General features: G+C 41.3%; 2 protein-coding genes across 6 annotated transcripts; one reads left to right on the plus strand and one right to left on the minus strand.

Annotated features, from left to right (window-relative positions):
• Positions 1–6,541: 6,541 nt before the first annotated feature.
• On the plus strand, positions 6,542–49,002 carry Appl2 (adaptor protein, phosphotyrosine interacting with PH domain and leucine zipper 2). Of its 2 annotated transcripts, none has more exons than XM_048356763.1 (21): positions 6,542–6,722; positions 14,011–14,109; positions 21,740–21,799; positions 22,365–22,436; positions 24,938–25,025; positions 27,573–27,614; positions 27,746–27,804; positions 29,064–29,210; positions 32,397–32,479; positions 34,780–34,938; positions 36,230–36,418; positions 37,912–37,954; positions 38,037–38,093; positions 38,176–38,264; positions 41,275–41,430; positions 41,564–41,616; positions 43,223–43,397; positions 45,274–45,310; positions 45,484–45,624; positions 46,511–46,558; positions 48,120–49,002. In XM_048356763.1, the coding sequence occupies exons 1-21, from the start codon at positions 6,669–6,671 to the stop codon at positions 48,144–48,146; spliced, it is 1,878 nt and encodes a 625-aa protein (XP_048212720.1). In that variant the 5' UTR covers positions 6,542–6,668; the 3' UTR covers positions 48,147–49,002. The 2 variants fall into 2 exon arrangements, with proteins under 2 accessions (XP_048212720.1, XP_048212714.1); XM_048356757.1 differs by having other exon boundaries at positions 6,543–6,722; positions 47,909–49,002.
• Positions 49,003–52,642: 3,640 nt separating this feature from the next.
• On the minus strand, positions 52,643–105,326 carry Washc4 (WASH complex subunit 4). 4 transcript variants are annotated; one of them, XM_048356721.1, is made up of 33 exons: positions 105,182–105,326; positions 99,653–99,792; positions 98,655–98,708; positions 98,276–98,341; positions 97,469–97,514; positions 96,938–97,005; positions 95,831–95,913; positions 92,950–92,992; positions 92,539–92,642; positions 91,877–91,997; positions 89,845–89,968; positions 89,610–89,737; positions 88,090–88,250; positions 85,481–85,607; positions 82,167–82,292; positions 78,828–78,935; positions 77,973–78,119; positions 77,764–77,843; positions 74,518–74,623; positions 73,754–73,870; positions 71,013–71,181; positions 70,660–70,814; positions 68,201–68,275; positions 67,809–67,913; positions 64,642–64,776; positions 63,318–63,426; positions 60,443–60,509; positions 59,908–59,994; positions 58,607–58,754; positions 57,202–57,298; positions 55,916–56,112; positions 55,315–55,414; positions 52,643–53,164 (listed from the first exon to the last, which is right to left on the minus strand). In XM_048356721.1, exons 1-33 carry the CDS (start codon positions 105,240–105,242, stop codon positions 53,097–53,099), a joined length of 3,522 nt encoding a protein of 1,173 aa, XP_048212678.1. In that variant the 5' UTR covers positions 105,243–105,326; the 3' UTR covers positions 52,643–53,096. The 4 variants fall into 4 exon arrangements, 3 of the variants coding, with proteins under 3 accessions (XP_048212678.1, XP_048212701.1, XP_048212693.1); XR_007212505.1 differs by lacking the exon at positions 52,643–53,164 and having other exon boundaries at positions 55,813–56,112; XM_048356744.1 differs by lacking the exons at positions 96,938–97,005; positions 97,469–97,514; positions 98,276–98,341; ... (1 more) ...; positions 99,653–99,792; positions 105,182–105,326 and having other exon boundaries at positions 92,539–92,654; positions 95,831–95,907.
• Positions 105,327–109,432: the final 4,106 nt, after the last annotated feature.

The following is a 109,432-nucleotide window of genomic DNA, read 5'->3' on the forward strand; positions in this document are numbered from 1 at the left end:
AATATGCATGACTTGATTGGGTGACCTGCAGAGACCCAGGTACAGGAGGGAAGTGAAATGACATTTACTGAGAAGCAGTCAGAGGCAAAGACCCTGTCTGGTCTTGCTTGCATGTGTTCCTGGATGCCGACACTGGCCATGGCTGTACTATAACATGAAAGCCACGTCTCATTCTGTAGTGGGCAGTAGGGAATGATTTGGGAAAGATTCCGTGAATGAGTGCCTACTGTGAGTTAGGCCTTGCTTCAGAAAACTGGCAGGGGGAGGGAGGGAGAGTACTGGAGTTTGAACTCAGGTCTTCACATTTGCTAGAAATGCTTTCTACAACTTAAGCCACACTTCTAGTCCCTTTTGCTCTGGTTAAATTTTGGATCAGATCTTGCTTCTTTCCCGAGCTGCCTTGAAGTGTGATCTTCCTGTTTGTGTCTTACAGTAGCTGGGAGGAGAGGTATGTACCACCATGCCCATTTGTTTCCAGTGAGACATGAGGGTCCTATGAACATTTCTTCTGCTCTGCCCTGGAATCTCCATCCTCCCAATCTCAGCCTCCTATAACTGTGACGACAGGCACAAACTACTCTGCCCTGCCATGAATTCAGATGGGAATCTCTTGATCTTTTTGCCTGGGCTGACTTCGAATCACAGACCTCCCAATCTCTACCACCCAAATAGCTAGGATTACAGGTGTGAGCCACTGACACTTGGCCTATTGTCAAATATTTCATTGAGTAAGCTACTATCATTTACTGGGCAGTCTACAAGATCCAAAGAATTTAAACAACCAAAAGGATAGTTATCCCTGCCTTTGGGAAGTTTATGATGGGAGGGGGGGGATTAAACAGGTAATGGCAACACAATATCTAATAGGCATAGACTATATCCCAGTGCAGGAAACATGGGAAGGAAACACCTCAGTCTTTGGGGAACAATTAAGATCCTTACCAAAGGAGGCAACCTTTGAAAAACAGAGATCATGAATGAGCAGAGAAGTGGGTGAAGGAAAACAGTAGCTGTTCAGCCTTGTCCGAGCAAAATCCTCTGTGGGCAAAGAAGGTGAAAGGATGAATGGAGAGAAGGAAGAAGCTGGTGTGCAGGCACAAGCCTGTGATCCCAGCTACTTGGGAGGCAAAGATAGGACGACCCCTGTTCGAGGCCAGCCCAGACAAAAGTGAAACACCCTGTGTAAGAAACAAACTAATTTTTTTTTTTGCCAGTCCTGGGCCTTGGACTCAGGGCCTGAGCACTGTCCCTGGCTTCCTTCTGCTCAAGGCTAGCACTCTGCCACTTGAGCCACAGCGCCACTTCTGGCCGTTTTCTATGTATGGTGCTGGGGAATCAAACCCAGGGCTTCATGTATAGGGGGCAAGGACTCTTGCCACTGGGCCATATCCCCAGCCCCTAAAAAAAATTTTTTAAAGGGCTGTGTGGAGGTTCAAGTGGCTGAGTGCCTACCTAGCATTCAAATGCCAGTAGCCCCAAAATAGAAAGACGAGAAGGGAAAGGGAGGAAAGGAAAGGGAGGAAGTTTGAGACCTAATCATGAATGGCTCTCTGTCTCACATGAGTCAATTTCAACTGACTATATAGAACATATGGAAAGAATAGCTTCGCGGGTATGTTATCAGAACAAGTGCACAAGTCTTTCACACTTAGAGGTCCCAGACAAGGGCCTTCTTTAAAGCTCTGATGAGGAAGGTCTTGAAACTCTGGAGAATCTTTCCTTGGGAAACCTTGAACTTGTGTTTCACAAGGAAAACTCACTGAAAAGACAGACTGTGGGTGGCCCTAAGCAGAGGAGGTGCGTACAATAGGCAGGCACACATTTTCTAGCCTCTTCCTTTGCATATTGAATTCAGGATGTCTCAGCACCCAGTTCCTGTGGATCTGCTACGGCTGGAGGCTGAACAAGCATCGGATAAGTATATTATGAAAGGTCTCCCATTCCGACTTGATAGAATATGTGCATATCAAGAAGCACAATAAGCCAGGCATGGTGAAGATGCCTATATGCCCAGCTACTTGGAATGGAAAGAGGCAGGTAGGTTGGGACTTCCAAGCCAATCCATGAAAAATGGGCAAGACCTTATCTCAAAAAAATAAAGTAAAACAAAATAAAAGATCATTTGTACCACTATTTAAAGATAATTAAAAATAAATTTAAAATAAAATGACATAATAAAATGTCTGGGTGAGGCAGGGGACCAAGGGAGGGGTGGTGTAGGGCATAGCTCAAGTGATAGAGTGCTTGCCTAGCATGAGCCAAGCCTTGGCTTAAATATTCAGTACCACACACAAAAAAGCGAGATCAAACAGGTTTTGTGTTTCTAGAATTCTATTCCAGAAATACAATTCTTTTTTTTTTTTTTTTTTTTTTTTGGCCAGTCCTGGGCCTTGGACTCAGGGCCTGAGCACTGTCCCTGGCTTCTTCCCGCTCAAGGCTAGCACTCTGCCACTTGAGCCACAGCGCCGCTTCTGGCCGTTTTTCTGTATATGTGGTGCTGGGGAATCGAACCTAGGGCCTCGTGTATCCGAGGCAGGCACTCTTGCCACTAGGCTATATCCCCAGCCCCCAGAAATACAATTCTAATCCATTGAAATAGAATGATTACCAGATGAAAATGCCCAAACCACCATGATTCCATAGCTAAGCCAAGTGTATTTCCTTTAAAATTGGCATTGTGTGCTCTAAAGATGAACAGTGAAGGCAGTGCTGACAGTTTGCACTTTGAATTCCTTCACTTAGAACAGATGAACAGTAAGTCAAAACACCATGACAAGCTGAGAAAAGCAAAAGTACAGAAAAGTGCTTTTGTTCAGTGTTATCTAATGGCTCTTTCCCTTGCTTTCTGAATACTTTTGTACCAGACACCCCCTCCCCCAAATTATGTCGCTAGCTTGGATGGGGAGCTCTTTAAACATCTTGAACCAAGAAACACAACTGGAGTATCATTTCAGGAAGACAATAAAAGAAACAACAACACTGTCGCTGAAGTATAAAAGTCAGAGTGGATGAAGGTTGGTCAAGACCAAAGGACCAGGCTTCCGGGGCTGAACAAACTTGGTCACTGAACAAAGTGTGTTTGTTTGTTTATTGTTTTATAACCTCCTTGGGACTTTTGCTGGGACCTAAACTTGACTTTCCATCTGAACTCACAAAACAAGACCAAGTTCAGGAGGGAAGCTTGTAAAGGTAGCTGTGCCATGAGCCAGAGGGCAGGGCAAGAGGGCTAGGTGACTCATTACCATTGATGGAAACCAATAAGAGGGAGGGGTAGAGCCTGACTCCCAGGTTTCTGGCTTGAGCCCCTGGGCAATACTGCTTGCCACTGAGATGTGGAATGGGAAGAGAGGGTTTGGTGTAAGGAGGGAGGAGGGATGGGTGGATTAAGAATGAGGCACAAGGCAGCCATATCACACTGTTTCTGTCTGTGCAGCTAAGCTAGCATCTTCACCACCACTCCCTTCATCTAGTCACAGCCCTACCACCTCTGACCTAGCGGGGAGGGGCTCTGACCTAGGCTTGAGTGTCCATTATGGCACCTGGTAATGGGGACACAGGGCAGCAATTGGTGGACAACTGTGGCCAAGACAGGATAATCCAAGTCTCTGCCTACAACTTTCAGTTTTCTTCTCTTGCCTGGAAATGACCCTAAAGTCACCAGCAGACCTGACTGTAGACACTGAGACTCAGGTTGAAGAGTATGAAGCCAGAAGGGAGACAAGGGTTTGGATGAGAGGCGGAGTGTATATCTAAGAGGCTTTCTTCCAGGCAGTTCCCAGCTTCCCTTGTACCCCCTCTGGGTTTCACAAGGTCAGAAATCAAGATCCCATCTTCCCAAAAGTTTGTTTTCCTTAATTTGAGTCCTTAATTTCCTTAGTTTGAGTCCCAGTTTTATCATTTACAACTTAATTCAAGGTAATAGTATACAATAGGCCACATCACACCCATCTCACAGAGAGAGGAACTGAGGCTCAGCGAGGGTTACATACTTTGTCCTCACAGATAGCAGGTTCCAAGTCAGGTCTAATGAAAAAGTCAACTGTACTTTCACCTAATGCGTCCATTCACCCTCATACTCTATTCTATAAATTCAGGGCTTTCAGACTGAGGGATTCTCATGCTACAATTCTGATTCTCCCTTGATGACCAGAAATCATAAAGGCCTCATTGTGATTTCTCTGGAGAGTTTTCCAAGTCACAATGTTGCCACTTTAAAGGTCTCTGGTTGTGTATCCAATGCCTAATGTATGAAACTGTAACCTCTCTGTACATCAGTTTGATAATAAAAATTTGAAAAAAAAAAAAAAGGTCTCTGGTTGCAGAGGGCCCAGTTGCTAAATTTGCAGAAGTCCAAAGTCATGACCTGATGACTGAAACATTATTTTCCTGAACCCTGTTTGGTTTTATGAGTTCCAATGGAAAGTCAACTTTAAGCCCAGCAAAAGTCCCAAGGAGGCTATAAAAAAAACACACACACACAAAATAAAACAAAACTGCTTTCCTTGTAACTGTATGTGGTTCAGTGACCAAGTTCTGGCTTATGGGATGGGATTCAGGTGTGTGTGTGTGTGTGTGTGTGTGTGTGTGTGTGTGTGTGTGTGTGTGTGTGGTTTCTAGTGGAAATGTGTCCCTTTCTGTTGACTTCTCCAATCTGCCAATTGGAATGTTGACTTAATGTTGAGAGGGCCAACAGACGTCTTGTGCCCTAAATGACTTGGGGTGGGAAAGACAAATCAGCTTTTAAAAATTCATCCACATTCATCTACTTCTCATCATTTCTATTGTTACTCCGGACTTTGACCCAGAATTCCATCTTGGTTGAATGATTCATGGCTTTTTTGTTCCTGGCCACTCCGCTGCTCATACTTACAATGGCTTTCTGCTATACCTAGTCCTTCTGATAATCTGGTGCCTGGCATCTCTTCAACCTCATTTCCTCCCATTCTTCCCTCCTTTATGCTGCTCCAGGCATATTGGTCTTTCCTTAAACTATAGAGACCTGCCCCAAGGCCTTTATTCTTACTTGTTCCTTTGAGTTTTATTGTTCATTTACTTTATTCAGTTCTCAACTCAAATGTTGGCCACTTCAAAAAGTCCTTCCTGCTCAGCTCACTTCCCATAATCCTCCATTCCTTTGCTCACTGTTATTATCTGATTATCAAATTGTTTTTCTTCATTATCATCTCCCCTATTCAAATATATACTCCCTTAGGACAAGGACTCCTGTTTGTTTCATCCTCTGCTACTAGAGAAGAGGCCAGCACATAAAACATAGTAAGTACTAAAAAGTGAGTGAATAACTGGAAAAGCCATAGTACTGTGGCATAAAGTGAAATGAGAGTTATGAAAGCACTTTTAGAACTCCAGAGGACTAATCTTGTGCCAATTATAATAACATACATTACATTATAATGCACATTTATCCAGCATCTGCTTAGGGGCTAGGTAATGTATATATTACCATAATTGTGGAAATGAATAAGTTCCTGCTCATCCTAGTTGGAAAAGTGAGTAAGAAATATAAGTGGTGTTCTGAAATCATCTAGCTAAATGCTACTGAAACATACCCAGGGACAGGAAGATTTATTTTACCAGGAGAGGACATTAGCAAATGGAGGCCCCCCACCCCCACCCCACACACACCCCAGGAAGAATTTGTAAAGTATCATATTCTTCTTGCTGATTTTGGTAATATGTCCTACTGGAAAAATCTTATTGATTACTAAAGAAGAAATGTCCAAGTTTTCATTTAATAATAATAATAATAATAAAAATATGTCCAAGTCCCCCTTCCCTTGCTTCTCTCTGTAGCTTTCATTGCATGAAGCAAATCACTTCATTCTCCAGGGTTCAATGTCTCATCTTTAAATCACAACGCCAAGCTAGATTATCTTTTCTAATTATGAAAATTGTATTATGAAATTCTCTAAAATGCCCAAACATAAGAAACCAGGAAGATAAAACCTAATTATATGGCCCAAATCAAATAACTGTGGTTTCCAAATGGCTGTGTCTGAATGTCACTGGTGATTCATAGTTACCTGGTTGTTGTTGTGTGTTTCTTTTTTTCCTTCTAGACTTAGGTGACCCCTCCTCCCCGCAATTCTTAGAGCTGTTTGGGGTCATTGAGATTAAGTACAACAGTGACAAGAGTAGGGCTGTCCTTGTGTTGTTGGTTTTTAAAAAAAAAAAACGAGCCAGATTCACAGCAGCAAAATCTGTGCACTCCCCTTTCCTTTGACCCACAGGTTTTCTGATAACCACCAATGGGTAAAACTTTATCCTCCCATCTTCTCAGGCTTTATAAGCATGGAATGATGCATGCAGGCGTTGTTGGGCAAAAACGACCTCAAAGCAGGCGGAACCCTTTGCAACGGGGGTCTGCTGCTGGTGGGGGGAGGGAGGGGGAGCCGGGAAGGGTCCAGGCGTGGGGGCGGGACCGGAAGCTCTGCCGCCACACTTCCGGAGTCCGGCCGGGCATCCGCCACACTTCCTGTTGATCGGGTTCTGCCGGGGGCCGGGCTGAGGGGAGGGACTGCGGGCGGGCGGGCGCGCGGGGCGGCGGTGGCACTGAGTCTCCAGAGCAGCCCGAGAGGCCTGAGCATCCCCGGCTGTGACGCCTCCGGCCCCGCGCCCCGCCGTCGCCCTCCGCCCCGCCGCCTCGCGCCATGCCCGCCGTGGACAAGCTCCTGCTGGAGGAGGCCTTGCAGGACAGCCCCCAGGTATTCCCCGGGGGCGCGGGCTCCCCAAGTTTCCCCCACCCCCCCTCCCCGTCCCGTGTCCTGTCACGGGCCCCGGCCAAAATCCCCGTGTCACCACCTCCGCCCAGCTCGGCTGCTGCGAGCTGTCGCCAGCCCTTGCCACCCCTTGCCAGCTGGGTCTTTTTTAATTAAAAAAAAAAAAAAAGTTGTGCCATCACCCAGTCCTCTGTAAAGTCGGGGTGTCGTGGTCCCTGCCATCACAGGGAAGTTAGGAGAACGGACGGAGAAGAAGGTTTTAGCCAACCAAGTCTGGCTTTTATTTCTGTTACTACTTCTACCGCTGCTCATGTGAGAAGTGCGACCCGGTGGATTTAGAGTCCAGAATAGAAGCTGAGAATCTGGGGTCCACCTTCCCTCTCTGCCCCCCTCTTCCCCTCCCCCACCCCGCCCTTCCGGCGGTCTCAGGACTCCCCTTGCCGTCCTTTTTCCGTTTGTGAAGAGAAAATTCCAATGCATTTATGATTTATGGCCTGTCGTGTGTGTGTGTGTGTGTGTGTGTGTGTCTGTGTGTGTGTGTTCATTAACACCCTGAAGATGTCAATCAAGTCCTTTGAGCCTGGGGGTGAGGACTGGTGTGTAAATAGAGCGGAAGAGTGCAGAGTGGCTAACTTCGTTCAGCAGTTCATCATCTCCCCCAGGGAACTTGTGTTCTCTTTTCTCCAACACTCACTCCCTCCCCTCTTGTTTCTGCATCCCAGGTTTGTTTAAATTGATACCTTTATTCCCTAGGTTCTCAACTCTTGATAAATTAGGGTATGACTAAACTGATCTCTTCTCACAGTTTCCCCTCTCTTTTGAGGTCCCTTTCCTTTCGGCGTAATTTGAATTGTACATCCCAAAGCAATCTTTCCATGGACTTATTGCGATCCATTCTGCTTCTCTTCCTTTCTAATAAGTCAAAAGGTTTGTGTAGACCTTATCTTTTGCTCTTGTGTGTGATCCTCTTTATGTAGTCAAGGAAGAAAGTAAGTGAGCTACGATTTTTATTTCATTTTGTTGTTAATTGGCCTCCATCAGGCTAACTTTTCAAAGGCCTCTTTATACAGCTCTGACTTGTGTTTTAATTAGGCCAAAGTCAGTGGTAGAAGGCTTGTTACCATCCTCACACACCTGTTGTATGGGATCCAAACGTAATGTAAAATTTGTTACAATCATGGTGACCAAGTGTTTCCATCCACTTGGGAGCTGGAGGTACAGAGACAAAAGGATATACATTCCTTTCTTACAACTAGTGATGTTTAAGCCAGTTGAGGGAAGTACTAGCTCTCCATGTTGTCCTTGTGGATAGAACATGTTCTGAAGTTTTTAGGTTTCACAGAAATGAATAGACACTAGTCAGAATGGCATAAAGAATGTGCTCAGTAAAGAGGGAGGAGTAAGGACACGTAGATTGCAGTTCTGGCTCTAACACTGTCATGTGATTTGGGCAAGCCACTTAATCCCCATCCTGTGGCTGGCTCAGTTTTCTCATCTGCAGAACCTCTAGAGAGAACAAGAAGACATGGAGCAGATCTTCAAGGTACTGTGGAGACTTAAAATTCTGTCACATGTATGTGGTTTGTCACTTTGAGCTTCTGTGAGGAAGAAGATATATAGAGGCATCTTCATTCCTTTGAATGTAGTGTATTTGTCACTGCGGTTGAGGCTTGACGACTCTCTCCTCCAGGGGTTCTCTGGTTGTGCTAGCTTTAAGAAGATCTTTAATATCCACAGAGGATATTTAGCACTTTTTTGTATGTGGTTTGTGCCTGATGCTATTCTACTCCATTCATATCCATTATGTGAAAGAATCAGAACAGTTGCAAATGCTTGGATTGTGGCACTGTATAGTCTTTCGAAGTAGGTCCTCTGTAAAATGACCAGGTTGCAGAGAAGTTAGATAACCTGTCCAGGACTGTACACTAAAATGACAGGCAAGACGGAAACTCAAGAAGCATTCGTATAAGAGGGGTATTGCTTAAGTCAGCCCAGTAACCTAGCACCTGGCCTTTCTGTCATTAGTAAATGAAAATGTTTTACCAGAAGGAAAAGATCCAAAGAAACCAACCTGTTTGTTTTCTCTAGATGTGTTTTTTGTGTGTGTGTGTGAAAGAGCTATAAGAATTGCTTAAGTAAACTGTTAATCACTTGACCACAATTAAATGAACACAAAAGCTTTTGTATTTGAACTTGAGTGACCTAAAAAGAGCTGGATAGAAATTGACCTTGGACATATCTATTCATTTTCTCTCTCTCTCTCTGTGTCAAGTGCTCTGTGTGTATTGTATAACCAGCTTGTGTGCATGCACATGTATTCTTTCTGCTTTCCTCTGACACAGGAGAGGCAGAGTGTTTTGGGAGTGAAGAGATTTGCCCTGTTTCTGTTTGTGAGTCTTTGCACCTGATCAGACCCTGCTTGCTGCTGGGAATGTGACCACAAATAAGATAATCTGGCTTGCCCACACTGGCTCACAGTCTGTCCCAGGACAGATAAGTAAGGCAACTGTTCAGTACAGTGTGAGGACTGTGGGACAGATAGGGACACAAACACAGCTTTGAACCTATCAGTGCATCTTCGTCAGGGGCTTGTTCACTTATCCTGTAATTAGTATACTTTTGAGATAAAGGGAAGACAAGCACTGTTGCTTGCTCTTCAAGGTGGTTTGTTTTTTTCCTTTGTTCTTTTCACAGATAACATAAGTGAAATAGAAATGAAAGACTTGGTTTTGAGATTATGTTTTTGGGGACTCACCTGGGAAAATCTTGTTGTATTCTGAGGAGCAAGAAAATCCACCAAGCACTGTTAGAGGTGACAAATGAGTTTTATTAGTCAGTTTGCAGCTGTCTTGCCCGGGGCTCCCCCAGAGGTAGAAGCAGTTGCAGCCTCCAGTTGGCAAGTTTCTTTCCTTTCTCTTGTCCACAGGCCTCTGTAGGCCTCTTGATCTCCACAGGCCTCTGATCTTCATGGGCCTCTTCCCTCTCTAAGGGACCCCACTTGCCACGTGGCTCTCCGTGGGCCTCCATGGGCCTCCACTCTGGCTTCGACAGGCACCAGGTTTCCAACTTTCCCACAGGCCTCAGGCTCCAGACTCCTCAGCAGGCCTCAGGCTCTTCTCTGCTCTGCTCTGCTCCTCTGTCCGCTCTCCTCAGGCCTCTGGCTTTCAGCAAGCCTGGGCTCTGAAGGCCTGTCCTCCCTTCTGGCCCAGAGCTAGGCCACTCCAGCCTCCATTCTCTGCAGGTGCAGACTCAGGCCTCCCTGCACCGCTCATCTGGACTTGGGCCTCCTCAGTCCGCAGGCCTGGGGCTCGGGCCTCCTCTGTTTACTAGCCCGGGTCAAGCCTTTCCCCACCACAGGCCTGGGCTCGGCCTCCTCTGTTCACAGGCCCCAGGGCTCAGGCCTCCTCCATCCACAGGCCCGGGATTCGGGCTTCCTCTGTCCGCAGGCCCAGGCTCTCCTCAGACCTAAGGGGAACCTGGACCCTCCTCAGCTATACGAGGCACCTCCTGGAGCGCCTTGTTTTCTCTGTGCCTCTTCTTTCTTTCCCTGGAAATCCCGCCCTCTTATATCCCCTGGCTGCCGCAGTCCAGGGATGGTGATTCCGCTGCCCTCACCATGGGGTGGGAATCCCCTTTTACATTCCATTGTTTGCCTTCTCTGAGCCTTGTGTTTGGACTTGTGTAAAAATGAGAGTAAGACCAGCTACTGAACTGAGTTTTTCTGACAAACAAACAGTATATGTAGCGTCTCCAACTCTACGTGCTGTACCAACTCCATAAATGATTGCTATGATCATTGCAGATGACACCAATGTCTTTCTGGTCTTTTATGGAATTTCTAGTATTGGTGTGGTCTCAGATTATCCCTATTGGGGGAGGGGATGTCTGGAATTTTCCTGACAGTTTGAAATAGCATCATAATCCCATGTCCAAAGTATTTGTGATGTGGTTACCTCAGAGTTGTCATAGGTGAGAGGATGACAATGGATGACCATAGAAAATCCAGCTTCACTCAGCCCATCCTGAGCACGCACCACAGAGTATGCCTGCCATCAAGACCTATCATGCCAAGGACCAGGCAGCCCTCTAGGGGACTTGGGTTTATATCCCAGCCCCGCTGTGTCCCAGCAGAGGGGGAGGACACGAATCTTAACTTGGATGAGCCTCAGTTTTATCACCTGTCAAATGAGGTTAATCAATCCAAGATATCTACTTATAAAGATGCTGAACTAGGTGAAATGACAAATGCGTAGTACCTAGCACAGTGTCTGGCCCGGGGTGGGGGGGGTACACATTATCAGGTGGTTTATCTCTTTCTACCAACTCTGTAGAGTTACTTACACAGACCTTCTCTTTTCACTTTACCTGTCACTTTCCATTCTGTTTTATTCCTGAGAGTATTAAAAGCAGTAAGTAGGCTTCAGCTGGATGGGCATCAGTATTTTTTTAAACATTGTCACATACTCTAGTTGTATCACTTGTCACACTCCAAAGCGTATTAGTTGTCATAAAGAAAGGTGTCAGAATGATATGAAACAGTGAGATCCTATAGCATTGGGCATGGAGACTACAGGAAGGTTCTCGGCTGGTATGGCACACGTAAACACTCAGTGCCCCGCCTAGGATACAGAGTCAAAGTTCTTTATCTACCAGCCACTCCACCCATCACTATGCAAAGAACTCGACATACACTCATTATTCATGAACTCTGTAGATTAGTGTCAGAGGCAGATGTGGCTGCAGAACTGTCCTGATCCCAGGAGACTCTGCCCTGCATGGTGTAGAGTCACTTCTCATCATTGTTGATGCTGGGTTCCCAGCTCTGCATTTCAACAGAGGCTGGCGGAGGCCAGTGACACCAGCAGCCTCCACTCAACACCTATTGAAGGACAGGCCACCCAGTGTGTGTTCAGAGAATACCTTCAACAGTAAAATTAAACCCTTCTATTTTTCCCCATTAAAAATATACTTTAAAGCAAAGTTTTTTTACGTACTGGTTATTGTCCATTAGGGGATTATGAAATCCAGGACATTCAACCACGTTTTTTCTTTGTAAGTAGAATATAATAGAAAATAAACATCTAGTATGTAAGTATCCTTTTGACAAATAGTGGTTGGTAGGACCTTTGCTCAGGTCCTGGTGTAAAACATATTGACTGTGGATTTTAATTTTTTTTAAGTTTGGAGACCTAACACAGGATGAGCTCTGTGAGGTTGTGCTCTTAGAGCTGATTTATAAGATTATTTTACAGTTTTCCCATTCATCACCTTGGGATTCTGGTGGTTAAGAGTGAGTACTGAAGAGAACCCATAGGTTTGGAGTGTGTATTTTTAGCCTGGAAGACCCAGCCAAGCAGGAGAAGCACACACTGCCGTGAAGAGCCTCTCAGAGGGTGCGGAGCAAAGCCAGAGGGAGAGCGAGGTGGGGGTTCATGATCCCGGTGCCATAAACTCCTGCCTCAGATTATGGGGCGAGGGGTGCTTTGGGCCTAGGAATGCGGGTGCAGCTGCAGCTCAGAACCTGGGGGGACAAGAAGCGACATGACAGAGACTCTGGTCCCTGGCTGGGTCAGCATTATGGTGGCTCAAGCCTTAACAGGGCACAGCAACCAAGGAAGCCCTGGGATTGGCAGGACACCACGACAGTGCCAGCCTCTTTCTAACCTTTGCTTAGCTGAGATAGATTAGAAAACAGTGGAGCTGAAATTCATTTGCAGAGACATCATGGGCCTTCATGAAATGTTCTTTGAAAAGCCCTCTGGTGTGACCTCAGTAAAGACATCTCTAACTTCCCCTCTATTCTTTGTCTGATGGGTTATTATCTAAAGTTGAAATGCTCCTTACTGCAGATGCTGAATTTAAAATCCTTCCTGTACCAAACACGTTCACGAAAGTCTCATGAGTAGATGCATCTGCCATGATGACTACCTTTGTTCATACACTGTCCAGGATACAAAGGTCTTCAGTGCCTACTATGTCTGGTACTGTTCACACCAAGGGGAGGAAATGCCTTCCAGCAAACGCCCCTGCGCAGCCGCCAGAAGTGAGCTGCCATTTGGTTTGCTCTTTGAGTTTTGTGCCTGAAACTTTCAACAATGGGACTGGGTAGAGTGAAGTTCCTAGCCGTGAGTTTGAAAGTTCATTGAATAAAATAAAACAACCCCCCCCCCAAAAAAGGCCCCAACCATAGAAATTGATGATGGTATGTTAAGAGGAAAAAAACCCGACACTCTGCCATCAGCCACGATTGCAGAAAATCCGGCATGAGTGGCCACACCCAGTGCACACAGGTGCTTGGCTTCAGTTCTGTCTGTGGGCTTAAAAGGAGCGGAGCGGCTGTCCTTTCAAACATGGTTTTATTGGATTGACTTTACTGGTGCATAGGTAGAGGCTGAAGTCAGGTCAGATGATAAGTCCTCAGACATGCCTGGCAAGAGATCTATCATCTCCCCAGCCCCAGTGTTTAACTTAAAAATTTGGCTTTTCAAAGCCAGGTGCTGGGGGCTCACCCCTGTAATCCTAGCTACTTAGGAGGCCGACATCTGAGGATTGTAGTTCAAAGCCAGCTGGGTCAGAAAAGTCCATAAGACTCTTATCTCCAATAAACTACTCAGAAAAAGCCAGAAGTGGCTCCGTGGCTTATGTGGTAGAGCGCTAGCCTTAAAGCTCAGGGATAGTGTTCAGCCTCTTCGAGTTCAAGCCCCAGGACTGGCAAAAAAAAAAAAAAAAGTAATAAAATTTGACTTTTCAGCCAGGTGACCGACCAGTGGCTCACATTGGTTATCCTAGCTACTCTAGGCTGAGATCTGAGGATCACAGTTCAAAGCCAGTCTAAGCAGGAAAGCCCATAAAACTCCTCTGTAATTAAGCATCAAAAAGGCTGGAAGTAGAGCTGTGGCTCAAGTGGTAGAATGCCAGCCTTGAACAAAAAGAATCCCAGGAACAGTGCCCAGGCCCCTAAGTTCAAGCCTCAGGAAATACCTCCTCCCTTCCCGTTACCCCTCAAAAAAATCTGTGGCTTTTCTTCTCTGGCTCTGAGCCATCATGCACAGCTCCTAAGTCCCCTCACCAGAATGGAGAGTGTTGGAAAAAGAGTTTGTCAGTTACAACTCCAGGAACTGCTGTACACTGGTATCATCCATGAAAGAGTGAAACTGACAAACCACCAGGCCCCTTTTCTTCCTGTTCAGCTTGTGCAGTATGTATGTTTTCTGTTGTCTGTGACTGCAGCACCTAGAGCTAGGCCTGACCCTGTCCTCCTATTCCCCTGCAGGCTCGCTCCTTGCTCAGTGTGTTCGAGGAGGATGCTGGCACTCTCACGGACTACACCAACCAGCTGCTGCAGGCCATGCAGCGTGTCTACGGAGCACAGGTATGCTGCTCATCTCTGCTCTCGCAGTCAGGGGAATCAGAGTCAAAAGAACCACACTTATACATTTGAACTAACATCAGAATTGTTTTCCTCACTTGCTCGCCTCCAAAACTAAAGACAGACTGTCTTCGTTGCTTGAGAAAGAGAGCTGCTTTCCTGTAACAAGAACCTGTAGAGGGACCACATAATGGCTTGTATTTATTCATCTTTCATCCAGCTCCAGAGGGAAACATCAGCAGCCCCTCTTCCCGCTGTGAACCGGTGGCGTTAGTATCTGGAGACGTGCTCTTTTGTCGTGGATGTTAGAGTGGGAGCATATAGACGTTCTTTCAAGGCCTTCTTGTGAAAGGACTTGAGTCACAGTTCTGGAGATGGGATGACTTCTTTGTTTTGAGGAACAAATATCTCTAGCTTGCAAACCAGAGAAAATGAATTGCTGAGTTGCAAACGCAAACTTTTTAAAATCAAGAAGTGCTATGTCTGTCACTTTCAAAGGGCAGATTTGAGTTACTTGAAAAATTACGTTATACATAAAATATGATGACAATGTATAATTTTCACTGTTGACTCCTTGCCAGCTTAAGACTATTTGTATACATGTTTCTTTTTCTCATTGACTTCTGAAGCTTTAGTAGTATGTAGCTCGTTGGAGTTAGATATGGCATTATTATATAGTTTTCTGTATTGATTGGTCACTGTCTTGTCAGTCAGCCCTTAGCAGAAGCCTCAGTCCTTGCTATTAGGGAACTTAGAGTTGGTTAGGAGACCGAGATGATTACCAGTGAGTGCTGGACGTGCTGGGTGAGGACAAGCATCTTTACCCAGGGGAGTTGTGCAGCTCTGCTAGGCAGTTTTCTATCACTGTGGCAAAATACCCAGCAACTTATAAAGAGAAATGGCATATATTGGCTCATTGATTCAGTTTTCAGTCCATGGTTGCTTAGCCCTGTTGTTTTGGGCCTACGGTACGTTATGGTGGTGGGGAGTGTGTGGTCCAAGAAAGCAATCACTTCCTGGTGGCTCTGGAGTAGAGACAGGTGGGGGGAGGGGGAAAAGGAAAAGAGGAGAGGAGAGAGAGAACAGAGTCCTCAAATCCTTGTCAAGGGCACACTCTCAATGGCTTTACTTCCTTCTGCTAGGCCCAGCCTTGCAAAAGTTGTACCACCTCCAAGTAGGCTGAGGACCAAGGCTTTTAGCATCAAACATTTCAGATCTAGAACACAATAGCTGAACACCGGAAAGGAGAGCGATTATGATAGTTCAGGTTATTGAACTCTGAATAGCTTCCAGACAGATTCAGGGGGGTTACAAAGATGATTGTATTAAATTCCCCAGCAAGTCTGTGAGCTGGGTCCCCCATTTTATAGTTCAGGAGACTAAGGTTTTGATGATGAGTTACTTGCCCAAATCCACCAATTAGTGCATGGCTGAATAAGTGAGGCTGAAGCCATAGCTCAGACTTTTCACTTCTACTCCTGGGCTTAGGGACTTGAACTAAAAAAAAAGGGTGGCAGAAATGTAAAGAAGAGGATGAAGGTCAGAGGAATTGAGGTGGTAGAGTGGTGATAGATTGGATATGAAGGGATCAGGTGGTTGAAGGATAAATCTGCAGCAATGGAGAAAGGATGGTTAAGGGGAAGAGGTGCACTGAGGTAGGAGAAATCATTCCTCATGTTCTGTGTCATAGGAGGAAAACTAGGGATGATAGCAGCTGTGTTCCCCTAAACAAAGAAATGGCAAATGTCTGAAACAATAAACCTGCCATATACCCTGATCTGATAGCATACATATGCACTGGAATGACTTGATGGTCCCCCTAAAGGTGTACCATTACTATGTGGCAATTACAAATGAAACCATGAGCTGGGCTCCGGTGGCTCACGCCTGTAATCCTAGCTACTCAGGAAGCTAAGCTCTGAGAACTGTGGTTTGCAGCCAGTCAAGGCAGGAAGGCCAATGAAACTCTTATCTCCAATTAACCACTCAAAAACTGGAAGTGGCACTGTGTCTCAAAGTGAGCACTAGCCTTCAACAAAAGAGCTCATCAGGGACAGCACCTAGGCCCTAAGCTCAAGCTCCATGACTGCCAAAAAAGAAAACATGTTTTCAAAAGAAAGAGTGATGGCCATGCCTTTCACTTGAACAACTAGATGGATAGATGAATGAACACAGGAAGAGGAGGATGGTATACATGTGCACATGAAGTATGCATGTGGGTATGTGGAGTATGTGTGTGTTTGGTGAAGGTAACCTATATCATTCTTTTTTCCTCCCCACCCCCTTTCTCTACTTCCTTCTTCCTCTACCTCTCCCCCTCCTCTCATGCTCTCTCTTTCTCTCTTCTGCATCTCTCTCTTCTTGGCAATACTGAGGATTGGACTTGGGGCCTTGCACCGACTAGGCCACTTGAGCCATTCCTCTTGTCCTTTTGCCTGTAAGTTTTTAAAGTAAGGTTTTATGCTTTTGTCCAGACCAGACTCAGACCATAGTCCTCTGTCTCCCAGTAGGTGGGATTACAGGAGTGAACTACCGGACTCAGCCATATTCTTTCTTAATACTAATTTTGAGGTGTCCATGAGACACCAGAAATGAACCCAAGAATGTAGGGCTGAGTTGTAGATAAATGTGGCAGTGTTCTAACTACTTTTAATAAGAATCTTGTGCTAATTTCTGATTTTTCTTGTGGATTTATTTTGGTAAGACATTCAGAATTTAGAACATGAGTGCTTTGTCAGTTTTAAATTTGGAGCTCTGATTATTTATGTAGTATGTTTTTGTTTTCCCTGAATATTACAAATTTGAGAAAAATCAACATTTTTCTTACTATAATTATATGTGAATTTACTTGCTAATCAGTACTTTAAAAATTCTGATTCTGTGTTTAAAGGAGTTTTGTTTTTGTTTCCTGTGCTGCTCCCGTGTCCTGGGCGCTTAGCTCTTTTGCTCAAGGCTAGTTCTCTACCACTTGAGCTTCCGGCTTTTTGGTGACTCACTGGTGATAATAGTCTCATAGGCTTTCCTGACCTAGCTGCCTTGAACCGCAATCCTCAGGTCTTAGACTCCAGAATAGGTAGGGTTACTAGTCTATGCCACCAACAGCCAGCTTAAAGGAGTATTTTTATTTATTTATTTATGTGTTTGTTTGTTTATTTATTTATTGTGCCAGTCCTGGGGCTTGGACTCAGGGCCTGAGCACTGTTCCTGGCTTCTTTTTGCTCAAGGCTAGCACTCTGCCACTTGAGCCACAGTGCCGCTTCTGGCCGCTTTCTGTATATGTGGTGCTGAGGAATTGAACCCAGGGCTTCATGTATACAAGAAAAGCACTCTACCACTAGGTCATATCCCCAGCCCCTTAAAGGAATATTTTTAAAGCGTAAAAGCTGAAGACTTAAAAGTGTCTGCTACTCCCAAGAGCCTGGCTTTTCCGTATCTGTCAGAGCCATTATTTAGAGAGTTGACACCCTCTTTCTTTCTTTCTTTCCTTCCTTTTTTTTTTTTTTTTGAGCCAGTAAACTGTGTTTTGCCAAAGTTAAGTAGGCCTTGCATTCTAAGAGGCTGGAACCCAGCTTTTAATTCACAGCACATGATTGTCACGTGGGTTCTTCTCTGGGCAGAAACCATGCCCTGGTTTCCTGCAGCAGAGGCTGTGGAAACGCGTAGTCAGTGCTGTATACCATCCATGACCAGCGGTGTCTGGATTGGCAGCGCAGGGCCAGGGCCAGCGCTAAGTTTAATAGGTTGGTTTGCAAGCTTAGCTACTATGTTCTGTTTCTTTTTAATTTTTTTAAAAAAAAACCTTCTCAATCCTCTTTGATCAATTTGTTTTCATATATATGTATATATGATAATAATACTTCTTGATGTTTTTATTCAAAAGAATTTCTCTCAAGTTATATTTTCTTTTTTTTTTTTTTTTGGCCAGTCCTGGGCCTTGGACTCAGGGCCTGAGCACTGTCCCTGGCTTCTTTTTGCTCAAGGCTAGCACTCTGCCACTTGAGCCACAGCGCCGCTTCTGGCCGTTTTCTGTATATGTGGTGCTGGGGAATTGAACCTAGGGCCTCGTGTATCCGAGGCAGGCACTCTTGCCACTAGGCTATATCCCCAGCCCTCAAGTTATATTTTCTTGGTTTTATGTCCTTAAATACTTCATACTTAGACATACAGAATTAGGTTATATAGGGTTTCATGATTTTATTTAAGACACCTACTTAAGCCAGATGTGATATTGCATACTTGTAATCCCAGCACTCTGGGGTGGCCCGGGGGGGGGGGGGGAGGGTGGGGGGAGGGGCTGGCTGATGCAGGAAGATCAGAGTTTGAGGCCAGTCTGGGTAACACAATGAAATGAGACTATCTCAAAACCAAACCAAATCAAACAACTAAAACCAGGTACTTAGTAAGCCATCATTTTTCATTACTATGTTTTTAACCAGGTTTCTGCTGCTGCTGAATGTTGAGTGAAGACATTTTAATCCAACTGTGTGGTGATTCTGTGATGTGGTATATTGTGGAAGTCCTTCCACTCTTAGTGTAAGAAAGAGGAAACGAGAGGAAAACTGGAGAGCGTGCCCTTCCTGGCTTCTGAGGCTGACCTCCAGTCTGATAAAGCGTCTCTGCCAGCATTCTTTCCCCTCCCTCTTTCTTCCTCCCTGGCCAGAATACCCTTCCTAGTGTGCCCAGTGCCCTGTGTGCCTTGGGGTTGGAAGCACTTGGTGTCACACGGGGCTTCCCAGTCCCTCTGTGGACTCTGAACTCCAGGAAGCAGATCGTCCTCTCCCCAGTGCCCAGCTCATGCCTGGCCCCTTCCGTACTGATGGACAGGGGCAGACTGAGGACCAAGTGTGGGGTTTCCACCTACAACCTGCCAGGGACTTCAGACCTGGAGACTATTTTCTTGGCTCTGCCTCCTCCCATCCTGAATCAGGTGTTCTGTCGGGGGAACAGGTGTGGCACCTCTTGGGGCTCTGTTTGGGACCAAACTCAGCACCTTGCACTTCTAGGCAGACACTCCACCACTTGAGCCACAGGCTCTTCTTTTACAACACACTCAGCTTCCCACCATCTCCTTACAAGCCCCCTTACCCGTCATCTTCTCCTCACCACAACCGCGCAGGACTTTTCTGCCACACAGGTCTGCTCTGCTCATCCTTTTACCTGCTCCTTACTGCCTCAGTGCCTCCAGGACAGAGTTCAAGTCCTTGACAGCCCCCTCAGCCTGCCAGCACCGAGATTAAGCTTCCATCCATTCTTGCCACACTGTACACCCCCTCTCTGATCTGAGGGCCTCTGAGAGCAGCCTTTGAGCCCAGTGCTGTGGTGTATAACATGATGAAGGGGACTTTCATGACCTCGGCTTTAGGCCACATTTCTCGCCACACACTTGATACAGCAAATGGCTACACTGTCACTTTGAATCCCAGGTGACTTTCTCCGACCTACTTCCAGCCTATCCATTCAGACCAGCTGTGGTCAGTGCTGCCTGCCCAGAGGCCCACGGAGGTGGTTTCAGGTCGCTGTAGCAAGCAGTCAGTCAGCCCTTGGGCCATGCTAACATAAACATCCCCTTGCCAGCAGCTCACGTTTCCATCAGTAACAGCTGCTGTCTTCTGTCTTGGAAACAGCCATAGGAGGCTCTATTTAACTTAGGAGATGCTGTCAGCAAGCTCTGCCTCAGCTTGCCTTGTGGTTTTGTTGGTGGTGGTGGTTGTGGTGTTGGTGTGTGTGTTGCTGGGGATGGAGGTCAGGGCCTTGCACATGCTACCCTGAACTCCCAACTCTGAGCTTATGTTTTTCAAGGGTTCATAGGAAGCAGTTGAGTGCAGGTAGCAGCCCAAGAGCTGTCCAGGGTGTTATGGAACCGGAAGTGTGGCTCAATGGTAGAAGACCTGCTTAGCATGTCCCGGTTCCACACCAAAAAACTTTTAGGTCCACTTAGAGACTATGTGTTAGGCTACCTCTTCTGCGGAGCCACTGCTAGGGAAGTGAGAGATGTGATTGATAGGCCCACCCTCTTCCCCTCTGCTAAGTAACTAATACTTTGAACTTCAGATCCAAATGGCACAGTGTTGGCAACCTAAGCTGGGACCCTGACTGACTATTCACTCTGCCTAGCAGTTACTGCTCGGCTTATGGGAGTTCTAGTGAGGTATGTGTTTGTCCCTCATAACCTCAGACCCCCCCCCCTTTGTAAAATGATGATAAGAGCAATACCTACCTCAGGGTGCCCTGTAAGGAGCAGGGGGAATGTGTGGAAAACACTTCTCAGCTGTGTTAGGTCCTCAGGAACGACTTCAGCTCCGTGGAGCAGTTTGCAGTTTGGCTGCCTGGCTGCAAGAAAGTCCCCAAAGTGGATATTAGCTCTGATATTCCTATAATTGTCATTCCTCCTCCCCCCTTCCCTAGACAATGAAACAGACCCCTGTAGAGCCCAGGCCTTAGCTTTAAAGGAATGACAACCCCTGAGAAGACAGAATGGCGGTCACGGCTGCAAGGCTAGCCAGGATCTCCCACCATGCCTGGCGAGACCTGTGCTCGGCAGTCTCAGGATGAAGCCTGTATCTGAAGAGCAGGTGCCCTGAGCCTGAGACGCAGGAATCCTTCTCTAGGTCACAGTGCCTGTGCCGGGAGGAAATTTCCATGCCGGTGGGGATGAGAGGATCCACACCAGATAAGGAACGCAGCCAGCCCTGGAGTGACACAGCACACACAGGCCGCCAGAACCCCCGGCTTCCGAGGAGCTGTGCTCTCTTCCAGTTCCTGGGGCTTGGGTTTGGCTGGGCTTCTGTCACTTCTGGCAGGACTGGCCTAGTGCTCCAGGACAGTCACATTTGCTAGGTCCTAGTGCCATGCCATTCCCACACACTTGCAGAAAGGGCCGCAACCAGCCTGTGTCCTGCTCTGCTCTGCTGCGCTTTGCCTGCATGGGAATCTCCACTCGCTCCAGTGTCCCCCACCCCTGGCCACAGTCCCCCATGGGCTCCATGCTGCTCCCACTTGTTGGTCCCTCCTCCACAAGCTCCTTCCCTCCCATGGCCAGCTCCTTTCCACAGGGTCTGCTTACACATCTCCCCCTTAGTCACTCACTAGCTCCTCCTGGATTCTCCTGGGCTCCCCGCACCCAGGGATTTCCCTTTGCCATTCTCAGCATAGATACAACACGTTTTCATGTCTGCTTTCCCAGGGAATCCACGAGGACAGGACAGTTGGTCACACTCTTGCTCACTGAATTTGTTAGCTGTTTGAATGACCAGGAGGAACAGCAACCTTAAGCTTTATGTGTTTACTTGTTTTGAGAGGAGCTTTGTTTTTTAAAGAGCAAGTGTCTAACCTTTTGATTTGTCTTGTTCTTGTTTTGTTTTCATTCTCTCTCTCTCTCTCTCTCTCTCTCTCTCTCTCTCTCTCTCTTTAGACACAGACTCACTATGTAACCTGGGCTGGTCTCAAACTCACGATCCTCTTGCCTCAGCCCCTTGAGTGCTAGGATTACATTGGTCTTCTTTTCTAAATAACACCCACACAAAATGTTTTATCACTTCACAGGTACAGACACATTACTGTGAGAGAGCCCTTTCCAATGACTATTATGCAACAGAAAAATCTTACTTGCTTTTTCTCCCCCTTCTCTCTGCAGAATGAAATGTGCCTGGCCACCCAACAACTTTCCAAACAGCTGCTAGCATACGAAAAGCAGGTAACTGGCGGCTGGAAGGCATGCAGTGTTATTCCTGGGACTCTGAAAGGGTTATTTTATTCCTCAATGGCTGCTTTTAAAGAATTCTCCAAAGGCACTTGCCAAGATTTTCCTCCATCCTTCCCACTTCCTTCCCTTCTTCTCTGCCTCCTTCTGTCCTCCCTGCTCTAGCTCTCCCTTCTGTCTTTTCCTTTCTTTTCTTCCTCCAATAAGTTCTAACTGGCAGTGGTCCAAAGTCCTTGAGAGTGAGGTGCTGTAAGGAGCCTGCTAAGTAATCCACTGTCCTTGAGAGTTCCACCTCCAGGTAGGAGCAGTGAATCAACACTAGCCATTCCAGGAAATGAGCCCTCAAATAAAGATATCATTGTATGCAAACAGAAGGGCCTGGTGGAGGGAGGACTGCCAAAGGGGCAAGTACATACAGCCCAGGCTGGACAGGCAGATGTCTGGTTTTCTTCAGGTAGACACAGGCTGGGATGTGGTGACGATAATTGTGTAGTCCATACACTAGTGCTGAATTCTCAATTTCAGTTAACACCTGGCTCCTTTATTTCTTTGGTCTTAGAATTTTGCTCTCGGCAAAGGCGATGAAGAAGTTATTTCTACACTCCACTATTTTTCCAAGGTGGTAGATGAGGTAAGATTGTAACATGGGACATTTTTATTGATTCTTTTTGCATTTTCTTTCATGCTTATGTTGGTTGTGACTCCACTTTAAAAAAATATCTGCTTAAATATCTGAGAAGACAGCTCAACTAGATGATATCCCAAGTCATCCATAACAGATGCTGTACAGCATTATGTTTGTTTGTGGTTGAGAAGGAAAGGTTTTGATAGGCACAAACAATACGTCGAAGGGATGTCTCTACATTCGGTGGCTGAGGCAGTTATGTTAGTTTCTCAAGGCAACTGCTAGACATCATCTCAGCTAGGTAGCTCCAAACAAAAGAAATTTATTCTTTCATTATGCTGGAGGCCAGATGACTACATCAGGGAGTCTGCAGAACCACAGTCCTCACATGGGCTTATGAGGGTCCTTCCTTCTTGCCTTTGGTGGTTCCCCGTGTTCATTGACATGACGAAGTCACGTAACTGTTCTTATATATACATGGAATGTTTGTGAAAAACTATTATTTTATAGGACATAATGCGACTCTTAATTGTAAAAATCATAATCATAGCTCAGTTACGTATACGGGTACTGGGCAGAACCCAGATGTGATTTTATAGCAGCATGAGGGCCTCTGTGAGGCACTTCACGGGAGAGCCTTGTGATGGAGCGGCCTGTCAGAGACTCAGCTAGCCAGAGCGCTGCAGGTCTGAGGAGAGGAGGGCTGTTGTTTCCACCTGAGCCTAAACCAGGTTCAAAAAGCTTCAAGACAAGTAACCTGACTCTTAAAGCATAATAAAAAGTAGAGATTTGCATGGTGGGCTCTTTTCTTGTCAAGTCACACGGAGGTTCCCAGTCATGGTAATTAGCGCAAAAGTGGGGTTTCTGCATCGCTTCCTCAGAGTGCCCCTGAGACTGGAGGTCATTTTCCTTATACCCTCCAGGCCCAGTGCAGTGGGTCAGGCTTTATCCTCATGGTAGCCATTGAAGGAGATGATGCTACCTCTATCTTCTATATGAGGATCCTAAGGGCTGAAACCGGGTGATCTGCTCCTTCTGCTCTCCTTAGCAAAGGTATTGTGGTCAGCAGCAAGTTAGCCCATACACCTCAAAGGCTCATGAAACAAAAACCCTTAGATCCATAGGAAGGAGCTAGGAAGGAAAGACTTGACAAGGAAGTCTGCCGTTCCTGAGTGCATGAGCATGGAAAGCAGGAGGAAAGCATGGAGCCAGTGTGTACTGAGTGTATTTGTCGCTGTTCTATCAATTAACCATCCGTGAAAAAGGTTAATTCTCTCAATGAAACCATTCCAGGAAACACGTAACCTCTTCTGTCCTGATGCTCCTTACTGGTATGGCTGGTTTCATGTATTCCCAGCAGAAGACAGCTCCATGACTTGGAGAATGCTTTCAGCTTGTATGAAGGCTGCTCCCTGTGTGAGCAAAGGGATGGTCTTGGGCAGGAGTTCAAGCTTCTCACAACTGCCCCTGAGGCCCCAGCCCCAGAAGACAGGCCTGTGGGAGACAAGTGTGTGACCACTGTCACTGCTGAAGGCACCAAGAGAGTACAGAGACTTCCCCCTTAGTCCCCTGGCAGGAATTCCCCAACCATCCTCCAGAGTGTCTGCAGGGCTGTGGTCCAGGGGCAGCCCCTCCCCTCACCATGTGTGTGCACCCTACTGGCTCCTGTGCTCCTGAGCATGTGTGCTTTGAGCAGTGTTGTGAGTGTAAAGGACAGATTCCACCTCCCAGGTTGTGGGGTGCACAGCTATGCTGTTTCTTTGTTATCTGGATTTGAAGGTTACTTGCCTGTCTGAGAAATGGGGACGAGAACACCTAGCTCACAGGTGAATGTAAATATGAGAAGCTGGTACTCAAAAAGTGCCCAAATGGTAGCAGCAGAGGCGATCCTCTCTCTCTCGTAGGCCACTTACACAGGCAGGATTTAATAAGGCCTTGAGGTTGGAAGAGACACTAAGAGTTGTTAGAACTCTGTGCTGAGAAGGGTCACATTTGGGTACATCCTCCTGTTGTTAGAAAGTCTGAAGAGCGGAGGCCCCAGCTACGACTGTTTGGCTTCCATAGGATACCTCCCTTCTGCAGATGAATCCCCAAGCCCACAGCTGGGTGAGGCCAGTCCAGCTCCCATAGCCAGTTTTTCTGGTGTGACCTCAGCCCTCTGAGTATGTTGAATGCTGCCAGCAAGCCTCATTCATTGCCAGCAAATAGAACATCCAGCTGTGCAGGTGGGCGTGGCACAGACCCAGAGCACCACAAATAAAGAATAACCATGGCCAGAGAGGCCTTCAGCAAGCCCCACCAATGCCCAGGTCTGTCCTAACCCCGCACTTCATTTTCACTGCTTCCAGGCTTATCTCATTTACTGCTTTAGGAGGATATGGAATTGCTAAGGAAAGGTAGCTGAGCTGTTTGGCCATACAGAAGTAGTCTGGTGACCTCTTGATGAAAGGAAACTGCATCAGTCAGTAATAGCATGATTTTCTTCAATCGAGTTCTTTTTCTTCCAGCTTAATGTTCTCCACACCGAGCTGGCTAAGCAGTTGGCAGACACCATGGTTCTACCTGTTATACAGTTTCGAGAAAAGGATCTCACAGGTAAAGAAACTGTGTAGTTACCTTCACAATATTTTTAATTGACTTAATAATTCCTAGTGGATTAATTTCTTTACACATGTAGTTGCTGAGAACTGCCTTTTTTTTTTTAAGCAGTTCAGTTCAGCAAACATGTTGGCTCACCTGCAGGAGGCGAGATGGGAACAGATAGATCACTGTGGTGTGGTGTCATGAGCCACAGGCAGATGGGGAGAACACACAAAAGGCATGATTTCCTCAGGACTAGGGGCCCAGGGAAGGCTTCCCAGGGAGGGCTGGAGATGGTCTTGAGTGGCGAGTGGCTCTCTACCAAGCAGACAGTGACTCTAAAGACATTTGTAAAGGCACAGTAGTCCTGGGGACCATACATACTTTGGAATGTCGTATGGAGACCCAAAGAGGAAAGGACTCATTGGACCCCTACTTCCTCATTCTACATTTTGGGGTACAGCTGTGAATGTGGTATGTTCCTAGGGCTCACTCAGTGAGTGTGAGGGTCTGATGGCCCAGAGAGGCTGAATGGCCTTTTGGAGTCATTTTGGTTCTAATGCTAGATGAAATTCTAGGGCAATTGTGTATCTGTTCAAAAGCAAAGTAGCTAACAACATGAGCGAAAAAGGAATTAATAATCTTGAAAAACACTTAGTTGATGTCACCAAAGTTTCAGCATCAACAGCTTTTTACTCTTACTGAGATTTCCTATTTCGCAGAAAGTATTTGTCAACTATAAAGAAATATACTTGAGAAACACTCATAAAAAATAAATTGGGGGCATTGCTTAAGTGGTAGAACACTTGCCTAGCAAGTACATGGCCTGAGTTCAGACTCCAGTAACCACAAAAACTTGCAATGGACCAAAGTCTAATAAACCTGGCTACTAAAGGAGCTGTTGGGTATATACTTTGAAAGTTCACTTAGGTAGTAAAGATGCAGTTCATGTAAGGGCAAATGGTGAAGATGAGTTGTTGTTTTTTCCCCTCCCTTTGAGGTTCCCTTGGACGTTGTCACCTGGTTCTGGGGAGCCATGAGAGAACTGGTATAAGCTCCACCCAAGGCCCATCTGATAAGCAAATAATACTAAGTAGTGTGTGAGCGGGCATGTGCGAAGGGAATCTTTCACTGGACAGCAGTTTTAGTGTTTTATTGTTGCTTATCACTAACGGCATGTGAAGCCCAAACTTGGTAACTGTGGCCACGGGCTGACTTTGCAGTCCTAACTGAAAGCCTCATTGGGTGTGTTTTACAACATATTTTCTCTAAGTGAAATTGTTAGGGATCTTGGGGCATCATGCAAAGTACATTCCAAGTCTGTTAGAAAGGTGTAGCCATTCTCTAAGTCCTGTGTTGTCGTATTTACGTCTTCCTGGTATATTCACGGGCAGCAGACCCAGGATTGAGAGCATCCAGCAGTGTTAGTGACAGTGGCCTTCATTGATCCAGCAGGACCCAACATAACAGATTAGCATTTGCCTAGGATGATTCTTTCTAAATAGAGAATAAATTACTCATCAGTACTCAGAACAGAAGCTTACTAGTGGCTGTGAAAAGAAAGCTAATCAGACTGTCCTTTGCTGATGACATAAGACATAAACGTGTGTGTGTGTGTGTGTGTGTGTGTGTGTGTGTCCTAGTTCACACTGAGTCAACACCAGTGGCAGGTTAGAACATGGTGTCCTGCAGCTTCTGTGGTAGTACCTGTCTTACCATTTCTGCCCTTAGCCTGTAATAGGAATAAAGAGAGCATGAGAGTTAGTAACAAAGCTGTTTAAAACTGGTAAGTTTTAAAAACGCTAAAACTGCTCCACCAGAAAATAAAAGGTGGAGAGAAAGAAACAAAGTACAGGTGGGGAAGGTAGACACTAGTCCTGTATCAGGACAGGGGAATTTAACAGCTGGAGACACATTGGAAGCAAACTGAAAAACAGCATAGAAAATTTGGCATGCTTGGCTGTGTTTGAATGATAGGAAGTGTCACTTTCTTTTCTGTATCTCTGTATTTTTCAGTGGACTTTTTGCAGTTATGAGCTGGGATTCGTGTCTGTCACCCTGTGAGATCAGGGTTATTGGTAGTTGGCTTGTTGTGATCAGTTTGTATCAGTTTCTCATTAACCCAAGCCCCCTGTAATCCTCTCTTTGTCCAGTGGTGACACCTAAATCAGTTGTTAAAATGGCAGCCATAGGAGACTGAGGTTCTGGGTGTAGTCCTGACTGTATTCTGAGGAAGGATATATCAAGACATGAGCTGAAAAACTAGAACTTAAACTTACACTTCAGGCCTTCATGAGGAGTACCCGATGACCACTATCTCCATATCTTCAGAGTACTGTCTCCTTCCCAGAGCCCCGGGCCTGCTCTGGAGAGGAAGTGCTGCCTGGACAGATGGGCCCCGAGTGTGGTGTACAGCAAGATCAGGACCTGCCCACGGCCCTTGAAAGCAGAGGCCCGCGGGAGTGTCCGCAGAGTGTGGACCTCTCTTCTCAGGAGAGCAGAGCTCTTCCTGTCAGGTTTTATTTTCCTCTGCTCTAAGATGCTTTCTTTTCTCCTATTCAGAAGTCAGCACTTTAAAGGATCTTTTTGGACTCGCCAGCAATGGTAGGCATTTTCTCCATTCTTGGCTTGTGGGTCTGGTGATGTGTGTGACTTTAATGTGGGGAGAAGATGGTGAGTGACTGTCCCTGCCTTTCTTTCGGTCTTCCTGGATTGTCAGATGTGTTTCTTTTCAGAGCACGACCTCGCAATGGCCAAGTACAGCAGGCTTCCTAAAAAGAAAGAGAATGAAAGGGTAATATGCATTATGCGTTATTTTCCTATCATCTCCTTACACTCCTCATGTGTGTTCCTCTTGGATTTCGGGGTACTGTGGGCATCCTGATGGACTTCTATCTTCTTCCTGTATGTGGTCCTTATAAATCTATCCTGAGTTTCCTCAGTAGGCATCCAGCTTTTTCATCTGGCTTCTTCAACACCAACTTGCAACCACTGTAACATTGTTTCTTTTTTTTTTTTTTTTTGCCAGTCCTGGGCCTTGGACTCAGGGCCTGAGTACTGTCCCTGGCTTCTTTTTTTGCTCAAGGCTAGCACTCTGCCACTTGAGCCACAGCACCACTTCTGGCCGTTTTCTGTATATGTGGTGCTGGGGAATTGAACCCAGGGCTTCATGTATGGGAGGCAAGGACTCTAGCCACTAGGCCACATTCCCAGCCCCCATTCTGTTTCTTTTAAAAAAACATATGTTTGTTATACTAAGGAGTTGCAATTCAACACGTCACTTTATGAATACGATTTATGAATACATCTTGGTCATCACTCCCCAGCTTGGTGCTCTGTCACGTGTCCCTCGGGTCACACGCATGCCTTGTCCACGTGTTGATAGAGTCCTCAGTCCCCGCCCTTTATGGGTTTTGCTCCTGTGGAGACTGCTGAACACCTTTATGCACATACCTTTGTTTCTGTTAGGTGATTTCCTTGGAGTACACTCACATAGGATCCCATGTGTCTGGCTTTTCATGCCTGCCGCTGTATTGTTTTCTTCGAGCGCTGTTGCAGTATGCACTGCCTTAGGCGGGCCTGGCCACACAGCCTCGCAGCACCGAGTAGTTTTTGTTTTTGTGGGGTTTATTTGTGCTGGTCCTAGGACTCAACCTTGGCCTGGGCTCTATTCCTGACCTTTTTTTCTCAAGCCTAGTGTTCTACTACTTGACCCATAGCTTTACTCTTGGCTTTGTTTTTGGTTTTGTTTTGTATGCTTAATTGGAGATAAGAGTCTCACAGACTTTTCTTCACAGGCTGGCTTCGAACAGCAATCCTCAGCTCTCAGACTCCTGAGTAGCTAGGGTTATAGGTGTGAGTTCAACAATGTTGGTATTTTTAATTGAGACTTTTTTTTTTTAGGTTTAGGTCCAGTCTTATCTCTGTGTTGTTGTATATGTCACAAAAATGGACTTAATGAACAATCACATGTGTTCTCAAGTTGTATCCTCTTGCAGAATTGCCATGCCAAGTAGACAACTTGAAGTTTTCCCTTCTTCACCTTTAAACCAGGTCAAGACTGAAGTTGGGAAAGAGGTGGCAGCTGCCCGGCGGAAACAACACCTGTCGTCCCTTCAGTACTACTGTGCCCTCAATGCGCTGCAGTACCGAAAGCGGATGGCTATGATGGAGCCCATGATGGGCTTTGCCCAGGGACAGGTAGGGAAGCCCCTTCCCCCGAGGCAGAAAACCTGAGGAACGGAGGCTCAGCTAGAAAGAAGCAGATGTGCTTTCGGAGAGCTTCCAGCTGGGCTGGCCCATGTGTAGCTGGACCTGTGGGGTCATATGTTCAGGAAATGATGGCCCAGGCCCAAGCCTTCCTTGGGGAGGAGTCTGCCTGGCCCTCTGTCTGGCTCTTTCTCTATGTCATCCTGATCCAGATGAAAGTCTGGTCTGCTTTAGCAGTCCCAGCTCCCCGCTCAGGTTGGAAGTGCTGGCTCAGAACCAGGCCTGTGCTTTTCCTTTGTTCCTTTCTGCACTGCCATGCTCACACACTGGGTGATTCTCAGATGATTCATCCCTAACCTTGCTGCTAGTGTTTTACCCTGGCCTGGGGATTTATTTCGCCACATCCCTCCTACTTAGTGGTCTACTGAATATTTGTTTTAAGATTGATCCACTTTAGGGATGAGGATAGGACTGCTTTCCACTTGCCTCACTTCAACTACTGTGCCAGCCCTAAAATCTCCCTTGAGCATGTGAGAAACACACTTGACAGCCTAGGAACAGAAGGGATGTGAGGAAGCAAACTATTGAAAAGAATGAAGCCATCACTTTTAAGCAGCCTTCCATAAGAACATCTTTTGCTTTTATAACACAACTTATAACATATTTGAAAAGAGCTACAATGTGAGTCTCAGGGAGAAAGGAAGCACGGGATGTCTAAGCATCTGAGTTCAGCTGTCTTGTCCTCTTACTGTGGTTGTTACCCTGATGAGTGCGGAGTTCACATATGTCCGTGTATTTAAAGTAATATTTAAGTAGAGAAGTAGGGTCTTTCTATGTCACCTGAGTAAAGCTGGCTTAATCCACAACCAGCACCATGAGGCTTTTGTCCCCAAATCCATAAGAGCATTCAGTCTCTGCCCTGGCATTGTGATGGGCTCTTTCTTGTCCTCCTTTCTCTTGGATGGCCATTCCCTGTGTTTGGTGGGGGGGGGGCGGTGTAAGCACTGGCCTAGAACCAAGTTACAGGCCTAGAACCAAGGAGAGTCTAGAAAGACAAGCCTTCCAGTCTGCTGGGACAGGGCTGTGGTGCTTGGGTGGAAGAAAGTCTTCACAGGGCCCAAAGGATGTGGATGCCAACTGGTTCCACCGCCATGGTCAAGGGCTGCTCTCCTCCTTCCAGCCTGGGCTTTGTGAGTGAGCACTGGAGCCATCAGAGAGGTGGGTGCGGGTGCCACCATGGAAACACAGCCCCCAGCCAGGAGGATGGAGCAGGATTGGTGTCCTGGCCTGAGGATAGCACGTTTCACCTGAAAAGTACCCGGATTTCAAGACACAGACAAATTAGTCCCTTCCCTTACTGATTTTTAAAACTCTCATGAAAACTAGTTGTTTCTGTGAGTTCGCCCTATGGGTGATTTGGGAGTGTCTGCTGTCCTGCTCCAGCCCTTGGAAGTCAGTGTTCACTGAAATCAGTGTTCCCTGCTCCCCCGCCTTTGTTAGCTGATGGCGGTGTAGCAAGGGCAATTCTGCTGTTTCTTATGCCCATTTGGTGAAGACTGAGTCAGGCTTCTCAGCACCACCTGCCTTTGTGGAGGTGTGGCTTCTGTGGTCCTTGGTAAACAGGTTTGCAGTTAAGTCACGATTCAGTCCTCAAGCCCGCACAGAGAGGTTTTGCAGTCTGTATACAGGCTTTTGAGCACATAAATGACCTCTTGCCTAGGCCTGACAGGGGAAGTGCTAGGTCATGTGGCTGTAGAGGTCAATATCTTCCCTTCCCTTCACCAGATGTTTTCAGGGATAATGGGGCCTCTATCCCAAAGAGATTACTGAGTGATCACACAGCTGTGCCATGGGCTCAGAGTGACCACCCAAAGCAGGAGAAGGTCATGCAGGAGAAGGACAGGAGACACTCTCAGAAGATCACGCCTCTAGAAACATAGAATGTTTATATGTAGGTTTAATGATGTTAACTGGTGAGTGTCATATTGGTGTTTGACACTGCAGGGATTGACAGTGGCATTCACAGTGTTGATGTCTGTGTGATTCAAAGATCATGAAGCCAGGACAACCCCTGCGTGTTAGTTACCCTGAGTGAAGATAATCATGGTCAGGTGATTTGACCCAGTGATAACTGAGGACATCAGTGGGGTGCATGCTTTCCCAGGCTGTCTGCAGGCAGAGGGCAGGATGCAATGATAGCTATTGGCCTGCTCAGGGTGTACTGAGCCCCTCTGTGACCACCACCCAGGGCAAGCAAGCTCCTGGACCAGATGAGAGAATGTCCTTGCTGAATACTTCTCTTTCTTCTTGACCTTGGCTCATGACTTACCTGCCCATCATCATACATGTCAAATGCAGTGTTTTATTCCTAGTGTCCAGATTTTTGAAAGCCAGTGGCCACGTTAAGAATGGCAGTTTGTGCTTTTCAGGGTGGGTGGTTGAGCAAGTCAGCAATGCCCAGATGAGATCTTCTCCCTCCTTCTCTCCCGAACTCTGTCCTGCAGACCTTCTGGAAGTGAGTTTACAGGAAGGAAGCATTCCTTCCGTCAGTACTGAAAGTCGGCCACTGCCGTTTCATTTCCATACAGCACTGTCTTCAGGTCTCCTGGAGGCCCTCTCCTCTGGGCAGAGAAAGAGTCCAGAGAGAATGTTGGGGAGAGGGGGCTTTTCCTGTGTTGAGCAGGTACACAGTGCCAGGGCCCTGCCATGTCCTTGGTGCATGTAATCCCCTCGGATTTCATGTCATCATTGGAAGGGGCTAAGGGGGACCTTTCATCCAGGTTTCCCTCTGCGGCTGCTCAGTCTGTCTGCCTGGGTCCACAGCGGCCGAGGGAAGCAGCGTTCAGGGCTGCCCTCTGAATGGCTCACGCTGCCACAGCAAGTGCTTGCCTGTTCCTTGCTGGTGTCACATGTCACCCTTACACTTCACATGAGAGACAGAAAGGTGAACGAGACCTCAAGAAACTCCAGAATCCATGTAAGGAAATGGTCGTTGCTATTAATTTCAGAGAGAAAGCATTGAAATTCCTAAGCGACTTGGAATGTACAGGACACTTACCTTTCACTATCCCTGCCATTTGTCACCTTTCTGCAGACAGTCGCACTCAGCCCGTGTGGCTGGCCTCCCACTTGGGACATCCTCCGTCACTTTTTTCATACCGTTTTTATTTCTTTCAGATTAATTTTTTTAAGAAGGGAGCAGAGATGTTTTCCAGTAGTATGGACAACTTCTTATCCTCCGTCTCAGGCATGATGCAAAGGTAACACTGCTGTCTGGTTTGTCTCCGGGAGGTGGGGCATTTCTGCCTGCAGAGGGTTACCCAGCCCCTGTCCGTGCCATGAACTCTGAGACAGTGCCTCACTTGTGTATGTCTGGGGAACAGAGTTGAATGGTAACAATTTCTGCAGTTCCTGACTCACATGAAGTGCAGGCACCAAAGAGGCAAATTACAAACGAATCCCTACAGGGTCCTTCTCCTAGAGCCCAAGTGCCTGTTGTCAGGACCGCTTTGTCAGTCATCAGGTTTCACACGGCATGAGCTTCTGAGTGCTCTTTAGATTTGCTTTTGTCCTCTGAGAGAAGGGGATTAGCAATCACAGTTTCTTTGCCTTTTCCAGAAATGCCTGCTGTCATGTTAATTTATAATGGACGGCACGAGGCAGTATGAAGCTGGCCCCTTGGTTACTTTAGCAAGCTGCAGTTAAGCCATGCCTATTTCACAAACTCCATCGCTGTACTGAGATGGTCCCGCCCACACTGACGGATGGCCAGGCTGCCCTGCTTCCTGCCTCCTCTCTCAGCCTCCACCGTGGCTCCGAGGCGGCCCCTGCGCCCCAGAGGGCCAGACTCATGGCACCTAGAGGACACATGGCTGACTCCTTACATTCCAGTCATAGTTTCTGAACATAGAAATACCTGTGTGTATTTGTATGTGTGTATATGTGTTTAAAAATGGAAATGAAGGTGGCATTTCATTTTATTTAGAAAAAAGAGAAGGCCACTCATTTCCTTCAAGATGTTATATTTTAAAAGCTTAAGCCAAGTGGCAGCCTGAAAGACTCTGGAAATAGAGACTGGACCCCAGGCGAAATCAGTGGTGAGCTGGAAGCGCACTCTCCTTCCTGGGTCGCTGAGCCAGCCGCTTTAGATTTATGCTGGCACCAGAGCAACTGCCGAAATCTCTTTGGACTTTTTGCCTCTGGGAATGTTAGGAGAAAGTAAGAAAAGAGCCCACAAATCTGCCACCCCTTGTTTTCCATCACTTCATCCTGCCTTTATTCTTTGTTTCTGGTGACCACGATGCTTCGCGCATTTCTCATGCACATGAAGCGAAACAGTTGAAAGCAAGTACTTTCCTCCCTCGTTCCTTGGGATCCTGGGAGCCTGAGATGAGCTGTGAGGTTTTTAGCCTGAGTCTATATGGGTGGGGTGTGCACAGCTGTTACTGTGAACACCCTGAACTCGTGTGCAGCACGGCACCCCAGTACACGTGAGCGTGTTTCTGAGGAGACAGTCTTTGCCTCTCCTCAGACCTACGGAAGCTCAAGAGCTTCAGCAGTGCTCTTGGCTGTGCCAGGTTTTTGCTGGCATTCCATGCTCTGTGACGAGCCGGCTCAGCCAGTGAGGCCTGTCCAGCTGCCAGGTCTGCGGGCTCCAGCGGTAGAGTGCCTAGTCACCCATTCAAATGGCAGAAAAGCCATAATTAACCTAGATAGTCTGTTGCATCAAACAAGAGGAGGTAGACTGTACCAGCTTGGGGTGACTTCACCATGGAAGAGAGACAATATCAAGGCAGTCATTTTGAGGAAACCCTGGCCTTGCTCACTCCTTTGTGCCCCTGATTTTAGGGCTCATGGTCTTGCTATCTTCCCTAACACAGTGAAATGGGATGCCACTTCTTCCATTGATATTCTCCTGCTCGCAGAGGTGTGGGCCCCTGAAGCCGGCTGTGGCTAGGGCTTTATAACCCACACCAGTCACCACTGGGTGGGGAGCCTGGTGATAGCTCATCTGTGGGCAGAAGGGCAGCTGCTGTTGGGGTGGACTCCGCCTCAGCACGCAGGCACCTGGGAGCCAGCACTGTCTTACTACAGCCTCTCCTACCCTCCTGTGGTTCTTACCCATCACTTCCCCATTCCCGTAGCTCTCTCCACTGCCCCTTCTCAAACCCAAGAGCGGGGCAGTGTCGCTCCATTCCTTAACAAGCTGTCCGCACACGCAGCCTCAGGATGGGCTCACAGAGCGTCTCCTAATAATCCACATCCACAGTTCTGCACAGTCACTCTTTGCCAGCAGGGAAATTGGTTAGCTGGGCTTGGCACCGAGCAGGCGGTCCTGGTGTTGTTCTTAGGCAGCAGTCTTACAGACACTTTGCTCTGCAGAACCAGATCCCTGTTCCCTCTAGCTTCGGAGCTTCACTGAGAGGGTGGGGACTTAGGGCTGTGGGAGGCTGGTGGCCCCCTTTGCATGCAGGGAAGTTTGGGGGAAGGGATGGAGACCCTGCCCCCTGCTTCAGAGTAGGCCTGTGATGAGGGACTGACGTACCACGTCTTATTTAAGCATTCAGGAGGAACTGGAAGCCGAGGTGGACAAGATGCAGGTGTCCCAGCAAGAGCTCCTTTCTGTCGACGAGTCTGTGTACACGCCAGACTTCGATGTGGCTGCACCACAGGTCAACAGGAACCTCCTCCAAAAGGCTGGCTACTTGAACCTCAGAAAGTAAGGGCGCCACTGCCTTCCCCTCTCCGAACTCTCTTTTCTCCATGGGCCATCTCTTGGGTGGCCACTAAGGCCTGCGCAGGTCTGAGGGGAAGAGCTCCATCATAGCACCCCTCCCTCCTGGCCCCCAGGAAGCCTCTGCGCCCAGGGCCCAAAGTGCACAGAGAGGTGGGCGAGAACAGACTTGGGAGCAAGAACCCCATGCCGTGGACTCCCAGACACTGGACCACTGCCGACTCTGGTCACTGTGACCATTTGTAATGACTTCCTTACTGTAGTTATCCCGAGCGGTTTCCCTGGTCCCCTGCTGGCTGGCAGGAAGAGAACCAGAGACCTGCGGTAAGGCAAGGGTTGGGTCAGAAAGCTTTCAGTCAGTCAGGTTCATTTGGGTTACATCTTACACTTCACGTGCCTGTCTTTAGCTGTCTGTTCTGAACTCCACAGGGAGGGTGAGGTCTAGCTGCTACTGAGAACAAAGGGAGGGAGGGCGTGCTCAGAGTCCTGCCCTCTGTGGCAGACCTCTGGTAGGCGGAGCCTCTGTCTCTGCATGGGAGACCGCACCTGCTTCATAAAGTCCTTGTGAGGATTCAGTGGGAGCACTGCTAGCACTAGGAGCTCTCAAAGTTAGCCTTTTCTGTTTCTAGAAATTACTGGAGCAGGACGCCCGGTTCCTTGCACATAGCTGCCACTCTGCATTTGGAAATCCCAACAGAGTGCTCCTAAGGTCTGAAAACTTGCAGAGCTCACAAGTGAAATGCTACCTGTAGTTTGGTAGAGGTTTAACATCCCCCCCCCCCTCGCCCCACCACACACAAACACACACAGTTCTGTTGTTATGTGCAGCCTGGGAAGTGAGAACAGCCTCCAGCTAGAGCAAAACCCAGGCTGGCAAGAGCCCCCAGGATTTGGGGGGTGGGGGAGGCTGTGGGCTGAGGTGACTATAGACTGGGAACAGGTGGGCTGCACGCTCCGGAGGACAATCTTGCAGGTTTTCAGATCCCAGCGTGATGGAGTGCGGCCGCTGACAGCTTGGAAGCTGAATGCGGCTGGGCTGGGGATTGGTGCATCCTACCCACCTATCAGGAGCTGGGGCTGGGAGGAGGGCCCACCCTCTTGAGGTCACTCAAGATAAACTATCTCTTCTGCCACTTTTCATTTGAACGATTGTCAGAGTGGTTTCGCTTCAAAGGCATTCTTTCTAAATGCGTCCAGTACCTTGAACAGGCAACCCCACTTAGAGGTACCACTCCCGGGGCCTAGTGCTAATGAGCTTTTACACATGATTTTACAGCAAAACTGGGCTGGTGACCACCACCTGGGAGAGACTCTACTTCTTCACCCAAGGCGGGAACCTCATGTGTCAGCCTCGGGGCGCCGTGGCTGGAGGGTTGATCCAGGACCTGGACAACTGCTCGGTGATGGCCGTGGACTGCGAGGACCGGCGCTACTGCTTCCAGATCACTACGCCCAATGGGAAATCGTATGCTGCACAGATTCTTTGGGGGAGAACGAGTGTAGTGGACGCCCCAAGGAGGGCTTCTGAGTGTGTTCCCGTGGGTCAGCTCTCCCTGAGGGAGGCCCCACTCTGGGTGTTGCTCAGAGAAGTTTTACCTTGCTCTGTAAATAGGCACACACCACCCGTACGACCTATCAGGCCTTATTTAGGGAGCACTGGTGAGGATTTGTACCTGGGTGTCTACATGATAGACGTTGATTTTGAGAGAGAAGGCTGAGGCTGCTCTCGGGCACTTGGATTCATGTTACAGTGGGGAGGGCCTGAGGAGAGCAAGCAAGGCTATCTGAAGGGGACCATTTTTCAGCCCAAACAGGAGGTATGAACAGTACCTTCAGCTACTGGGGTATCACCTCTTACCATGTGGTCTCCACAAACCCCAGGTCTCCAGAGGTGATACTACTTTAAGCATGGCACCTTGGCTGCTTTTTGTGTGTACGTGTGTGTGTGCTGGTGCTGGGGCTTAGACTCAGGGCCTGGGCACTATCCCTTAGCTTTTTTGCTAAGGCTTGTGCTCTACCACCACAGCCACACACTTTCAGCATGGCAGCTCAGTGGAGATGTCATTCACAGCAGGTCTCATCCCCCTGAGATGGCCCAGTGGATTCCTCAAAGCCCAGTTGTCTAAGAAGTTCAGAGGCCGGGGAGGTGGCTCAGGGTTTGCCAGTCCACCAGTGGGAGAGGCAGTTGTCAGGATGGTGATGGGCAGCAAGCTAGCAATGCAAGTGCCCAGATCCCAGCCACAGTTACTTCACTCCTCTGGGCCCCTGGGTCTCATAAGATAGAGAATAGGGGGCTGGGGATATGGCCTAGTGGCAAGAGTGCTTGCCTTGTATACATGAGGCCCTGGGTTCGATTCCCCAGCACCACATATACAGAAAACGGCCAGAAGTGGCGCTGTGACTCAAGTGGCAGAGTGCTAGCCTTGAGCAAGAAGAAGCCAGGGACAGTGCTCAGGCCCTGAGTCCAAGGCCCAGGACTGGCCCAAAAAATAAATAAATAAATAAAAGATAGAGAATAGGAATGAGACCCATGTCCGCACCTGCTACAGATGTGAGGAGCAAAGGAACTAGCAGGAGGCAGTCAGCGTTACTGTTAGTATATTCCCTGCCCTCCATGTGTGGGTTTTCAGTTCTTACAAGTGTCCCATCCTCCATTGAGCATGCCAGGAAGTGGCTGGGCCAGAGTCCTGGTGGTCTTACCTCATCCACAAGGGCAGTCAGCAAGATGGTCCTCACTGTGGAATCACAAGCTTACCCAAGGCCTGAGCCCTTCTTATTTGGAAAGCCAATGTTTGTTTGAGGTCGCCCAAGTGCATTACTGGCAGACACCCACACGCGCACACGCGTGCACGCACGCACACTCACAGGATTTCCATTCCCTGGTGCCACCTCAGCAAATGAGAACATCCCTGGTCTCTGAGGTCTGGGGAGCGCCAACTGAGATGCCTTTTGTTGCAGGGGGATAATCCTCCAGGCAGAGAGCAGGAAAGAGCACGAAGAGGTAAAGCTTTGCCTGTTTCACCTCTGGCTCAGTGTAGTGCCTAACTGTGGGAATTCAGACTGTTTTCTAATGTCCCCTACAGTGGATATGTGCAATACACAACATCTCCAGGCAGATCTACCTGACCGAAAACCCAGAGGTAACTAGCCGCTGCCTGCACCTGCACCCAAAGGTAAGCACCCCCCGCCTGGCCTGAGCACGGTGTCTCCTGTGGCTTGTAGGCAGTCGCCATCAAGTTGAATCAGACGGCTCTCCAGGCGGTGACTCCCATTACAAGTTTTGAGAAGAAACCAGAAACCTCCTGTCCCAGGTAAATAAAGGATGAAGGGAAGCTATGGATCAGGACTCCCCATAGGCTGTTACTTGATCCTCACCACCGCACAGGGTGCCCGTGAGTCCTGTTGGGCAGGAGTGGCAAATGTTTTGTCCACATTCACACCCCCGACGAGCAATGGAGTTGGGATTCAGTTCTAGTTGCTGTGTCCCTATCCGCTCGCACATGCAGCGGGCAAGCCTGGGTGCCTGGCTTCCTGGGCTCCGCACAGCTAGAAACGGTGCATGAGAAGGAATGGCCGCAAGCCATGGACGAGGTTTGAGTCTCACTGTGGAGGACTCCGATGTCCTCCCAGGAGTGACAGCCCACTGGCTGAAGGTTGCGGGAAAAGGGGTGACGTTCAGAACCAGTATTAGGGAGAATGTTCCAGAACATTAAGGAGGCTCAATTGGATAGGGACTGTTGGGGAAAAGGAGGGTAAAGGAGACCCAACAGCATGTTGCCTGGATTGTTTGTAAAATAGAACATGAAGGAACCTGACTGAACAGAGGTGATAAAAATGGGAAGAGGCAACAACTCTGAGAAACATTTCAGTGCCATAATGAAGGATTTAACAGTTTCCACAGACAGCTTGCTTGTTAAGTGTAACTCTAAGGTAACTGGAAATAATGATCATCAGTGCAAAGCAGTCCACTAGCTACAAAAATGTCAGTGATAGCTGTGTGGCACATGCCCAAAAGATCAGTACTTGGGAGGCAGGAGGATTGAAAGTTAGAGGCCACCCTGAGCTTCAGTGCAAGAGAGATCTCAAAAACCCACAGGGAGGGAATATGGCTCAGTAGTAAAGTGCTCCTATGCACAAGACCAGAGTTGGAGCCCCGGCATTATAGAAAAACTGCTTCGAAGCACCACAGGGAGAGCCCTAGACAGAGTTGGAGACATGGATCTAAGGGTAGCTTTGCCTTCACACAGCTAGATGTCTATACGCAAGCTACGAGCTCTATGGGCATCTTCTCAACTTCATGACATAGGCAAGAAACCACAGCCTCCAATGCCCCATTTCACTCCAACAGGCCATCTTTCCAGGGCGCTGGTTATACTTTAATAAGTAATACTGTATTCACAGACTTATTCAGTAATTGGCTGTCCTTCCCTGATATAGAATAAATGAACCTGTCTTAGAAATGACACTACAGAGGACAGAGAAAAAGTCCCAAGAGGAGAGCGGAAGGGGATGACCTCGGCAGCCAACTGAATTAAATCAAAGGATGGTCCAGTGATAGAGGGGGCTGCCAGGCAGCCTGAGCCCTGTGGGTGGGGTGAGGGGGGGAAATGACTCTTAACTGCAGCCCTAGATAATGATGCCAAAAAGGTAGCAATGGCCTGTTAGCATGGGGGGAAGGCACCACACCAGTGGCTATGATGGGGGCCACAGTGGAAACCAGAGGGAGCCCGTGCAGGCCTGGTTGTGGAGATGCCCACCCGAGGAGCCAGTTACGTTCCTCACAGCGGTTATGGTGGCAAGGTAGAAAGATCTTAAGAGAGTGAGGAAAGATCAGGATGGCAGGTGGGAGGCAGGCTGTGGGAAAGGATGGGATTTTTTGAGAGGTGTGCAAGACAGGGGGAGCACTCTTCCCATACGAGTTGGCTCCAGTTGCTCAGGAGAACGCAGAATTAGGTATCCAGGAAGGAGGTGCAGCAGCAGTCTGGGAGCAGATGGCCTAGACCAGGACGGTGGATTTGGACTCTGGAGGTAAGGTCTCTGGGCAGTGTGGTGGGATGTAGGTGGAAGGAGGCCAGGTCATAGGCTCACTCCAGCCTGTGTGTAGCTCCTGGAAAGACAGCGGTAGTTAAAGATGGAGAGTGCTCGTTGAGACACTCCAGGATTGAGAGGACTGTGAATCCTCGCAGGCCGGTATCAAGCAGTGTCCTGACAATTCTGGTCTAAAGCACAAAGAGAACATCTGGCTGCTGCACGAGCAAGGAGCTTGTTTGTGGGGTGGGGTGGGGGATCCTCTGAGGAGCCAAAACCTTGACTTTCTCCCTTGTAAGCTTCTGCTCGTGTCATAGTTTCCTCCTAATGACAGAGTCAGACCCAGCAGATGTAACTCCACTAATGGATGACTGAGGCAGGGAGATCACTGTTCTGAATCCAGCTCACACAACTCCACAAGGCATCTCTTTGGTCCAAGGCCACAGAGCGTGTTCCTATCCACATTCCATTCAGTACGACCATCTGTCAAATGCCTCGTAGCTTCCTCCAGTGCCTTCAGTCATTGACATAGTTGGGAAATTGGAAAATAGTGACACAAAAATATGATGGCTTTTTTATGGCCCAGATACCAGAGTATCCATGACACCCTTTGCGTTTATGCTGTAGCTGGGAAAAGATCAGACGGTGAAGTTACACTGCCGGAAGGGAGGACACGTGGTGATACAGGCTCAGCACGCTGTCTTCATGGGCACTGTGTGAGGGGCAGCAGGGCCTAGGGTGCGGGGCTAAGCTCAGGAGGCACACGGGGTGCCAGTGGTGCCTGTCACTTTCTGAGAACTACCGGAGTCCAGAGCAGGGACTGAGCAAGGTTTCAGCTGCCGTCGTGGGGGAGTGGCGATCTGGGCTGGCGTTTGGGAGGAGTCCGTGACAGAACCTGCTGTGCCACACGTGAGGAGCAGCCCAGGGTGCGTGCAGGGGGGCGCCCCTGAGGCGGAGGGTGCGCTGAGGTGTTCCACAAATTATAGACACACTGCTGAGTGCCTAATGAATGCCACATAATAAATGACTTATAGCTCCTGCCTCAAAAACCTGTCTTCCAAGGAGAGATACAGCAGATTGGTAACACACAACTCTAGCTGCTGAGCAACAGATTATAGTCGGGAGACCTGAGATTATAAACCAAGGATATGAGTAACATTTGAGGAAGACTCATGTATAGAATGGGTTGAGGGAGTGATTGAATTTTCCCTTGTACTTTCTATTTGTAAGTCACACTAGCATCTAACAAACAGTTAAGTGCATTTGATACTTTTTTCCCCATTTATATTCCAGTCCAAACCTGAAAAATTTGGAAACAGAAAATGACACAATGGGTTCCAAATCAACGGTCAGTATTCCTGCCACAGAACTGATAGCAGCTGGAACGCCTATTCAATTTGACATTGTGCTTCCTGCTACAGAATTCCTCGATCAGAATAGGGGGAGCAGGTATGGGCTAAGGGAGGTCATCTCTGGGAGAAACGGACATAGAGCTGAGTCTTCCTGGCTCCACCCACCAAGGATTGATGCCATGCTGTTACAGTGCAGATGACTGACTGCTGACCTCTGGCTGTTTCCCTAGGCGCACCAACCCTTTCGGGGAAACTGAGGATGACTCATTTCCTGAAACAGAAGGTAAATGACTGTTCCTGCACAGCACGAGGGCAAGGGGCCACTGGAATGCCTTACGAACACAGTCTAGAAAGCTGGAACTTGACATGTGAATTCAAAGGACTAGTAGTGTGTTCTCTGAAAATTTAGCACGTGTAAAAGAAAGATGGGCCTTGAATTAAAAACGAGATAGCTCAGGGTTTTCTTCAGCTCCTTAAGGATTAGCCATACCCTTCTTAGAGGTCCTACACAGCAGAGTTGTCATTTCTGTTGCCACACTCCTAGAAAACAAATTCAGGGTCACGTTAAAGTGTCATCTTGGTGAGTTATAAGTACTGTGTTATTTCATTTAATACATGCAAAATACAAATAACTTGTTCTTGAGTTTGAAAGTGATATTGAAGTTGTTCTTGTTCATGTTTTTGTTGATTTATATTCTTCTAATGTACTTTAACATAAAACTGGATGAGTGGATCATAATCTACTCAGATGAGCAGATATTGAGTCCTTAGTCAAGGCATTTTAGTAATGAAAAGTGCCAATAACGCCTGAAATACAAGAGAATGCCATTAGAATGAAACTCCTTGCTTATTATTTTTAAAAGGAGTACTTAAGAATTTGTATTCCTTACAGTTCTAGGTAAAAAAAGTTTTAGTTTTTTTTTTTTTTTTTTTTTTTTTTTTTGCCAGTCCTGGGCCTTGGACTCAGGGTCTGAGCACTGTCCCTGGCTTCTTTTTGCTCAAGGCTAGCACTCTGCCACTTGAGCCACAGCGCCACTTCTGGCCGTTTTCTGTATATGTGGTGCTGGGGAATCGAACCCAGGGCTTCATGTATACGAGGCAAGCTCTCTTGCCACTAGGCCATATCCCTAGCCCCTACTTTTAGTTCTTTTAAAGATGTTATTAGTCTGTGAGTCAAATTTGTCTCTATGCAAAAACCTAACAAACTTTTTAACAATCCACACTATTCCATCAGCTCCACAGAGGGCTCGCAGTGGTTTCAAGTTCAAACCCAGGACTGCCACAAAATTGGGCATAATCATTTATAACATTATCCCGGTTATATTTTCCTAGCAACATTTTAATCCTTAAGTTTTAGGGCCAAATAAAAATAAAAGGTCTCCATTTAAAATAACAGGTAAATGGATTCTTGTTCCTGCTCTTGTCAGCAAGTCTCAGGCTGTATGCCATTATCCAGAAGTCATCATTGACAGCTCTTTAGAATCAAGAAGCAAACTGCTTCAGTTCAAGATCTCTGTTAGCTTACAGGATGGCATGAATCATGGGAGACCCTAGCTCTTGCTTCACACAAACACTGTGCTACATGGGCCAAATAGTGGCTTTTCTAACAGCAAGTGGAAATGCTCTTGAGATTTAGTTCTTGAAGAATGTTCATCTGATCCTATCGTTCATTTAATAAATTTTTAAAAAGAGCCTTTCCAATGTATTGAAGCAGTTCCAAACTGACAAAGGCAGACAACACAAGATTCAGGGCTTTTGCACAACCAGACAGCTTTGGCAGATGCCCTTCGTAAAACACCTTCAGCCTCTTCCCAGTGGGGCCCTTGACATGGACTGTGGATCGCCAGCAGGAGCTAGTGTGGCCCTGAGCAGAGCTCGCTCTCTTGCAGATTCCCTTTTGCAACAAATGTTCATAGTTCGGTTTCTGGGATCGATGGCAGTTAAGACAGACAGCACGACTGAAGTGATTTATGAAGCAATGAGACAAGTCCTGGCTGCTCGCGCTATTCACAACATCTTCCGCACGACAGAGTCCCATCTGATGGTCACCAGTCAGAGTCTGAGGTACAGTTTCCTTTTCAGACTCTTACGCTTACATGGGTCCCCTTTTAAGGCCTACATGCTCATTTGGTATGTTAGTACTAGAATATTTGGTTAGATGAAGGTGCTTTGTTTGGTTTACTCCCTTTAACCCCTTTTTATATTTTGGTTTTATATGCTATAAAAGATATTCCTTTACAACAGGAATTGCCAGGCATACTGGCACATAACCTGTAATTTCTACACAAGAGGCTGTGGCAAAAAAAATCCAAGTTCAAGGCCAGGCTAAGCTACGTAGGTGAGATAGTTCTCAAGGAAAAAGGTAGGGGAGTGAGGGTTGGCGAAGATTGGGAATGTAGCTCAGAGTAGAACATGCACAAGACTGAGGTCAATCCCTAGCACTGAATAATTTTTCTTAAATAAGAACTGTTACCTTGAAAATTCAGTAATCAACAAATATAGGTTATCTGAGTGCATAAACAACTCATTTATGTTTCATATACACAACGTAACTTGAAGATAATAGGATACAATATTTTTGGTAGTGTCATGCATGAAAAAGTTTTCATGGGATGGAATGTTCTACTTGTGGCATGGTGAGAGGATACTTCAGAGTAAACTTTCAGATTTGGGAAATGCAGGTCACATTCTGTTCATGATGATGTCATTACTCATTTTTCTCCAACATTAAAGGGTTTTTGTTGTTTTTGAATACTGTTCCTAAAAATTAGCAGTGATAAAGAAGGAACATGAATCTGCCAAGAACAACTGGGCCACCACCAAAAATAGAACTTTGTGAAAAGGGTAAAAGCGAGGCAAAGCAACAGGAACTACATGATTTGGGTTCAGGGCAGTACAATCTACATGAACACATGGCTGCTGGAAAACTAGAATTTTATGGGGGACTCACTTTGTCTCCCTGGCATGGCACTGCTTTAGAGCAGACGGTTGAGGGCTTATACCTGGGGTCAGCATTTCTTAGCTGCACTTTGAGCAAGTTATTTGACCTCTGTACCAAGGGTCCTTCAACTACACAGTGGGAATAGCTGGATCCACAACCCATAGTGTTGTCATAAGGAATGAATGAGCTGCATATTTAAAACATTTACAAAGGACTGGCACATGGAAAGTACTCGATAACTGTGTGTCAAAAACATAACCAAGACTTCAAAAGAAATTCTCATTTCGTTTCTGTCATTCTCTAGAGCTGCCCTTTTCAATGTAAACCTTATTTGGCTTGGACTATTTGTGAATAAAACCTTATCTTTTTAAAGCTTTTCTCCAATTATGTATAGGACTTGTTACACAGATTGGCTAATTAATTTATGCTTTAAGGCAAGGTCTTTATATTTGCTTATTCTAGACATTTCAGAAAAGTGTAATCATAACTACTTTTGGAAAAAATTCACTTACAAAAATTTGTAGCAGTTTTATAATTGAACATGTTAATTATTTTAAACAAAGGTACATAGTATACATTTATATAAAGACAGCAATAATTTCTTAAAATATTTAAATAGTACATTCTGAAATGCTTTCTTAAATTTAAACATTACGTCAAACCCAGATCCTCAGATCTCAACCTCCTAAGTAGCTAGGATTACAGGTGTGAGCCACCAGTGCCCAGCTTGCTGCCTTTTTTTTTTTTGGATAAGCACCAAAATATTGTGAAATCACTTCTTCTATTTTCTATCTCATCTTCCACACTAAAGACCCTAAATTTTAACTACAGTTTCAGCAGAGGCAGGAACCATAGCACATAGCCACAAAGAACTCCCACTTCAAAATGGCCTTATTTTCATGTGAGTGTATTCACATGATTGCATTCAGGACCTCTACAACATCTGCTAAGACAAAAAGTTTATACATTTGTAACATAATGAATCCCTTAAAATTTCAGGTTGATAGATCCACAGACTCAAGTGTCAAGGGCCAATGTAAGTACCCCCTACATTATAATGTTTGTGATGATTCCTTAGTTCACCTGTAAATACAATACCATTTGCCAAATTGCCCATCATGAGGAGTACATTATTATCCATACAGATTATCTTTGCCTGTCTGAGTTCCACTTGTGTGATTGTTCATTCTGTCCCTTTTCCCTCCCTAGTTTGAACTTTCCAGTGTCACACAGTTTGCTGCTCATCAGGAAAACAAGAGGCTGGTTGGCTTTGTCATCCGTGTTCCCGAGTCCACAGGAGAAGCGTCTCTGAGCACATATGTTTTTGAAAGCAACTCAGAAGGCGAAAAGGTCTTTTTTCTTTTTGTGAGATTCTGTAATATTTCAGTTGAAACAAGTCTATCCTTGATGCTTTTTTTTGGGCACAACCCCTTGCATAGCTTAGTCAGTTATTCTGTGCATCTCTGGTCAGTTCAGTAATACTGCCGAGGAAAACCATACTGAAAAAACACAAATCTGACTGCCTTAAAGTCCCTATGGGAAAATAAGCACAAACTAAAACAGGGTAAAGACTCAAAGTCTGGCTCAAGTAGTGTAGAGAGCCAGCTTAGCAAGTGCAAGGTCTTGAGTTCTATCCCCAGTACCCTCACCCTGAAAGATCTAATTGCTTAGTAAGATATCACAAAATGTTGAAAGTAGCTTCCTCCAATAGTCTCGGCAAAGCCAAGGAGGATGACATCAGTAAGCGAAGCTGAACCATTCCTGTTTAGAAGAATGTGATGACCACATCCAGTTCTGAGAAATTCATCAACATGAATCAATCCAGGACTGGAGGCATGGCTCAAGTAGCAGAAGGCCTGCTTTGCATGTTCAAGGCCCTGAGTTTAATCTCCAATACCCCCTGCCCTAAAATTAATCCTTTCATTACGTATCTGCCTGCCAGCATGTATATGCACATTAAATAGCTAATTAGGAGAGGGGAAAATGTCCTACTAGGAATTTTCAACTTTAGATTGACTTGGGTTTTCACTCAGCTGGAGTAGCTCATCTGCGGCAGTAACTGGTAATAGGAGCTCAGGGAGTGGTGTGAGCCGCGTGAAACATGTCTGCGGGAGCCGGTCCTGTCTGCCATGTGGATGCGAGCACTCGCCTCCCCGTACTTTCCACGCCACTAGTCTAGAATTATTTTTAATGCATTTCTACCTTTGGCAAACACTGTTTTTCTTGTCTTTTGCAGATATGTTATGCTATTAATCTGGGAAAAGAAATTATTGAGGTTCAAAAGGTAAGGAGCATTTTAGTGCTGGTTTAACAACTACTCAAAAGATGTCACAGAATAAAATTCTCTCTAAATGATGCCTACCAGGCACTGCCGACACATTTGGCATTTCCTGTAAGCATTCTATAACCACCAGACATCTGGGACCAGATGCTTCCACAGTCCCTGGTGTAACACAGCTGTACTTAGTAACACTACCACAGCTCTTGCCTTGTTAATTGTCTTGCTTGCTTACTTGTTGGCTAGCTTTCTTCTCTTTCATGATATGATACAAACTTCAGCACCCACCGTGTGCTGCACAGCCTGGCTCCTCAGAGGATCCTCACAGGCTCAGCAGCACTGAGATGCCACCTGAGAACTTCCTAGAAATGATCAACTCAGAGCTCCCTGTCCTTCAGCACCTCAGTCTTTCATATATCCATCAAGGTTTTGGAAATACTAATTTGAGTATAAGAAAACTCCTGGAAATACAGCTGTGATTAAGCTCTGTCCCTTCCCCAGAGGCTTCTCGTTCCACAGTGTCTGGTAGAGTTTTTGTGGTAATAGAAGCTATCTAAATGTGCATTATTTAATATGTAAGGTGCATGAGGCTACGAAAATGGATTTTAAAAATTTAAATAGTTAACACATAAGCTACACTATTCGTGCACTTAGCAGCATACCTGAAATAATTGCAAGCACTACAAATAAGAAATTTATGTAAGTGATTCATACAGGGACTGAACCCAGGGCTGGCCCAGCAATTACACTTGTGCTATGCCATCAGCCTTTTTCTTTTTCTTTTTCTTTTCCAAAATAGGGTTTGCTAACTTTGTCCCTACTAGCCTCAAACTTGTGATACTCTCTCCCTGGGATTACAAGTATGTGCTGCCATTCCCAACTGATGAGAGTTTATGGGTACAGGTCAGAGGTCAGCACACTTCTATAAAGGGCCTTTGTTTTATAGGCCTCTTATCTCAACGTAGGCAGTGTATAAACAAATGGTCATTGCTGTGCTCTAGTACAACTCGATGTATAAAAACAAATGGGAGCAAATTGGCCAGGGTTTTCCAAAATACTGATAAAGACTAAAAGACAAAAAAGGGATTTAAAAGATAAAGAAGATCGGTTTTATGAAAGAAGTTCCCCTTAGGACTCTCTTGGGAAGATGATTACAAATTGACTACATAAATGATGTTTTGGCTGAGAAGAAGAACTTAGCTGAGATTCTAGAATTAATACCCTTCAGATTTCACACAGGTTAAGAGCAAGGACCAAGGAGGCAGATGACAGAACACACTGAAAGCCCAAGCCAGGGGGGTCTAAGTACATCTTAAGCTTTTTCCTTTTTTCTCTCTTAAACTTTCCTAACTTCAGGATCCAGAAGCACTGGCTCAATTAATGCTGTCTGTACCACTAACCAATGATGGAAAATATGTACTGTTAAACGATCAACCAGATGACAATGGTGGAAGCCCAAGTGAAAATAGAGGTGCAGAATCTGAAGCATAACCCGCTTGGGCGTGTGGGGAAGATGCACGGAAGGAGCACTACCTCCCTAAGGGTTCTCAACTTCTCTGATGCACAGGCACCTGACCTGCTTTCAGAATGCTGACAAGCGTTTGCGAACGTACCCCTCGATATCTTGCTACTGAGACTTGGGAGGGAGACAATAAGAAATGGGTGACAACGTTCCTCTACAAATGCTATTTTAGGTGCTTTGTGGTAAGTCCTTTCGTTAGACTGCATTATTTCGTGCTCAGAACAAAAGCTATGAAAAGGCATTGTTCACTTGACTTAGATGTAATCTCCAGTTCCCAGTATCTTTTGTAAAAATAGCAAGAGCTGAGATTTACAATTTAATACTAAATATTTCCTATTAATATAATCTATTTTTGTATTTTACTTAATGAATCTTAAGTGCCTGTCATTCTTGATGTAATTATGTTCAGTCTGTCTCATTACTGGACCTCACAGCATTACATTGCTCTGCAGTTAGGTGGCAAGCACTAGTAGAGATGCAGGTCTAGTTCTGCTAACTGTTCCAGACATCATGCAATAAAGACACTAGCAGGTGAATGTCACAAAAGGTGGTCTACAACGGACTTACAGAACCAGCAGCATTCATTCAAAACTGTAAGGTCCTACTCTAAGATGTGATTTTAGTGGATATTTCCTGTGGACAGGGTGCAACTCTACTAGTTCCTGTTTCTTCTGAGCCAGACCCTCAAGTAAGGGACCAGTTAATTATAAAACTTATGTGAAGCACAGCTGCTTGTGGGGCATGGTATAAAGTTCTATTTCTACCCTGGTATTTTGGCTCCAGGAGCCAGCCCACTTGTCTATTCCTCCTACTTATGAAACAAGTGTAAGGATCTTGAACTGGTAAAGTGTGTTTAATTGTAACCAAGTTCAACAGACTCCTTTTATCTTTGTAATATTAACACAGCAATAAAAATTACCATTCCATATCTTTTACTTGTTGTGGTTATTTTCTAGATTATCCTTAGAAGAAAATAGTAAAGTCAGCTCTCTAGTTTTAAGTTAATACCCAAAAAAGGACATAATGAAATCCTAGAAGAAAAAGACTATAAAAAATACTTCTATTCAACATGTATAGAACATTTTTTTTTGGTTGTGGGGCTTGACCTGTGGGCCTGGGCGCTGTCCCTGAGCTCTTCAGCTCAAGGCTAGCTCTCTACCATTAGAGCCACAGTGCCATTTCCAGTTTTCTGGCAGTTACTAAGATAAGAGATGAGTCTCAGGGACTTTCCTGCCCAGGCTGGCTTTGAACTGCGACCCTCAGATCTCAGCCTCCTGAGTAGCTAGGATTATAGGGTGTAAGCTGCCAGCACCCAGCTAGATATTTTTTTTTAAATGGTAAATTAATCACAATGTTAACAACCTCACCAGATGCAGAAGAATCTATTCCTTTCACAGGCATGCCATAGGAGGCATGGTGAACTGGCCTACACCAGCGAGATTCTACATTATCCAATTAGCTCAGTGTTCATCAAGGCCTTATAGATGTGCACAGCATCCTGCATTACATCAGCACGTCCTGACAGGCTGCACAAGCCAACTGTCCTCTGGAATTTTCCCAGTGGAAGGAATGGAGTGGGGAACTTTTCTTTTTAGCATTATTATTACTTGAAATCTTTGACACCCTACTAAACTGTTCTTAACATGTAAAAGCCTTGCTTTATGACAAAAACAAACCAACTGGTAGAACTGAAACGTCCCTAACTAAAAGAAGGTATTCCAAAATGTCTACACATGAAGCTGAAAAGAGAATCATGCCAAAATTATTAAAGCTCACTACAGTCTACCACTTACTCTTAGTGAACACAGCATAAAGTGACATGATGTCGTCATTTCAACTTCCTCAAACAGTAGAAATTAATAACCAAAGAAGATAGAAGTGCAGCAATTAGACATTTCTCTAGTACAATGCTTATTAACAAGATTGCATCTCTGGCATCCCGTGTTGTATTTAACAGGGTCTCAAATTGTGCATAGAGGCCCCTACCTATATAATTCTAGCACTTGGGGGACTAAGACAGAAGATGCATGAACTAGAGGCAGCCTGGGCTACCTAGTAAGTCCCTGTCCTCCCCTCACTTGGCACTGGTGGCTCATGCCCGTAATCCTAGCCACTTAGGAAGCTGAGATCTACGGATTATGGTTTGAAGCTGGGCAAGAAAGTCCCTGAGACTCTAGTCTCCAATTAAACACCAGAAAACCAGAAGAGTTGCTGTGGCTCAAAGTGGTAGGAGTGCTAGCCTTGGTCAAAAATGCCCAGGGACAGCACCCGGGCCCTGAGTTCAAGCCCTAAAACAGACAAAAAAAAACCCAAAGAACCAAAAAAACAAAACCTTGTTTGTCAATATTTTGGTTCAATCCATGTTTGTAAATAAAACAAGTTATTTCTAACACAGTAAGCAATACATACTTAAGGTCCTTTTCCAGGACTAGGATTTGAAATAATGAAATAACTTCATGTTGGTTTTTTATTTGAAAGTATCAAGCTATGAAAAGATCAAGTATGTCTTTCCTCCAGGAAAGAAAACAAAAGTTCTTTACCTGCAATACCCAAGAAGACCCAATCCCAATTTTATATTTACATATAAATATGACTTGTGCATAGTGAATCATTTTTTGGAAATGCTCTTGTTATGAAGATGAGGGCAAGTAAATGTATGTGTAAAGGTATGTGGCGGCATTGGGGTCTGGCATTTGAGCTCAAGAAAGCACTCCACTATTTAAGTGACACCTTTAACCCTTTTGCTTTAGGTTATTTTTCAGATGAGCTTTGTATTTTGCCCTCAAATGTAACCACATGCAGCAGAGATTCTATGTACTTTGATTTAAAGGGACCTCAGAAAAGCTACTGTTAAATAATGGCTTGAGACATTCAAACTTGAACACAAACATGTAGAGGAAGGAAAGTTTTGAAATTATATTTATTAATGTTTTTATACATATTGTTTTCTCTTAGAAGGGGGAAGGGGAACCTCCACTCAAGTGAGGTAACAAGCATCCCATCTTTTACAAAATTTGATTAGAACAACAATGGTATGGTTAGTCTTTAATTCCTGAGAATTTGAACATTGCTAAGTTTTCTGTGACCTTACAACAAATGCTCAAATTTTAAATTATAATGTCTACAAAATATTAACAGTAATATTAGAAAAAAAGGAAACCATCATCCATGTATGTATTAACTCAGTTGTGAATATATGAAGCCCTGTTGCTCTGCAACCTAATACCATTTAAATATTTGTCATTTCAGAGACTGTAACTCAAATATATGGATGACATTACTTTGAACTAAAAGTGAAATAGTCTTGCTTTCTCCTCAATTGTAGGTATCAGGCAGTGAACCAGAGTTCACTGTAGGCATCTAGAGTCAACAGTGAACTCTAATATTGACACAAGAATTCATTTTCATGTGTGGTAAAGAACAGAGAACATGTGATGCTCTTCTAATCAAAATTTCCCTGTTAAAAGGGCTGCCTTCAGGAAGTCAGAGAACAAAAACAAAACAATACTGTTGCTACGAAATATTGACTATAATTTGATATAATCAAATCCAGTATCAATATAAACATTTATAATAATGAAAATATAAATTAGTAATTATGCAGCATGCTTTAGGGCCATTTCTACAGTTAGTATGAATTACAAATATTAGATGCCTTTAGTCCATCCATTATTCATTAATTCAGTAAACCATGTTTACAAAATAAGCAAAAACCATTTCCTTCATATTCTGTTTCCTCTGACTTTCAACAGTGAAAGTATTTATTTGGGGCTGGGAAATTTATCCTGGACCCTAACCGATGAATATAGACAGGGCACTGTACACCCATTCCAGAATCCGCAATCAGAGAATAATGTCAGAATTCTAACACTGTTAGAATTACTTGCAGGATTTAGCCAAAGAAATGTCTGGCAAGCAAATGCAATAGAAAAATCAAACATCTCCCAAAATGATGTACTACATATAAAGTTTTAAACTTTCCTTTTCATTGTAAAGATGTCACTTTATTGTATTTTAAAAGGCCATGATTAATCCACTTAACTAACAGACCTTTACAAAAATGAAGCTAGTAGCTTACTAGGAACTAAATTTACCCATAATCTAATACTTTTTAAATTAGGAAGTGATTCATTAAGTTTTATTCTCACAGTGGTAAATTTTTAATTTTATCTTAAATTATGACTGATAAAAAGAAAAATTCTGCCCAAACTATCACCAAGATTTTGCTTAACCTAATGTAGAAGAAACCTGAGTTTGGATGTAACAGTAATTCAATTTTTTCTGATACCACACAGACTGCCTTAAATTGAAAATAGCTTCAAGCAGGACTCTATGGCTTTGTCTGAGATTTTTTTTTGAGTATTAAGTAAATCTTAAAGCAGTTGTTGGAGATTAAATGTTCCCAAAGCAATGTAAACTAGTTACAAAATGCCTCATCAAAGAGATCAGCAGCTCTTGTGAATCACATGAAGTTAATAATGCATGAAGGATCACCAGTTCTACCATACAAAGAATACACAACACTCAAGCCTCACCTCTAACATCAAAGCCATTTTCATAGATTATTTTCATAAGCATATTAATATGTATGCTTCATGAATTTCAAGCTCAAATCTTTGTTTTATCATATATTTACTGGCTATATAAAATATATGCACTGATTTTGCAATGACTGGAGATAAATATTGATGAAAGACCTGTGTAAATATGAATTACACACAAGATTATAAGAGCTCTGAGGCGAGAGTTTAGGAATTCAGATCTGCCCTGCTATGACTTCATTTTAAATAACTGCTCCTAAGAACATCTTCCAGCTTTAGGTCCAAGCAAAACTCCAATTTTAAAATCTTATTCTCAGCCTTTGAAAAGTAGAACTTTTTAAATTTGAACTTTAGAGGGCTGCCTTAAAGAGCTGCAATGTGTAAATACCTTCCAGATATGTGTCCCAGGAAACAATTCATAACAGCTTATACGTCCATTTCAGTGGTAAAAGTTATGAGCCCAACTTTGATGACTTCAACCTCATTTCACAACAGGATCAGCAGTCACAGTGCTGTCAGACACATCTCCATTGCCTGTTTTAGTTTCTTCTGGAAGCAGGAGTGAAAATAACAATGGACATAGTTATGTTCATTTAATAAAAATGAATTAAAAGAGAGTTACATTTGGGAATAGCTATATTGCTAAGCTTTAAGCAAAGGTTACATCCATCAAGTATTTCTTAATATCACAAACTGTACCTAGCTTGTTTTTTCAAATGTAGGCTATATACTGGGAAAGTCTTAATAGGAATGTGGAGTTGAGAGGCTAAGAATTGCCTTGGAGGTGGGGCTTTCTTTAGTCTGTCTGAGTTCCTGTCTACTGTGTAGTCTTAATAACCCACATGGAAGGAATGTACCCCCAGTTCCTCCAGGTAAGCTAAGCTACCTTAGGGTGTACTATCATTACTGAAAGAAAAATGGCTACAAGCAGTCTTTTATTATTTGTGATTAGAATGAATTTTAACAGTACTTCGAATGTTATTCACTAACAGATTAAAACTATTTGAGTAATAAGCAACTCTAATTATTTCCCTGAACAATCTTCTTCTAAAATACAAGTTTAAACAGAAGAATGAGTGATACAGACATGCAAGTGAGCTATCAACCAGAATCTTAACATTCTCAAAGTTCCTTAAGAACAGACCAAGCCAAGCACTGTGGCTCATGCCTATAATTAGCTACTCAGGAGGCTGAGATCTGACGATCACCAATGGAAGCCAGCCCAGGCAGGAAAGTCTGTGAGACTATTATCTCCAATTAAAGCCAGAAGTGGCGCTGTGACTCAAACTGGTAGAACACTAGCCTTGAGCAAAAAAGTGCAGGGACAGTGCCCAGGCTCCAAGTTCAAGTCCCACAACTGAAAAAAAGAAACAAAAAAACCTAAACAAACCAAAGAAAGGAATCTTACTGCCACGAGCCTATAGGATTAGGTGGATTTTTTTTTTCTTCAAATCTTGAGGCCTTAAAGCAAATATCTATTCTATTGCAGGGTTTTCCCAGTCATCTACAGTGAGGACAAGTTCCTGACATTACAAAATGCTGGAACAAGCAAAAGCAATAACTGAGTTTCTCCAAAGTCTAGATTATACATATACAAATTCTTCATAAGGGATTCACTAGTCTATCATAGACCTGATAGCCAAATGTAATGCACTCAAATTTCTACTTAGTAAATACTGTCTTCCAGATAGCAGGCAGAAATAATTTTTTTAAGCATGTGCTTACTTAGTCCATGTGCTTATTTAGTCCAGTTTCTAGAAATATCTGGACATGTTCCTAATAAGTAAGCAATATTAGTATTTAATTTATGCAGCAGTCAAGAACAAAGTAGGTCATATAAATGATCTTCTCAAATGAGTTACGTCCAATGAAGTGTTAAAACGCAGGGATGTGATCTTAAAATCTGACGTAAAATATGCTTAATGGAAACATTTTATGACATGTTTTTCTATCTTAATTTATGAAAAACTCATATGTACAAAAAAGGAAGAACAAGCATGAAAACTTTAATGGTAAACTAGTTACTATACCCAGCTGTGACCATCCAAACAAAGAAAAATAATATATAATTTCCATGACAAGAAAAAGGAAAACATCTGTTCCTCAGGAAAAACATCTGTTCCTAAATGTCCTGTTTGAGAGGACTGTGTCATGAAGACATTACGTATGGCTACTAAGTGATTCCCTTCATCCTATACAGAGCACAATGTCGAGTCCTTAGTGACTCTCAGTTATGGCTCAGCCACACTCGACTCTCCAGGCCTAAGAAGGAAAGAGAGCAAGACGCTGCTTACAGTGGCACTGACAGCCAACCCTGAGTTTAGACTTCTAAATACCTCTCCCAGCCCATTCAATCAGCATCCAGTTGGCAGCAGCTCTGTCTGCAGCAATGTTTAGCCACTGTCTCTAATTATTCCTTCTAATATGATATAGTTAAGCAGTAAAATAAAAACTGGCTTATACTTTATTTCAATCAGAATATGAAACTGAATAGGGCTTCAAGGGTTGCCACAGAGTGAAATTCATATGGGCTTTACTTTTGTAAAAGACTTATTTCCATATTATTATAAAAGATTTATTTCTATATTATTTTCCAAAAAAAATAAGGAAGCTAGATATGACCAGAGACTGGGACATTCATTTGTGTTGATTCCTAAAAGAGACTTAGAGATTTTTCCACATTTAACCCACTTACTGACCTTCCTTCTCTTTCTTTTCTTGGTTCTCTTCAGCTGCAGTCTTGTCTGCTCTGAAGAAAATTCTTGCACTGCTCAGTGAGAAGTACAGCAATTCAAACTCCTAAGTATATAAATGTAAAATAAAAGGGGAAAGTGCTTAGAGCAAAATACCAAAAATATTTACTTTGTACCATATTACTATTTTTAAAAGCTATCTAATTAAGCTGAGTCCTGGGTGCCTCATGCCTGGAATCCTAGCTACTTAAGAGGCTGAGATCTGAAGATTGCAGTTCAAAGCAGGCCCAGGCCCAGAGCTCAAGCCCCAAGACACGGACACACACACAGAGAGACAGACAGACAGACAGACAGACACACACACACACACACACACACACATATGCTTTAATTAAAATCATAAATATAGAAACGGAACTAAGTAACCTATCCATGTTTAAAATCAAATGATTTCCAGGTATCATTTATTCTAAAATGTACTCTTTTTACCACTATTTATCTCACTTGTTAAAGTGGCAATTTCCATATGGCTTCTGGTTTTCAGATGTCAAACATAATGCTTATCAAAAAGTCAGTCAAAGGAGAGTTGATTCTTTTCTTCTTCTACCTGTAGATAGACATCCAGTCGCTTCTGAGTGAGATTCATGGTTTGTAGTAGTTTTTCATCTTGACTAGTTGACTGTATGTTCTGTTGCTTAGCAACTGCTCTTATCTCCTTTACATATTTCTCTCTAACAGACTGGAACCAGTGAAGCGAATCAAACTCTTGGTACTGATCCAAAAGCTTTAGGATGTAAGCCACACCTGTAGTCATTAGCAAAACCAGTTAAGTTAACATGAGTACAGAAGTTGTATTCTACTCCTTTACCAAAAACTCTTAGCATTAAGATAACCTGAACTAATCCTCTTTTAAATCACATTTTGCAACACAAATAAGTTTACTGGAATGGCTAATTGTTCCTTTAAAGGAAGACATAAAAGTAGCAAAAACCAAAAGGAATCAAATAAGGAAAAACAAGTAACTTGCCCATGAAAATCATCTGGAAAAACATGCTATGTTAAGAGAATAAAATCTTCCATTGCTAAACAAACAGGAAATGAAGCAGCTACAAGGAAACCAGGGAAACTAAATACACAATGATAAAACTGTAAAGCCTTGCTGGTTATCAGTGGCTCATGCCTGTAATCTTAGCTACTCAGGAGGTTGTGATGTGAGGATCAAGACTCAAAGCCAGAAAAGTCCAGGATACTTATCTCCAATTAATCATCAAAGAAGTGGAGCTGAGGCTTAAGTGGTAGAGCAGCACTAGCCTTGAACAAAAACAGCTCCAGAACAACACCTACACCCAGAGTTTAAGCCCCAGGACAGGCACAAAACAAAAACAAAAACAAAAACAGAAAATGCTTGTAAAACCCCAACCAAAGCAAAGCCTAGGTGTTAGGTGAACCACACAAGTGATCAGCAATACAAAGATGGTAAGTATTAGATGGTAATTAGCAATGACAAAAAAAATTAGTTTTAATCTTATGGCCTCATTTTAAAAAGTAAACATTGCTCATGAAAAAAAAAATCTGTAAAGATGGGCTGGGGATATAGCCTAGTGGCAAGAGTGCCTGCCTCGGATACACGAGGCCCTAGGTTCGATTCCCCAGCACCACATATACAGAAAACGGCCAGAAGCGGTGCTGTGGCTCAAGTGGCAGAGTGCTAGCCTTGAGCGGGAAGAAGCCAGGGACAGTGCTCAGGCCCTGAATTCAAGGCCCAGGACTGGCCAAAAAAAAAAAAAAAAAAAAAAAAATCTGTAAAGAGCAAATCCCTATTTCAAGCAAATGTTCCTAGAATTCATCATCAGGTAAACCTAAATTTAATAAGAAAAGTTTCATTAAGCTTACCCATAGCAAAACCATCATCAGTAAAGGCAGCTCCAATTTTATTTTTTTTATTCAATTTCTCCTTGCAACTAATGGAATGTTCTACAAAGTTGAGGGTCTAAAATGGAATAAAAAGATATTAGAGAAGCAACTGTGCTAATCAAATCTTCAGAATTTAGTAATTTCAAGACTTAAATAGAATTTCCTTTAGATTCCTGTACTTTGATTTAAAGCTTTTACCCCAAATATTCTCTTGGTGAAAACACAAATCTACACAAAGAAAGTGTCTCTAATGACTCTTCTTCACAAGTCCTTTAAATATGAGCACTTCCTTAATCACTACTTAACCTTAGCACTGAGCCTGATATGCCATTACATAATATCACATGCTCTTTGGAGATGAGAATACTGAACCTTGGGTATCTTATCCAAGTCATAGTAAGTGGGCATGGGAGTCAGAAAACCAACCCGCTTTACCAAAACAGTCCTTATTTCTGCCTACTCGGTACATTCTTAAAAATTAATGATCACATTCTTGGTTAAAAAGAATTGGGGGGTTTTGTTTGGTAGGCAGTACTGTGGTTTGAACTTAGGATCTCATGCTTCTTAGGCTGGCAATCTATCACTTAGCCCTGCATCCAGCCCTAATTTGTGCTGCTTATTTTGGAGGTGGAATCTAGTGCCCAGGATGGCCTTACGCCACAAACCTCCAGATCTCAGTCTCCTGAGTAGCTAGGATTACAAGCATGAGCCACAAGCATCTGGCTAGTTCTTCAGTTCAAGGATGAATTCCCCAAATAGTACTACTATTAAAAAATATTTTTCAAAATAACTTAAACCATTTGTTCAAAAAGGATTTACTGAAGCTTAGTATCAGGCAATTGACTGTTTAGGATTAAAAAAAAATCAATTGTCATCTAGAGTTCTCAAAAGGCAACAGCAGGGATGGGTGGCTGTACTGCCTAACACAATGCCATTAGCTGCACATAGTTACTGAGCCTTAAATAAGGCTAATTAACTGAGAAAACAAACTTTTTTTTCCGTCACGGGGCTTGAACTTGGGGCCTGGGTGCTGTCCTGAGCTCTTTTGTTCAAGGCTAGCACTCTATCACTTTGGGCCATAGCACCACTTCTGGTCTTCTGGTGGTTAACTGAAGACAAGAATCTAATGGACTTTCCTGCCCAGGCTGGCTTCAAACTGTAATCCTCAGATCTCTGCCTCCTGAGAATAGAGTTACAGGCATGAGCCACCAGCGCCTGGCAAAACATACATTTATTTTGTAAAATTTTAATCATTTAAATTCCAGTAGCCAGATATGGATACTAACGGACAACACTATGTGCAATTTATGCTACAAGGAAATCAGATCTACTTATTAATCATTTTTCTTTAAAAAAAATCACTTCAGGTTCTGAAAATACTCACTAGAGGAGGAACAATGATATAGAAATTTCGAAGATGTATGTTCTTGGGCCTTCGAAACTCCGGTGCAAAAACATCAACAAGCATTTTAAAATATTCTGTACCTTCTGCAGAATTTCGTGTATGATCACTGAGGACAGAGTCCAAATGCCTAAAAATTAAACAAAAATATGTATTCCTTGGCTTCTTTTTCTAAAGGAGGTATGTCTTTTTAAAACTCCTTTTCTTCTTAGGTTTATTATACTCAGGAAACATAAAACATAAAATTGCTACACAAAATTTCTATGTAAATCTCCTTACGAATCCAGGATGAACTAATTTTCATAGGGGTGGAAACTTGTCAACTAACTAATTGATTAATTTAATTAACTTAATCCAATACTGATCAGACTCATTCCCTCAAATAGAATAGAGAATTTCTTAAGTGAAATGGAATGGTAAAAACTCTCCCTTTGTAAACAATTTGGCTTCATTTTAAATCTCTTCTTCTGAATCTCTGTACCTCAGCTTAAATCTGGCCTCTTTCAACTTCTTTCCCTTTTGAATTTCAGAAACATTAGTTGCTTCTGCTCCGGAAACCCTCATGCACAGCTACCACTAATTCCAAATTGTCGCCGCTCTCCTATTGCAAGTCACAAATCTCTTCCTTGAGACTCTCATGGTCTATCTATAGATAAAAATGCTCTTCAACTTAACATGGGGTTGCATCCCGATAAGCCCACTGACAACCGCATGCTGTGGATTAGCCGTTGCTTCCTTCCCCTCTTGATTCCAGGGCTGACTCAGAGCTCCTATTGCTGCCACTACCAGCACCATAGTATCTGCTTCAAAACTTGAAGTATGGTTTCTACTGCAGGCTGTCCTTTTCTTTTTAATTATGTTCTAATTATATTTAAGTAGCTGTACCAAGGGGTTAACATTCAACACAGGTGTGTGTTTACACTGAGACCAAATTTGTATAATAAAAACAGTACTGGTGGCTCACACATATAATCCTAGCTATTCAGGAGGCTAAGATCTGAGAATCTTGATTCAAAGCCAGCCCAAGCAATAAAGTCCATGAGACTCTGATCTCCAATAAACTATTCAGGAATAGCTGGAAGTTGCACTGTGGCCTAAGTGGTAGAGTTCTAGCCTTGAGCACAAAGAGGGGCTCAGGAACAGCACCCAGACACCGAGTTCAAGTCCCAGGGCCCGAACAAGAAAACTGGCATATAATTTATGTTATCATCTAATTTTCTCTTTAGTGTTTTACATAAACATGCTTTTAAAACTTCCAAATCTAATTATTCAAAAAAATTTACCTTGCCGCTTTTAATGTTTCTTCTGCAAGACCTTCTTCTTTTACTAATTCTTCAAAATTTACAATATCTTCAAGATCAGGTACAAATCTACACAAGAATTTGGGAAGGAATTTTTTAAGGCAAGTACAACACATGCAATTAACATGGATATAAAAGTTCTACAAAAATTTTAACTAAGTATTTAGAAAGAACTTTTGCAAATCAGTATATTGTTAATATGACTGCTTTAGTTCCAAATCAAATTTTAGATCTTGAGCACATTTAAATCTTAAAATAAGGTAATCTTTAGATTCACTCATAAGCCAACCTGATTAAAACAAATTATAACCTTAAGAGAAAAAGATTTTCAAAAGCTTAATGCAGTTAAAATTCAAAGAGGAAAAAAAAATCAATCTAGTAGGAGTAATGGCTTTTGTCTACATTTTGCCTCAAACTGTATTAATGAGAACAAACACCTTCTGCACAATATCACTTATAACAAAAATTGAAGTACATATTTCAAATAGCATAAGCAAAATGATGTATACATCCATACCTAATGGCATTGCTGCTACAATGAAGACCACCAGATCTTATCATTCGTACATAGCCCATAGCATTACCTTAAAAAAAACACAAAAAAGCAAATATTTATACAAACAAGTAGTCAATTACAAGACTTTCATGCTTTAAGTAATAAAATATTCAGCTATTAGTTTTTATTCCATAAAAAAGAAAACTATTATTTGGTTCTGCACTTAAAATATAAATATAGTTACATTACATAGGTAAAAACATAATTATTTCAATTGGAAAAGTCAATTCATTAAATGCCATGTTAAAATGGTGAAATATTTAAAAATTATAATACCCATAATTTTTTATTCTCACATTCAGTTACACACACACACACACACACACACCCCCCGCACACGGGGATAGGTGTAGTGGCTCATATTTGTAATCTCAGCTATATGGGAGGAAGATAGGATTTGTAATCCAGAATCCCCACAAAGAAAAAAGTTAGGAAGACTCTATACAAAACATCCAGCATGGCAGATCACTCCTGTAATCCTAGCCACATGGGGAAGTGGAGGTAATAGGATCAGAACTCTGAGGACACCCAGACAAAAGTATGAAGCCTTATCTAAAAAGAAACTAATTAAAAAATAAATATTTTTAGTCTTTCTAATTTCTCCTTTTTAAAAAATAATTGTTATTGGAAAGGTGATATACAGAGGGGTTACAGTTACGTATGTCAGGTAATGGGTACATTTCTTTTTGAACAGTGTCACCCCTTCCCTCGCTTTCTCTCAGTTTTTCCTTCCTGTCTCCCCACCACATAAGGTTGTATAGTTTATTTTCAACATAATGTCTAATATCATTACTGCATTTGTTCACCCTTTGTCCCATCATTTTTGTGCTCCCCTTACCCTGCCCTCCAAACAGATAAATAGGAAAATATAAGACAAAAGGTACAGAAATAAAAAACAGTGACAAAGGAGGGGGTAGGGGGAAACCCAAGAAGCAAAATTATATAAAACCTCCTGTTTCCACTTCCTGGAGTTCATTTCAATAAACGTCATGTTATATGATCATATGCTCATAACTATCTTCTCCTAAAAATATCCTCCTTTGGTCTCACTGTGTGAATGTACAGAATCATGTATAATTTATCATGTCCAAGAATATTTTTTTCTTTTACCATCCATTGTGTTAACTTGTAGATTTATAGGCACATTCTAGTTACAACAAATGAGGGAAATCATGCAATCTCTTTTATTCCAAGCAAAAGGGCTGGGGTGTGCCTCCAGTAGTACAGTATCTATTAAGTGCAAGACTTTGTGTTGAAAATCCCATAATCCATTCCCTGAAAACCAAACTGATGCCTCTCAAATTTGTATCATCTGGATACAAATCCTCGGGATTTGTGAGCTTCTTTTTAATCTAGGGCTCACACCTACATTCTAAGAATTTGAAGTTTTAATATATCCAAGCCAAACTCAAGATATTTATTTCTAATTATATTTCCTAGCTCAGAAATGGGCCAATACCATTCTCCCAGCTGCTCAGAGCTAATACTCTGAAATCATCAGATTCCTTTCTTTCCTTCACACATCAAATCCAATTAATAGAGAATTTATACTACCTTGCCTTGAAAATCTAGCTAGAATCCAATCTTCTTTCACCATCCTCACAGCTATCACACTATTCCAAAGCACTATTTATCTTGCCCTGGCCACTACAATATGGGATAGCATTCTGATTTTTCCACTTAGAACTTCAGCATCCTGCTACCCTCCATGATCTTTTATCTACATACTCCCTCAACTTTTTTGGGGGGTGTGCCAGTCCTGGAGCTTGAAATCAGGGCCTAGGTGCTGTCCTGGAACTTTCGTGCTCAAAACTAATGCTCTACCACTTGGATCACAACTCCATTTCTTTCTTTTTAGTGGTTAATTGGAGATAAGATTCTCATAGACTCTTGCCTTGGCTGGCTTAGAACCACAATCCTCAGATGTCAGCCTCTTGAGTAGCTAGGATTACAGACATGAGCCACCAGGGCCTAGTTTTCCCCAACTTTTAACAGCAAGAGTTTTGTAACACACACACACACACAGAGAGAGAGAGAGAACACACACATAATAGAGTTAAGATTACAGGTATGAGCCACCAGTGCCATCTTAGTCCTTGCTTTTTAACATGGTATATTTCAAAAGACAAGTTCTAGCCAGAAGGCAGAGGACAAAATGTAAAAGTAAAAAATTACCTCAGTAATAGTATTTTATCTTTCACTAAATTAATATGCAACATAGTAAGTTAAATGATTAAACTTTCATGTAAGTATTTTATACCTTCCCATTTAGGTATTATATAGCATGAAAGCAGCTGTTTTACTCAGGGCTTCATAGTTGCTAGGCCAGTGCTCTAGCACTTTTTTTTTTGCCAGTCCTGGGGCTTGAACTCAGGGCCTGAGCACTGTCCCTGGCTTCTTTTTGCTCAAGGCTAGTACCCTACCACTTGAGCCACACTACCACTTCCGGCTTTTTCTCTTTAAGTGGTGCTTCATGCATGTAAGCACTCTACCTACCGCTAAGCCACATCCCCAGCTCCAAAAGCAGCTGTTTTAGATGTGCAAACCAGTGCCTGAAACAGAATTAGTACCCTGAAATTCCTTACTGGTTGACTATTAATTCTGAATACAATCTTGGAGATGAGTTACTAATTATACTTCTAATTTGAGTGAAGATATTTTATTTAATTTATATAAAGTCTATAGCCTTTCGATTATGTTTGCAGCAATGATATTGGTAAGCAAATATTCTAGTGTAATAAAATTGCACTAGTTCATATGTAAGTTGTTTTATTAATATGAGATATGCATTTCTGGGATTTGTGCTTTATTTCCCAACAGTTTTGTAATAACTTACCAATTTGGCTGATAAGTTGCCTGAACTGATCAAGGTAGCTCTGTCCCTCTGGTGTGATTCCAAGTTTTCTAATGCCTCTATTGAATTTTTCTGCTCTATCAAAAGGATACTAAAGAGAGAAATTTAAGACTATTTTTAGATCCCTAAAAAACACAAAATACCTACCAAACCAAAAATATCAATACCACTTATGTTTCTAATTTTGTATTTCATTATTCCTTTTTCAAAAAAATCTCTCAAGTGTAATGAAAAAAGTATCTGTAGAACAAAAACTATTGGTGTTCAAGAGCAATGTTTTATTTTCTTGGTAATATTAGCTAAAAGGAACAAATTACAAAACTGAATTATAACTGTTATTAGTCTCTCAATACCCAAAGACTGAAATTGAGTAAAGAAACTAATTCTTCCTAGAAACATTTGTTCCAATGTGTGACCAAATTTCTGTTGGGTTTACAAATGTATCAATGAACACATACCAGGTAAAATTTGTTACCATCACAAATTAAACAAAATGACTTTTCCCAGTAAATGGACTTAAGAAATTATAAGAACAAAAGAAAGCAATTCTCACACAATCACAGAATTATTTAGCTTGTCCAATTAAATAAGGAAAAGACAGTTAATATGCTTCTATACTGATAACTGTAATTAAATTATTTTAACAGAAAGTATCATTTTGCTGCTCTGACATCACCTAGAACTACAGACTATTTTACAAGAGGGCTAGGACTAGATGAATCTTAAGGAAGTTTATTGGGGGGGAAGAAAGATATTAGAATAGTTCTATATATGGCAAATCAAAAAACATAGGATCCATCGGAGCACAGTGGTTCTCCATCCACACAGATACATGCCTCTGTACTAGTAATGCCTTACATTCTAACAGGTTCTTTACTTCCCTCTGGGAAAACTTCAGCATTCCATTAAATTATTGTCAGGAATGTGAACTACACAGTGTTTCTCAAGGAATAAGCATTTTGTGCTAGAAATTTTCAATATTTATTCGTTTTCCTCAAAATTACTTTTTAAGGCATTTTAACACCTATATTATGTCTCCCAAAATAATTAGGTAGATCTGTATGTACTGATGCAATAAACACACTGAAAAATAGTATGTATAAGATCACAATACAAAAGCAAGCTATGTAAGTATATGTGCACATATAGATTAAGCTTCTTGAAGGCATAGCATTACACTGTTAACAACAACTGCTTTCAGAAAACAAAGTGGGAAAAAAGAAAATGGAGAACTAGAATTTTAGCACAAACATTTGCCATGTACTTAGGAACTGGATCAAAATACCTTAAAAGAATATAAACGTACCTTATGATCATTTTGGTCCTTGATTTCCCTGAAAAACCGAATATCTTTAATCAATCTGGATTTGATATGCTCATCATACATAAACTGGCTAAAGATATAGAATTTCTTTTTCAAAAACTGGTAGGTGAAATTAACCTATAAAATTAAAATTTTAAAAATTGAAAAAAGTTAATATAAAACTTAATTGCTAGTCAACATTACTGAAAAATGGCCAAAAATATTTCTAAAATTCAATTCACATTGGACCTGAAATATTTAAATAAATCAAATTTCCTCCCCATCCCCACCCCCCCACATGCTGGAGCTTGAACTCTGGGTCTAGGTGCTATCCCTGAGCTTCTTTTTGCTCAAGGTGAGCGCTCTACCACTTGAATCACAGCACCACTTCTGGCTTTTTTAGTAGTTTACTGGAGATATGAGTCTCACAGACTTTCCTGCCTGGGCTGGCTCTGAACCATGATTCTCACACCTGAACCTCCTGAATAGCTAGGATTACAGGTGTGAGGCACCGGTGCTCAGTAATAAATCAAATTTTTATTGCCCAAACTTTCATACCTTTCTGTAGGTTTTTATTTTTACTACAAAGGTGAACAGAGGGGAAATGTAGAAAATACTGAGGCTAGAAGAAGAAACAAACCAGACTGTAGACCCTCGTGTTCAAGCCACTTAACCACAGATGGAAGTTTCTCTGAGGCAAGAGCAGAGCCTTTGGCATTCCTGTGGGTATGGTTTGCTGAGGAAAAGTACCCATGCTCAGGATGCAGAGGGGACTACTGTGCAACAGATGCTTAATTTTTCTGTAGTGCTTCTGACAACCACTAAAGACACGCTGCCTTACAACAAATCTAAAATACTCACTTGTATCACTTAAAATAAGCACACCAACATTTCCCTTGATTTTTGAGCTCCATTTTTGGAAGGCAGATTTTCAGAAAATTAAGAGTAAGGGGGGGGCTGGGGATATGGCCTAGTGGCAAGAGTGCTTGCCTCGTATACATGAGGCCCTGGGTTCAATTCCCCAGCACCACATATATAGAAAATGGCCAGAAGTGGCGCTGTGGCTCAAGTGGCAGAGTGCTAGCCTTGAGCAAAAGGAAGCCAGGGACAGTGCTCAGGACTGGCAAAAAAAAAAAAAAAAGTTTGGGCTGGGGATATAGCCTAGTGGCAAGAGTGCCTGCCTCGGATACACGAGGCCCTAGGTTTGATTCCCCAGCACCACATATACAGAAAACGGCCAGAAGCGGCGCTGTGGCTCAAGTGGCAGAGTGCTAGCCTTGAGCGGGAAGAAGCCAGGGACAGTGCTCAGGCCCTGAGTCAAAGGCCCAGGACTGGCCAAAAAAAAAAGAGTAAGGGAATATTCAGCAGATCATACAATGATTTATGCAAAACTGGTAATAACATGACTGATAATTTCTCTCTGCACCAACCAAGTTGAATAATGCACACAAGGGGAAAGCTAGAGGTTTTGCTTTTGAATTTTTAAAAATTATTTTCACCACCTTGATAAAATTGCATATAACAAATCTGGGCTTACTGAATTTATTAGTGGGTCTGGGTATACTAGCTCATGCCTATAATCTCAGTTACTTGGGAGGCAGAGATTTTACAGTTCAAGGTCAGCCTGAAAAAAAAAATAAACTGGGCATAATGATATACACCAGTCATTTTAATTTATGAAGGTGACATACATAGGAGGATCACAATCAAAGGCCAGGCAGGTAAAATGTGAAAGATTCTATTTGAAAAAAACAAAAAAAGGCTAGAAATATGGCTCACTTGCCTAGCAAGTGGAATGCTCTGACTTCAAAGCCCAGTACTGACCAAAAAAAGAAAAAAAGGAAGATTACTTACTAGTAATCTACATAGCTAGAATGATACCAAAGTAACAAGCATGGTGTTCTTTGCATTTTCCTGACGATATTAAGCATTCAATTAGTTATCTATAACTATTCTAAATGCCTTGTATATCCAAGGTAATGTTCCTGTTCTCCTGGTTCTTTTGCTCATGAAGTTTACATTCTAGTATGGGTCACAGTCATCTTAAACAAGTATATATTGCTTAAAAAATAAATAAAAACACCTAAATCTGCTAAGTGATGATACACATTTGTAATTCCAGCTACCTGGGAGGCAGAGGTAAGTAGATAATGAGTTCAAGGTCAGTCTGGACAAACTCAGTGAGATCCAATCTTGAAAACAACTGGGAAGGGTGAAGGGTATGGCTAAGTACTGTGGTTAAGCACAGGCCCTGGATCAACCCTCAGTGCAAGAAAAATAAAAATTAAATCTCAATTGTATTAATAAGCATGGTAAGTGGGGTTGAGAGGTGCTGTGAGAATGAGTATCAAAAGGCCTGACCCAGATGCATAATATCCTGAGAAAGTGATATTAAAGTAAAATAACCTAACATAAATTCTAACCCATTAAATTCTAACCCATTAAAACATTCATTTTTCTCCATCATAGGAAAAATTAACTGCCATACAAAGCTTCTAGTAATTTTCTCAAGTTAAATGAATGCCTATTTCAGGATTCAAACTATTTTTATTAAATTCCTACTCATACATATATCAAATAATTAATACTCCCTTTCCCAAAAGATAAGGAATGACATTAAATAGCTACCAAAGATTTGTTTTCCAAAGTAATTTTCAGATAACATCAGAGAATACACATATCACATATACACATCTCCAAATCTCTATTGCTATTTATGATGATCCTGAGATGTAGAAATGTTACATCTTTTATGTCACAGTTCACAAAATCACATCCAAGACATTTTTTTTTTTTTTTTTTGCCAGTCCTGGGCCTTGGACTCAGGGCCTGAGCACTGTCCCTGGCTTCTCTTTGCTCAAGGCTAGCACTCTGCCACTTGAGCCACAGCACCACTTCTGGCCATTTTCTATATATGTGGTGCTGGGGAATCGAACCCAGGGCTTCATGTAAACGAGTCAGGCACTCTTGCCACTAGGCCATATTCCCAGCCCCCAAGACAATTTTAATGCCACACTTTAAAACTATATCACCAGAAAAGAAAAGGAAATTCAGATATGCTACAAACAAGAAGCAATGTATTTTGCCTGATCATTCAGTAAGAAAATTCTCTTCCAAAGTAGTAAGTTAGACAGGGCTTCATTCCCATCTAACTCCATAAAAGTGCTTACTGTGGTATTCATGATTCCTGTGCCATGTGTTCGAATTGAATTAGCAATATGCCGAATATTAATAGTATTCAAATGTTTATTATTGCTTGTTCGTTCAATAAAAATCTGCAATGAGACAAATTTTTATGCTCAGTAAGAACACAAACCATAACAAGCATTGATCAGTTAAGCAAAGAACATTTCAGAATCTATCTCATTAAAGATAATTTAACTGAAAAGCCACTCAAGAAGACAGTACAAAAGAATAAGTATAGCAGCAAAGGAATAAGCAAGATCTCTAATCAATTATTCTTGCACATTTTACTGATTTTAACTCTTGATAATTTATTCCTTGTCCTTTAGCCTTCCCACTATAAGTAACGCATATTTTAAAAAATTCTAAAGCCACTCACCTGGTTATTGAGATTATAGAGGTACCGAGACACAAATATGTGAATGTTTCTCATGATTTCCAAAACATCAAGGCCCTACAACACAATCCACAGAAGTATATATCTAAGTTCTTTGTCTACGATCATCATTTAAATCTGCACTGATACAGAAACTTACCAATAACTTACAATATAAGAAGTTACTACATTTACAACTACTACAAAGAACTGCATAAAAGGTATCATTAACGGTTCAAGAGCTTTCTGACATACATATTCTCAAATATTTTCTCTAAAGTTTTTTACAAAGTAAACTAATGGCCAGATTCTGAAAAGTTGTCATAGACTGCTGCAATATTTACAAAATACATATTGCTTTTCATATACTACACTAAGTTCTTCGTATATAATTCTCAAAATTAGGTACTAAATTCCATAAGTGAAAAAAAAATCAAACTAAGTAAGGGAGCTCTGAGGTCAAGCAGCTAGGAAGAGCCAGACTCTAGAGTTTTAGGAAGTCCAATTCTAAATTTTTACAGTTCTTTTGACTTAAGACCTCATTTTGGGGGAGGGCTCGTATGGAGACCTTTGGCTTGCTTCGCTGAAATTTGGCCACTTGAGCCAGGCCTCCAGTCTGGCTTTTTTCTGGTTAATTGAAAGATCTTTCAGACTTTACTGCCTGGGCTAGCTTTGAGCTACAATCCTCTGATGTCAGACTTTTGAGTACCTAGAATTACAGGTGTGAGCCAATGGCACTGATTTTTATATAAAAGTTCTCTACAGAGATTCTTTCATCTTTCAGATACCTCACATTATTCTATTATTATTTCTATTAGCACTCAAACTGGCATCATAATTCCTTTCACTTTCTATTGCAGCTTCATCATGTTCTAACTCAGTTTGTTTACACACATTTTCTTTTGTCCCACTAGACTGTAAATACATGAACTGGGGCTGATTCTATTGCCTTTTGATTTTCTAAACAAAGCTGAGTGTCTTGCGTGCTCACAATGAATAGCAGATGTATAGAAGTGAATGAAGGAACATGTAAACTGGAAATGATCCTTACATGCAGCAGGAGAAAAAAAATATGATCTTAAAAGTTTGAGACTGAATAAATGTCTTTTTGATTACTGTGGAAAGAATCCTATGCAAATTAACTGATAATATAAACTTCTACATTTGTAAAATACCTTCATATTGAAAATTACATAAGTGAATTTGCAAATCTGTTTCTCTGCACTCTTTTTTTTTTTTTTAATTTTAGACAGTATTTGGTGGTGGATGCGGGTTTCTTTATGTGATCATCTGCACTCAACTCTTCCTCTTTCCCGGAAGCTGTGTCTGTCCCTCTGGGAGCTGGTATTACTGTGATGTTCATGAAAGTCCCTTTCTGTTTCTGGAGCCTTCCTCACTTAATTCTATTGTAGCTATGAACCTACCCCATAATTTGGGCTTGGCCGAATGAATTCTCTTTGTTTTATATTTTTTTGCCAGTCCTGGCTGAGTCCTGAGCACTGTCCCTGGCTTCCTTTTTTTTTTTTGGCCAGTTCTAGGCCGTGAACTCAGGGCCTGAGCACTGTCCCTGGCTTCGTTTTTGCTCTAGGCTAGCACTCTGCCACTTGAGCCACAGCGCCACTTCTGGCCATTTTCTGTATATGTGGTGCTGAGAATGAGGCAAGCACTCTTGCCACTAGGCCATATTCCCAGCCCCCCCTGGCTTCCTTTTGCTCAAGGCTGGCACTCTGCCACTTGAGCCACTTCTGGCCGTTTTTTATACATGTGGTGCTGAGGAATCGAACCTAGGGCTTCATGTATATGAGACAAGCACTCTTGCCACTAGGCCATATTTCCAGCCCCTCTGCACTCATTTTAAGTTCAAATAATGTACAATCATGTAAAGCTAGCTGTTTTATTAAACATTTTCCTAAGACATTAAAGTTTCCATATTATACCCAAGTTTAAAATCCTTAAACTATGATCTTAGCTGGGCTTCTTAAAATTATGCAGTATACTTATACATGATCTATACATATTTCAAATGCACAGAAGTCTCAGTATACCCAGGAATCCTACCTGGCAACTACTTTCATAAAGGCTCACGTCTGTAATCCTAGCTACCCAGGGAGCTGTGATCTGAGGGTCATGGTTCAAAGCCAGCCAGGGCAGAAAAGTCCATGAGACTCATCTCCAATTAATTAGCCAAAATCAGTAAGTGGAGGTGTGGGTCAAGTGGTGGAATAAAACCTTTGCATAAAAAACCCAACTAAAAGCATAGGTCCTAATTTCAAGCCCCAGTACTAGAACCAAAAATAAGTAAATAAAGCCCATTAGTGGTAAATATAACTATGTTCATTTCAAGTATGAAGTTTTACACAGTAAATATGATCCTTAAAAACAAAAGACCAAATATAGATTTTCTTAAGAAACACTAGTATACTACATACAGTCAGATTACATTAGAAGTATTTAACACATACCTGTTCCAAAGTCTGACTAGGAAGATGTGCTTCTGTCATAACTAATCCATAACGCTGAGTAGCCAAATTTCTCATTTCACTGTAAGTGGCCCAGTCATGAAGAGCTACTGTTGTGAGATTGTAGAAAGTCTTATCCAAGTAGTGAGTTACATATGCTATAAAAATTTTTCAAAGAAAAATATTTATTAAACAGTAGAAACAAATGAAACGAGAAAGGAAGCAAACATAAACATTATTTGACTTTTAACATGAAATTTCTTTCTAGCATACACAAAGAAGACACCTTCAAGGTTTTACCTATTTTAATAGGATGAGATACAAAATGACTCTAAGAAGGGAAGTAAAATACTCACCTCGGATGTCAATAAAGCGATTGAAAAATCGAATTGGATTCAGAGAAAAAAAGAGAGCAAGGTCTTTCATGCCAACTTTGAAAGGGTTTCGGTCATCCAGCTTTAAATGAGTGTGCACAGAAAGTCGCAGATCCTTCTCAATTTCTTTGCACAACTTGTCCAGTAAATGCTGCTCACAAGAGAAATGACAGTTTTTCAAAATGATACTCTATTTTGTTTCCCTACATGTTTATGCTTTGACCTTAAGAGTTTTATGCTCAAGACAGGTGTAATGGCCTACACATGTAATCTCAGATACTTGGGAAACAAAGTGAAGAGGATCCCAAGTTCAAGGCCAGCACAGGCAAAGATAGTGGCAAGAAACTCTCTCAAAAATTAAAAAAAAAGAAGGGCTGGGGATATGGCCTAGTGGCAAGAGTGCTTACCTTGTATACATGAGGCCCTGGGTGCGATTCCCCAGCACCACATATACAGAAAACGGCCAGAAATGGTGCTGTGGCTCAAGTGGCAGAGTGCTAGCCTTGAGCAAAAAGAAGCAGGGACAGTGCTCAGGCCCTGAGTCCAACAACCAGGACTGGCCAAAAAAATAAAAAAAATTAAAAAAGGAAAAAAAAAGAAAATCGAGAATGTTGAAAGGGGTGATGCTGATCAAGATACATTGTATTCATGAACTAATTCATTAAATGGCAACCCCTTTGTATGCCTATTAAAGGTAATAACAAAAAAATAAAGACAAAAAGCAAAGCAAAGCAAAGGGCTAGGGACACAGTTCAAGGGGGTCAGACACTTATTTGCCTAGTAAGCATAGGCCCTGGGTTCTACAGAGCCCCAGTACTGTCAAATCAACACCATCATCACCATCGCCATCATCATCATCACCATCATCATCATCAACATCTTCATCATCAATGTAGTGATTTTTGAAAAAATTGCCCAACTGGTCTTTTTGACTTAGGAATCCAAAAAACTGGTAAAATTTTACTTTTAATGAGAAAGCAAACTGTCCAACTTTCCATTTCATACCCATGTCTTGGGGGAGCAGAAAATTACATAAAAACCAAGATTTTATTTTCCTTAATACTTTAAATCTTTTGAAAAGAAAATCAAAAGCTAATAACCAATGGCTTCACTGTAAGAAACATGAATATGCAATGTGAAGCCTAAATACATTTTATGGAAACTATCCACAAAAAGAGGAAAGATTCTACAAATGTACACTAAAAAAAAGTTTTCTTATAATGATAACTGAAACTCACACAATTTCGTTGTGCTAAAAGTAATGAAATTAACCATCTTCTTGGTCTATCAGAATTCTACACTGGGCACAAGTTTTTTTATTCTCTACATAAGAGTATGGATGGACTGGAATCTAGCTCAGTGCAAGACCCTGAGTTAAGTAACCCAGCATTGCCAAAAGAAAATATTTAGTACAAAAAAATTATATTAAAATTTTATGGGGCTGGGGATATGGCCTAGTGGCAAGAGAGCTTGCCTCGTATACATGAGGCCCTGGGTTCGATTCCCCAGCACCACATATACAGAAAACAGCCAGAAGTGGCGCTGTGGCTCAAGTGGCAGAGTGCTAGCCTTGAGCAAAAGGAAGCCAGGGACAGTGCTCAGGCCCTGAGTTCAAGGCCCAGGACTGGCCAAAAAAAAAAAAATTATAATTTCACTAAACCTAAATAAGTTTGTATTGTGGTTAATTTTTAATTCCTCCCCCTGGACAAAAGTATAGCTAGATGGAAATGTGATTTTAAAGATATCACTGTTTATATACATTAAAACAAGGAGGGGTACACTATATTACATCCAAATTATTTTTGCCCCATCATCTTTTAAATCTTTAATTTTTCCCTTTTTAGGAGTTCTCCATATGAAACTCAGTAAAATATCAATAGTTAAGTTGCCTTATCTACATATCAACAGCATTTAACATTCAAACATATTCTGTACATGTATTCCTATAATAAAGAAAAATTTAAATTTAAATATACTACTTAAGTAAAGTAAGAATTTCCAAATTCCTAAATTTCTTTTAAAAGCAGTGACATAAACTACTTTAGTACAATAGTAACACTGAAACTAAAAAGTTCCTTTGCTCTATACGGTGATTTATAAATAACTTTTTTTTTTTTTTTGGCCAGTCCTGGGCCTTGGACTCATGGCCTGAGCACTGTCCCTGACTTCTTTTTGCTCAAGGCTAGCACTCTGCCACTTGAACCACAGCGCCACTTCTGGCCGTTTTCTATATATGTGGTGCTGGGGAAACTAACCGAGGGCTTCATGTATACAAGGCAAGCACTCTTGCCACTAGGCCATATTCCCAGCCCCAGTGTCATACTTTTCATGAAGTCAAAAGTTATTTATAGGGGCTGGGGATATGGCCTAGTGGCAAGAGAGCTTGCCTCGTATACATGAGGCCCTGGGTTCGATTCCCCAGCACCACATATACAGAAAACGGCCAGAAGTGGCGCTGTGGCTCAAGTGGCAGAGTGCTAGCCTTGAGCAAAAAGGAAGCCAGGGACAGTGCTCAGGCCCTGAGTCCAAGGCCCAGCACTGGCAAAAAAAAAAAAAAAAAAGTATGACACTGAACAAGACTTTGTTCACATAAGTTACCATGTTGAACTGAAACCGCTTTGTACAACTTTTAAAGATAATGTTAATTGTAAAAATACTGGTTAAATCCAAGACTTTTCCCCAGAACTTTGTTTTAAGCTTTTCCATCTCAACTATGATCTTACCTCATTTAAAATTTCCATAATTTCCTTGTCATAACAATCCAGAAGTACCTCATATGACTCTAAATGCCTTGCATGCATCATAGCAGGAACACAGTCTCGTAAAGCACTGAACATATACTAAGGAGAAAATTTAAGTAGATATAAATATGTGTAACTCAGGAATGTAATGTAAACAATATCACACAGGTAATCTATGCAGAATGATACAAAAACTTGGTGTAAAGGAAAGATGACTTTTCTATAACTGTCTTTTTTCCCAAGAGAAGAAGTCAACCATATAAACACATAAAAAGCTTATATTCACTTATCCTTCCCTATTTCATACCTTCAACCACATTCACTTCCAGACAGACATTTGTGATATGGCATGCACAAGGGGTAAGTATGCTTGGCTGTACTTTATTCTCTAATTCAAGGAAGAAAACAGGAAAAGGAAAAGACAACACAGAGAGGAGGGGATGGAGGAGGGAAGGGAGGAAACAGGGAGGAAAAAAAGGTATATATGAGCAAAATATAGTTTCTGATGAATAAATATTAGACTGTCATGAAAAACAAAAATCAAATGAAATCAGAATGGTTAATTACATGGGAGGATGTGTTAAAATACTAAAATTAACTTCATTAATATAAATTTAACTACATACTGTATAAACATATATTGGATATGCAAAATAGATTAGCAGCCAATATAAGGTTTCTTAAATGACTTATTCTTAAAGCTTAAAAGGTGATTAAATTATTCTTTGTAATTATTCTTTACTTACATGTAATCTAGCTGCATCAACGGCATTTTCATATACATCATCTAAATAAATTGGGAAGACAGCTCGATGCCAGTATAGAAAACAACAGTCACATTGTGTTTGTACTCTACAATATAAAGTTGTAAATAATTAGTAGTACACAAACTGAAGTATGCCAAAACACCATAAGAGAATACTTCATTCGTGTCCTTTATAGGCACTCTATGTCACACTCATTTTGTATCTCCTGTATCATTTCACTCAACATTAGTATAGGGAAATCAAAACATTTTTCAAATTAAGCAAAAGCAATAAAATATTCCAATATCTCATATCAGAATTCTTCATATACTTCAATTCCAAAACTTCTTTGAATAGAGTATATTAAAATGTGACTATGAAATGTCCCCCACAGGCTCATGTGCTGAATACTTGGTAGTATTGTTTTAGAAGATACTAACAAATGGGCCTAGTTGGAGTAAATAGGTCACCTGCTGCAAGCCTCTCAAGGGACTGGTCTCCAGTCCCTTCCTCACTCTCTGCTTCCTGTCTACCATGAGGGGAACAATTTTCTCCACCACATGCTCCTACCACCATGCCCAAGCCCACCGGGCCAAGAAACCACAGGCTGAACTCTCTCAAACTGTACACCAAAATGAATCCGTTCCCCTTTAAGTTGTCACTATCAGCGTCCCAGTGATGCAAAAGTAAGTGAAGTTTTGGAACTGGTTTGTGGGAGGATTTGGAAGAATTTAAGATGTAGATTGGAACAGCCCTAGAATGCTCTCAGCAGAGCTTATGAAAAGATTCTGGAGAACGGTATGGAAGAGAAGGTCGACAGGATGGGGGGCACTGAAAGTTCCTATTGTTTCTGACACAAATGAGGATCTCTTTCATGTTACAGTCTGGCAAAGAATTTATGTACACTTTGTCCATCCACGCACGTCCTAGACTTTGAGTAAGGCTGAGTAATTGGCCACAAAAATCAAATTAAAAAATAATAAATATAAACAATGGACTAATTAATTAGGCACAGAGAATTTCACACCACAGCGTTCAGACTGTGGCTTAGTTATAGCTTTATCTGCTTTTAGCCAGGTTTATGGTAAAAACTGAGAGCCAAACGCAGAGCAAAAAGACTTGAAGAACTTGCAGATTTGTCAAAAAAAAAAAAGTCAGTAAACTTTAGGGCAAAGGAAGCTGGTTTCTGCAAAGATTAGCACCATTAAAAAGCCAAGCACTTTACATCCAGACAATAAGAAACATGCCTTGAGTGTATCTCAGAAATTGGCCAGACTCCCCCTCCTTCAGCCTTTAGGGTGTGCGTTTAAGAGTAACTCACTTGAAAGATTTCACTTGAGAGAATTGAGAGTAGAGTGACTGGACTCCCGTGATACACAGGGTAGCCTAAAACGTTGTTTCCCCAGGATTCATTTTATGGAATTTAGTCACCAAAGTTGGCCATGCTGGGTTTCTATCTTATTTGATCCCATTTCTCCTTTCTATGTTCCTATTCTTCCATTTTGAAATAACAAAGTTTACTGTGTTCCACTATATCTTGGAAGTATGTTACTTTCTTTTCATTTACTTTAGGAAGGGCCCTCACATTACCTAGGCAATGTACTTGAGCCACAACCCAGTCCTTTCTGCTTCAGTTATTTTTCAGATAGAATCTTATTTTTGCCTGGACCAGCCAAGACAGTCGCATTCCTATTTCCACTTTCCACGTAACTAGGATTACAAACATGTACAGCTGAAACCCAACTTTACTGATTGAAATGGGCTCTTGCTAATTTTCTGCCTGAACCAGCTCCAAATGGCAAGTCTTTCAATCTCCAATTCCCAAGCAGTAAAGATTATAAGGAATGAGCCACACTGTCCAGCTTTTTGGTTTTTTTATAGTTCACATGTAAAAGACAACTTTGAGCCTAAAATTATAACTCTGGGCTTTTGAACTATCTCAGAAATGTTAAGTCTTTGGTAACTATTGGAGATGCACTAAATATATTTTTATCAAGTTAATTTTGTCATCACTGTGACAAAATTAAAACACAATATATGACTATTTTATTGTGTGATATGACTACATTTAATGACACATCACACTTATTTAAAACCTTAACACCTGATTAAAAAAACAACAACAACCCTGTCACATGTTCAGTCTTTGCCACAAAGTAACTACTTCATACTTATATGGTAACAAATGATGGCTTATTGTATGATGGGGAAGATTCGATTTTTCTTCCAAAGATGGAAAAATAAAGATTACTAGCTAGAAAAATGTCAGCTTCCCAGTACAGCAAGGAAAATTATGAATATTAAATGGAAATTGTGCTATAACTGTTATTCAGAAGGATCATTTTCCTTTCAAGAAATCTCTTTCTTACTCAATAAAGAGAAAACAATAAAGTCATCAGTACTTACAAAAAAAGACTTTCCAAAATTGAACTTAGTGACTGGCCACTGACAATGTAGTCTAACTCCTATCACTAAATAAAATTACAGAAGGATCTCTAAGGATCCTTGATCCTTAAGGATCATAGATCTTGAAGTGTTTGACATTGATGAAGTCTTAACATAAAGCAGCAGATTTTAAAGTCCATTAGTAACACTCAGCATAATAATCACAATATGCCTCAGATTCTGTCAAATGCCCTGAGGGTACTTTGCTTTATTTTGTTTGAGTTCTTTCAGCAGGCTGCATGCTCCTATAAAAACAAACCTAAATAAAGAAGATCCCTAAGCACTGGGAGTTCTCTATAATCCTAGCTATACAGGAGGCTGAGATCTGAGAATCACAGTTTGAAGCCAGCCTAGGCAGAAAAGTCCCCTTGAGACTCTTAACTCAAAAAACAGAAGTAGAGAGAAAAATGAGAGAGGAGGTAACAAGTTTGACAAGAAATGTACTCACTGCCTTATGTATGAAACTGTATCCCACTCTGTATATCACCTTGACAACAGAAATTAAAATGAAAATAAACAAACAAAAACAAACAAATGGAGCTGTGGTTCAAAGCGTAAAACACTAGCCTTGAGCAAAATAGCTCAGGGACAGTGTCTAGGCCTTGAGTTTAAACCCAATGATTGAAAATAAAAAAAAAAAAAGATCCCTCATGAATAATATTTTGGTCACATTAAAAAGGTAACAATGAAGAACTAATGCTCTATCTGGTTTTATTCCCTTTCTTGGTATGCTAAGAAGAAAACTAATATTCCTGTTAGCCCTGTCTTCAGAGTATTATGACAGATAGCAATCCTACTTACCGTTCTCTAAGTTCACTGATAAGATCCAGCTTTTTCATAACTACTTGAAGGGGAAAGAGTTCTTCATCTTTAAATGTTTTCTTTCAAAAGGAGAAAAAAAAGCAGAGAAGTTGCAGTCAAAAGTAAGGATAGGTTTCTTGGGTCAATAACTAAAGAGCTATGATATCTCAGATCTGATGTTATTCCATAAGTAACACCAATACACTTACCATTTGTGTGCCAACGCTTAGTGCCAAAGAAACAATCAGTCGTCGTTGTTTTGTGCTTGGTCCATTTAAAGTGTTTTCAGCCAAAACTAAAGCAGAGAGCACATCAAGACGCTGTTCACTATATTTTTTGTCTGAAATTACTCTTTTCTTAAAAATAACAGAAAATAGGAAACTATTAGCTTAGTTTTTGAGATAGTAATAAAAGTCTCAGAAAAACTTCTCTATTAGCTTTATATGATTCAACTTTAGAGAGCATGAGCAATTACTTCCACTGTTGAACTTCACGTTTTGTATTTTATCTTTACAACATTATTCCTCAGAATTGTTAGGAATAGCAAATACATTAGGCACACCTTCAAATGCATGTATTAATTTAATAAGAAATCATTTCTAAAAATGATGCCTCATTTTCAAAGTTCATACGGTATCAATTTTATCAATTAATAAAAAAATCTGTGCCCAGAGCTTAGACTCAGGATCTCATGCTCTTGCTCAGTTTTTCTGCTCACTGACTGTCAGTTGAGCCACCTCCAGTACAGCTTTTTTGCTAGAGAAAAGTATCTCATGGACTTTTGTGCACAGGCTAATTTCAAACCATGATTCTCAGATCTTAGTCTCCTGCTAGGATTGCAGAAACCACTAGAACCCAGTCAATATAATTTTTTAGTAGAGGTGTATAAATGTACTATATGATTCAATTTCAGAGTAAAGATAACTCTGATAAGTCTAAATGAAAATCATAAAATACTAAAGATATAAGAGCCTGGTAATATTTGAAGAAATGGGATAGGCTAACTTTAAAAAGCATATAAAATAGAAAAAATAATTATGTAGAATACATAATAACTTGCGTACCTTGGCTATTGAAATAGAATTAAGAGCTTGATGTTGAAGGTGCTGTGTTATATGGGAAACTGAATCAGCCACAACCATGCTTCTCCTGTAGAACATATGCTCTATTGCCTAAAAAGGACCAAAAGTAACTTTGTGAAAATCAACTTAAAATTTTTAAGCAAAATAATAGGAGAACATCTTTAAAATGCCAACCATGGGAAGGAATCTGTAACTGAGAAACATAAAACACAAGAAAAGGTAAAAATTTTAAATTCAAATACAATTAACTTCTAGTTATCAAACAATAGAAGGTTATATAAAAGTAAAACAAATGTATGAAAAGACATCTGCAAATACGAAGAATTAGTTCAGGATATACAAAAAGACTCAAAATGAGGAAAAATGTCCAAAACAAAGTTAAACAAGAGATATAAAGAGTTTTTCTCAAAAAGTTAATAAATTGAAAAACATATTCAACCATCAATTTTAACCATAATTAACAATTATGGAATAAACATTAAAAATTGCAATCATCATTGATCCAGTGGCTCACATCTGTAACCCTAGCTACTCAGGAGGCTGAGATCAGAGGATCATGGTTCAAAGTCAGCCTTAGTAGGAAAGTCTGAAATTCTTAGCTTCAGTTAACCACCAAAAAGCCCAAAGTGGAGCTTGGCTTAAGCGATAGAGTACCAGCCTTGATTAAAAACTAAACTAAACTAAGGGAGAATACCCAGAGCCTGAGGTCGGGCCCAACCACCAGAAAAAAAAAAAAAGTAATTATAACCCACTAATTTATAAAACAAACAAAAATTACCAGGAACCTGTAATACAGGTATGAAACATAAATAAATTTCAGACAGACCTGGATCCAGTCCCCAACACTGTATATGCAAATATCCCCCAAATTAAGAAAAAAGTAAAACCTGATATCCAAAACATATCTAGCGCCAACCACTTCCAATAAGGGGTACTCAACCAGTGCTGGTCAGCCAAGGAATAGTAGTCAGTCTATTATATTATGGGAGGTATGTAAACTGCTATCACTATTTAGGAAACCATTTGCACCATCTGGAAGAGTTGATATATAATCAACTTATATAATGAATTATACCATATAACCTCATAGGTATATACTACATTAGGTATGTTTCCTGTACAAGTATTCCAGTAAATATACAACAATAGAAGAACTATTTATGATGGTAAAAACTGGGGATCCAGGGCTGGGAATATGGCCTAGTGGCAAGAGTGCTCGCCTCATATACATGAAGACCTGGGTCCGATTCCTCAGCTCCACATATATAGAAAACAGCCAGAAGTGGCTCTGTGGCTCAAGTGGCAGAGTGCTAGCCATGAGCAAAAAAAAAAAAAAAAAAAGAAGCCAAGAACAGTGCCCAGGCTCTGAGTTGCAGGACTGGCAAAAAAAAAAACCCAAAAACTGGGAACCCTAAAGTCTATCCACAGACAAGACATCCATCAAAGCAAATAACCATATATATAGATACATTCTAACACAAAATGTTGAGTAAAAAGAGCCAAGACAAAGAATATAAAAAATATCATTCTATTAGTAGAAATTTCTAATCTCTATATAATAATGAATGGATGGTATTTCTTTAGGTGAAGGGGGTGGTAGGGTGAATGCAATTTGGAGATACCACTAGGGTTTAGAAAATACTGGTAACCTGGGCTGGGAATATGGCCTAGTGGTAAAGTGCTCACCTTGTATACATGAAGCCCTGGGTTCGATTCCTGAGCACTACACATATAGAAAAAAAAAAAAAGCCGGAATTGGTGCTGTGGCTCAAGTGGTAGAGTGCTAGTCTTGAGCAAAAAGAAACCAGGGACAGTACTCAGGCCCTGAGTTCAAGCCCCAGGACTGGCAAAAAAGAAAGGAAGGAAGGAAGGAAGGAAGGAAGGAAGGAAGGAAGGAAAGAAAGAAAGAAAGAAAGAAAGAAAGAAAGAAAGAAAGAAAGAAAGAAAGAAAGAAAGAAAGAAAGAAAAAGACAGAAAGAAAAGAAAGAAAATACTGGTAACAATTTCTTAAGTGTCATCTTTTCTGTTTATTATTTTTAAATTATGCTCATAAGCCAGGTGCTGGTAGCTCACAACTGTAATTCTAGCTACTCAGGAAGCAGAGATATGAGGATCACAGTTCAAAGCCAGACAAAAAAAGTCTATGAAACTCTTACTTCCAATGAGCCAGCAAAAGCCAGAAGTAGAGTTGTGGCTCAACTGACAGAGTGCCAGCTTTGAGCAGAAAAAAGACAAAGCAAGAGCACAGGGTCATGAGTCCAGTACCTACACCAAAAAAAGAACAAAACCATATTCATATGTATGTATCTATTTATACCAATACTGTACACTTCTGTATTTGTATTTCATAAAAAGTACTTGATAATACATTTAGATAATCCAAAACTAAGATATATATTATCTTATTTTTTTAAGCCTGAAAATTCAAAGGTACAAGAAAATCAAAACCAAACTTTTTTCCTGAACAAATCTGGTCTATTATTAGCAGAAATGTTTAAACTTTTGCATAAGACTAAGTAGACTCTTCCTATGAGTTTTTTTTTAATAGACTATGCTACAAAACATTTCACTATATTTCTCTAAGTATACTATGTTAAGAATTGGAATTCATTTGTTTACATCTTTATGTTGTATCCTGTTTAAATCACAAAATTATAGTCACTAGCTTAAATGAAGGGGATTTCATTGTTACAACCCACGTAGCACTTTCTGTTTATTATTATAAACATCTTATGTTAACTAACTTCATATTCTTGTGAACTCTATAAAAAATAACTGATACTTTAGGGCATATTTTACATCATGATTTTTTAAACTCGTGTAAACATGCTTTAAAATTTATATGAATAAAACTCTACTAATAACGAGGCTAACTATTCTATTGTTCTTTTCTTTCTTGTAACACTAAATCAAGTTTAAGAACAGTCTTCACGTTACTGTAACTCAACTTTGTAGCAATGCAAAAACATATCCATACGACTGTTTTATACTTTCAGTATTCAATGAATTATATGAAATAATCAATACTTTATTACAAAATAGGCCTTGAGTAAAATGATGCTGCTAAACTGCAGGATAACAAAGTGTGCTGAGCACATCTAAAATGGGCTAAGCTGAGCTAGAAAGTTATAAGCACACAATTCCAACATAAGTCAGGGAGCACCTGTATTAGAAATTTCTTTCAACTAAAGGACAAATACATGTTCTCTCACAAGTGTTAGCTCTCGATGTAATCAGGAAGTCAATTTCACAAGATCATTCTAATTTCAGTTCTGCTCATTACTCAATCAACCATGACAAGGTAAAATAACCACCACTTACCTTGAGAAGTTCAATTAGCCTGCACAATGCCTTAACTGAAGTTTTAGTCATTGGCTTTTGCATGGACATGTAAAGATTCATTGTGGTTTTAATAATGGTACTAATACCATATGCATACAAGAAGCCCTGAAAAAGAAAACAATGAATGTCATCACAAGTAAAGAACTGATTTCTCTCTGTACTAAGAATGATATTTCTCAATTTGCCAATAATTCAAAAGTTGGTTGTAAAGCCAGCTATATTAAAAATTTGAAATAGTTTTCCTAACCTAGAATGATTTATGCATTACTAGTTGGTATGAAAGAAGCTCTTAAAGTTAGAGTAAGGGAAGGAATGACATTGTCCAAAAAGAAAGGTACTCTTTACTTGACTTCTGTAACTGTAACCCCTCTGTACATCACATTTATAACAATTTTTTAAAGTTAATTTAGACTATCACATACCAAAAGTTCAATGTTGTTGAAGTTAAAGTAAATAGTCATTTTTTAATCTTTCCATTAAAAAAAAGGAAAAAAAGCAAACCTATCAGAGAAACGGTATCAAGGAAACTATTCATATTTATCTTACCTGCCAGTGCAGCAAATGAATGCACCTCTTTCTTCCTATCTAGGGTAAGGGCTGAGGCTCTAAGAAGCTAAGAAGTGAAGAATGAAGAGAAAGAGCTGATTTCTGACCACTGCACAAAGGAATTTCTGAATTTAGCCAGTTCCTTCTTTCTTCTTTCCCTACCCCAGTCCCCACAGTCTACCTGTAATCTCATCTGTCAATCAGGACTTCTTTCCTTCCAACCCAATGATGACAGAGGCTAATATCTGAGGATTGCCATTCAAAGCCAGCTGGGGCAGGAAAGCCTGTAAGACTTTTATCTCCAATTAATCACCAAAAAGCCAGAAGTGGCGCTGTGGCTCCAGTGGTAGAGCACTAGCCATGAGCAAAAAAGCTCGCAAACAGCGCCCAGGTCCTGACCTGAGTTCAAGCATCAGGACAGGCACAAAGACAAACAAAAAACCATAATGATAATCATAGATTTGGGGGGGTGTAAAGGTTTGAAAATATTAGCATTTAGAGTTACATGATGGCACATGTAGCACCAGAGCATGAGAAAGTAAATATACTCTTGTGGTACACAGGTCTCACTGAAGGAGTAACACTTAATATGGAGTGAAAAGTGGGAAAGGGTCTGGACTGTTCATTTATAGCTCTGTCATGACAAGATGTGTTAAACGACAGATGGCAGGTAGTCCCAGGGAAAGTGACAGTAAGACCAAAGCTTGGGACATGCATTGAAGCAGGGCCACAAACCTTAGAGACGGGAACAGCAAAAGTCAAACTCTTAAGACAAGCAGAAAAGAGGGCCTTCCTTTTTCTTGGTGGAGGTTGAGATCTTTAAGTATAAATTTCCTGGGCCCCAAAGTCACTCCATTCAACATTAATCTGTGACCTGACCATACATGAAATATTACTTTAAAATGTAAAAGGGGGAAGAGAGGTCTGAGATCTACTACTATTAATAACAGAATAAACAATATGGTCTCCTGAGAACAGTTAGAAAAGCTAAACAACACATTAATAAACCTTGGAAGGAATCAAAGACCTATTGGGATAGTAAGGAAATGGGAGGCCAAGATCTGGAAGAAGATAGAAGCCCAGAGTTGTGAAGCTGGCATTTGGAGATGCTTTCTCTAGAGCATTTGCCTTAGAAGTTTCTGTTAAAGGAAAACGTCAACCATATTTTTCAGTAAGGGTGCACAGGAAAGGAAGACAGAAACAGGAACCCACAGCCAATCAAGAAGGGCAAAGAGGGGCTGGGGATATGGCCTAGTGGCAAGAGTGCTTGCCTTGTATACATGAGGCCCTGGGTTCAATTCCCCAGCACCACATATACAGAAAATGGCCAGAAGTGGCACTGTGGCTCAAGTGGCAGAGTGCTAGCCTTGAGCACAAAGAAGCCAGGGACAGTGCTCAGGCCCTGAGTCCAAGCCCCAGGACTGGCCAAAAAAAAAAAAAGGGCAAAGAGTTCTGGTTAAACCATGTAGGTTCTGGAGTGGTATGCTGAAATATTACTGCTCCCCAATTTTGAAAAAAATTTAAGAATGCACTGAGAACAAAAAACTATTATCAAAGGACTGAAGTGCCTATTTAAATCAACTCAATCCATGACTAGACTGAAAGAACACCATACCTAAGGGCATCATGGTAATGTTGCTAAAATCTAAAATCTGAACTTTGAAAGTAATTAAACAAAGACATATCATATTTAAAAAGCAATAAAACCAACAGCTGACCTCTTAACAGAAACAAAGGAAGCCTGTAGATAATAAAACGCACTAGACAGAAAAGCCTAACCAACCTAGAGCAGACAAATGAAGATGCATTCAGGCCAAAATCTGTGATTATTCATCAACAGAAATTACATTAAATGAAATACTTGCAGGAACTCCAAAAGCAAAAAGATCAAATTAAAAAACAGATATAGTATCATACTATTCAGCATACATTATGTGGAAAATGACCTATGAAACTTGTGGGCATACATTATGTGGAAAATGACCTATGAAACTTGTGGGCAGGGATGGGAGGAGGAAACTGGGAGAAAGGGAACGAAGGCGTGACATTGACCAAAAAATGAAGTATACTCATTACCTGACTCACTACCCCTCTGTATAACACCTTACTAATAACAATAGTATTGAGAGAGAGAGAGAGAGAGAGAGAGAGAGAGAGAGAGAGAGAGAGAGAGATATGCAGGAAAAATGAAAAGCAGTGAGATGGAGAAAACAAGAGTCAATCTAAATAAACATCATTTCTAAAAATAACACAAAGCAGGAGTAGAAGGGCGGAAAAGCAAAATTCAAGTAATATAAAACCTTACACAGTACAGCAAGTAACGAAATTCTATTAGAGATGAATGAGTAACTCTGCATCACAAAATCTCAAGAGTAACCACAAGAACAGTTAAATACAGAATCAAGAAAATAATACAAAAGGAAAAATAGATAGTAAAAAATAATCCAAAAAAATCAAAAAAGGAAAAGGGGACACAAAACAAAAGGCAGATAAATAGGAAGCAACTATAAAGTGGTAGTTTAAAATTAAATGTATCATTAATGATAAACCAAATAGTGTAATGAAAAAGATAAATATTATCAGATTGGGGAAAAATGTATGCAGATTCATATTAAGTATAAAAAGGCAGAAACCGCACCAGTGTAAGAATAAAAAAAGACGCACTATATAAGTATTAGCTAAAAAAAAGTGGTGCTGATATGTTAACATCATACACAAAAGACTTTCAGATACGAAGATACAGCTACCTGTATAAAAACATTGCATCTATTGGTGAGGTCTTCAGCAAATTTATCCATTCTCTGCTCTTTAGATAAAATAGACTCCATTTTCATCATCCATGAGCTCACAAAGATGTAGTAAGACTGTACATCTCTAACAAAGGAAAACATTGGTGTTACTTAGCGCATGAAAAGAAAGTTACTTCTCATATTTCTCATATTAATTGGAATGTTTCCTTACAGTAGCCATTTTCACCTTTTTAGTTTTCAAAAGACAGAAATCATAAATATATGATTATTTATTAAATGCCTGTACAGGGAAGGCACTGTTTCTAATACTGAGAACAGATGCAAATCCCTTCTCCCATGAAGCTCTACACGCTACAAAGGAGAGATATACAATAAAGAAGTTAATAAAGTCTGGCATGTGATGCAGAGTTGTAAGCAGGAGGTTGAGGCAGGATGAGTTCCAGGTCAGCTTAGGCTACATAGCAAGACCCTGTCTCAAAAGAACAAAATCTAAATTCTAGGAAGTGGAAACAAGGATGTTTTGGGGTTTTTTTGTCTTGTTCATTTGTTTATCTGGGGAGGCAAGAGCACTGAAATGGAGGAACAAAGGGTGAACAGCAAATGCAGCAGTAGTACTCAGTAGACACTATGTTGAAAATGAACTATACAACTTGTGGGAACAAATGGGAAGGAAAAACTGGAAGAGCATGAAGGAGGGGTGACACTGTCCAAAAAGAAATGTACTCGTTTCCTGACTTGTGAAATGGTAACCTCTTCTGTACATCACCTTTATAATAATAATTTTAATAAAATATTAAAATAATTAAAAGATATCAATTGATAAATGCTATGATAATAAGTTAAGCAGGTTAATGAATAGAAACTGAGATATGGTGTGACTTTTAAATACAATGACCAAAGTAAGTCACTGAATATGTGAATTGGAAGCCAAGATGTAAAGCAGATCAATGAGTAACCCACACAAGCACATGACAGAAGTGAAATTAAGAAAAGTTACATGCAAACATCTTAAGACACTTGGAAATGTCTCTGGCGTGTTCCAGTAATAAAAAAAAGTAAATATGAAAAGCACATAATAAGCAGGGAGATGAACACAAAAGGATACCAGAGAGGTACAGAGTGAAAGCTAGGGGCATGCCACGATGGAATGAGGCAGGGACTGTAGAAGTCCTTATGGGGGGAGCAAGGACTTCAACTCTGAGGAGAGAGAAAGCCTATGAAAGGGAAGCACAGAGTGAGCTTATCTAACTGTTTTTCAGAGGATCAATCTCACTTCGGTTGAGGTGTTTAAAATTAACTTATAGAAGGGATAATCATTTTCCTAGGAAGGAAATCCTGTGAGAAAAAAAATGACAGCTTGAACAAAATCAAGAACAGAACAGTCAGGATATGAATGTAAAGGCTAAATCCTAAACCCTTACTATCTACCAGTCACTTTTCTAAGAACTTTACAAATTAGCTGGTTCTATCCTCACGAGAATCATATGAGGTAGGTAGTGTGATTTCCATTTTACAGAAGAGCAAACTGCCACACAGAAGTTAGGTGCCAAGACCATCGTAAGCAGTGGAGCCAAGATTCAAATCCAAAGCCAGGAAGCCTTCTTATCCTGAAAGGACTCACTCAACTAAGTCAACTCAGTCAAACATAATGTTCTCTATTTTTCAGGCTAATTACAAACATTTAATCATTCTACCAATGTATCTCAACTTAAGGCAACCTCAGTAAGATGAGAACTTTAAGACTTAAAAGCTATTGAAGCTATCTCTTTTCTCTTTCTCTCTAAAAAAAAAAAAAAACCCTAAAAAATAGACAATTCCTCTTATGGAATCTAATACTAACAACTAAAATCTTCAGGCCCAGGCACTGGTGGCTCATGCCTATAGTCCTAGCGACTCAGGAGGCTCTCAATCTTGAGGATCATGTTCCAAAGGGAGCCCGGGCAGGAAAGTCACATTACTAGCATAAAAATAAAGGAAAGAGCAGGGTGCTAGTGGCTCACAACTGTAACCTTCGCTGATACTCAGGAGGCTGAGATGTGAGGATTGCAGTTTTGAAGCCAGCCTGGGCAAGAAAGTCTATAAGACTCTTATCTCCAATAAACTACCAAACAAACAAACAAACAAACAAAAGTCAGCAGTGGAGCTGTGGCTCAAGTGGCAGAAGGCTTGCCTTGAGATTAAAGAAGCTCAAGGACAGTGCCCAGGGCCTAAGCTCAAGCCCCGGGACTGGAAAAAATAAATATATAAAATAAAATATTGTTTTTTAAATAAAGGGGACAAAAGAAAAAGAAGAGCTTCATATTAAAGTCAACTCCTCCAAAACTCATCATAGATGCCTATTGCTTATAATGACACCTACTATAAACAAGTTATTTAAACAAAAGATATTTAATACGCCAAATTAAAAGTGTATATACATAAAACACATTTTGTTTGCACTTAAACTGACTTTAAGATTAAAAGTTATTTTTTAAAGTGCTCAAAAATAATCTCCTGAAGATGTCTTAACCTTTCTTTGGTTAAGTAAGTACACTGAACTTTATTAATTCAAATGTTTTTATGTAAAATATTTAAATATTATCATTATAGTCATTTATAGAACCTACTTGGTAAGAGACTGAGCTTTCTGCTGTAGAAAAGTATCTCTGTGTATTTTAATGGCTTGAAGACTTTTTTTGTCCAGAAGTTTGGCAGCTGCTGATACTTTCTGGATCAGAAAATTATCAGGAAACCAAATAATATTAGCAGTTAGAGTGATGGCTGGTACCTGAAATAAACAGGGAAAAGTCATTAAAAGTAGACTCAACAGTAAGCTCTTTAATAACTCTAAATACACACTGAAGACAATCCATTCCAAGAAAAAATAACCACAAAAATCCACTCATTATTAGGAGGCAAATATGAAATTGCAGCATAGAGTAAAAGCATTTCTATATCTGGTATTGAGTGTAACAATTTTATTTTGCCTAAATATTCACATGTACACTATCATAGCTTATAAAACTTGAATCCCCGTGTCTTTATTTCACTCTAAATTATTGAAAAACTTGAAAGGAAAAAAAAGGTGACTGATTCTCATGTTCTCCTAGTGTTTGATGCTACTACACACATCAATAGTGAGAAGCACAAGGAGGAAAAAATAAAAACAAAAGAAAAAAAAAAAGAAGATAGCAGGGTACTGGTTAGCTCACACCTTTAACACCAGCTATTCAGAGGATGCGATCCAGAGGAACAAGTTTCAAAAAAATTCTGCCAAATTTCATTTCCAAAATAACCAGAAAAATGCCAGGTCAGAGCTGTGGCTCAAGTTGTAAAGTACCAACCGTGAGCAAACAAACCAGGCAAGCAAAATCTCTGAGTTCAGACTTCAGTACTGGCTAAATAATAAAAGCAAAAGGGGAAAATGTAGAAATGGTAGCGGTTACAGCAAGCTCATGTACAATAAATAGTCTGAGGAATACTCACATATACATTGATATGAAATGGAATTAAAGTATTTCCATTTACTTTTCTTTTGCCAGTTGTGGGGCTTGAACTTTGGGCCTGTACGCTGTCCCTGAGCTTTTCAATTCAAAGCTAGTACTCTACGACTTGAGCCACAGCGCCACTTCCAGTTTTCTTGTGGTTAATTGGAGATAAGAGTCTCACAGACTTTCCTGCCCAGACTGGCTTTGAACCACAGTCCTCAGATCTCAGCCTCCTAAATAGCTAGGATTATAGACATGAGCCACTGGCGGCACCCCCCCCCACCCACTATTCCATTTACGATGTTGTTTATGAAATGCTTAGAATTTAAAAATAAATAATAAAATACATTTTAAAGGTTTTATCAAAAATATTTTTTTTGGGTGTTTTGTTTTTGTTTTGTTTTGTTTTTTTGGCCAGTCCTGCGCCTTGGACTCAGGGCCTGAGCATTGTCTCTGCCTTCTTTTTGCTCAAGGCTAGCACTCTGCCACTTGAGCCACAGCGCCACTTCTGGCCGTTTTCTGTATATGTGGTGCTGGGGAATTGAACCCAGGGCCTCATGTATACGAGGCAAGCACTCTTGCCACTAGGCCATATCCCCAGCCCCTTATCAAAAATCTTTTAAATCCCAAAATGAAAACTGTAATTTCCAAGTTCTTACCTTCTTACAAATGTCCAATAAAGACTTATAAAATTTTTTATCAACAGTTCGAAAAATTTGAAAGTGCAGTACAAACAGTCCACAAATTCCAACATACTTGTCTCTCTGGTCAATTTCAGAAGGTTCTCCTTAAAGAGTAATAGCAGAAGAGAAAAGTGGACCAAATTTAATTAAATAATGCTTCTAAGAAAATGAAAACTTCATAATGAAAACTCAAGCATATAATTTATATTACCAAGTTTGGCTTCCACATTTGCAAAAATTGAGCGAATGCTGTGTGCAAATTCTTCAGCAAAAGTGCTATTTTTTGACACAGACACTCCTCCATTTAGAGAATCAAACTGCTGTTCTATACATGCCTAGACAGAAAACATGCAAAGAACAAATTAGTCTGAATAATAAACCACCAAACAGTATTTTACATGTGTATGATAAACTTCTATTCCTCATTTTCATTTAACTAAAACTGAAGCTCAGGATCTGCTAATAATCTAATATCTTCATCTTTTTATTAGAAAACATATATGTACTTAAAGAGTACCATTTATATGAAGCTAATAAAATCAAACCCTAAGCATCTAAATCTGTATGAAGAGATACACAAGGTGAAGTGCAGAAGTATATAGACGGTATTTCTGATGATGCCCTGGAAAGTATGTTTTTTATTTTACTTCACAATGTTAAGACTAGTTTGTATTTCCTGTCTACAATTACTTTCCTGTAACTTTATTGCAATATGTATAGAAATGTACCTTAGAAAAAAGATAAATAGGGGTTGGGACTGTGGCTTAGTGGTAAGAGTGCTTGCCTAGTGTGCATGAAGCCCTGGGATTGATTCCTCAGTACCACATACACAGAAAAAGCCAGAAGTGGTGCTATGGCTAAAAATGGTAGAGCGCTAGCCTTGAGCACAGGAAGGCTCAGAGATAGAGCCTAGATCCTGAGCTGAAGCCCCAGGACTGACAAAAGAAAAAAAAAAAAAGAAGGAAGGATAATTCATGGTTAATGGTTAAACTGATAAAAACTGAATTGGGACCAATCTGATAAAACTGTGAGTATAAAAATTTTAACCTATAAGTAAGGCTGGGTGTTGGTAATCCTAGTTACTCAGGAATTGAGTTCTGAGAATCAGTTGGAATCATTTCTTCCCTGCCCCGGCAGAAATGAGACTCCACGAACTCTTACCCAGCAAAAAGGTAGAAATGGAAGCATGGCTCAAGTGGTTGAGCACCAGGCAAGAGAGAAGTCCCATAGTTCAAGCCCCAGTACTGATACAAAAACAATATTAACTAATTATATGAAAAACAGTCAGTAACCTGAAGCAGATATTAAGTGAAACATAATTCAGTTTCTGATGGATACTACCAATGGCAGTGCTGCCCAAAAGAATTTCCTTCAGTGATGCAATCTGCCACTGTATTTTCTAACAAGATGGCTAACCATGAACTTTGTATGGTTATAAACTGAAATGCAGAAAAAAGTGTTTAGTTAATTTGAATTTAGAAGCTACCCTTCTGTGTAGATTCAAATTATATTCCCCAAATGTACAAAGAATTAACCACTTTTTACAAGTAGTTTTACAAGCTTAAATCTATAGTTAATAACAAACAATGTTCTATGCATGAATGCACAGATTTAGATCCCAATCCTTAAACATCATCTTTTATTTTTCCCCCAGCAATGGGGTTAGAACTCAGGGCCTCACGCTTACTAAGCAGGTACTCTATCACTGTAACTACTCTGCTAGCCCCTTTTTGTACTAGTTATTTCTGAGACTCTCACTTTATGCCTAGGCCAGCTTGGGCTGTGATCCTACTACTTGTCATTCTCCCTGTCAGTGGGAATGACAGCACATTACATTGCATGCAGACACTGAGCTTCCCCCAGAGATCGAATAAGAGGCACCCACTACATCGCCCAGCAATTGGTTGAGGCAGAGGAGGTCTTGGGAAATTCTTTAAGCTCAAATTAGCCTCAAATCCCAATCCCCCAATCTCTGCTTCCCTAATAGCTAGGATTACAGGCATGTGCCACAGTGTGTAGATTCCATATATATTTTGTTAACCCTTACTCCGAGTACAACCAGTAGATTTTCAACTTTGTTAATAGATAAATTATATTTTAATATATTAACAGTAATTTTAGGCCAAACCACCTTTTTAAAGCAAAATCAATTCAACAGTGTTCTATTAAAATGTTCATAACTGTCAGGTGGATCAACTAGTAATATGAGACCATCAGTTACATCCTGACACAGCACTACTTACCTGGAATATCATTCCATCAAGTAACTGTCCTTCTAGCTTCAGCAAAAACTTTTCAAATGGCTTTAATTTTTCTTCCTGAATTCCAAATTTTGAAGGATTGTGATGGACAGATTTCAATAACCTTGGGGAAGATTAACAGAAAGATCCGCAATTTAATAAGTCCTTAAAATCTAAACATTTTCCCAGCAACAAAAACTTATATCTATGCATTTGAAAAAGTGAGCAGAACAATCTTAATATTTTCTATATGTCATCCTCAACTCAGATGCCTGGTGCCACATACATACTAAACATTTAGTGAGTGTTTATAGATTGAGTAAGAATTTGTTAAGTACAAGAGCATCTATCAAGATGAAACCAAGCTCAAAACAAAAGGTTTCATTTGAATAGATCTCAATGAGAAAATATATTTGCGTACTAAGGTAGGCAAATTAGCATACTAGGAGTAGTATGTTACTATTACCGTAACACTATACTTTAAGAATTAAAATGGTCTATACAACTTATACTCTCAAATGCTTCTGAAATTAAAAGATTGATACTACATTCATACACACAGCTTCCTTCCTATTTAGAATTGAAATACAGGTCTCCAAGACTTTTAAAGAATTGGAGTTATTTGTTCATACAAAGCAAATTTAAAAATATTTTAGCTGGTATACCTTTTGTACATAGTCCAGTGGTCTTTCAGTGTGATGTGGTTATCAATAATTTCATCCAGGGTGAGCAAAACTGTTAGCAGTTCTCCCAAATGCTCATACATAGTCTGTCAAAAAACCTTTAATGATTATCATTTAGTCACTAGTAAGTTAAGCCTCATGTGGACTTTTAAAGTAAATATGTTTGAGTAAAGTTTAATTCTCAAAAGACACCATTAGCCCCACAGAACAGTTCGCCCAATATTTCTTCCTTAAATTTAACACACCGGGAATACTAAAAGTTAAACTGATTGTGAGTTACCATGACTCTTAAAGTCTTGCTATATAATCTTATCCTTCCCAATCATACAAATTCTAAAGTAAAATATTAGTAAAAAAAAAAAAGTTTTATAAGTCAAGTTAAATTACTTTTACCTGAAAATGAACACCAGTTGTCTCTATGATTTTCGGTGCAATCCTATAATAAAATAACATCCAAGTTAAAGAAGAATACCTTTGTTGTCACAGTTCATTTTTACTTCAAGAAATATACCTGGGGGGCTGGGAATATGGCCTAGTGGCAAGAGTGCTTGCCTCGTATACCTGAAGCCGATTCCTCAGCACCACATATATAGAAAACGGCCAGAAGTGGCACTGTGGCTCAAGTGGCAGAGTACAAGCCTTGAGTAAAAAGAAGCCAGGGACAGTGCTCAGGCCCTGAGTCCAAGGCCCAGGACTGGCCAAAAAAAAAAAAAAAGAAGGAAAGAAATATACCTGGGTGAGGATACACTTGGATTTTTAACATTAGTTATCTTTACTAAAGTTTCAGTCACTAAATTTTAAGAGATCTTAAAGAATTACCACCATATTGCGTTTTCCCAAAGAAGCCATCTGCATTCAGAGTCTGGGTTACCCTTACCCAAACACCACTCATACTTAAGGACATAATAACATGGCCTATCAGTCGCCTTAGTCTAAAGATACAACTTAAAGGATATACCTTGGAATGGAGGTACCAAAACACTAAAATTGAAATTTACCTTTTTGAACTACTAGAATTTCTCAATTACCAACTAGAATCTTTTTACCCTATCCAAATGGGCATCTGGGAATTAATCCTGACCAATCAGGTTGATTCCTATTGAAAATTGATGCATACTTCTAAGATTATATCAAAGTGAAATTATATCAAAGTGAATTATATATCAAAGTACATATATATTCTAAAAGATATACATAGTATTATGGGAATGGAGGAGCTATGCTTTCATTCTCTTGCTACAAAGATAACTTCAGTAAAGAGCCAGAACATAAATTCCCTTCTCGCCCTATCTTGTCTTCTTTATTTATTTGAATTTTCTTTTATTACTCTCAGCTATTACCACTTGACTTTTTACTGTGGCATAGTTGACTCCTGGAGGAGACATACAGGCTTTATTTGCTATTCTGTTTTTATGTTGGGATTTATTCATCTGAGGCCAAGTCATTCATTGTAAGTTTTAGTCACTTATAGTCTTCCAGCAGAAACAGTCTTAATGTTCAGGTAGAAAAAGTGCAGTGTCTGACTGAAGTGTTATTTCTCATTACTGGCTTAGAAGGTATGGTCCAATAACTAAGCCTTCACCCAGTGCTCAAAGCACCAGGCCTGATCCTGAGTACTGCTAAGATAAACTTGCTTAAGTCTCTCATCTGATTCAGTTGAATCACATGATTCAACTGATCAGATGATCAGCATTATCAGATGATAGTGCTGCTATCGTTTTAGAGGCTTCCTTTGTATAGTAGAAGTAGCTGTTGGTTGTCAGAAACTTTACTGTTTATGAGCTTTACTAATAATGCTATATTAGCTTTTTTTCCCCACTCAACAGTTTCGTGTGCCCAGAATCAGCAAGCTTCCATGTCTGCTGTCATAGACCATGACTATGACAAGAGTGCAGACTAAACAGAGCATGGAGTTCTTCCATAGCCTAGTTTAGAAGAGGACCAATGATGGACCTAGTAACTCTTATCTGCTAATTTCAATGTTTACAGACCCCCATCCAGAAGTTATTTCTCCTTATTTTCAGGTCTCCACAGTAACTGAGACCCAAAGAACAGGCTCTCTCTCAAGATGGTATCTTGCTAAACCACCTTCTGAGATAATGGAAGCAACAGAGTGTCTTTCTTCACATAAGTTAGCCTTCCACATCACAGCCACTGTCTCAGAAATCCCCACCATGGGTCTAAGGGCTATGGAATATGTGAACTTTTGTTGCAGACAGGACTGACAGCCTATTGTCGGGACTGTCTGTTTTACCTTGTCATGGAGATCTCTTCAATTCCTCTCCCCCTCCAAGGAAGCCAGAACCAGACTTAAAATTACTTGCTATTATTTTTTTCCTATTGCCTTGGTTTCTCTGTGCTTTTTGCCTTCCCACTACCCCTTTTATGATTCCCAATACTGTTCCTCTCTTCAGAACCTAGCACTTGTGTTGCTATATTCTTCTAATCCAGTCAAAACAAAGGATGTATTTAATCTGTCATCTTGCCCACTCCTCCAGATTCTGTATTTTAAAGTCTAAAATGACTTTATTATATATTATCTATATATTTTATGTATTATATTTATTATATAATAGGACCATTACCATAGGTAGGAAAGCAATAGAGAGAATACAGACTATTAACTAATTCTATACTAGTTTTTTCCATGTAATCAAAGTTTTCTTTAAGATTTTTTTTCTGTCAACATTTTCTGCCAAGTTTCAATCAGACTGAAAAAAAGAGTCATGCAGCACAATAAAAACTGCATTATGAATCCATATTTTATATATATATATCAAGTTGTATTTTAAACATTATGAGTATTCAAAGGATGCTGAATAAATAAGTGAATTTAAAAAACTAGTTTTGGGGTGGAGGAAAGTCCTATGTATCTACTATAAAGCAAAAATATTTATTTTAAAAAAAAATTAGCAGGGGAGCAGGGGAGTATCACTATCACATTTACACATATTTACAAGGTATTCCAGTCAATGTCATCTCTATCACTCCTCCTCCATACCCCTCTTCCCAAAACAATTTCAGCAGGTTTCACTGTTCTATCTTCATAGTTGCAAACAATCTACTTTTACTATATTCATCCTCGTTAGCCAAACCCCTCCCATTAGTACCCATCCCCCTACAGAGCCTATTTCTCTTTCCCATTCCCCTATTGATCAACAAATTTCACTGAGATTCTTTATGTAGTTTTCCTACATATTTGCAATATGTTACAAAATTATTCACCCTCTATTTTTCTTTCTCCCTAGCAAAAAAAAATTCTAAGATTCATTACTTGTTACTGATGTAGAGGGCAGCCAATTGATGCACCACATTCATCACCACTTCATAGCACCTCGTAACAAAACAAGAGAGTTCCTGAAACGACAAGTTGAGTCTATATTACAAAATTAATTAACATACTTGATTTGATCAAATAGAGTAAATCTGTGTCCAACAATCAGAAAGGAGGTGCAACATGGACATTTTTTTCTTATCTCCAATTTTTACTTTTTCACTTTGTACACGCATTGTTGTAAAATAGGAGAGAAGAAACAAATTCTTTCATACTTTTAATAAATTTAAGCCCAAAGACCCCAAAATACTAAACCTTCAGTGATGAAAATTAGAACATCCGGTCAGATGCATCCAGTGCTACTGCTTTTAGCAATGCCACTGTTGTTTGTACAGTAACTTAGTCCTCTCCATTTACAACATTTTCTGATTCAATTTAACCTTTTCTCAGCTAGTATAAAGCTTAAAGTTTTTTAAAGTAATGGTAACAAATTGTTCATAAATCAAATATAAAGAGATTTATTTTAATACTGTGTTTCCCTAAAATTGCTCTAAAATATTTTAGGAGTTGTGATTTCCTAAACTATAATCCAATGCTAATTAAGTCTCTTATCAAGGTATACATCCTTAGTACGTAAAAGGCTCAGAATTTTTTTAGTGATAACAGGGTTTAAGCTCCGAACCTCCCACTTGCTAGGCAGTGCTCTGCCATGCCTCCAGTCCCTGTTTGCACTGGTTATTTTGAGAAAATATAGTATCACTTTTTTCCCAGGCCTGTGCCTAGACTGTGATCCTCCTATTTTAGGTTTCCCACTGTAGCTAGGATGACAGGAACTGACTACTGCACTGAGTTTCTTCTTTAGAGATGGAAAAGTCTTGCTGGGATAATAGGCCCATACCACCAAACCCAGTTGGTTGAGAAGAGGTCTCATGAACTTTTGCCCACACTAGCCTCAAACAACAATCTTTCCAATCTCAGCCTTCTGAGTAGCTAGTGTTACAAGTGTGAGCCACTGTGCTTGGCTTGGGTTTCAGAACTTATTGAAGTACACGTGGTTTATGCAAACTTTTAAAAGAAAAAATTCAAGAGAATGTAAAAATCAGTTACCTGTAAAAATGAAATAAATCTTCCCATTTGAATTTGACAATCACCTTCCATCATGCTAGAATCTGTAGCTTTAAAAGACAAAATGAAGAACTATGTTTCAATTTTTTTAATTTGAACTCAATCATCACCAAAAAAGAAAATGTTATTTTACTCATTGGGTCATCTTCTAATCTGCATAGAATTTAAACACAGAATTTTTACACTAAAGAGGTAAGTGAGACAATCACTAGTCACACAATTAAAGCTAACCATTTGCTTCAGTACTTAATTAAGCCAAGGGAAATTCTCAAGTTGCAGTACTTTGTAACTTATGCAAGTATCTTAAAACAGTTTGAAGAGAATTTGCTGCTGATTCATGATTCAATTTTTTTCACCTACTAGTCCAAAACAATCACCAAAATACTGAATGTCTATTTTTTCACATTAATATACTATGTAATACTGTTAATCCTAGAATTACCCATTAACTTTCTGTTTATTTCAATTTTATATAAAGTATCACCATATTCTAATTTTGAAATTTTAACTTACCACCTTCTCCATAAAACAAGAGACCATTGTAAAACTTGGTTTCCGCCTGTTTTTAAAAAAAAGTAAAATAATTTTTAGTTATTTTGTTTTCAAGTTCCTATACACTCTATATTTATTAACAGAGAACTACAACATTTACATGCAAATTTATTTGCATTCCAAAAACCATTTACAAATAAATTCAATTTATCTACAGGGAAACAAAAATATTACTAATACTCCAAGCTATATCCTGATTCCTTTAGCTTTTATTTGTACTCTGTCTTATGAGACCATTCTCACTGTCCCAATAATCTCACTTGTTCATAGTGTGCAACCACAGTATCTATCAGGTAAATGAAAAGGAGGAAAAAAACTAAGTTTAATGATTTCAACCAGAATTTAGTAGCTCATGGGTAGAAACAAAACTAAATCCATATTAAAAGTTCAAAGCTTTTCTAACAAAAAAATGAATTATGTCTAGCTAGCTAGCTAACATTTGGCAGGTAACACCAACTCTAAAGATGTTCACAAAGTTTCAAATTGATACTACCAATAAGATATTGAGTAAGTAATGCCCTTTTTAAGCCTCAATTTCTTCATGTCTTCCTCACCAGTTCTTTCAGCCGTTCTAAGGACTAACAGTGTTAGCATATAGCAAGTACTCAGTGAATGGTAATATTACTATTCTTTACTACTAGTATCATTAACATTACTATAAGTTTATTGAATTCATCTGATATTCAGTATTTATTACACACTGAATATAGATAAGCATATATTTGCCTGTATAATGTTTTTAAAGTTTTGAAGACTACAAATAATTACCTCATATTTTAACTTCTTGATTTCACAGCAAAGTGCAGCATAAACAGTGATGACTTTGTTTAAGACCTAGTTTCATGAGAAGATAAAATAATGTAAATTATAATAGATAATGAAAAGCATTTTTAAAAATAAGTTTTTAGAGCCGTGCACTGGTGGCTCACATCTGTAACTAGCTATTCAGAAGACTGAGAGCCAGACCAGGCAGGAAAGTCAGCAAGACTCATCTCCAATTAACTACCAGGAAACCAGAAGTGGTGCTGTGGCTCAAGTGGTAGAGTGCTAGCCATGAGCTAAAGAGCTCAGGGACAACACCCAGGCCCAGAGTTCAAGTCCCACAACCGACCCCCCCAAAAAAAGTTTTTAGTATAGGATTTTGTACCTTGTTTTCAGTCTTGATGAGCTCCAAAAGGGAAGACTGTTCATAAGGCAAAAGCTATAAAAACAAAGGAAAGAATATTATTTTTAATTGGGGGGGGAACTCACAGAAATTTTAAATACACAAAATGAAATTAGCTGAATTATAGTTAACATTCAGTTAGAAACAAACTACAAGTTTTCTGACCACAACCTCAATAGACAACAAAATAAGGAAAAATTTAAAAAACTCAAGAAGAAAGGGGTCCAATATGTCGCAAATGTCCTCATGATGCAATGACTCTAGCTGTGCTCTGGCTGGTTATGAATGCAGTGCAAGAAAACAAAAAGGAAGAAGAATACTAACATTCAACCCGTATAATTATGAACATGGGAAAAAGATGCTCATTTTGGAATTCACTATGCAGGCATAAACTTGTAATATTATAGTTAAAGGGGTCAACACAAGTGACAAAGAACAGATTAGGGAAGGACAACTGTTGTTACATAAATCCATGACTCAGAAACAAAAATACAGTACGTGCATTTATCTTCTAAGATGAGCTTCAATCTCTACCTCTTTCTTAGCTTTTGATTATCATCTGTAAATCTTTTTTTCATTAAGTAGAATTGTAGATCTTTCTTTTGGTAACATACTAACAAGTTCTGATATAGGTAAATTAAAAATCTGTGTATTTGACTGTATGTACAACAACCTCAATTAAAATAAACATTGAATATCCTATCCATTCCTCTTCATTTCCTTGATGATAAAAAAAAAGGCCAGCTCAAACAGGCTTTTCCTATCAAGGCTTTGAGTATATATGATTTAAAACACCTGTAAGGCCTAGAGAAAAAGAACCTAGTAAGTTATGCAAGTTATTTCACACTTCGATTTCAAGTTAAAATGCATTTCTATTTTTTAAATGTCATTACAATATGTAGAATGTCCTAAAATATAAATGTGTGTGTGAGTGTCTGTGTGTGTATGTATGCATATGTATAAATAAAAGGAAATCAAACCTTTAATGCTATAGGGTCAAGGTTGAAATCCCAAACATCACCAATTGAATCATCCAGAGCATCCTCAATTCTTCTCAGTTGGGATGTATATTCCTCAAGAAACTTCCCATAATTCTTAAGTTGGACTTCAGCATGAATTTCTAAATGTGAATTTTAAAACAGCATGTTATAAGTGATGAACATTTACTTCAAATAACCTCAAAAATCACAGCAAGGCACTGTTAATTATTGCTTTGGAAAGTCTAAAGTTCTTGAAAATAAAGTTCCAAAGTTAAACAGTAATTTAGCTTTCAATTTTCTCCAAATATGTAAAACAATTAAAAAAAACTACAGCCTCACTTAACCCATAATCTAGGGCTTAACCAGTATGAATAATATCTTAGATAAATAGGCAACTCAACATCCTGTACCATGCTTTAGTCATACACAACAATGAAGAAAAAAAATTCACAATTAGGCACAAAAATCTGTTATTTGCAAAAGCAGTATTTTTAAATTAATTTTTATTATCTTTAAGCGGTTGTATAAAGGAGTAACCATCCAACAAATCTGTTTTTGTTGTTGTTCTGTTTTGTTTTGCCAGTTCTGGGCCTTAGACTCAGGGCCTGAGTACTGTCCCTGGCTTCTTTTTGCTCAAGGCTAGCACTCTGCCACTTGAGTCACAGCACCACTTCTGGCCTTTTCTGTATATGTGGTGCTGAGGAATCAAACCCAGGGCTTCATGTATACAAGGCAAGCACTCTTGCCACTAGGCCATATTCCCAGCTCAACCAATCTGTTTATTAAGTTCAATTTTGCCTCTGTGTGTGTGTGTGTGTGTGTGTGTGTGTGTGTGTATGTGTGTGAGCGCACGCGTCGGCAAGCACACACATGCCAATCCTGGAGCTTGAACTCAGAATCTGGATGCTCTCCCTGAGCTTTTTTGCACAAGGGTAGCACTCTACGGCTTGAGCTACAGCTTCACTTCTGGAGTTTGGGCAGTCAGTTGGAGATAAGAGTCTCAGGGACTTTCCAGCTTGGGCTGGCTGAGAACCATGATCCTCATTCAAATCTCAGCCTTCTGAAAAGCTAAGATTAAAGGCGTGAGCAACCTAGTACAATAGTACCTAGTACAATGCATTTTGACTGATGTAATCCTTTTCATTATTCCCCCCAATCCAACCCTTCTCTTCAATTTTCCTAGTGTCATAGGATATGTATTGAACATTATAACTGCATTCTCCCCCACCTCTTCATTTGTCTATTCCTCATAAACCTTTCAAGAACCAGTTTCCTGACATTCATTTTGTTGGACTGTTTTTCAAAAGAATTACACCATTTAAATTTTGCCTTGCACGTACCATACCTTCAGTTAATAAGTTTGCATATAACTTTGTAAGTGTTTATTTGTACATTTATAAGTTGTATCTAGTTTCCACACATGAGAGAAAACGTATGTATTTTGTCTCTCTGGGCCTTACTTAACATAATTTCTTCCAGGTCTATCCATTTCTTTGCAAATGCTGCAATATCATTCTTCCTAATAGATCAGTAAAATCACATTGTGTATATATACTACATTTTCTTGATAGATTGACCTGACCCCAAACCTCACAAAAACAGAAGCCATTTATTTATTTATTTATTTATTTATATTTATTTATTTATTGGTCGGTCTGTGACCAGAATTGGAACTCTTGATCTGATGTTTTCAATAACTGGCTGACATTCTATCATCTGAATCATGCCTCCAACTCCAAGAGTCATATTTTTAAGTGCTAATTCCATTCCCAGTGAATTTTGTTTTTACTTTTTCATTTATTTTTTGCAGTACTAGGGTTTGAACTCAGCTTCAGGGCAAGATTGCACTCTACTACTTGAACTGTGCCTCCAACCCCTTTTTATTTACTTTTTGAACAGGATCTCACATTTATGCCCATCAGGCCTGGACTGCAACCCTCCTGTTTATGCTTTCCCCTTAGCTGAGGTGACAGGCATGTGCTACCATGCACAGCATTTCTACTGACAGAGGTGGGAGTCCCACCAAATTTTTGCCCCATCTGGCCTTGAACTATGATCCTCTGGGCCTCCACCTCCCACATAACTAGAATTACAGATATGAGCCACTGTAATTGGCCATCAATTTTTAAATGAGGCTTAGACTTACTGTAGAATAACATTACTCCTATGATGTCTAAAATATTCTGAGAAGTTTTAATTATTTAGCTGGCAAAACTGAATTGAAAAGGCCAATAAAAATCATAGGCTCAATACAAAATATTGTGGTAATATTTACAGAATTCACATATTAATAGATGACTTTAAGCACAGTGCTGAAATAAACTGAGTTTTATAAATGCCTATTTTTCAAAATTGGAAGATGTCTCATTATACTTTAGAGTTTATATTTATCCTTCAGTATAGCAAATTCAACTCCCAATTAAGATTTTTATTGACATGTATAACTATCTTTAGCTTCAAAAAGGAAGAATTTTTCTCTCTTCCAATTAACACTGCAAAGCAACTCTGAGTGCATTCTGACTCAAACTGTATTCAAGTAAAAAGACCTACCTCCCTATTCTTTCACCTAACTCTCTGGATCTGGTAAGTCATTTTAATTCATTAAGATTTCTGTCTCAGCCAGGCACTGGTGGCTCACACATGTAATCCTAGCTACTCAGGAGATTGAGATCTAAGGATCATGGCTGGAAGCCAGCCTGGGCAGGAAAGTCCATGGGATTCTTAACTCCAATTAACCACCAGAAAACCAGATGAGGAGCTGTGGCTCAAAACAGTAGAGTACTAGCCTAGAGCAGAAAGCTAAGGGACAACACCCAAACAGAGTTCAAGACCCATGACAAAAAAAAAAAAGGTTCCTATCTCATTACAGCATTAATATAGGTGATTTTGTTAAACAAATTACCAATAATTCAAAGTACAAAAATTAATGGAAGGAGACAGCAAGGGAAGGGGTGATATTAATAGTCCAAAAAGAAATGTGCTCTTTACCTGACATATGTAATTGTAACCACTCTGTACATCACCTTTACAATAAGAATTTTTTAAAAAAAAATAATGGAAACTAGGCACAGCAAACAAATGAGGACATCTTGTCTTCAGCTAACTAAAATCTCAAGAATCCAGAACACCGAGCTAATTTCCTCTTGCCAGCTACATGGGAAATGACCAAAGTTTTGTTTGACCAGCAAATGAGTTCTTAAAGACAATCCGAGAAAATCACTGCTATTGAAACATTTGTTTAGTCTGAGGATTTCATAAGGTAGAAGGCAATGGAAAATCTTCAATAAAAGCCCTTGCTGATAAGATAGTCAATTGTAAAAAGTTAATGGTAAAAAGTTAAAGTACAAAGATTTGACTTAAGAAAGAACCACAAGGTGATTCTTCAGAGCTGCCTAACATGTTTGTCTCTTCCAACAGACTGATTTCCTTGTCCTATTTCTAATAGCACCTAGACTGTAGAAAATGTACGTTGAGTGAATCAGATCATTCTGCTTCAAGTGAAGGACTTTCAAACTCAATAACTTATCATCATTTCATTTTTTGAAATGGGACCTTTATCTAAAAACAAAACAAAACAAAACAAAACAAAACCTAGAGACAGTGCTGGCTCCTGCCTATAATCCTACCTATTCAGGAGACTGAAATCTGAGGACTACAATTCGGAGCCAGCCCAGGAAGAATGAACCAATGAACCACCAAAAAGTCAGAAATGCAGCTGTGGCTCAAGTGGTAGAGGCTAACCCTTAGCAGAAATGGTCAAGGAGAGTACCCAGGTCTCCTGAGTTCAAGCCCCAGGAACAGCTCCCTACCCTTAAAAAAAAAAAAAAAGCACAGCGCAGTTCATTTTACAACAACAATTGGAAAAAAAAAAAGACTACTTTACAAAATATTAACAAAAAAAAAAACACCTTAATGATGTTTTCCTTAAAGCCAAGCTTATTTTTTATGCTTCATAAAAGCTACTGAGGAACTGAGCACCATCCTGGATGACTTAGGTCACTCCCTCTCTGAGAGGCAAAAAGCAAAAAACAGTTACACCTAGTCATATCTAAGTTTGTAGACATAAATCTCAACTTGTAAAATCAAACAAAATTCCACTCAATTTTTGAATGACAGAGGTGTGTGAGTCAACTGTGCATAAAATATAAGTGGTAAACACATTATCAAATCACCCAAGAAAGGGGCTGGGGATATGGCCTAGTGGCAAGAGTGCTTGCCTCAAATCACCAAAGACAAGAAACAGATTGTCAACTTGAGTTAGTATCTAAGTTTTGTTGAAATAGTTTAGTATCTGACTGAAAGAAATTGCATTTGTTAGGATTGGGTTTGTTGTTTTTTGTTTTTTTCGGGGGGGGGGGAGACTTCTTAGTTAGAAAAAGCCAGAAATGGTGCTGTGGCTCAAGTGACAGAGTGCTAGCCTTGAGCAAAGGAAGCTCAGGCCAAGGCCCTGAGTTCAATCCCCAGGACTGGCAAAAAAAAAAAAAAAAAATCACAAACCATGTTATGAGGCAACATTTGCAGATCGTGTGTGTGTGTGTACACGCCCGAGCGCCAGTCCTGGGACTTGAACTGGCCCTGGACAGTCCCTGAGCTTCTTTTGCTCAAGGCTAGCACTCTACCACTTGAACCGCTGTGCCAGTGTTTCAGCTTTATTTTCTGAGTAGTTTACAGCAGATAAGAGTCCCACAGACTTGCTTGCGCGGGCTGGCTTCGAACCACAACCCTCTCAAATCTCAGCCTCCTGAGCAGCTAGGATTACAGGCAGGAGCCAAAGGCGCATAGCTGCACATCTATTTTTTTTTTTTTTTAAGGTTCGTAACTGCAATGACAGCTACAGGACATTGGGGGGGGGGGGTGGAATACCACTGGATACAAAATAAAAGGCGTTGGAAGGTGATCAAATGGTTTACAAGTGTTAATTTTTTTTCCCCATGGGAAGGGCTGTTTAATCACTATCTTCTACGGTTCTAAGGAATGTGCACGCAAACTTCCAGAAGTTGATTTGAGAGAAAAAGCAGCCAAACAGGAAACCGAAACAGGAACCCCGGAGCCGGAGGCTCTACAGGCACGGAGCACTGAGCATCGCGAAAGCCCCTCCACCCCCCACCCCACACACACCCCCACCCCGTGGCTGAGCCAGGAGCCGGCCGGGTCCACCGGACAGCCGGGCCTCTGCCCGGGCCCGCCGCGCCCCGCCCCGCCCGGCCGGCCGGCCCCACCCCTCCCCAGGGCCCGCAGAAAGCGGCCACCGCGGTCCCCCACCACCACCACCACCGCTCGCCACCTCAGGCCGCCGGAAGGGTCACCGCCGCGTCCGCGGAGCCAGACTCGGCTCTCCCGCCCCGGCCACGCAGGGACCCCGGACCCCTGAGTCACGCGGGAGTCCGCGTCCCCCTCACAGCCGACGGGGCAGTCAAGTGTCCGGACCCCGACGCCGCGCGGAGCCCGCGACGCCCAGCCCTCCCGCAGCAGCACCGCCGGCACCGCCGCGCCCTCCGCACCCGCGGCCTCGCCCCAAAGCTCCCTTACTCTGTGAGCCGTCATCCACGCGGTCAAACTCCCAGTCTGGGGACAGAGTCTCCACCGCCATCACCCCGGCCGGCGCCACTCACAGACAGACACAGCCCCGAGCAGCCAGGAGGGGGAGCGACGCCGCCAGCCTCACCCCAGCGGCTGTCACCACACGTGACTTCCGGTCCCGGTCACCCTCTTTCCCCCCCCCCCCCCCTTCTCCACCCTCCTCTGGTGCGCTAGGTTCGGCCAGCTCGTGGGCGGGGGAGGACTGCGGCCGCGGGGGCCGCTGGGAAAGCGAGTCCTCAGCACCCGGTCGAACGCCGTCGCCATGGCAGCCGCTCGGGCTGGCATCCTGGGTTCTGGCTTGGGCCTGACTTCGGGTCGCTGCCCTTCCTCCGGGCAGGTGAGCGCCTTCACTTGCAGTCAAGGCTGTTTGATGCCGAGGGCAGCTGCTTCTTAATCTAGCCCGAACTGGGCAGAAGTGATGGGAAGGGGGTGCTACTGCAAGGCCTGGTCAAGATACCGCCTGTCCTCCGAGTTCCTGCTGCTCTAGTGCACATGCAGGTTTTTAGAGCAAAGATTTCGGAGTGAAAAGGGTGACTTTTACCCACTCTGACTGGAAACTCCACTACCTACTTTTACTTTTTAAGAAGGTGGGGCCAGAAAATGTGCCAGTTGGCTTTTCTGGAGAAAAAAAAAATTATTTTTACCCCCAAATTGTACATGTATACAAATATTTCACACAGGAATGTTTGTTACACCATGGATTGTGAAAGGTACTCATAGGAAACGATCAAAATGTCCATCAGAATGGAGTGTATACACACTATGAAATACTAGACAAGTAAAGGAACAAGAGGATGTAGTGGCATGGTGCCCGCCCGTAATCTTGGCACTGGGGAGGCTGAGGCAAGAAGGTTGAAAGCCATCCTGAGCTACATAGTGAAAGCCTGCCCCAGAAAAGAGAGATAGAGAAAAAGAGAGGGGGGTGGTGAGGGAAAGAAAGAGAAAGAATAATAAGTACCCCATAGGATCATTATGACGATTAATTTTTACATATAAAACAAATAGAATAATACCAGCAACATACTGTAATACTGTTTGCTAATATGAATTATTATGGCCTTTTTAATCTAATGGATTAACTATCTTAAATATCTTAAGACCAAACTCTACTGTCTATTATTTCAAAGTTTGTTAGAGAATTATATTAGGTGCTGGAAATAAAAGCAGATATACTTACTGAAAAGTGTTTCTACAGAAGGCAAATGATCCTTTTTTTTTTTTTTTTGGCCAGTCCTGGGCCTTGGACCCAGGGCCTGAGCACTGTCCCTGGCTTCTTCCCGCTCAAGGCTAGCACTCTGCCACCTGAGCCACAGCGCCACTTCTGGCCGTTTTCTGTATATGTGGTGCTGGGGAATCGAACCCAGGGCCTCATGGATACGAGGCGAGCTCTCTTGCCACTAGGCCATATCCCCAGCCCCGCAAATGATCCTTTTTAAAATATCCTTTCAGAGGGCTGGGGATATAGCCTAGTGGCAAGAGTGCCTGCCTCGGATACACGAGGCCCTAGGTTCGATTCCCCAGCACCACATATACAGAAAACGGCCAGAAGCGGCGCTGTGGCTCAAGTGGCAGAGTGGGAAGAAGCAGGGACAGTGCTCAGGCCCTGAGTCCAAGGCCCAGGACTGGCCAAAAAAAAAAAAAAAAAGAAAGAAATGGAAGGACAGGGCTGGGATGTAGCTCAGTGGCAAAGCGCTTGCCTAGCAAGTGCAACGTCCTGGGTTCGATCCCCAGTACCAAAAAGAAAACACAAAAAAAATACAGTTAAAAAAAAAAAAAAACAGAAATGGAAGGACAAAGGGTGAACAAATGCAGCAGTGGTACACTCTAGACACTACGTTGAAAATGAAGTTGTGGGTGCCAGTGGGAGGGAAAAACAGAGCAAAGTGGTGACATTGTTCAACAAAGAAATTACCCATTACCAGACTTAGATAACTGGAACTTCTCTGTATATCTCCCTTAAAATAACAATTGTTAAAAAGCAAAATAAAGGGGCTGGGGATATGGCCTAGTGAGTGGCAAGAGTGCTTGCCTCATATACATGAGGCCCTGGGTTCGATTCCCCAGCACCGCATATACAGAAAATGGCCAGAAGTGGCGCTGTGGCTCAAGTGGCAGAGTGCTAGCCTTGAGCAAAAAGAAGCCAGGGACAGTGCTCAGGCCCTGAGTCCAAGCCCCAGGACTGGAAAAAAAAAAAAAAGCAAAATAAAAATGAACTAGCCTGAGCACATATTAGAAAATCGTGGAGGGGGGAGAATATTCTTTCTACTATCCTGACATAGTATTTTTGAAGACATGTAGGGAGATACAAGGGGAAATCTTTTACAAGTACAATATTGTACTTCTTTGACCATGGCTGTCTGTAGCATAGTTGCATAAAGGAAGTATTTGTCTATTAACATCTAAAGATCCCTGCCTTTAAAGTACAGGCACTTGTAACTACACCTTAATGTCAATTTAGTCAGGGCCAAAACATTTCTATATGTTATATACCATGGTCTTGAGCTTGTTTTAAAATAGACATTAAAAATTCTTCCTACAGGGCTAGGAATATGGCTTAGTGGTAGAGTGCTTGCTTTGAGCAAGAGAAGTTCAAGGACAGTGCCCAGGCCCTGACTTCAATCCCCATTACAAGCAAAAGAATAAAAACAACCATTCTTACTACAATAGAAAGTCGATGGTGATAATTCAATAAAGATATTACACTTAATAATTTATCTGAGTACTGTATGTCAAAAAAAGATTCCTAATATAATCATTCATACATTTCAAAATAATCTTTCCCTGAGGCATTGCCTCTCCATTGTCCACATTCTCTAGATATCCACATTCTCAGGATTGATCTGATTAAGTCACTCTAGGTATCTACCTGCTCAAAATCTATCTAATCAAGTTGAGTCTCACTTTAAATTCTTCAGTGGATTCATGGCCATTGGTATGGACTTTACACATCATAGAATGCAACACAAAGTGTCTTCTAATCTGCCCTTTGATATAAGGGGTCTTATGATCCCTGTACGGGGTAGCAAGTAAGTGACTGTGGAATCTTATAAATTACTATTATCTGATTCTTTGAATCACTGGTCAGACTGACTATTCCAGCCTTGTGTTTCCATTTTACCATTTTGAAATTATCTACTGATAAAATTATACTGATTAAGTTATGAAGATAAACAATCTACTGATACAATCATCTACTGATAAAATTTCTTCCCAAGTAGAGTATATGTTAGTTTTCTATTCTAGTTGTTTTTTAAAAAAAAAAAAGTCATAGGAAGTGGTTCTGTGGCTCAAAGTGCTAGAGCACTAGCCTTAAGCAAAAAAAAAAACTCAAGAAACAGCTCCCAAGCCCTGAGTTCAAGCCCCATAACTGACAAAAAAAAATTGTCACAGGGTGTGAGGTGTGGCTCAGGTGGTAGGGTGCCAGCCAATGAGTGAAAGCACCGGATACCAAGTTTGAGTCCCTGCACTCCCTCCCCCACCAAAAATATTGTCACAAACTTAAAGGCTTATAAAGCATATTTTATTATCTTTCAATTCTGGAGACCCCAAGTAGATAATCCAGTCTACTAAAGTCAAGGTGTCAGTAGTGTTAGTTCCTCATTCTCAGGGGCAAAACCATTGCCTTGCCCTTTTAGATTCCATGCATTGCTCAAACATCTTCTGTGACAACATCTATTACTGCTGAATAAATCTCCTGCCTTTGAACTTTAAGGATTTTAATGATATTTTGAGCCCACTTGGATAATCCAATTACTCTCCCTAACTCAAAATTCTTATTCACATCTAGAAGTCCCTCTGAACTTGTAAGGAAACATAGTCTCAGATTCCAAGACTGAAAACATGAATATATTCGAGGCCTATTATTCAGCCTCACAGTCCATAACCTCTTTGACATGATGGACCAAAGTTTATTCTGACATTGCATGGTCCCTAATACATAGTCTGCACTGGAAATGTCCCACGTACCAAAGCTGTAAAGTTACCAACTACACTAAATATAAAAACACCTTCAAATGTCTTAGTTTATTAAGAAATGTATTTTTTTTCAGCCATTTTAAAGTGCTTGAATTACATGCGGGAAAGCTCAGCAAGATATACTGAATAAATGCCAAGCTGCAGATGGCCAGGAATTCCAAGCTAAGGAGCTCTTTTTGACATGAGAGCTCAGTCTGAGTTCCAGAGAGGCAAAAAGGGCACGCA

This window comes from Perognathus longimembris, chromosome 1, assembly GCF_023159225.1.
Source record: "Perognathus longimembris pacificus isolate PPM17 chromosome 1, ASM2315922v1, whole genome shotgun sequence".
Lineage (NCBI taxonomy): Eukaryota > Metazoa > Chordata > Mammalia > Rodentia > Heteromyidae > Perognathus > Perognathus longimembris.

What these genes read in the sequence shown, in the direction of transcription:
- Washc4 (XM_048356721.1), bottom strand. Translation starts at nt 105,242, where the DNA reads ATGGCGGTGGAGACTCTGTCCCCAGACTGGGAGTTTGACCGCGTGGAT. An exon ending in TCATCAAGACTGAAAACAAG is followed by an intron (nt 98,342 to 98,654) that starts GTACAAAATCCT and finishes TCATGAAACTAG; the next exon opens with GTCTTAAACAAAGTCATCAC. An exon ending in ATCAGTGAACTTAGAGAACG is followed by an intron (nt 74,624 to 77,763) that starts GTAAGTAGGATT and finishes TTTATATTGTAG; the next exon opens with AGTACAAACACAATGTGACT.
- Appl2 (XM_048356757.1), top strand. Translation starts at nt 6,669, where the DNA reads ATGCCCGCCGTGGACAAGCTCCTGCTGGAGGAGGCCTTGCAGGACAGC. An exon ending in CCAGAAACCTCCTGTCCCAG is followed by an intron (nt 38,265 to 41,274) that starts GTAAATAAAGGA and finishes TTTATATTCCAG; the next exon opens with TCCAAACCTGAAAAATTTGG. An exon ending in GATCAGAATAGGGGGAGCAG is followed by an intron (nt 41,431 to 41,563) that starts GTATGGGCTAAG and finishes CTGTTTCCCTAG; the next exon opens with GCGCACCAACCCTTTCGGGG.